This window comes from Vidua chalybeata, chromosome 1 (genome assembly GCF_026979565.1).
Source record: "Vidua chalybeata isolate OUT-0048 chromosome 1, bVidCha1 merged haplotype, whole genome shotgun sequence".
In the NCBI taxonomy this organism is placed as follows: domain Eukaryota; kingdom Metazoa; phylum Chordata; class Aves; order Passeriformes; family Viduidae; genus Vidua; species Vidua chalybeata.
This window is the reverse complement of record NC_071530.1, coordinates 99,002,001-99,146,179: the sequence shown is the minus strand read 5'-3', so window position 1 is coordinate 99,146,179 and position 144,179 is coordinate 99,002,001. Positions and strand designations below refer to the sequence as shown.

At 36.2% G+C, this 144,179-nt stretch overlaps 1 protein-coding gene across 3 annotated transcripts; it reads left to right on the top strand.

Moving 5' to 3' along the window:
* Positions 1 to 50,566: 50,566 nt before the first annotated feature.
* LOC128795565 (cadherin-7) lies at positions 50,567 to 122,570 on the top strand. 3 transcript variants are annotated; one of them, XM_053956443.1, is made up of 12 exons: positions 50,567 to 50,776; positions 80,903 to 81,197; positions 88,671 to 88,790; positions 91,098 to 91,265; positions 92,623 to 92,810; positions 104,843 to 105,096; positions 108,868 to 109,004; positions 110,926 to 111,047; positions 112,441 to 112,558; positions 114,543 to 114,794; positions 115,946 to 115,957; positions 122,058 to 122,570. In XM_053956443.1, the coding sequence occupies exons 1-12, from the start codon at positions 50,567 to 50,569 to the stop codon at positions 122,549 to 122,551; spliced, it is 2,370 nt and encodes a 789-aa protein (XP_053812418.1). In that variant the 3' UTR covers positions 122,552 to 122,570. The 3 variants fall into 3 exon arrangements, with proteins under 3 accessions (XP_053812418.1, XP_053812408.1, XP_053812427.1); XM_053956433.1 differs by lacking the exon at positions 115,946 to 115,957; XM_053956452.1 differs by lacking the exons at positions 88,671 to 88,790; positions 115,946 to 115,957 and having other exon boundaries at positions 50,638 to 50,776.
* Positions 122,571 to 144,179: the final 21,609 nt, after the last annotated feature.

The following is a 144,179-nucleotide window of genomic DNA, read 5'->3' as shown; positions in this document are numbered from 1 at the left end:
GCAGGTGTCAATTTAGCTTCTTAACAGATATTAAAAAAAACAAACAAATAAATTGATTTTATATTACCAGAGTGGTTTCAAACAGAAAATAAATCCAGTTCCTTTACTGGAATGACTTCAGGGCAAGAAATGCATTTTTAAGTTCCTTGGAGAGGTAAGGTCTTTGTAATTTACCTTATGAGATTGGAATGGTAAAAGTGAACACCTTCTACCATCATGGTAATGTCAAAAGTTGTTTTCTTAGGAACAAGCCCATCTCCCGGGTCACTTCATTTTCCAGAACATTCTGATTTGGTAATGTGTCACTAGAGGGTGCTGCAAAGTTGTTTTCTCATATATTATACCGATAACTAGTATTTATTTTAATGTTTGTAGAAAATACAGGTCCAAATGTTCTATATAGAAAATCTTTATGAGATACTGATGAACTATCACTGCCTGATAGGTTTGCATGTCATAATCTGTAAGAAAAATTTTCAAGTTTAAATGAGAGACCCAAACCATAAGTCAATGAATAATGTTTTAGGTTTTCATTATACGCATTAGAAAGGGTCTTGATTAGAACACCTTTGCATAATTCTATAATAGTTCAAATTTATTTCAAGCATGTCTTCTCACCATTAGCATGCTATTATGTTGAAGCAAGAAGATTAATTAAGAAGGTAAGAACTGTACTCTTCTGGGAAGATTGAAGTAAAATCTTGTTCTTTCATATAAGATGAGGACCAGGCCTTTTTTTTTTTTTTTTAATTGTTGCCACAAAGACTTCTAAATGGAAACAACAAACCAATAGAAGAAATAGTGCATGATATGGTGTTGGCTGAATTGTGTAAAAATAATACAAATCACATCCTACACTTCTGAAGTATCATGTGTATTTCTCACCTCTTACTTTACCAAATCACTAAATTACAGTGAGGGGCACCTACAATATCTAGACTTCTGGCAGATTTAAGACACTGTTAGAAATAATAGAGAAAACAGATGCCAGTTAAAAGCCTCCTATAAGATAATGAGCATTGAAGAGTGATGCAGGAGTATGTGTGATTAATGCATTAGTATGGTTGTCATAATTTCAGCTGAATACAGTTCAGATGTGGTAGCAGTACATGGAGGTGAAGACTTAGAAAAGAAGCCCATCTTATTCATGTACATCCTCTTTACTTTTATTTGATAACTTTGTTCTGCCAGCTTCCCTTACTTGTGGTAGCTTTATTAAAATTTAGTTCCAATGCATTTACAAACTACTAATTACTATCCAGCAGCAAACTATGTTTAGAGATAATGTTTTTGAACTTAAAGGGACTCATACAAGACACCCTAACGTATTTAGAGACCTATAAATCCCCAGGACCTGCTGCTGGCACAGCAATGCAAGTCACTGTCTCTGCTTGCAACCCTGGAGCTCTGACATGCCCTGCTGGAACCATGACACAAAGGTTTGGTAGCAATGTATCCCAGCAAGGAAAGAGCTGCCCTGCCCACAAGAGGGCTAATATGGTTGTGAAATGCATAGCTTTAACACGTTGCTTGGAAAACATTTTCAGGAACTGTGTTTTTCCTTGCACAGTCGTTTGCAGGGAGGTGTGAGTTCTCTCTGCTACATGGACATGTTTGTGTAGAAATGTGCCCCAGATGAAGAGCAGCTCTATATCAACCTCTGGCCCAGAGAGCTGGCTGCTTTCCACTGAGAAGCTTCCCCTGCTGCTGTGGCTTGCAAGCTACCCTTCCTCTGGCACCTCAGGTTGCCCACAGTATTCTGACCTTTCTCAGAGGTAATTATACTTTCCCTGTCAAGCTCAGATGCTCTTTTCTATCAGGCAACAAAAGAACGCAATGAGAAGGTTACACACTATTTCAGGTAACTGTTGGACTCTAGGAGCTCCTCACAATGCTTTTCAGTCCTCTAGGGCTTTGAAAACAGCATGAAAGGGCTAGAAATAGGGTGGAGGGGAATATTTTCAGCAAGGTCACAAAAATGATCTAGTTGTTATTGACATTTTTGCCTCTTACAGCCACCCATCTAAGAATAGAATGAAATCCTTGTCATTTATCTCCCTCAGTGGATCCTAACCCTGTCACAAACTGAAAATAATCTCCTTTCCACAACAGATAGTGCGATGTCTGAGCAGTAGTTAGTAGTTACTGTGTCAGTGCAAAGCAATAAGCAACTATGATAAGTAGCTTATTGACACAGTACAGGGTAATTTCTCAGCTGAAACAATTGTGTCAATACACACTTGGGAAATTTGTAATTCATGGAAATGCTATTAGTTAATGATATGTCATTATGGAGAGACCTCTATTCCATAGGTTCACCATGGTCTGCTTTAGCAGTGATCTGATGCACTCAGAAATAAATATTTTAAACAATTAATGTATTATACTTAATGTTAATGATAAATATGCATCCCTGAAACAACATAAAACTTTGGACTTTTAAAACTTAGATCTTCCTACTAAATTAATAGAAAACATAAAATTAGTCACTGATCCTAGTTACACATAAACAACTGTAATGTTTGTGGATTTCCCTTTCAAAGCCTTTGAGCTACAGCAGTGATGAAAAAACATCCACAGTGTGTTTTCACTTTTAACTGTAGTCTTCTATAACTTCATAATATCTAAACCAATTTGAACCTGTATTAATAAAAATGCTTTGAACTGAGACCTTGCATGTCAACTTGCAACACAGATAGAATTTTTACTGTCAAGTTATGATCCTCTAAATTAGAAGTTGCTTTATAATTGAAATGCTGACACAGACTTCTAATTGTAGAGGTGTTGGCAGGTGCTGCTATGCTAGCATTATATTAACAACTTTTTCCTGTGAATCTTGTTCATTAAAGGTTATGCTTATATCATATGCATACAGATTATAGGCTGTAGAATGACAGCTGTGTAAAAGCAGTCAAATTAAAACACATACTGTAGATGAAAACAGTCACATATTAAACAGATTAAATTAGTATCCTTCAAAGTTTCTTTCACTTTAAAAATGTAGATGGAAAATATTTTTATAGCTACCTGCTTAAAATTAAAACAGTTTATGTGATGGTTTCCGATACAGCATTAATCATTAAGGGAAAATAAAAATACGTCTTCTCCTTTAACTAAACATTAAATTAGCTCAACTATAGCAGTAGTCTGAATTTCAAGTGAACAGAGCATGGACCTAATTGCTGTAGTGTTCCAACCGTCCAAGCAGTGCGGATGTTATGCAAATAGTTTTGTGTTCATTTTCAGATTGTAAAATGTGGTCCTTTTTGCAAAATCAGAATGGATACTGACATGCATGCATACAGAGTTACCAAAAAAAAAAAATTAAAAAAATCACTGAATTCCCCTATGTCTGGCTACTAGAAAAACCTTTCAAAGCACAGGCTTGTTTTAAGCAGTCTTAGTGACTGATCCACACCAAAACTCTTGATCAAAAAGTAGTAGACTTAGATGAAATTCAGATTTAAATCTCACTGAGCTGCTGGTTTTGCTGAGGGTTTGTGTGTGTGCATATTGGGAATGTTTGCGCTGTGAAGTACCAGTGTGCTATGTAGGTACAAATGTCTTCTTAAGCCTTTTCTATCCTGCAGAAAGTCATGGTCCCAGTGTGGAAATTGCTGATACGTTCTGCTGGTGTATGTTAGCTTATTTCCATCTCTGTCTTATGATAATTTATCATGTAAGTGCCTTAGGGATGAGGCCTGGGGTAGATGCTGAAATAATAAAAATCATCCCAGTAATGGTGAGGCTTTTTTCAGGCTTTTTAATGTTTCCATGTGCCTTCAGTAGGAAATTCCTGTTATTCAGGGTTACAATGCAGATGCTAGTAGACTTAAATTATTTAAAATGCAAACAAAACCATACTCAAATTACAAAGGAAGATTTAGATATTTTTTCCTTTTTCTTTTAAATTTCCTTTGGTTTTCCTTTCTTTTTCTTTTTTTTTTTTTTTTTTTTTTTTTAGGAAGGTAATCGGTTTGATGTTAAAAACATATATTTGTTAAGCTGGTTCTGTGGTATTAATTTATCCTTTTTACAGGGAAAACATGCATTCATCAAGTCATCTCCCAACAGTATATTTAAAAGCATTGTTATTTTTAGTGGCTATTCTTTTAGGTATATATTATATTTCCATATATATTTTATTTGACAAGGAGTGGAAAAAATAAATGCAAGGATAAAAATATTATTTCATGGTAACCTTTCAGTGTTATTTATTGCAAGAAGTTGCATTCTTTATTCATCCCATCTATTTCTATCCTATTTATGCCTTATCTATACCTATCTTTACCGCTCGCTCAGTTACATAGATTTGTTTTTGTCAGTTTGACCCCATGTGCATATATGTGCAGCAGTTAATTCCTACATTCATACATCCACATATAATTATGAATTAGCATGTCTTGAGCTTATTTGCTTAGTTTCTAACCTAACATGACTGCTGCTGTCATGCTCCATAATTTTTAATGTCAAGTCACTTTTTTCTCTTGTCTGATTCATCAAGGTATTGGACTGCAGTGAAATGATTGCCTTAAGTTTTTTATTGGAAATTTTTAGAGAAATCACTGATGTCTGTATAAATTCTCAAAATAAAATGTATTGAATTTCAACTAATACTTTTATCAATATTATTGGCTTTTAAAAGGCCCAAAATTTTAATAATGGAATTTTTTTATCTGGCAACAGCATAAGAATTCTTTGTCACTGAGATTGTATTTTATACAGAACTACTTGTTTGAGAATTTTTTATGTACAGTCAAAGCTTAGACATTTTTTCTTTGGATAGTAAGCACAAATTAGGAAAAAAAAGAACAGAGAGAAGACAGCTGGATACATTTTCTATTCTTGTTCTATTTCTCTCACAATGTATTTAAGAGAAGTGATTAAGATCCTGCAGCATTCTTTCTTCTCTTGCTGTGGTAAAGAGGATCCTCAGACATCAGACTGCAGATATACTTTCAAAACTTGTTTCCAAATGAACCAGTGGAGAGAACTGAAAAAAAAAAAAAAAAAAAAAAAAGATTTATTACTGGTTATTCTTATAGTTTAAGAATAAATTGTGCTATGAGTAATTTTCTTATTAAGAGTCTTGGAGCCTGATGTAGTTACTGGAGGGATGTTTGTATTGTCAGGAAACATAGAAGACGGGCACATTTTTGAGGTTGAATTAGTATTTTATTCTTTATCAAAAGAAATACAGGACAGAAGAGGTGAGCCAGTTATAATGCCTTTATCAATTGCTCAAGTATCTGCTGCCAGACTGCTATAAGTAACTGCAAATTGGATAAATAAATGAACACACAAAGCACTTGCTTTCAAAAGCCAGCATTAACTGTAAATAAGTTTTTTCAACCAAACAGTAATTACATATTTGCTCTACTCAGTGTCTCAGACTTTTTCCACTGCACTCATTCTTGCAGAGCTGGGACTTTACCTGCAGAAGTGCATGGTTTTCCTCACTTGTAAGTGCAAATGTCTTTAAAATTGATTTTTTTTTTATATAAAAAAAAGAGGATAAGATATGAAAACAGAAAGATCAGGACACTCATAAAAATCTTACTGTTCTGAGCATACGAAATGTCAATTTGATTTCACCTCTGCCACCTGGAGGAAGCAGAATTTGCAAGATTTTACATTTACTATCATTATGGTTATTATTACTTCTCCTTCCTTTACTACTACTATTAAACAGATTTGTTAAAGTAAGATATGCTGTATATAAATTTCTACAAAGCTAAAGCAAACAGAACTAAAAGGAAAATTACTTATTTTGCAGACAGCACAAACCTTAGCCATGTGCCACTGAAACAGATCACATAATTTAAAGTCAAAAAAGGAAATTAACTGAAGTTAAAATGTCATTGTTAATCCGTTAAAATACCACCATCATCTCCTGCTGTTTTTTGCCTCAAAAATATGTTAGAAAACCTTTAAATAGTGAGTAAAATCTCTATAGAGTGCACCTAGGTAATATTGCATTCATGGGTGATTAAAACTGTTGCCACCTAAAGTGTAACAGTAGTTTGGCATAAGCCAAATGACCTTACATGTGTATATTAAAGTAAATATGTGTGTAAACATATGAGTATACATTTAAATATATGAAAATATAGATATGATTTTATTCATACAGATGTTTCCCTATTTTATAAACCCAATAGCATTTTTCTGTTATATATTTAGATCTGTCAAAGCTATTCTTCCACAACATTAAAGAAATAACATTTTGCTACATGATATAATGATGGTTTAGTTAGCAAGAAAAAAATCTGTTGAAGGAAAAACTGTTTTCTGTAAGTAAAGCTCTTCAGTTCAAAGCAGGGATGGCTTTAGTTAAAACAATCTGTTTGTGGTCTTACACTGATTTAGAAGGCGTAGCTTAATCTTTTTTGCAGAATTGTGGAATCTTAGAATGGTTTGGGTGGGAAGGGACCTTAAAAATCATCAAGTTCAAATTTCAATCCCCACCATGGATAGGGATACCTTCCACTACACTAAGTTGTTCAAAACCCCATCCAGCCTGAGCTTGAACACTTCCAAGGATGGGGCCTCCATAGCTTCTCTGGGCAACCTGTTCCAGTGCCACACTACACACACAGTACTGAATTTCTTCCTAATATCTAGGCTAAATCTGCCCTCTTTCAGTTTAAAGCCATACGCCCATGTCCTAACACTACATACTCTTATAAAACTCCTCTCAACTTTCTTGCAGGCTCCTTTTAGGTATTGGAAGGATAAAGGATAAAAAGAAGTCCCTGTAGCAGTCTCTTCTCCAGTCAGTAAGGCCAGCTGTCTCAGCCTGTCTTCATGGAAGATGTGCTCCAGCCCTCTGATCAGCTTCATGGTCCTCATCTGGACTCATTCCAACAGGTTAATGTCCTTCCTGCACTGGGGACCCCAGAGCTGGATGCAGCATTCCAGGTGCAGTCTCATGAGGCCAGAGCAGAGGGGCAGAATCCCCTCCCTTCCCCTGCTGTCCCCTCTGCTTTGGATGCGGCCCAGGACATGACTGGCTTTCTGGGCTGCAAGTGTGCATTGCTGGGTTATGCTGAGCTTCTCATCAACCAGCATCCTCAAGTCCTCCTCAGGGCTGCTATCAAGTCATTCTCCTCCCAGTCTCTATCTGTGCTTGAGATTGCCCTAACCTGTGTGTAGGACCTTGCACTCAGCCTTGTTGAACCTCATGAGTTTCTCATACACCACTTCAAGCCTGTCAAAATCCCTTTCGATGACATCCCTTACCTCCAGCATGTCAACTGCACCACACAGTTTGGTGTCATTGGCAAACTTGCTGAGGGTGCACTGTATGGCACTGTTCATGTCACTAAGAAAGGTGTTAAGCAGTGCTGGTCCCAATACTTAGAAACAATTGAATTACCTTTACTGGTGATCAGATATTTTTTTAATATACCTCCTTTAGTTTTGGCAGAAAATTAAGTTCTCTGAGGACTGGTGGTGTGCTACACTCTGAATTAACTGACAAAATGCAGTAATTTTCCTCTTCTGCTTAATTGTATTGTGGAAGCAATCAGTCATGCAGCAAAAGCAATTACATTTTTGTTTTTATTCTATTTTCTTACTATTTTTGTTAATATCAAAGTGCATACTGAGTTTGAAAAGATGCTCTCTCTCAAACACGCTGTCTCTCTGCGAGCAAGGAAGCAAAACAAATCCAACAGTAATGAAATAATTCTTGGTTTTGCGGTAGGATACAGGGTAGAAGAAAGAGATGTATATACACAAATATCTCATGAAAATATTTTCTCAAGGCATATTTAATAGACTTTGTCTAAAATAAAAATTAGAAAGATGCGTCTGCCCTCTGCAGAAAATTGCATCTGTCCAACAAAACCCAAAACACCTGAATGTCAGAAATACTCAGCTGAAACATTTTATTCACATCTGCTGATAATAGTGCCCCATGGGCATTCAGAAGCCTCATGCCACTACTCTCAGTAGGTTTGGTTCATTAGCAAAGATTTTTCCCCTTGATGCACTTTTGGCCAACATGTAACATGACTAATTTTTTTAATGTACTGAGTTTTCTTCTCCCAGGGGGAAAATGTATTTATTTGCTAAAAGTAAAACTATTACTGAAAAAAATACAGTGATTTTGTAACTCAAATATTTTACACAGGAAACAATCTACTTGTCAGGCAGCTTTATCAGTAACCTTGGCATTACAAAGTTCCAGTGTTAAAGAGTACAATATCAGCCAAATAACTAACCAGCAGACTGGGATTCCTGTCTCAACTAATCCATGATATGGGTAAGTAGTGTGGAAAACTACGGTTTTGGAAAACATTTTGCTTTCCCTTTCAAGAATAATGAGGAAGATTGTTTTTCCATTGATTTGTAACACAGAAAAAGGCCCTAGTCCGCTGAATTAAGTCCATCACAACTGGACTTGATCTTAGAGGTCTTTTCTAACCTAAATGAGTCTATGATTCCATAAATGCTCCATTTGAGTATACTGAAACAAATCTGTCTTCCCCAGTCTATACAATTTGACTATGTACATGATTTAAAGAGTCAGAATTATTCCCCAGTTTTAAGTGATATTCTGAAATCTTTAAGGGTCTGGGAAATGTGTTGGTGAGAACAACACCACCACAAATTTCTTTGGATAACATTCAGCAGTTTCTGCCCATGACCACACTGAATCCAAGAATATTTACACTACACTTGATAAGTCTAATTTTCCCTTGTATAACATGATGGAAAGTAGTGAGGATGCTTTAGTGGATAATTTGGCTATTGAGTTTCTCATACATTTGTATGGTGAAAACAATTGCTAGGTGTCAAGTTTACCAAAAAACCCAGTGTATCCAACAAGAAGACCAGTTTTGACACATTAATATCAAGTTCAAAAGATCCAACCAATCCTGATCATACTTTAATCATATATCTTATAATTACATGAACTTTCATATGAGCAAGTTTTAATTTTTAAAAAATGGAGCAGGAAGAATAAAATCTAATCATTTTGATGGCTGTGGAGTTGTGTTTTTAGGTTCCACTGTATGTGTGTTCAAAATGGTTTATCCCTCTGTACCCCCTTGTGCCTTTTTGGTTCATCCCGGGTTTTCCCATCAGCACCTGTGTGTCCATCAATCCCAAAAACCTTGAGTCATGCCCCTGACCCTTCCCAGGTGACTTGTCCATCCTTCCCCTCTGTCTGGAGGCTTCTGCCGGGGTCGCTGGGTGACTGGACAATGGCCTGGGGTCCCTCCCCTCCTCCCTGCTCAGTGGATACCCCGGGTGTCCTTCCCTCGGAGGGCCACTCCCATGTCTTCTCCCATTGCCTGATTGGGTTTCCCCGCCCACCCTATATCAGGGCCTGCTCGAGGCCCAGAGCTCACTCTCTTCTGGGACCTCTTTGAGGGCTGTTGGGCTCTGGGGCTCTCCTCGGAGTCACAATAAATCTTGGACCTACCCCCAGAAGAGTGTCGCCTCCTTCCTTGCTGGTGGGATCAGCAGTGTCCACGGACCCACAAAGGCACTCTCTAAAGCCCTTCTGGGTTCAGCAGGGAGTGCCTCTCGCTGCCTTATCACCCCGAAAAGAGCTAGCCGGGCTAGCAAGAGATCTGCTCTTGCGAACTGGGGACGAGATGCGGCAATGGGCCAAAGTTATCATCTCTAAATAGAGTTTACTAAAAGATATTTTATTATTTTGATGTCAGATTACATCAAGTTCAAAGAAAATTAAATCACTATTCTGCTTTTTAAATACCTTGAAGAACAGGCAGTTGTGAAATTGCACTTAGTAGTATGCAAAGGAGATAAAATTTAACAATGGAAATCTAATTAGTAATAACCCATTCACACACCATAACTCAATGTGCAAAAAGAACATTACTTCTGTTGATGTCTCACTATACTGTTCATCAAATTATAAATTTAATATATTTTCTCATATTTTGTATATATTATTTTAAAATAACTGTAATACATTAGTTTGTGGGCTTGGTTGGAAGAGCTGTGACTATATTTACCAAACAATTAATTTAACAGATTTTTACAGGTTTTCAGGATAAGATATTGAACTTTTTTTTTTTTTCATTATTCCTCCAGCCTTATTATGTAAAATATTGTACATCTTAACAACATTGATTTTTTCCCCTTTACTGGAATACTTTAGAATTCAAATTAATATTAAGTAACTTTCTCTTTAAAGTCCTTTTCTTGACTCTTGAGCTTAATAGGCTGAAATTGAATTTAATGGAGCAGAGAGGAGGGTGAGTGGGCAAGGAGAGCACAATCACAGTGGGTTTGGGGTGTGGAGTGCTGCAGTTTGCAGCAGGACTCTCCTTCTGGGACCTGGGTTTCTCCTTCCATGCTCAGTGCAGACAATTGCAATATGCTTTATTTTCATAGTACAGCACCTCTTCTTCTTTGGTGGCCTCCATGTCTTTCTCTCACATATTCTCACTCCTCTGTCTGAATGGAACTGTTGAAGTGGTTTTTTCTCCCCCCTTAACTATGTTATCTCACAGGTGCTACCATCATTGCTGATGGGCTTGGCCTTGTCCAGTGCTGGATCCAGCTGGCATTGGCTCTGTCTATCATGAGGGAAGCTTCTAGCAGAATTCCCATGGACACCACCGCTGTAGTAGCACCCCACTGCCATTACCAAAACCTTGCCGTCCAAACTCAGTACACCCACTTTTAACAAAAGTCATTTTAACTGTTTCCTTAGAAAGTTAGGAAAAAGACCTGCTTGCAAGGCCACATTTTCTCCTTCCCCATGCTGCTGCACTTTGTTTTTTGATCAGAAGTTTTGATCAGAAGTTTTGATCAGAAGCCCAAACAAGCCCACAGCCCCACTGTGCCAGAGAACCTGGGGCTTCTGTGGGTTCTGTAAGTCCAGCCTATTCCAGAATTCCCACTCCAGGGGTCTTGCCTGGGCTGGAGTGTGGTCATCATCAGCAGCTGACAGACCTCTGAATCCCTGGGCAGGATGTATGCAAGGCAGATTTCAAAGCAGAAACTAGTGCCTGAAACAGATTAGGGAAGACTTTTAGTTTTGTTACTAACAATTTGACAGGAATACTCTGGTATATCTAAAAGTGAGGAAGTAAACTACCACAGCAATTAAGTCCTCTCTCTGCTCTAATGGCAGGAGTGTGAACCTGGAAACAAATCTGTTCTGTATCCATCCAAGGATTACAGAAATCATGTGAAAATCTCAGGTACTTGAGGCAGTTCTAAGGAGTGATAACTGTATCCTTCATTGAAATGGCTTCCATTTAGCCCCATCATTTGGAGATAATGAAAAAGGGGAAATGAAAGGTAAAAGATGAATGTATCTACACAGAATGGTGAGAGTACACATGAAAGATGATCCTACACAGCATACCAAATATAGCTCTAAAGATCCAGGAGTTAATGAGAGTGTCAGTGGTGGTTAATGCAGTGCTCTGCATGGGATATGAATGAGGCCATACCTTCCCATGGTAAGGAAAGTGTAATTTCAAATTGTCTCTGATATCAACAGGCAACAATTGTGAGCAAATATTGAACTCATAATGGCAATTACTGCATTTTAATTACTGAATAAATTATGTTGCATATAATAGTAAATTGCAAACATTTTGCAACTTTTTAAATGCTAAAAAAACTGCTATCTACTAAGAAAAAAAGAATCCTGTTTTCTCAAAACCATGAAAAAAATAATGAACACCAGTACTTTCCTGAAGCTGATAATTTTATTTGAAACATGAAACAAGATAATTGGAAAAAAACATCACAATAGACACACTTCCCTCCTGCTTATCTTCTTCCTTTTCTTCAACTCCTAGCTCAGATAGTTGCAACAGTAGGGAAATTGGGATTACATCATCTGTTCTGTGGAGAACACTAGAAGTATGAGTTGCATTGCTAAATAATCAGATTTTTTCTACTAGAATGCCCATTCTGTAGTTTGAGCTAATACACTATTCTGAAAATTTAATATCTTTGCAATCATTTTAATATAGAACAGAACAAAGCTGTGCTGAAAGACGCTTATATTTAAATAAATTAGAGCAAACTAACAAAATGCAGAGGTTGAGATACAGGGTGAATTGTGCACATGAGGCAACTTTACTGAAAAAGGGTTCAAAACATGTTTTATCTCCAAGTTCTTGAGAAATGAAAAGAAAATCAGCAATAAAGGGAGCAATAGAGGAAGCTAGCTTTTTCACACAGTAAGCAAACCTTTGTAAGGGCAGATCCACCGCATAATCCTTATTTACTGGAGTCTAAACTCTTGTAGGCAAATGTAAATATTCAGCATAAGAATGTGTGCACAATGCAGATATTCTTTATTCCTTCAGAGTAAGGCCTCTCCAGTATAGCTTATTGTCAATACAAGATAGCAGTCTGTGTAGAGAAAAGAAAAAAACATTGTCCACTGTAAACTTAATCTCTTGCTCCTAAATGAAGCTTATTCTAATTTGAAATAAGTCTTTCTCCAGTCTTGGCATCGAAATGTTTTCATTCTATAAATATGTATAAACAAGCTCCTTATTACAGATTCCACAATGAGCTTTAATCAAGTCTCTAAATTACGGTTTTAAGAAAATCCTATTTCTTGTGTGTGTTGGGCAGTTTTCTTATTTCCTACATTAGGTAAAATCTGCAAACAAAACACTCAGGATTTCATTAAATTACTGTGACATATAAAGATACAGTAAGTAAGTATCCCTACTGAATATCCTCAGTTCTGGAATATACAGTGTGTGATAGTATTTTTAAAATAAGGATTCTCTAATGTTCACTCTGTTTGTTCTGCATGTTGTAAGTATGCTCTAGTGAGAGACTTTTGGTATTGTAAAGCTTTAGTTAAGTTAGTGGTCATTTTGCAGCATTCATTTTAAACTTGCATGTAGGCAAGGCTTGCATGTAGATAAAAAAAATGAGGGTGAGGAGGTGGGGTGGTGTTCTTTAGAGTTTTATTACTCAATCATCTAAAAAGGTTGGTATGTCATATTTTGTCATTTGATAATTATTTTGCAGTGCTCTTAGCAGACATATTGCTTCCCTAGGTAGTGATTGTCTGAAGATTTCATTACAAACAGAAGCCTTCAGGGAAGAATGTTGCTTAATGAAATTAATCATTATACGGGTTTACTCTTTAATAAGGTACTTTGCAAGAGATTATTTCTTGATGGAATATATTAGTGCAGATATTCTGTTTTGACAATCAACAACACACTATATGAGAAAGAGAGTAAGTAGGAGAAAAGAAGGCAGGAAGGAGGGAGGGAGGGAGTGGAAGAGGAAAACAGGGAGAAAATTAAAAATAGCTCTTCACCATACCTTTCTCTGGCTCCCTTGACATGTACTGGGAAACATTTCACTTCAGCAGACCACCTGCTTGTTGATCGTGTGATAGATAGAAGATGACTACATGACTGCGAAGAGGGAAGATGTATGCTTGGTACATTTTTGAGCTTACTGTGCCCCTTAGGTGCCAATGCAACTCAGATAATCAGTAGAGAGGCTGGACTTGATACATAGAAATTGGATTTTAGCTTCTGTTCACATTTTATCCTTGGGAATTTTTTTTCAGAGTCAGAGTGTCATTGGTTCATTGCAGCGTGGGTTTTCGCACTCCCTGGCTGCACGCGGCTCTTGGGAGCCTGGCTGTGGTGTAGCTTCCACGTGCTGCCGGGGTTTGCTGCCGCGGGTTCCCGGACAAGGCTCCGTGTCTCGGGCGCGTGGGCTGGCCAGCCTCTGTTACCGTGCGCTAGGGATCCGGTAAAGAGGTAAGGAATTTGTCCATTTACTCCGTGCTTGGCAGGAACAGTTTATTGAACACGTGGCACGGTTTGATGGAAAGACACAACCGCTCCCGGCACTCGCATGGGAGAAAATGGCGCCTGGGTGCCGGCAGGATAGGGTTTTATGGAGGGGCGGGGCAAGAGGATCCACGGCCTGCCGTCCAATAGGGGCGGCTGCCGTGGCGGTGACGCCAGCAACAGCGACCAACCAGAGAACCCCGGAGGGGCTGGCACTGAGCCTCGGGCTGAGCGGGATCGTGTGGCTTGGGGTGGCCGGCACGGGGTTTCCTGGGGCCGGACGGCAGGGTGGTTACAGGAGCGGCACAGGGGTAAGGTCCGGCAGCAGGCAGCGTGGGGCCAGAAACCACGGGGGGCAACAACACGGGGGAAACGCGGGATTACAGAACTTGACTTATTTTAACATAAATCAAAAACCCTAATCTAAACCCAAACTCCAGGATGCAACAGTTCACTTGTCTTTTCAGAGTGCAGGATGTTAACATGTTAACTTCTTTAATTTCTTTTTTTTTTTTTTTTTTTAACAGTGCACTATCTATAGAGCTTGAGGCTACATGCAGTTATACAGCTTGGAAAACCTTTGTTTCATAAACAACAAAAAATTAGTTAATGAATCCAAAATTTTGGATAGTTATAAGAGCTTACAGCATCTTAAGAACTACTTCTAGTCAAGCTTCAGATCTTACATTTCTGATAGATTTTCCTGAAATCTATTTTGCATACTTGAAAATATAGTTTGCTTCTTACCCAGTGTTTTCCTGTGTTTGAGCATAAGGTAATGCTTGAAGATTAAAAGAAGCACTGTCTTCCAGTGACCACCAGTAGTGTTATTAAATGGCTGGTGTGTCATGGATTAGTATTTGAGACTTTTATAATTTGAGAATTTCATCCGTATCTTTCTTTGGCTTAACTTTCATTAAGACTTTGTATTGTCTCCAGAGTTAGCTGTACAGGAAAGAAAATCAACACATTACCATGAAATCAGAATTGTCCTACAAGGCAAGACTGAACAACACTGGAAAATTATCCAAGGATGATGGGGGAGGATGCAGAAGCCCAAGCTTCAATTTTGTGTGTGTCCAGTGCCAGGTCAGTTTTCTTCAGGCCACTTGGGTAAAGGAAGACATGGCTGCTGCCCCAGTGCTGGAGCAGGAGCTGTCTTTCATGACAGACAGTCCTAATAGAAAAGGTAAGGACTTTTCCTCCTTCTCTTTCCATCCATGCATAGCACCTCTTAGGTATGGATTTTTTTTATTTCAATTGCTTTTCAGAATTCACAATAAATGATCTTCTGAGGTGAAAAAAATGCTATACTCTGGCAAAGGGTGTATTATGGATTTAAAATAAAAAATTGGAAATGTTAAAAACAGATAAGGCTTATGAAAGGGCATGGCATTGTACTTGGTTTTTTATTTTGAACACAGGTTTAATTCACAAAAATTAGCTAGAGATCAATAAGCTTTTTTTTTTTTTCCTCAGACAAAAAACACAATATGCAAAAGAAAGGAGGAAAAAGCAATTATTTTTGTGAGCATAAACTATAAACTATCAGATTTGCTAATTTGGACACTAGCTTCACTCTGAAGCTTAGCCAGCCTTTTATAATTTAACAAGTAGCCCTGATAATCTGCTGCATTGTGCACAATCACTTACCATTTCTAATTAAAATTGACAACCCCCCTGAAACTTCCCCTAGACAAATGTAGCAAGTTTAGAATAGCTTCAATTGGTTTAACTCTTTGGGACTGTATTTTTACTTAGGGTCTTTTTAGAAAAGAAGCAAAAATATATGGAATACTATAACAAGCCTGTAAAAATGCCCAGGAAATAGATTTCTTGTGATGATGTATAGAGTACCTACAGAACCTTTACCATATGAAAAAACATAGTGAAAGCACAATTTTCCCTCTAGACATGTTAAAGATACTTTGTTCTTATTTGGAAGCAGAGTCTCTGAGAAAAATATTGTCTCATATACAATGTGATCACTGCTGTTGCCTGGATGGCTGCATGTCTGTTAAACTCCAAACTCCTACTGCAAAATACGGTGTGTGCTTGGGCTCTTATAAATGACCTACTTAATCTTGATAGAGGCAGCACTGGACCACCTCATATAAAGGTAACATTTCGTACCTTCCCTCCTGCAACGAGACGGTGTCCTTGTGGCTCAATAAAAGAGTGACTGGAGGGTGACGTACAACAATTTGTGCATTAGGACGCCAGAATCCTTCAGGGTTTTTTTCTGTTCAACACTGAATAATTACAGTCCTCTCTTCTGTACCTAACTGTCATTAAAGCTAGTTAATTCAACACATTAATAGAAAAATATTTTCTCTACTTCTGTGAACATAGTGCAGGCCTTAATGACTTTTTTTTTTTTTTTTTTTTAAATGGAATAGATGAAATAGTGGGGAAAACATTGCTGATTTATATATGTGCTATGTATGGTCATGTAAGAGTGTGTGCATTTTGCATATTTCAGGAGATGGATTTTTGCCTGCAGCAATGTAGTCCATTTCTGGAATGTCCAGAGTAAATTCCTGAGACCACATGTGGAGGAAGGTGGATAGAGAGGCGGGAACAAAATGATACCAAAATGCACATCTGATGCTCCCCATGTATTAGGGGACTTCTGGAAATCAATGTTAACATTTTTATAAAGTACTGAAGTAGCTGTTGTAGAGGCATTACATTCTGGAAGGAAAGTACATTTTTTTTATTGATAGTGGGCCTCTTTTGCTGTATGAATATAAGATAGATGATGCTGAAGGTCAAGTCTTGGCCAAGACACTCAGCAAGTGTTGTAATAGACATACAATGGACATATCCAGTAATCACCTAGTTTATAACTAGATGGAGAGAACTGTGTTCTTTGAATGTGTGTCTTGCAGGTAGACAAATCAGGAGATTGGTTCAAATACAGGATTTTGCATTCTAAACTTTCAAGACAGTATAAAAGAGGATTGGCCAGAATGTTTGTAGCTTCTGAAAATATTTATTTTTCTGTTTTGCACTTGTGCCTTTGCATGTGGCTACAAGGTCCAGGGAGAAAGTTGTTTCCTTGAGAAATTGATGACAGAGACATTGCTTCAGAGAGGAGAAGAAGGAGTTCTACATAAAAGTTCTGAGATTTAGAGAGAAGAAAATCACAAATATACAAGAAAAGAAAAACAAACTACTTTCCATGTCTTTATTTTCTGTCTCAATGTGTGTGTGGTTTTTTTTTCTGTTACAAATGAGTGCAGGAATTTTGAGGAAAAAAACCCAAATTTCTATTTCTTAAATTTGAAACCAATATTTTGTAAGTTCTTTGTGAACAGAGGGAAGACATAAAAGTCCATAAGAAGTTATAGACTCTCAGATTTCCTAGTGCAATAAAATGCATGTCTTTTTTTATACCTGCTATTTATTTAGACTGAGTAATGTACCTGACCTAGCCTATGCTTCCTTGTTTCTGTCTTTGTTGATGAGACACATGAACAACATTTATTTCCTTGTTTCTCTCTCCTTCCCTCTCTCTTCTCAAGTGCTTGAATTCATGTGCAGCATATTTTGGCTTCATGTATCTTCTTGCATGATGAAGCATCTGCCTGTGGTGCTGAAGCTACTGGCAGTGCCTGTATTTGCCCCAGAGCACATTACAGATGGTAGTGTCATTGCAGATAATGATAGCCTAATATACTCAGGGTAGCAACAGGGGACAGATGCTGCGTTAGTTCAGTTTTCAGTGGCAGATCCACCCCGTAGACTGGGGTGGAGGGGAGAAAACACCTTCAAAAAACAAGCAGAGCTGGCAATTTAGGTAAAGGCCACTGGGTGGGGCAAAAGTGCACATCATTAAACAAAAAGCCAACCAGAACACCCTTGGATGATTTGTCGGAAATAGCAGTGCAATCAAAACGCGAATTTTTTGCCAGTAGATTCTCAGATATGTGAAATATCAGTTTCTACATATGAAACAGTACACATTCTTTATTACCTTTATTACTTTCATGATAATTTACATCAGATAACAAGGAGGACCATATCAAGGCATTTTGTCTCTCAGGATATGCATGTGAGTAAATCATACCCTATAATCTTCCATCATCCCCAGTGGTTTTTCCAGGGGGAATTTACACTCACACATAAAATAAACATTTAAACCTCTACTGTAGAATGGCAAAGGCCTTTTCTTCAGGAGACTACAAGCATCTAAAGTACATGCTGTTTATCTTTTGCCTTTGTGCAGCATAGTCAGATGAAGAAAGCCTTATCAGATAATAATGTTAAGTAGGAATTTAACTTTAACTCTATTTTTCACTCAGTGTAGTATTTTAACAGATTGCATTTTTCCTACTTTTCAGTTTATTATCTTGAAATAATTTTAAACATTACAATTTTTTAATGATTAACATGATTTTAGCACAAACCAGCATTTTTTCCTCTTGCAGTTAGCAACAGTAATGAGGGAATGAAACTCAAGTTATCCATGTCATCAGTCATCCATGTTCAGCCAGTCTACCAGAAACACAGGAGAGAAGCCAGTAGCTGAGTGAAAAAAAAGAAAAAATCACAGTGTGTATGAGATTAACTTCTTGTACATCCTTTTAGCAGTACTCAGATCTGCCATCTGTTTTCTGCCATAATGTAATTGCTCTGCTGAAGGTCCTTGAAGAGGTTTCTTCCCTACTAGAACTACTATCCTTTTCATATTTTTCTGTGGGAAGGAAGACTGTTGGCTTGACTTCAGCAAGCCCCTAAAATGGAAGACATAAGGAAGAACGGAGGAAGTATTACAGGCTTTTCTAAGAATCTTTTTCCCAGATGTGTTCCTGAAGAGTGATCAGAAAACGATTAACAAAAGAATACCCCTCGTCTTTGTAACACTACTGCCATTTTCTGAATTAGCCAAAAGAACTGTTCTGCATGTAGATGTTGAAGCACCAACTCCAAGATAAAATATTGCCCTTTCTGTTTAGAGAAGGCCATAAATTGTTTTTTTTTTTTTTTTTTTTTTTTTTGTTCATCTTCCTACATTTTCATGGCTGTATCCATCTATAACTCCAGAAGACCTCTCACATTTATGAACTCGGTAACTGTTATCACTTGTGTCATAGGGTCAGTGGACAAGACAGTACCAATTTCTGCAGGGAGAAAAGAACACTATCTCTTTTTTAGCAAAAAGACTGAAGCAAGGTGATAAAAGCCATTATACTTCCTCAGTCATTTAACACAGTGGCTGGCACCATTTTTCATTTACCTCACATCTTTCTACAAACATCCCGATCAGAGCTACTTCCTGTGAGTAAAGCAGCCATCTGCTGGGGCTGCAAGTCCTTCTGCCCCTGGAGAGGACTGTTTCACCTGGTTCTTTTTAGAGTAGCTGACTGCCTGGACTTATTTCTACTTGCAGTGCTTGGCCTACACACAAACTGCTGATTTCAGCCCATTTCCTGTTCATCAGGCATACCAGTCAGCAAAAACCATTAGAACAGATGTTACTATCTTTAAGTGGCTTTAAGAGAGAAGACACTGAAAAGATGAACTACCTTGCAGAAATTTCCAGATGTGAAAGAAAGAAACCTCACTTTCTTGAGGTTCCTAGCCTGTGCATAAATGAATTTTATTGTCCACTGTTACCAACTTTGCATTTTAAAAAATAACTTGAGGGAAAGCAAGCATAGTAACAGATAACAGTTCTTAAACTGCTGAGACTGTTTCAGAGGATATCAACAGGGCAAACAAAAATATCTGCCAATGTCTCAGAATACCTTTTAATTGTCCTGTTGTGGTTGTGCTAAACATAGAAACAGAAAAATTAATCTTAACAATTTATGTAGTTTTGAAGAAAGAGCATTTACTGAAATGTGAAGGCACTACCCCTGGCTTGCTAAGTAAGTGTATAATAAACCTGGATATTGGATATCAAACTCATAACTTCTGTCCTGTAACAAGATCATCTTTCCACTCTGCCTTGCTCTGCAAAGCTAAGATAGTAATGCTTTTTAATAATGTCATTACTGATAGTACTTATTACTTAAAAGATTCCCCAGTGTTGTAGCACAACTGCCAATCAAACTGTATCTGCTTGTACCAGAACTGAATCTGTTTCGTAAGGCATTAGAGAATTTGAAGCACTTCAAACATGCAGGCAGCTCTGACCAAATACAAATGAGGAGATTGAAAAACAAGTTTTGGGTTTTCCTCCAGGTAACTCTCCCTATCCTCCCCTACAGTAAAAAGTTGAGTCTTTCAAATTATTTTGTTTTGAGGGCCTACTATTGGCTTGAGCATCCTCTAACAAGGTCTTCCAAGGTATCGTCTTCCAAGCATTGAAAGGTTATGGCTTGCTACTGTTCCAAAAATCAGTCATCATTCCAGTCTAAAGAAGTTGTAGTTTTCCAGACTACACAGAGAGTACACTGCAGATTTCTGTTTATATTTATACCCCCTGAATTTCTATCCTTGTCTTTGACCACAGAGAAACTTCTTCATAATTGTGTCAAGAATTAAATCTGGCAATACATTCAATGTAGGTTCTATAGTCAATAAACAATTATCAATAGCAACTTGAAATATTCATTTAGGGCCTAAAGTAAATTTAATAAAAATTGCATAAGAGTTAATTAACATAAAACACCCGAATGCAAAACGAATTAAATAAACTAAAATAAAGTTCATGTTTTAATCAGCAAAGCCTTGTTGCTTAACAGCTCCTCCAGGCTTAATGTTCAGCTTAGTTTCTGGATCACACTCTTTCAAATTGCTCCACAGAGACATAAATCTGACTGCAGCTACTGTATACTCTTGTGAGAGTGAGTACATGTGTATATTTCTGAGTGGGAATGTGAAATATAGCGTGCTGGTGCATTGCATGTGAATTAGTCCTTTCTGTATTAGGGAAAATACATTGTAGTGCATTTCTCTTAAAGAACACTGCCAAATATTTTAAGCTTTCTTTTGTTTGGTGTGATACCAGAGAAATTCAAGAATAATATTGGACTCAATTAGATAGTATGAAAGCAGAATAGTGTTATTGACTTCACTGGAATTTTCCGGAATAGACACCAACATGTTTGAAATCTTACGTTAGCACCAAGTTCCCTCCTTTGGCATGCCTTCACTGCAGTATTTTTCTTTCTTGAGGCAAAATTAAAAAAAGCATTTCACAATCTGTTAATCCATAGATCTAGGACACATGTGTTTCAAAATAATGTCCAAACTTACACTTAAAGCCGCACAACTAGATAAGTTGTCTGGATTATGTCACATGTGTTAGCCTGCTCTGATCCACTCTGGCTCATCATTGCAATCCTCTGAATATGAGTGAAAATGCAGCTTGAGATATCTTTTCCTCCTGTTTTTTTTATTAAGGTTCAGCACAACTCGATCACATCATGCTCTAAACAATAAGCCAACTGTTGTTTGACAACATACAGCAACCAAGGAACCAACGCACTAGCCAGAGATTTCTTGGACCTAAAGTAAGAGGGAACTCCCAGCAGATGCCCACTGGCCCTCCTGGGACCCTGCCCTGGCTGCTGGGAAGATGATGAGAGAAAGTTGTGTAGTATTAGCTGTAACACTGGGTCCAGGATGTATCAGACAAGTATTTTTTTGTATGCTCAAAGACATGTAAAAATTTTCCTGACAAACATAAAAAACCTGTAAGTTTTGTGAATAACTACATGGAAATCTACTTGCATGGTCCTAGCTTATATGTATGTTAATAATCTACTTCATTGTCCAGTGTATATTTCTCCTAAGGACTTCTAGCTTATAAATTATCAAAGATGTTTTTCCTAAATTTCTCCATCTGTAAGATCATAACAATGTTATTCTGTATTGCAAAGACTGTGAAATAAAAGCATCAGAAAGCACTTTCTGAGCCTCAGGTAGAAAGTTTCACACAAGTGGAAGCATGTTATTTTTTTTTATTTTCTGAAGTCTATAAACGATTCTGCACCTCAGAGCAGGCTTGTGAAAAGCAATTCTTTGTGGCAAAATAGTTCACATGGTCCTAAATAAGACAAGCAAGTTCTGTTGAGAAAGTTGTGTTCTTCAAGTGCAGATAATTGAATTCTAGAAATTTTTATGTGGGTGGAATTACTGAAAGAAATCATGTTAATATTCATCATTAATATTAAGCATGACTTGATGGGGTTTTTAAAGCAGAACTGATTTTCAAGTGTCTTGTTAAATGACTAAAGATCATTATGAAAGAGAGTCTCCTTTGACAAGCTTGTGGCCACTCTATCTCAAAAAGAACACTTGTGGAAGAAAGGATAGTCATCCTTTTACTATTTAGATGACTTAGAGAGTCACTGCATGAAAGTTCTAGGGTTAATTACATATTCAATAGAAAATGTTTTTAAGGGTGAAATGTAACAACATGTTTGACAGCCCAGAAATGACAAACTCTCAGGTACACTCTTGATTTAAAACAAACTTGCTAAAATACAAACCTTTGATTGAGGACATTTTCTACTTTGAAATTCTCTCTCTGGAACAAGGTATTGCATCCATATCTCACTCCTAGACCCACACAGTTAAACTGATTTGATTTTGATGATGTGGAGAAAGTTGCTCAGTCTTCAGATATTATTTCCTAAAATTTTTCTTTGGTAAAACTTTCAAAAAATGAGACCTAAATGGTAGCCAAACTGGTCTAAAGGCATCATAAACCAGAGGAAGATCATGAACTTCTGAAAAATATTGAAACAGAGCTGGGCTTTCCCTGCTGCAGAGGGCTCACCCTGCCAGAATGCTGGGCACTCACCAAAGTTTGTCTATCATTCCACTTTCTAAGTGGATCAGGGGAAAGAAATTTAACCGAGGGTTCCTAGATTGAGACTACAACTAGGCGAAATCCCTCACTAAACACCATCATGTGCAAAACAGACCTGAATTAGAGATGTTAATTGAATTTATTACTAACAAAATCAGAGCAGGATAATGAGAAGTAAAATAAGACCTTAAAAACACCCTTTCCCCACCCCACCTTCCTTCCCAGCTCTCCCTCCTCCCCCAAGCAGTGCAGGGAGACAGGGAATGGGGATTATAGTCAGTTCATGACACGTTGTTTCTGCCTCTGCTCAGGGAGAGAAATCTTTCTGCTGCTCAAGCATGGGGCCCCTCCCATGAGATTTCGTTCTCCATGATTTCCGACATGAGTTTATCCCATGGCAACCGTTCTCCATTAACTGCTGCAACGTAAGTCACTCTTCCACTAGGTGCAGTCCTTCAGGCACAGGCTACTCTGCCCTGGGTCCCCCAGAGCATCACTATTATTACCAGGAAACCTGCTCCAGTATGGGTTCTTCTCTCCACAGGTCTGCAGGTCCGTGCCAGTAGTCTGCTCCAACATGGGTTCACAGCCTGCCCTCAGGCTTCCACTGCTCCAGTGTGGCTGTCCTTCAGGGGCTGCAGGCAAGTCTCTGTATCCCCATGCTCCTCCATGGCCAGCAGGGGCTCAGCTGTTTTACCATGGTCTGTCCCACAGGCTGCAGGGCAATCTCAACTCCTGCCCTTCCTTTTCCACTGACCTTGGTGTCTACATGGTTGTTCCTTTCCTATATTCTTACTCCACTCTTCTCTGGCCACAGTTAGATGCGTGAAATATTTTTTTTATTTTCTTTTTCTTAAATATGTTATCATGGAGGCATTACCACTATTTCTAATTGTCCCAGTCTTGGCCAGTGGCACTTCCATCTTGGAACCAGCTGGCATTGTCCCTGCTGGAGATGGAGGAAGCTTCTGACAGCTTCTCACAGATGCCTGTAGCCCCCTCCCCTGCTACCAAAACCTGGACATGCAAACCTAATACACCTGCTTTGTGCCCGGTGATGCAACGTCTCTTTTGATGGTGTAGTGAAAACTAAGGTGAGTAATATTCTACACAAGCTAATATTTCTTGAAGAGATTTTAGGGGGTTTTTGAGGGGTTGTGTTCCCCTTTTTTACTACTGCTTTTTTTGTTGCCATTTATATTTCACATAAGCAAGGGTGGTCCTGGTTAATGTGCCCAAGAATCTGTGGCATGGGCTTTAATTCTATTTCAAAGTTGTTTAGATGCACTTTAAAAGAGCAAGAATATCCACCCTATACCTTGTGCTTTCTCTCCAATGAGTTCAGCTACAGGGCAAGCTACTGCAAAGAAAATGTTGCTGCAAATTTATCAGCAGAATGCCCACAAATCAACACGAAATAGAGGTCAAAACAAAAGTGAAGGGCAAATCAGTTATTGAGCAATCCCTAAAGAAAACCAAGGCCAGGTTAAATGCAGCTTATGTAATTATTTTCAAAGAGGAGATTCAATAAATTTATGGAGCTGAAATCCTGATTCTCAGGCTCAAGCAAATGAGAGCTGAGTGCAGAATACATTTTATTGGTATCAATCTTCAGTGCTGTGCCACAGACAACTGACCCCATGGATGACTTGAAACACAGATCTATTAGTCATTGGATTCTTCAGTTCCTGTGATTCCTTACCTGGGATCTCTGCCCAGAAGAACATTTTATGTTTTGAGAAATTGTTCATCAGTTATACGAACAACTACCCAGAGCAAAGTAGAGGGTCTCTCTAGATAAGAAAGAGAGGCTAATATTCAAAACTATAAAAAGAAATTTGAAATATTAAGTGTCTAAATTTAAATGCTCTACAATTAAAAATAGAATGATTTCAGAAGACCTGCATTATTTGCAGAATTATTTCAACAAATTGCATGCCAATCATTCATTTGATATGTTATATGTGCAGACTAGTGAATGCATTTAGATATCTATAATGTATTACAATTTAACCCTTTTACACTTATTTTAATAGGCCTTGTGTTGATTCAGCATCTACATTAATTCTAAAGTGTAGGGTTATTAACTTGTAACATCCAAGCAGATCAGTTTGATGCATTTTTCTTCTAAACTACGTAAATTGACTGGAAAAGTGACTCTGCATTTTGGTTTCTGATTACCTCTCAGAACTACTGGTGATGAACCAGGCAACTAACTGAATTTTTCATATTCTTACTCTCCTAATTTTCAATGTGTATTTACATTTCAGAATTTGATAGCAAAGTGTACAATATATTCCCTAGATGTATAGAATGAGTGAGGCATTTTTATTTTAAGAAATGAAGTATCATCTGCATCTTCATGAACCTGTAAATCTCACAGTATTGGCATTCTTACTGTCAATGAGCTCATCTAAGTATGAACAGCTTTGCTAGGGACAGAGCTAGATTCAGGTTTAACAAATCAGTCCAGTGTTTCATATAGTTAAAATTAGTTTTAGAAATCATGGTTGTAGAACATATTTGCAGCTGTAACACTGTAATGGTCAGCCAGACATAAGGCTGAGAGGTCTATGTATTAAAAGATTCTTTTATTTCTTCAAGATAGTACTATGTATTTTTACTCAAGGTTTCTTCATGCCACATTACAGTAAAATAGATGAGTGCTTTAATTTTTTTTTATACATTTCAGTGTCTGATGACTGTGATTTTTGACAGTATAGAGGACATTTGATATCCAGTTCTATTCCTTCATGCCTCTTAGAAAGTAGTAACCTCACCAGACATCAGGTTTTTTTGCATAGTTCTTCTTTTCATTTGAGAATAAATGTTCTTTTAAAATGTATTTCCTTTTGAAAAGCATTGTAAAAAGCAGTGGTGGAATGCCCTTTGCCATGATCTCTTTAATTACAGATCATGCTTGGGACAAAGTGGCTCTGTGTAGCCATGATATTTCTTAAGAATAAATTTAGTTTGGGTCTTTGGGTCCTTTTGGGTCCTTTTCTATGTTAAGACTGCTGTATTTACTGAACATAAAACAACTAGAAAAATACTGTTTAGGTTTTTCAAGGGGAATATTTTTATCAATTGAAAATAACAACTGAAGTTAAAAAACCCTAAAAATATTTTCTCTTCCTCCACTTCATACAAATAAGTTTTCTTAATCTCTCTCTATATAAAGATTTCAAGATTTCATAAGTATTACTTGGGGGACCAAAGCTAAGTTCAGAATTTAGTTTCAGGAAAAGAAACCCAAAATTCACTCTAAATGTATTTAATTAGACATGCAAGTTTTCATGGCTTATGCTTTGTATGTTAAGACTTTTAACAGACTGCAGCATAATTGAACTATGACTTATTCCTATTCTTCTTTTATAGATTTATTCTGTTAAATTATAGTGCTCTTTTCACTTAATTTCTTATGTATTTTTTTTTCAAAATATAAGGACTGCTGTTGGATCAAATAATTGAACCACTAAGGGCTAAATATATTTGGATGTGAATCTATAGCAAATTTCTTCTGCAGTTATTCTGTGAGTGCACTGTGTCTGATGGGAAGGTCAGCTAACCTGTGTAACCCTCAGCTATTCTACAGTGGCCAAATTCTAAAGTGACAAATTTTATCAGTTTTATTTTGTTACATCAGAGTACTGATATATTAATTAGCTAATATTTCATATACTTTGTACCATCGGGATTTATGTGGGAGTTGCCTTTTAAAGTGGAATTTCTCTATAAATTTGTCATTTGAAACAGTATTCAAACATTTTTGTATACTCTAGGTAAGAGCACAAAATGGTTTGGAGGTCTCTAAGCTAGTAAGTAGATACATTCTCTTTCTAATTGCCTCCTCATAGATAAGTATCCAAATTATACTTTCAGTCTAATCAAACTGAGAATAATGTTTTATTCTGAACTGAAAATAGCAAAAAGAGGTCCAAAGCCACAGTTGAAGTATTTTAAGAAGTGTGTTTTCTCAGGATGACTTAGTCTCAAGTCATCCTACAGATTGTTGTGGGTTTTTTTTTTATTTATGCCTCTTTTTTTTTTTTTTTTTTTTTTTTTTTCTTGAACAACACCAAATAAAGTATCATAAGGTGCTTCATAAGGTATGGAGAGAAGTCAAAATATACTGAATGTAAATTAGTATAATAATGAAAACTTCTAGAATAGAAGGGAGCTTGTTCTTGATTATTTGTGATATTGGGTTTATTTTGATATTCAACTCAGTGACATTTTCAAGCCTATGTAGCCTGGGGAATTTGAGGAATATTACTTCAAGAAACACTTCATCTTTGGGAGAAATCTGCATATTAAGTCTTCATTCTATGGCTAATAAAATTCTTTTTTACTTCAGTGAGAGCTTTGACTAAGTAGTGAAGGAACTATCCATATTTTTATATATATATCTATACATGTGCTCATACACACATAGATACAAAACCATACATATGGAACCATAAGTATGAATTAGGCAAATCTTAAATTATGATAAATAAGAAAGAAGAAAGATAATGAAAAAAATTTAAAATAACATGACTGTCAGATTTTAGAACTGGTGAGGGTACCATTTTGGCTGCCAAGTAAGAACTATATTTAAATTCAACAACAGTGAAATGCTTTTATTTTAAGATGTTGGTGATTTAATCCCATCAAAAAGGAAGGTGAAGACTTTAAAAGGGTTTTATAAGAAATTGTTAGCATTTTTTTTCTTGTCTGTTCAAGTAAAATACTTAACGGTAATTCACAAATAAAAAATAATATTAATGTATACTCTATGGAGTATGAACTAGTTCATGCTTACAAAGTGCTTTGAGAAAGCATGGCATTACATAATACCAGACTTATTTTTACCATAATATCATGCAGCTCCTTTAGCTGTTTTATCACTTTCACAATACATCATTTAAAACTGTTCAGTAATAGATACAGCCTTCCATCTTGGGTAAAACTTGTGTGAATGAGCACATCATTGAAGTGGTCTAGAAAGGTAAAGATGGGAACTGTATGTTCACACTATATACACTTAGAAGTGTTCCTGCAAAATTGTGTCTAGTTCTGTGACTACCTTATTCTGTTATTACACTGGAACTGTGATATTGATTCACATCCAAAGCCTATCCTGAGAAGGATTACTATCTGAGAAAGTGGCCAGTGTCAGATGCTTTGAAGTCCTGGAGCCCTCTCCACAGGCACTTCATATCACATAGTCTGCCTCCACTTTTGGTATTTTTTTGGTTGCAACCAGAGATTCAACCCTGAATCATGAAGCACTTCAATATGTCTCTATGTACAAAAATATAGTACTTTATGTATTGTGTGCAAAAAAAGCTAAATTCTCCAAGTAGATGTGGGTGAAGAAGAGTTTTTGGCAGTTGTACAAGGAAGCAATTGAGTGAACCAGTGGGCTGCCCTAACTCTTGACAATTGTGCAAGGATTTCTCAAATAAAAATACTGTGTGCATACAAACTCCAACCTTTAGCTCTTTTTCATCTCCTAAAACTTTCATTACCTCTGTTATCCATGATCTTATTTTCAGTCAAGTATTTTACATCCATGTTCTGATTCTGTTTCTCTGATGTTTTATTTCTCTATCAAAGGATTACAATGCAGTGTAACTTTGTGTTTACGCTAATCCTCTCATCCATAAATAATTTCTTTATTCTGGGTTTAAAACTAAATCAAGATCAAAACTCTTCATAATCTTTTGTTTTGACTTTCATTTGGATAATTTTTGATAGACCTTAAAGATACTGGCAAGAGACTAAAATGATACTGCACAAGCCAGAATGAGTGAAAACATGCCTGAAGTTGATACTAAATCCTTGATTACATTCCTAATTTGTTAGGTTATCAGGTTCTGTTCAGTTTTAAAAAGAAGGAGGATAGCAGATTCCTGTGCAGTAAAAGGCTTCTTACTTTGTTGAGAAGTTCCTTACCTTGGGCTCCTAACTTCATTAGGTGACTACCTGCAGTTTGTGGCCTCAAGGACTAAACAGAGTGAGGCTTGTGAACTAAACTGAGGTAGTGAGTTCTCACTGGGGTATCCTCCACAGCCAGCGTGGCATTACAAGGATCACCCATCCCTTCAGCATGGCCATATGCTAATGGGTACCTGAGGTCCTGGTTAGCAAATAATAATTTCTGAAGGGAGCACCATAAAGGACTAGAAAGGGATAAAATGGGCTTAATTTGCCCTGAAGTGTTCCCATGGATCTATAGTGGGTGAAATCTCTGAGCTGCTGTCTACTCTTGATAGCCCTGGATTTGACAACGTGCCAAAGATAGGTACCACATGTAAACAAGAAATTAGTCAGGTCATCATCTTGCATGCCAACTACCACCAGTGTGGTTCTCTGCAGAATGAACTTCAGCTCTGAACACTTCCCTTCAGTTTTCATCAGCTTGCTTCAGGTAGAAAAAGAAATGCTATGCCAGTCTTGAGATTTCTGTTTTACTTCTTTCTTCCATGTAACTATTTAAGAACAAAACTAAAATTCATGGTATCCTTTGAATATTGAAGATACTCTATGTCAGTTATAATGAAAAAGGAAAGAAGTTTTGAAATAGTGTTTTGATTTATTTTTTCTTTAATTTATAAGGATACTGGAGAACAGTGAGTGCAGTTTTGTGCAAATAAGGTTTGCTCTGGCGCTGCTGTGTAAAAACAATCACTCACTTCTGGGTTGTGAGGTGGAATACATTCCTACTCTGTGTACTGTCTCCTAATTAGTTTTTTAATCCATGACATGACTGTGCATCATCCCCTCTCATTGCTTAATATCCTCAAATGAAGAAATCTTTCAAAAGGCTCTTGAAATTCTAAATCAGTTATATTACCTGCTTCTATTATGTATTTTGTTAACTATCCCAAGTAGTACCAACCCTTTAAAAATGTAATAATCTCTGTAACAATAAGCTTTGTAGTTTTTTTTTTCCTTTTCATGTTGTACTCATTAGAGACTCTTATAGACCTTTGGTCAGTGCTATACCAATTAGGAGGCATCCACATACAGGAACTCAGACTTAGATCTGTACGGTTCTTGACTGTTCCATTCAGTACTGAAAGTGCCTGCAGTACAACTAATATGATATGGATGGTAACTTTATTAAAACATGGCATAGCAATACCCATCCATGAATTCTCTCTAATGAGGAGGTCTTTAACATTTCTTTTCTCTAGTAGCTTATCTGCTTAAATTCTGAGGGCTTGAGTATTTTGGGTTTAGGTTACATTCTGCTGAAGCATATATACACACACACACGTATATATATAACTATTTTGTATGTCACCAAAACAATGGACACACCTGAATACTGAGGCCTGGGCCCACAAAATGAATGAACTGATACTATTTTTTAAAATAGGATATGCTGTCCAGAAAGGGCAGGCACAAGCTCTTGCACACTCACTATTATTTTATTTTCTTTTATACACAAGAAGAAACTGTGTAGAAGCCCAAATGAGAATTTGCTTCTATCAAGCATGAATCTAGTCCATTTCTATACCCTGGTGCCTATCTTATTAAAGCCTGTATCACATGAGACTGACAACTGGCAAATGCCCATACCCTTTCTACTGTTCTCCTCAGCAGTGTTTGACACTGTCAGTCATACATTCCTGCTTACATGCTGTATAAATCTGGCAAGTGTAGGCAGAAGCATGCTGAAGTGACTCTGATCTTTCTTGTCAGATTAATCCCAGAAGGCTCCATTTTCATCTCCAGAACTTGGCACTGAAGACCTTGGTAAGGTTCAATTCCTTCTCCATTCTCATTCAATATCTGTACATCAGGAAACTATGTCTTGGCAGAGGCTTGGAAAAAGACCAGAAGAGAAGACCAGAAGAGCATATACCCAACTAGAAGAATGAGATCAAATCCAGACAATAAAACAACAGATATGCCCAAATAAATTTTAAATTAAGCTTCTCAAAGAAGAAATCTTTGGAAAGTTTCTGAAGGAAATGGAAAGTATAAGTTTAATTTGCTTGCTCCTGCCCTCTCATCCCTATTCTTTGTTCTGCACAGTCACATATGGATTCATGATGTGAAGTTGATCAGGGAAGCAATACATGTTAAACAAAATTAATTGAAAAATTATATTTTTTATAGCTTGATTTAACTTGAATAATTGAGCTGTTCTATTTTGTAGACTTACTCTCTTTACAGCTGGAGTGACATCACATGTGTTAATGCCAGCACCGTGTGTAGGAAGGAAGGAGAAGAGGAATGTCTCAGCTGTCTTTGCTGTCAGTGACACTGAAACACACAATTCCACCCCTTGCCTAGCTGAAAACTGCATATTACAATTGGGAATGAGTTTTCAGATGCAGCTATTCAAAGCTCATACACTCATTATATGCAATGCCTTAAAGAAAAGAAAATTTTAAGAAGTGGTATGATGATTTCATGATATGTATATTTACTTACTTAATGTTTTTAAGCAGAAAAAAGAAGTGAATTTTCTGTTGAAGATACAACTCCTCCTGATGTTCTTTCAAAACTTTTCTTTGAACACACAGGTCTCTTTTTTTTTTTTTTTTCTATTTTTTTCTGTGTGACAACAATGGCAAGTAACAGGATGAAATGCTATTAAAGGAAGATTGAAATGTACCTCAGTTTTTGTCCATAAATCAAGTAGTTAAAAGATATTTTAAATTTTATTTTTGTTTTTGTGCAGTCCTGTGTCACAGATTCTAGTATACTATCTGGACACTTTTCTACATCTCAATTTTTCTGAGTTAGAAAGCAAGGTTTTTGCATATATTTTCCCTTAAATTCTGTTTCTATATCAGCTAATTAACTAAATAGTAAGATCTTTCTTCTTCAGCTTACTAAGCTACCTCTTGGATAACTCTACTTCAAAGGCCATGTGCTATACCCATCTACATGCAGAGCCAGACTAAATGCTGTAATTCCTAATTTCCCCTGATCTTAAATCCACAGTTTTATGAATTAACATTAGCATTAATTTTTTTTTTGACCGTCTGGTAAAATTACCTATGTGTAGAGATTTTTCTTTCCTTTCAGAGGCATCAAAGCATGCTTCCTTTTGAAGTGGGAAGTGCTTGGTGTCATGCTTTAATGCAGTAGTATATTGTTTTGCTTGACCTCAGACTCAAAACCTGATGGCCTGATCCTTCACACAGCAGAATATATTGTGATCTGATAGCTGGGACTGAAGGAAGTAATGCAGGAGCTTGCCTGCACCAGGGAAAGGGAGAGGGTTTTGCCTTCACCTTTCCCTGCTAGTGCCTGCTCTGTGCTATTATCTCTTTTCATAGATGGGAAAGAATTTTAAAAGAGGTAAATACCAAGTATTTTTTTTTCTCTGTTTTTTTGGTTCTTTTTTTTTTTTTCCTTTTTGAACAGTTATGTAGCCACTTCCAGTCACTGAAACAGGTTTATAAATATGGTATTAAATAGTGCTGTCAATTATTCTTCCCTTTAAACTGATTACAGAAATAGTTTAGAGAAGTTGCATTCAGTGTTTCAATCAATATTGTGAGGGGGATGATGATGCAACTGATCTTGAATCCCACTTACATCAAGAATATTCTGCCAGGGGTTAAACAGCAAGTCATTCCCAAGCCTGAACTCTCAGTATTACAATTTTAAATGTTCCCCAATTAAATAATTAGGTGTAACTTAATAAATGTTTGAACACCACTTTGTTCCCTCTTCTTTCAGTCCAACTGTCTTGTAGTTTATGTCACTATGGCCCACTTTTCAGCAAGTGCATGTCTTAATATTGACTGTATCAAATTAATCCTACGGTTTATTGTGGGCAGCCCCAGTTGGTCCTGTTCTAAGGCTTTCCCTCCCTTTCTGGTGAAAAGCACTTGCACCGTGGCCCTGCTGGTGGCCTGAATCACCTCAATTTGTTCTAGCAATCAGAGGCAGCTGCTCCTAGTGAAAAGAGTGTGGACCACTGAACAGAGCATTAGGACTGACCTCAGGCTGAATGCAAAAGGCTCAGCCTTTTCGGTGAGGCCAGTCGAGCATGTGCAAGCAGATTTGCTGAAGTACAAAATGGTCCAGTGATTTAATGCAAGTTTTCTTCTCTCTTTCTCTCTTTTTCCCTTTCAGAAATGAAACAGGATCGAGGATAGCCTGGGTACAATCTTAGCAACATCTGTTGCCTTTCACTAGGGTCTTGGCCAAGGCCAATAGCTATTCAAAGAGCTACTGACACTTTACTGAAAGAGAAGAAAGGCTTAAATAGAGAAGTGTTTGGACATGTTTCCCAACACATACAGTTGGGTCTTTTTTGTGGGTCAGAATGCTTTTGGAGAAATACTTCTCCACTCCCTCCCCCACTCCCCCTTTTCCTGGTGAAAGTGTCAGAAAACGAATCTTCTGCAAATTACAGAGCTCAGTGGGCCTACAACACAGAAGAACAGTTAAATTTTCCTTTCTTTGTGTTTATTGTCTGAACTAAAGGGTGTTTGATGACTAAAATCTTAACCACAGTTAATAAGAAGTGTGAAGGAATTTATACTTAAGATGGCTTCACATCTGTTACTTTCTAATTTCCACATCAATTTATCTTTTAAAGTGACTAGTAATAGCAGTGGAGCAACTGCAGCATTTTAGCTCTATTGAGATGAGTGATATTGTATAAGGACATATTTTACAAAGTTATTTCTTATGTTTGTTTTCCTGTGTGCTCTCCCCCCTTCCCCCATAAACATTAATTTCATCCAGCACTTAAGAAGAGGCAGTTACCTGTTTCTCTCTCCCTTTTTTCCTCACATAGCTTTTCACAGGCAATTTTGCTCTGTCCATCCATGACATGCCTTCATAAAAATGACAGATGAAGCAGCTGAGTAACTGGTGGCTATGTTATCCTCCTGCAGGCATCTGCTGCTCAAAAGGCACCTATTCTTTTGTTTGCCTTGAGACAGAGGATGTATATTGCATCCCATACATGAAGTCATTCTTATCAGCCTTCCCCTATTTTGAGGATAATCACAATAAATTAAATAAAAGCTACTCAGAGGAAGTCTAAAAGAGTTATTAAATTACATATATTTGCAATGAAGCTTGCTTTAAGTACATGTCTGTAGACACAAAAAATATTGCTAGAATGCTCAAGGAGATGTGGAGCTTCAAGTTTTACTGAATTTTGTTTTGATCAGGCCATGCTCATAAAATTCAAAGCAAGATGAATATCTATAGATGAGCACAAGCTTCATGGCATGGGATGTCTTGGAGTAGGTGACTTGTGTGTATTATATTCATGTGTGTAGTAAATTATTAGTATATATGTGTATGGTAGTACTTCACACTGAGATAAAGGTGCTTGTGCTCTGTGTCCCTTGACTGACCTAAAAAACCTCTTGTCCCAGAAAGTTCCCAACAGAAATATATATGACAAACTTCAGTGACTCAGAGGAAAACAAAAGCAGTACTTTTGAAAAGCAAGGCTTGCAGGGCTCTGAACACCAAGGTCAGTGTTGCTGAATGACTAGGCACAGCATCCCAGTGACCAGCACTGATGTCTCCAGAGGATTCCTCCAGATTGGAGGAAATATGATAAAAGAGTGAAGGGGATTGAATGAATTACTTGTGATGTGAGGGCATTACTAACCTGCTAAGTGTGGGAGAAAGCAAGTTCCACAGAACTGCTATTTTCTTTCATCTGCCCTTGGCCCTTTTTTTCCCTTATACATATAGCTGTAGGTAGAAGTAGAAGGAAATAGGATTGATCAGGCTCTGGTTTTGTTCTTGCAGCACAAACATTGCTGTAATGCTTTGGGACTTGCATCTTCATCTCCACCATTTGGGACCTGATTTCCACCACTTTCTGCAGGAATGGTACAAAATACTGTGCTTCATATTCTGAACTATTTTTCAACAAAGCCCGTTATTTCAGCAATAACTTAGGTTTTTCATAAAACTTATTTTTGTCTCATTGACTAAACAATGTTTTCCCACTGATTTTAATGAATGCAGAATCTATCCCAAGGAAAGGTAGAAGTTGGATAGGATTAAGAGATTTATAAGGCTTTTAACATTTTAAGTATAAAAGTAATGTCTAAGTTGTCATTCCTAGAGGAATAAAAAATTTGATGGATACATTAGCTGGGTGGAAAATTGACATATGAAATTATGTCTCCTTCAGCACTCACACCAAGTAATTTTGAGAGTGGGCAGTTCAGGATGATGAAGATAGTGACATTTTTTTCTTTAACTCACTTAGAAGACATTTCCATATGCTTCCTGTACAACTGCTTACATGCTGGTGTAGAATTCTTTCTACATAAATATTCAGGTATAGGAGATTAGCATTTTGTTTAACATCCAGACATGAAAAGTTGGATTGCTTGAAGGGGAAAAGGAAGGGTCATCAGCATGCTCCTTGCTTTTAGTGTTTCTTGTGCTTATAATACTCTACATTTTGAAAATGTGTTTTGGGGCTGTTAGGGACTTTTTGCCTTTTTTTTTTTTTTTTTGTTTTGGGAGGGTTTTTCTGAAAGAAAGTGTCCAATTTTTGCTGTGGTCAGGGGAAAAACCTACAAATAATAATAAAAAAGTTGCTTACTTAGCTTAAGTTTTCACACAGGGAAGGTTATGAGCATCTTGAATACCAGTTATGATGCAGAAGTATACATAATTCAGGCCGTTTATTCAGAAAAGACTTCTAAAATTGCAGCTGTAATCGCTGATTTTGTTTGGGCAAGTGTTCAAGCTTGTCTTGACAAATCACACTGGAACACTAAAATCAGGTTTGGGTTTAGAGGTCAGTGGAGGAATTATTCATATTAATTTTGTATAGTTGATAAAGTTTATAGAGTATAGGGTCTGACCTGAAGATAGACATCCTGCTATGTATGGGAAGTTACTGGTTTAATTGTGTATATACTGGCATTTTTCACAAGTAACTTAGCTGCAGATTTTCTGATGGATGCTGCACAGTAGCAATCTCCCTGAAGCATGCAAAACTGCCTGAAGTCAATTGGACTTCCTATGTATAGCTTTTCATGGAATCAGACAAATTGTGATTCTCTATCACAATTCCTCTGAAAAAAATTACATCAGTTATACCACAGTATGAATGCCTGGCAGAATTTATCTTAATATACAGCAGAAATGCATCTAACCTATTTTTTTTTCAGCATACATAAAAAAAAAAAAAAGAGAGGAGTGCTGATTCTAGGGAGACTGATGCTTCTTCTCCAGCAGCAGGATCTTTCCATCATGGCACATCAATCGGACCCTCATGTACTTTTTTTGAACACAATTTGAATTATTTTTTTCATCAAGAGGTGCTCATAAAACAGTTACATGATGTCTGATAAGAGAGTTACTATTTAACTTAGCACCATTTTAATGTTAGTGCAGGTCCAAGGATATAAAAGTAGTTCGCATTTTGCATGCTCTTCTCCATCCAGAGAATCCAGAAACTGGATTCTCTTCTGCTCCTGCCCTGACTGCATTTTTGATCATTTTTTGTTTGGACAATATTCTTGAATGAAACAAGAAAAGTTTTTTTAATAATTCTGCCTCCCTTTTAATCCTCTCATTTCATTTCCTAGCTCTTATTCTTAGCAACCCCCCTTTTTTTTTAAATTTAATTCTAATATTTTAAAATAATATTAATCCTTTTATTATCAGCACTTTTTTTTGTATGCTGCTGATTTCTGTTTTATTCCTCTATTGGTAATCCATACTTCTTGCAGAGCACTCACTGCACCACACTGCCAGCTTTGTCACTCTGTATTGTATCTCAGCGCTGGCTAGCTTGGTACATCTACTTATAATATGATGAATAGCATCTGGAGCTTGGCCACACAGCCTCCATTCTGGTCTTAGTGCTTTTTAAAGCCATCTATCCTTGCTTATACAAATCGCCCATTCCTGTGTGGCCATAATGATATTCTCCATTTCTCTTTTCAGTCTTCTGGCAGCCTACCCGCCATTTGCCATAGTCCTGTGACATTTTCAAAATTCTTTCCATGTTTTTGTTTTTCAATTTGTTTATTGTTGTGCTGTTCTTACTGGTGTGTGACTAATAAACTACCCTCAGCAGTGGAATCTTTTAATTTTGCAGTTTCCTTATGATTAAACAAATTTATTTTCAGTTTAGAGTTTCTTAACTTTACAAGTTCGCTTCCTACAACTCCCTTTATTGTTATTCTCTATTCTTCCTGACAACATCAACTCCATTTTTAATTGCATTCACTTTTATTACCTCAGGCAACTTTGACTTCTTATTACTTTTACAGTTACATTGCCTTAGATTAACTAGATTTAATCTTGAAGAATATCACTCTTGCAAATACATCAGTAATTCGGATTTGCCAGTATACGTGGAACAAATATGTCATCCAAAGATTGTGGCAACTCAAGGGAGGATAGAGAGGAGCCAAAGAGGGACAGATGGAGCCATGACAGTAATGTTTAATTGATAAGGTAACACTTCCTAAGCAGAATGGTTGGTTGTGGATACACAAAGTAACCTCATAAATTCCCCAATTGAATCACAATACTATTTACTATAATTTCGTTCTTATTATTATATCATTTTGACTGGCATATCTTTAGAGGATATTCTGCAAAATATATTCTAAAGAACAGGTTATTGAACTTGTTATTGTTAGGCAGGTCCCCTGTGGTTCTACATTGGGTGGAAAACACTCTTGGAATATAGACAACATTGTAATTGTCTCAAAAATATCAAAGTTTATATCGGAAAATAAGCCATAACTGTGAGGACACAGAAAGACAGAGACACCCCCTCTGTTAAACATCTTGTCAAAGGCTATGAGTGTCTTCAGTTTCAGTAGGCTTTATTTTTTTTTGCCTTCTTCTATTTATAGAAATGAGGAAAAAAGAAGACTGAAGAAAAAACATTGCTCACTTCTAGACTGGAATCAGAGCTAGCATAACCACAGCAATAGACAATGACTTCCCCTGTGATGCAGAAGGTAAGATTCTCACATCAGAATTATAGCCATTTGTAAGTATTATTTCTGGACAGCTGAAGTGGTTAGCTAAGAGTAGCATACAAAGACATTGGTACCTGTACAGGGAAACCATGTGTTAATGGTGTTAAGAAATGTTTTCCTTTAAAAAAGATACTAAACTGCAAGCTCACCTGTTTGCTTTATGAAAGACCAATATCCACATAAATTTTTAAGGAAAGTTAGCATTTTGCCTCTAAGCGTAATACATTTTCATATTGAAGGAACTCTACAAGCTATTGCTGAGCACATAATGGAACTTGCTTCTTCCCACACAGTGAGTTACCAGGACCCAGGTAGCAGTTACCTGACACTTCTCTTTTTCAGAATGTGTATAATGAGTGTACAGATAGAAATGTTAATATAGAGGGACAGTCAAAGGCTCAGAGGACTGAATACAACCATTAAACAAGTTTGTTTTGTGTTTCTGGTCAAAATCCTTCATAAGCAGTGGCCACCAAAGCTCTCACTGTCTAAGAAGCATTTAAGAGTGTGTTTCAGGACATGCAGTTTCAGGTTTTGTGGTCCTAAATCTGCCTATGGAACCACTCTACAAAACAGCAATGTGACTTGTAATGTGAAGAGGCATCCTTGATTGTTCCAGAAGTGAAAAGATGGGAAAGGTGCCAGTACCACCGATGTGTTTTGATGCCTGCAGTTACTCTTTACAGCACCTACCTAACAGACAGTCTAGCATGGTCCAAGGTTTGTTCGTACAAACTGTACTTTCCTCTGGAAGTGCTACACCTGTACCTCTCAGGATGGTTAAATGCACTACAGAATATATTAGAAAGAAATACAACAGCGCTGTAGGTGTGGATTCCTGCCAAGATGATCCAGTCAATGCTTTGGAATGGACTGACTCATTGGCAAAAACCCACAATGAAGACAGTCAAGAACAAATTGTATTAAAAAATATACATTTGCTTATGTTACTAAAAATGGTAGATTGCCAAAAGTGACTAAGAATAATTGCTTCTTTATATTTTATTCTGCCTGTGCAATGAAATTAAATTGGTCTGCTTAGTCACATATTTTGCTTGGAGTCAATGTTTTACTCCCATGAAAGTCAAAGGGTTTCATACATTTTATTTTGATATGACAACATAAGCATTTAGAAAAATAATAAGACAAAAATATCTATCCTATTTTCAACAGAGTAAAAATAAGTTAAAATATTTTCACTGACATACAGCTTAATGAAAGGTTTTGCTTGAGGGACTAGATTTTTGGAACATAAAGCACATCCTTGAGAGAGGTCTGTTAGGAAGAAGTCATGAAATACTCCGTGAAGCTACACATGAAAGCTTTTTAATTGGGTGATAATTGTCTATTCAATTTTTCCATTAGTAATATCTGGATCAGAATCAAAATTAATAAGAAAGAGTCCTTCCTTTATAATGATTTTAAGTGACTGTAAAACTATTTAGTCCCTATTTTGAACCTGAAGAGCAAATATAAAGTTTGAGGATATTTGCTGAAGTTTAGGAAGCTCATGACCTCTTGTAGATTCTTTTTTTTATATCATCCTATTTGCAAGCAAAGAATTTTTTCTCTGTTTTTAACTGTCCTGTTTTCATCATTGAAGTCATAGCTACTGAATTAAGTGATAAAAAGATAAATTTTCATGCTTACATCTCTGAATGAATTTGAAAGAAGATAAAGCAGATGTATTTACGATATTTCATGGTAAAAAAAAGATAATCTGTCCTTGAACCTTGTCCTCTAAGGATCAGTGCAGAGAGTCTTATTTTGATTAACTTGTAAAAGATGAATTAGGGATTGGGGGAAGGTGAACAAAGGAAAAGCGAATGCTTAATTACAATCTTAAGGAACTGTGTGCAATCATGTTTCAGGATTTTCTTGCCTGAATGCATCTTATTAAGTTGGAACCATGGACTCAGACACTCCACAACTTGGAGAATGTAGATTGCTTCTAGTTGCTCTCTTTAAACCACTACTTCAGTTCACAAATGCCATGATATTGAATTGCCTCCCTCTGATTAGAAGGGTGACATTGGAAATCACATCTGAAAGTGAAGCGTAAAAACAAGAAACACATAGCAGTTACATATTACATTTATTAAAATAGTCATGCATGCTGCATTTGTGTATTCAAAGACTATAAACTAATTCAGAAGTTAAAATTATTTTTAAAAAAACCTTTGTGATCCAAACCAATTGTTTTGTTGCTGTTTTTTTCTTATTGAAGTGACTTTATCCACACATTAATTTATTAGTGTTGACAACACACTTTATAGTATAATGTATAGGAGGAATGAAAAGTAATTATATATTCACACTATTAGTTTGCTTATATCATGTTGAAAATGCTTTTCTGGTAAATATAAACCAAAAGACATTGGCCAAGGTGCATCTCTTAGAGTTGCCCTTGGTACAGTCCCTTGTTCTAAAAACAGTACATGTTAAAATTATTTTTGTCCATGAAGAATGTCAGTTCAGCAACTCTGCCAACATTTGGAACCTCTGCTGCTTTTTTTTTTTTTTTTGCTTTTTTTTTTTTTTCTTTTGCCTTTTTTTTTTTTTTTTTTTTCAGGCGGCGTGCTGACTCCTGGCTGATCACGTTTCAGTTGTAAATCTCTTTCATTCTGCAGACCCAAACGGCTTCAGCAGTGCTGAAATGAGGCAGAAAGTTTGTGCTGCCGCTTTCCCAGCCGGACCACGTCCAAACAAAGCAGGTACTCATTTCACAGAGCGGCTGCCCCGACAAGCTCCGGGGTTGCTGGGCTCTGCGTGGGTGCTGCCGGGCACCAGCCCCAGCGTGACACTGAGCCTTCTGCTGCCGGTGTGCACACTCCACTCTCTCTACCCTTTATTCTGGGAAAGCACCTGGTTAGTTATTCAACGTATTTTTCACTTTTTACGCTCCCCACCGCGATATACACAGTATACTGTGTATACTGTGTATACTGTACACAGTAGCCGGGGAGGCGTGACAGCAGCTCTAGGGAGACAGAGGGCAGTAGGGCTGCGAGGTTTTAGGTCCCCGAGCAGGTCGGTGGTGGTTCCGTGCTTTGCCCGGGGACCTGGAGAGGGGACCCCGGCCTGGCCCCGCGGCTGCCCCACGCCAGGCAGGAGGACGGGCCAGGACAGGGTGAGTGGGTTTCACAAGTGGCAGGCTAGGCAGGCTGAAAGGGCAAAGCTTTAAAGCAGGGACTCCGCAAGTTCGGTTTAGTTTTGCGACTTTGCCTTCACGCCTTGAAAGCTCAAGCCGCATCTTGTAGGACAAATTGTGTGGTGGGTTGTGGGGGGGGGAAAGCTAAAAAAAAAAAAAAATTAAAAAAAAATCTTGAAGTCTCTCCTTCAACTCCCAGTTTCAAATGCAAATAGGGAGAGAGATTGGTTCCCGCCCCACCCCCTAGCCCGGCTTCTGATTTTTATCCAAAGGACTCCATCTGTATATCCTGTCAAGGAGGAGGAGGAGAAGAGGCGGGGGGGGGGGGGGAGTAGTGGGGCCGAGCAGGATGCTTGCTCCCTGGATCCCACTTCAATAGCCGCCGCTGGGTCTTCGGGAGGTACAAAGAGTCCCTGTGCCGCCTCCGCGCGCCCTCGGACGGAGCTGGCAGCCGGCTCCAGCCACCGAGCCGTGATATCCCCTGCCCAGAGCAGCATCCCCACCTCCTCTGCTTTCTCCCTCCCTCCCCGCTCCTTCCCTCCCTCCTCTTCCTCCTCCTCCCGCAGCCACGATCCGCACCCAGTCGGAGCTGGGCTTGGCACCGGCACCCACTTCTCCCATCGTGTGCCCAGCGGCTGCCTGTGCAGTGCCGCGCCGTGCCGTGGAGGAAGAGGAGCGGAGCAGCGGCAGCTCTCCCATCTCCGCGGGTGCGGGCGAGTGCGCGGGCGGGCGCGCAGCCCTCATGCCCGGTGGGCGCCCCGCAGCCCGCAGCCCGCCCCCCCCTGCTCGGGAGCATCCCGCCAGCACTTCGCCGCGGAGGCACCGCCGGCCCTTGGAATTAAAATACTCACCACGCTGGGCAGCCGAAGGAAAGGGGGAGCAGGTAAGTGCTGGCTGCACCTGTACCTTTCCTCGCCTTCCTTCCCCTTTCCGTTCCCTCCCGTGTAGGCAGAGGGCGGTCGGAGCAGTTGCAGGAAAGGGCTGTGCGCTGTTCCTCCGCACCCGCTCGCCCCGGAGCGGCTCCTGCCCGGAGCGGAGCCGCGGCTCTGCGGAGCCGCCGGGGGCGGCGCGGCCGCGGCCGTAAGTTTGGCGTTCCCCGGGCTGGGGGCGGCCCGGCCAGCGCGGCTGGGACGGGCCGCGGGAACACCCAACACCTGGTATGGTGGGGAAACCGTGGAAAGTGAGAGCACTGGGACTATAGGCGCGTGGACACCTTCTGAGAAATAAGAGAACAATAGCATCACTCTTGACTCTTTGGAGAAGTCTCACAGACAAATGGGGAAGTGTGGTGGGGGAAGGGAGGACCACAGACTTCTGCAAAATATAGGCAGCCCAAAGTCCTGACAGTCTCAGTCTGTTCTGCCAAGCCACAGCGGCTGTCTTGCTTGGGCTCAAAGTCTGGCAGTGATGCTACAATGCAAAATATTAGAGACAATGAAATTTCCTGAGTTATTTCCCAGAGCTTTTGTCCTTCTGTGTCAAGGATGTTCTAGAGTTCGCAAATGTTGAAATTATGGGAGCTGTTTCTTTGATTAGTATTCAGCTAGTAAGGCTAGCTCTGCAGTGCTTGGCTGATGCTGACCCTTCCCCCTCCGCCCTGTCCCCCAATCCATCCACATATCCACACACGGGCATGTCCTGCTTTCCTACAATAGGCTGGGTACACCAGTAGCAAGAGGGTTGTCATCTGGATTCTCAGACTTCTAGTTGCTAATGGAGGCAAAAAAAATCCCTTTTTGAGATACAGTTTAGCCTTTATACTGCTTTCAAAAGGTGAAGTAGTTCAGGTGAGCCAAGATTCTATAAATGATGCCTTCCCCAGGATGTGGGAAAGGATGGGAGATGGATAATTGTGATGTGCTCTGATTCTGGGAACTGAAATGCTGATACTTTCATCTTTTCCCCTTGCAAGGATAAAATCTTATATTCTGATAGATAACTTGCTCAAGCCAAACCAGAGACTTGAAAGGGCAGAGTATACTTCATAGTCTCTCTAACAAGACATCCTGCCTTGCAATTTTTCAGCTAAAACATAGGTGATTGTGCAGCTTTGCAGAAAATAAATTGCTTTTCCAGGACAAATAAATAAATACATAAAAGAGCCAAACTCCTGAGCATGCCAGTTTCTGAAACAGCCTCTCCTTGGCAATGATGCATGACTTTACTTTTCTATCTTTATTATATCTTCTAATTGTTTCTGTGTTACATTATTTGAGTTTGTAGGGAATTGTTACTGGTGAAAGCTAGGTACTTTGTTTCTGAGAAAGGTGGGTCTACATAACCCCAGGTGCAGAGCTGTTCAGAAGGACAGTAGCATGAAAGTTGCATAACTAAATTAAGTTTGCTTACTATGTAGCTTCTGAAGGTACAACAGGTCAACAGATACAGATCAGCTGTAAAGTGATGCTGATTTTTTCTCAGCAATATTGTAACAGTTTTAACGATGGGAAAGTGAGGTGAGGATATTTGGAAATGGTGCGATTGTGCCTCACTAGAGCTAGTTCAGTGCAACGGGTGTGTTACTATCTTTGGAGGAAAAAAAGAACACAAAACCCACTTAACAAACCCAAAAGAACTATCCAGGGACCAAATGTGCTATTATTTTTAAGTCCTTTTACAAAATTTTATAGCTTTTCTGTCTGCAACTACCAGGGGATCTAATCTAGACATCTAGACACACGCTTTTTTCAGGGTCATGAATAAAGGCTAAGTAAAATTCAAAAAACAGTTGCAGTAAAATCCACAGTAAGGGAGGGCCTAGCTTTGGCAGTTTTAATATTAAGTTAAGTAATATTAAGGGTTTGAGTACTCAATAAAGATTTAAAACTACCAGGAATATTAGGAATATATCAAAGGTAATAATCTGAGCTACCACTGCATGTTAGAAATGTGTGTCAGTTCATGTGAGTGAAAATACAAACATCAGTAATACAGCTTATTTTCTCGCAAAAAGCCATTAAAGATTGCAGTTTTAATCAAGGAACATTTCACCCTTATAATGGGAGACTTTACTGTAATTAAAGGCTGATGTGGGTCATTAGAATAGTGTTAAAAGTCAGATGACAGCCTCACAACTCTCCTAAGTCTACATTCATTGATTTAATAGCAAGGCACTATTGATTATTTGCTATTGATTTAGTAGCAAAATATTCTTATTTTTTCATGTAAAAAGGTAATTGTAAAGCATTTGTACAGCTGCAGATTAACTGTGAATTTTCTGATGAGAATGGATACAATATCCACATAGCTTTTCGCCTATCCTTTTCACGTATGACGGTGTGTACATACACGTGCCCACATTTTTCTATGTTTCTTCAGCAGTCAGAGACTTGACTGAAGAAAATCATTACTAATGCAAGACCTAGTTGTTCTAGTCCAACTTAAATTCCTACTTTGCTATAAACCTGGCTAAGCCTTTTCTCAAAGGGATTCAACTCACAAATTGACTCTGATGTGTGATGAAAATAGAAAATATTTTAAACTTCAAGTGGTTTACAGATGAATATACTGCTTGGGAGTTAGTCCTAGTGATGTCTAGTAAGTTTTTGCGTGTGTTTTCAGTCTATTGACTTCAGTATCTGATCTGTTCAGCGGTTCTTCAATGAAGGCCTTTCTTGAGCCATTCCTTTTCCTTTAGTTTATCACACACATTTTTTCTTGTATGCTTTCATGCTACTACTGGGTATTGTTATCTTGTGGCAATAAAAATCATTAAATTCTATCTGAGGAAGGGTGCATAAAATAGATGGTTACTTCAGTTCTTCCTGTCAAACTAGGCTTAACTCTAAGCAGTAATGCAGGAGTGCCTCCTCTGGGAATTCAGCAGTTCTGCAAGAAAGTCATCCCTAGGCATTATGTGACGTTCTTCAGCTGAAATGAGGCTGCAAAAATTGAGCTTGTGGAAATTTAAATATTTGCCTTGATTGGTCCCAGATCCAAAAATACTGCTGGTGTTTCTTTTCAATAACTGATCAAATTAGCATAATCCTTCCCAGCAGCTTAGATCTTTCAAATGCACCATAGCAAGGTGAAAAACCAATAAAACCCGTTCACATGGAGAAAATGATATTAGAAAAAAAAAGATCTTTCTTCTGCTAATTTTGCATGGCGAAGAAAACAAACTTACCAAGAACCCAAACAATTTAGCACTCTAGACACGTGCAATCTTATGATCAACTGCAGAGCAGTATAAAAGACCAAAAGCTGTTGCCTGGTTTTCTTTATGATTTTTTTTAAGCCATATAATTTGTTGCAGTGTGCCTAGTGTTTTTTTGTCATCTCATCAGGTCCTTTTACCTGAGTCAGAGGGTATTGGAGCCAGTTTAGTGTAACAGTGCCATATGTTTGGAGCAGTGATAGTTTTTTGCTTGATAACCAGATGCAGACTGCAGGATGTGCACTACATTTACAGATCTCCCATGTGAATATTTAGGCCAGTTAGCGGCAGGAGGTTGTGGTCTGTAGTTGTAATGTCATCTGGCACAGGGAGTTAATAGGTTTCATTGTACTGCCTTGACTTGCAGAGCTTCATTTCATCACAGGGTCCCCACCTCACTTGCTCCAAGGCACCCTCCTTTTCTTTTTTTCTTTCTCTGAAAAAAGTGATAACCAGACATTGCAATTGATACCATAATTAGACCTGATATCTTCTCAAAACCTTTTTGTCTCAAGTACCACATCCTGTTCATATGCCTGTGAAGGAGTCTCCTGTAATATTTAGGGTGTGTGACATGGAGGAGCTGCAAGCTTGTAACAAAGGGGAAGTTTCTCTGCCACTAAATGTAGCACCCTGTCCAATGGGCATTGTAAAATTGAATGTCAAAGCATAAATATTTCAGTGCGAGCAGTCCAGCTGTCAGGGGGCTCACCTGCTGGTTCTACTTTGTTTAAGAGATCATGGTTCAAGATCCAGTGGCAACAGTCACCCTTGGAATTATTTCAACACCCTGGCTCTGACTTTACTGAATCACTAAAGTAGAGAAAAAACAAAAAAAACCCATGGGATAGCTGCATTGTTGACCAAGCTAATGCAAGATTTACTAGCAGGTGGGGGCTGCTAAGTCAGTGAGGTCCATATTTGTGCAGTAAATTTTGCAATGGTATCAAAAATTGAAGGAATTTGATGAAAGGAGAATAAAGGGGCAGGAGAGAGGGTGAGGGAAGAGAAGGCAATAAAATAGGAGTGGTAAACTCTTCAGTTACAACTTCAATGAGTGGCTGACAGTGAGATTTCAAACTAGAGTATTGCAATCCAGACTGATGGAGTTTAGTAATGGAAAAGGGTTTGGATTTCCACTTCTTCCTGAAGCATTTTACTCATTAGAAACACTTCAGGACAAGATATGCTGAAGGACAAAATCCTCTGTTGGGTTGAAGAGGTTGACAGGAAAATGATATGGTTCATAGATTAAGCTGGCACTGTGACACTGGTAGCAATGTGTGAGCAGAAGTCTGCAGGAATTTGCATTTTGGCTGCAAAGGTTAGGTGGTGCAAAGATGATCTCAAGAGCATTCAGCAAACTGCCCTACAGGGCTGGGGAAATCTCAGATGTGGGGAAGAAGGGCTTCCAAGATGATATCTCTGAGACTGAAAACTTGTCCTTATCTACTGGTGCTTATTGTGTCACGCAAACAACGAACACTAGACGTGATGAGTTGTTTCAGAAATTATGGAGTGAAGCAAAATATTCAGAGAGATTTTCAGTGGGTGTAAATTACCCTTAATTGCTTGCAGTGAGGGGGACTATTCCTTTAAGTTGAGGATCTTATTCATGATCTGAATGTTTTCAACAAATCAAGATTGCCCCTTGGAGACAGTGCATAATAGTGTCTTTTTGACATTAGCAGATTGTTTTGGTAAAGTAGAGTAGTAACATTTTTCAGATTAGCAGTGTATACCAGTACACTGTGGCTTAAATATAGATTAATTTTTGCACAGTAGATGGGAGAAAATGTAAGGTTCATGATGTATAGTGAATGAAAAGGTTAATATTTTTTTCAAATGTGTATTCTTCAGTCTGAGGTTTTATGTATCAGACAGCTATTTAACAACATAAACATGGATATTTAGTGGATTTTTTATGTTTATTTTTTGGGGGTTTTGTGGGTTTTTTGATTCTTACAGCTGCTCACTTGGACAGCATGTTACTGCTCAGTTAAGACATGCTACCTTGCACTGTACAGATCACATAACGTACTCTCCAAATTACATACCAGTTCTTTTACTTTGTATTTTTCATATTTTTGATTGCCAGGACTACATGTAAAGTAAATAGGGAAAACGAGCTGAGATGTGAAAGCTAGAGTTTAATGCTTTAAATACACTAGCAGACTTTTATTTTTAAAGGCCTAAGTTACTTTTTAGGTTGGCAAAGTGTGAATGAGGAGATATGATTGGTTTACCCCTATCTGGGGAGGGGAGTAGCATTTGGGAGATGAGAAACAAATTGTAAAGGTACCCTTTTATTCTAGAGTAGTTAATTATATCAATTAAAGGCGTAAATATTTCTCAGTTTTGTATATTCTGAATCTTGTTTGTGCAGAAAGAGATGGCATTTGGTAAAAGAGCATCTTTAAACAAAAGGTACAAAGTGGTTGCAGGTCAGTTTTGCCATCACACTCAAGTCAGCAAACACAGATGACAGTGAAGACACTGGAATCAGAGCACTGAATACCCTCTGTCGCTGTCAGTGTTAGTTTTATCCACTGCTGCAAGTGCAACCCTGAACACTCAAGCTGTGACTTAATGAAGAAAAAAACCCCAACAATACCTCTTAGTTTTCAATTTTATGAATCCTGTGACATTGCTTATGTGATCTTGTGGACTTGATACTTATCGACATCACAAACAAGTGATGTTGAAGTGCTAGTTATGCTTGGCAAAAATTAATCAAAAAAATCTGTATAAAATGTATGTCTATCTATCTATATATCTATCATCTATCTATCTATCTATCTATGCATCCATCTATCCATCCATCCATCCATCCATCCATCCATCCATCCATCCATCTCAGTAAGAAAGGTGATGAAATGCTATTTAATAAAGAATTATTCCCAAAACAGAAATTATTTTTAAATACAAGAGACTTCTGCTTTTGGAGGTTATCACATATAAAAGGCAGTGTGCTGGAAGAACTATAAATAAAAAACCTAAAAAAAAAGGGCTTTAAGAGGAATAGGAATACGTATCATGAAGAAGAAAAAAAAAGGGAGGGAAGAGTGTTTCAGAGCAGAAAGTGCTGCCACACAGCTGAATAAAAATAATTGAAATTTTGGAGTCTGTGTGGTGAAAGTATTTGAGAATGAGTAAACCACAACAACATTTTTTTTTTTTTCCAGGAGGTGTGAGTATTCTGCTTTTCATCAGATTGTGCTGTCTAGCATATGGACTGTTTTTCAGTTGGTATTTTGGGTGCATTTTTCAGTTCTATGCTGTGGCGTGTGGCTGGGGACCATGGCACTCCATATGGTGGCTTTCATACTTTCCTGCAGGTGTAAAAGAAAGGATATAAGAGAACACTGTTCGAGATAAAGGTTAGAGCAATTCTAGGTTTGAAATGTCTGTTCTGAGCAAGAACAAGACATTTCAAACTGCTTAGTGAAAAGACTCTAACATATTGTAAATGTTTTACTGACATTTCTTGAGAAAATCCATTTTGTATTTTTATCTCTGTTAAATAACAATCTGCTGCCTCTTTGAAATAAACTGACAGTTTATCAATATCAGATGTCTTTAACATGATGTAACTTAGACACAGAGAGGGGAAATCAAGGATGCATAAACAGCCTCTACTACGAACAACACTTACCATAGCTGAACAGAGCAGTAGGAAGTGAACATATCACAGGGAAAATACAGCTACTTCCTTAACACTCATTGGCAGCCAGTAATTACTCTCAGTAATTCCTGTCATATGGTCATGATTTACCCAAAGGGCCAGATCAAAACTGAGTTATGACTATTTGGGATTAATAATTTCAAACTAGGCTCTTCTAAATAGGATGACACCTCCTTGTTAATCCTGATGTTACAAGAATTCTGGTCCATGTTGGAGTGATGTCTTTTACAACTGTAGCATCATGTTTTCAAAATTAGGGTCTTTAGGTAAGGCTTGCCTATTCTTTTCATTTTGCCTGTAGGGAGACACTGGATTTTCCTATTTGAAAGCTTTCAAATTGCTGCTGCTTAGCAAACACGCTCAGTGGGTTTGTGGTTTATCCCACCAGCCTCTAAGCAAAGCCTTTCTGGTGCAGGGCAGTACCACAGGAGGGATTACAATAAAAGGCTTTAAATACAGTCTGTAATCAGAAGAGCTTTTTATTTGTTTCATGTTTCTGCCCTCTAGGTACCTTTGGCAGCACTATGCATAGGCGTTTTGCAGCTGAAAGAGCCTGACATACTGAAAAGAGATAGTGGATATCTCATTTCACTCAGTTTTAGTAGTAATGGGTAGGACTATGATAATCAGTCCAGAGTGTTTAATGTGTATGTGATTTAACGTCTAGCCTTTTTAGATTAATTAAAAGTATAAAGGATGAAATCTTCTTTCTTCTGTGGCTTCCTAAGTAGCAGCAGTTCACTCCAAATTAATGCCGTTATCTATTTTAATTTCATCCTTATTTCCACTTCATGTTTGGCACTTTTTAAATGCTTCTTGTCTCCCTTATTGCTCACTTGGACAAGGAGGATGTCTATATAAGAGACAGCTTTGCTTATCCGGTGATTCTTCCAAAAGACAAAGCTATGTTTGGTTCTGACTGACAGAATTTACACTTTTAAAAACATTATACTAAATATACATTTTTACATGGGCAGAGAAGATTCAAAGTCATAAAAGGCAGAAAAGAGTCTTGTTTAAGTATTGAAGTTTGTCTTTCTAAAAAAAAAAAAAAAAGTAATTTTTTCATTAATAAGTCTGAGTTATTAAATGATAAAAATTTTAAATAAAAACTGATTTACATTTTTTAGTTCTGGAAAATAATTTTTAATTAAATCAAGGTTTCACTGAAAATACAAAATGACATTATCTTCTGATCATTCTGGGCATATTTCGGTATAAATATATAAAGTAGTTTAACGTGTTTCTTACAGTGCCTGACATTTGCTTTAAGAATGTAGTGAAATTGAGTGGGGAGACTCAGGGCTTTTTATCGGGTCAGGTTCAGATCAGAAGAAATCATAGCATCTGATGTACTGTGACTAAGAATCAATCAAATTGTTCTGATTCATCTTATGCTCCTTCATTTTACTTTTTTGTTATATGGGAGAGAGTTAAGCTAGGATATATCCCTGCCATTATTACAACTTGCTGCCTTTAGCTGGTTTGTAATTATATCATAGTAATGGCAAGTAAAGCAGACCATAGCAGACAGAAGAGAAAATATCAAACCAAATGACTGTAAATAACTACAGTTACTCTGATTATTTTAAAGAGGAACAATTTTAGCATTTATACTGGAAAAAAACAGTGTATTAAGAGAACATTTAGGAGAAAACTTTATGGCTATAAATACAGTTGTATCAGCAGTAGTAATGCCATCCAAGAAGTTTTCTATAAACTCTGAGAGATTTATGTAAACTCATTGGTGTTGATGAGGAGAAAAGTAATGAATAAACAGTTTCAATGCATTATGTCAAAGCTGCAAAGAATTTTCATTCTCTAAAAAAAATTAAAATTCTGACAACAGTTTTTGTCTTTTTCCTGGATAGGTACCCATTACACCATTTCTTTGGTGAAGGCTATTCAGCAGTGGTGACATCTTCCAATCGACCACTCTGCAGATTATTATCTCTGGACTCCCTGCTGACACCCTGCCGGAAGCTAGAGCTACTGAGACAACTGGAATTGTGCCTGCTTTGGTCAAGGTTTTTTCTTTCACCGAGGAAAAAAAAAAAAAAAAGATGAAGTTGGGCAAAGTGGAGTTTTGCCATTTTCTTCAGATACTAGCTCTTTTCCTCTGTCTTTCTGGGATGAATCAAGCAGAGATCACAAGGTCCAGGTCAAAGCCCTATTTTCAATCAGGGAGGACGAGAACCAAACGCAGCTGGGTGTGGAATCAGTTCTTTGTGCTGGAAGAATACATGGGTACAGACCCACTCTATGTAGGAAAGGTAGGGGATTTAAATAAACTTTGGAGGGTGCAGATGCTTGCTTTTTGATGTGTTTATTTGATGCACTCAAAAAAATTGTAGCGCTGTTAGCTGAGAACAGCAACACATTGCATTCTCATAAGAATGCAAGGTTCCTGTTGCAATTTTCTTTAAGAGCTCTACATATTAGTACTGCTTGTTTAACAGAGTACAGTAATGAAAGTGTTTTGCCACCACCAATAGAAAGAAAATATTTATTACTTATACTAGGTTTTAAACAGAGAAACATAATGATGAGTATTCTTTTTTAAGGGTTAACAGCTAGTCCCAGAAAAGAAATTCTGTATTATGTTGTTTGCTCCCTAAAACTCAGCACTACTGAAAGCAAGAGAGAAAGAATCAGGCATCTGTGGGTGTGATGAGTGAAAAAGAGGCCATGTCTGCATTACTGCTTTTCTTTGACATTGCCTGGCTGGCAGATTGGCACCTTGGGGACCTTGCTGTCTTCTGTGCACGGCACAGCCTTGTGGCTTTACCTTGACTGTGATGGGCACGGGTCCAGTAGAGAGCCAGCCCTTTTACATCAGGGCATCCCAAATGGTTCTTTCTGAGTGCCCGTCGCTGCACATGGAGCACACTGAGCACAGCTGTGAATCCGGGACTTAGCTCATTTACTGCCTTGTGCTAGTGGGTAATACGCTGCCTTCAGCAATTATGCAGGGGAAAAAAAAGCCCACAAAACAAAACCCCCTCTTGTGTTTCTCTGTAACATTTATGTGTAATCATCTTTTTGAAAGGAAAACCCATTTTCTCGGTAATATCAGAATCAATAAATAGAGTTTCTCATTAAAATACAGCAAATGCATAGAAAACAGGGGAGTGACAGCTTTTGGCACAACAGCACGCTTACAGAAAAAGAGATGAAGTAATCTGAAATCCACTGCTTCAAATATACCGGTGCAATGAATTTCAGCTTACTTAATTCATCCTACTGAGACAAAACCTTGATGTTTGTGTTAATGCAGTTAAGCACTTAGAATTTACATGCCAACTGAATAATCAAGTTAAATAGGGAACTGCTTTCATGATTACAGCTATCTTTGTGTTTAGGTGCTTTTCTGAATTGGGATTGGTACTTTGCATAATTGAACCCTTAAGAAAGCTGTGCTAGAATCAGAAATGTCATCTTGTGGTGACATTACAGTGGTCTTGAAAGTTTTGGTAAAGTTTTACATTATGCAGCAGTATCCATTCTGATGCCACACAGCTGCTGGTTGCCTGTGTGGGTTTGTCTTTTAGGCAAATTTGTCCTCAGGATGGAGTTTCTCTTGTGGCTCTGGAAATGGCCTATTTGGCATTCTTTCCCACTGATAAAAAAAGAAGTGTAGCTTGCAAATTTGACTTTCTCTCCTGGAAAAGAAGCGTCTTGAAATACTCAAGTGAAGACTAGTTTTGATCTGTAGTAGTTCTCATATTCAGTCGATTTCTATATTATGGCCAGAAATGCTGTGGTAGTGCTGTAGTACATGATATTTGCATGCATGTGGTTATTTTTAGCTTCACAGTCTGCTCTTTCCCGTCCTTTGCAAGAGTCCTAGCATTCACAAGCAGATATCTTCCAAAATGCAACCTTTTTTTTTTTTCTTTTCCTGAAACATTCTGTGCCCAGCCTGCTTTTGTATCAGCAGTATGAATTGTTGGCTCAGGAATTTGTACCAGCAATCCATTTTGTAGGAAAAGCAGATAAAAATTTTCACTTACAAAAAGAAGCCCATCTTCCTGGAAACACAGTCCTTGCTGAGCCTCTTGTAAGATAAGATGTGCCCAGTTCCTAACCTTCTCACTGTAGAGGCTTTTCACTGTGTGGCTTCTGAGGTGCAATCATGACCGAAGCCACATTCCCACACAGGGGAGCAAAAAGGTGAAGAAGTGAATTTCTTTCTGTGTCTTAGTGTATTATGTGTAGCACCACTCTGAAGTGAGCAGCAGTCACCTTCCTCCCCCTCTTCTCCTCTTAAAAACATCGTTGCTCTAGTTTCAAATCCTTTGCAGGCAGGTAGGTACAAAGACTGAGATTTGGATAGGAAGGACAGATATTTTTTCCTTTTTTATTTTTTTTCCCTTGGTGAGGAGGCTGCAACAAGGAAAAAGCTCTCATAACTCATTTTTCTCATCAAATGAAGTGGAAGCAGCGACCAGACTCTGCAGAGTGCTCTGCTTCTGGGGAGGCCAGTCCTGCACTGCCTTATGTTCAGGATGCTTTGCAGGGTGCCAATCTAACTGCACATCCAGGAAGGAGGGACCTTCCTCCAGCTTTTAAAGGCTGTGAGATAAAAAGGCTTCAGAAACACTCAAGCAAATGGAGCTGTAATGGGGAATACTGTCTCCCCACCACTATTCAATTTTACAAAACCCTAGGCAATTCTGGTTGGAAGGCAGCATTTGGGGGATGTGAGGGTTACATGGCAAATCGTTCAAGAGTTGTGAAATACCAATGTTAATTCCATGTTCAGCACTAGCTCTGTCCTCCTGGGTGTCTGCATGCTGACACTATAATTACATGATCATGCAGGGTAAAATCCTATTCCTCGTAAATAATGTAGTAGGATTCCTATTCAACTCAGTAGAACAAGTCCTTCCCTTAATTTTTCAGTGTTTTCATGTGCTTTTTTACCAAGGCTTCACATCTATACCTGAGGTGTGCTGCAGCCTTCCTTCTGGACATCCTTTCTTCATTTTCCCAAATGCATATGTATTTTTTTTATTTAGGCAGCACAGACTGTTTTCATGTGATTCTGGAGAAACCCCTGGAGGAGTTCCATTAATTTCACTCTAATAGCAGTCAGAGGTGACAGAAGTTTGGTGCCTTTTTGTTCTCTTCTTTTAGAATTTAGGTCCTTCCTCTCTGTGATATGAAATTTAATCATCTTGGATATAATTTTGAGCACTTCTTGGGAGATGATTAACATGTAATCAGATTGTGGACTGAACCATATACAATTCTCTTCTGTCGGTCAGCACAGCATATGTTATGTTCACTTGAAGGGCTGAAGCATTTAACTGTTTAGCGCATTAAACTGTTTGGATAGACACTGTTCTCTTCCAGACATGCCATGTAGGAGGTGAGGCAGTTAACTGTGATGCTTATTGAGCTAGAAGCATAGCTGGCTTCTGTTTTCTGGAAAATGTTTACTATTGCTTGGTAATATGTTTTTGTCAAATGCCTTACTCCATATTTTCCTTGTAAATGATGGTAATGGAATCTATTTAGGCAAAAAAAAATAGCATAGAGCAGTTTTAAATGATTTGAAACATAAACACCTAAAATTAGGAAAAATTTTGTTGAATATGCTATTATGTTGAATATTTGAAAAATTGTATGTGGTCTTGTAATTGAAGTTTCCATGGGTACACATTGGCAAAAAGGGCTGCAGTAAAAGTAGAACTTGAACATTTTGTTGGTACTTTTTTGGTTTTATTACATAAATACCAGACATCCAGGGTTTGGGTTTTTTTGGTCTGGTGGCTTGGGGTTTTTTTATTATTATTTGTCTTCTGCTGCAATACTGTCAGTCTCATCAAAAGCATTATAATGACACAAAATCTCTGCCAGTAAGAATTTAATTTTTCTTATTAAAAAGTAAAAAAAAAAAAATCCAAACAAACAAAAGAAGCCACAAACAAACCTGAAGAAGCAAAACAGGTCTTTGAACTCCATGTGAGATGCTGATTGATAGCTGGCTTCACTGTTTTCTTTAGGGTCCAAACCAGCTCTCCTTTTCCAATGGCTCTAAATTTAGGTATAGTTACAGGGCTGTTTCAAGCTTTTTGCTGAGTTGAACTCTTCCCTTGAGATCTCACAACATATGAAGGACTGAAAATAAAAACCAGAGACTTGACTGAGCACAAACACAAGAAATTAGTCTGTAACTTTGAGAGGCTCACTGGTAATTCTCAAAAATAACACTTTGAATTCGTAAGATGCCCCAAATGTTGTTTTTTAATTATAATGTAAGAGAAAGTAAAGAGCAAGTCCTAACATGCATTTTCTAGATTGTAAAATCAAGAAAAAAGGTTAAATAAGTGAACTAAGAACCTATCGTTTCCTAGATCTCAAATCATTGCCTTCCAACACAATTTTACCTGTCTCTTCTGACTGTTTTAAGGTAAATAAACCTGTTGGATTAATTTTTCAAACATGGACAAAAGTGCATAAAAGCTAATATTTGCATTATTATTTCTGGAGTAGTACAGAATGAGGTGCATGTGGAAAAAAAATGAAGTGAACTTAAGCTTTTCCTATAAAATTATGTTATTTAAGATCATTTGCAGGTTCTACAAGTTTTAAGAGAACTTACAGGAAGGATGGGTTTTTAAAGGAGCCATATAACAAGTTTATATTATTATTAGCATAGAGTGGGTACGTTTTTTCCAGTCTCCCCATTTTGGAGGGAAGGAGACTTGATAGGGGAGGATACTGGGGTTTTGGATTAATTCATTGTTTTTCAAAGGTGTTGTTGAATATATCAATAAGGTGACAGAGTTACTTGCATACTATATTTATCTGTGGTATGACCTTGTCTCAGGCCATACAGCTACAGTCAGCAGTAGGGCTCTTTTCATAGAATTGTAACCTGACATTTTCAGATGTGACCGACGAATTTTGACTGAGTTGCTAAAATACTTTAAGGCAGTGAGTACTGTGGAAGTGCTGGCCACTCAGTCAAACTCAGACTGAACTGTGGGAATATTACTGGCATTTTGGGAAATGGAGGGGACATGGGGTGATATTACAAGGGCTAAATATAGGTAAAAAGAGCTGGGCTGCCTCACTTGACATAGTGAAGAAGGAGGTTAGTCAAGCGCAATTTCCTGGAGGGGTCTGACCCTCATGCTGCTTCTAGAGGCACCCACAGGGACTAGGGCTCTCTGCTCAGCTTCAGTCTGTGTTTTTTTCCCTCCAAGCATCCTGTGCAAGGTAAATGTTCATGTCTGCTCTGCAAGTAAGCTCTTGGCTGAGAGTACCCACAGCTCTGCAGATTTTTATTCATTTTCCACCCCAAGTAGTTCTGGAAAAAAAACCATTCAAACACATAACACTCAGACCAACTATTTTTCATCTGTCTTTGTGGCCTCTGTGTGGAAAACAGACAGCATAATAACTGAGAAGGAAACTTCCCCACTGTTATATTTTTTCCTCCCTTTCTATTTGTGTTATCTTTACTTTTATCATAATCTTTGAAGCACTGTTGTTTTATATACTCCCAGAAGGCCATTTATGAAAGGGAGAAAGAAAATCTGCTATTTATCTGTCTCAGAAACTCTTTGCTTTTCTGTGCTATGAAAATTGATAATAGTTGACCTTTTAAGTAAAATGGGACATGCCATTCTTGTCAAGTATTTTCCTACCACAAGTGCTGCAAATGGAATGGATGAACAGCTAAAATATTTAAGTCCTGCTTACTTGCTTTATGTATTGAATAAGTCTTGGGGTGGTGATGCTTCAGTGGTACTGCACAGGTATGACTTTACCATCTCAACTTGTTCTGTCCAGTCCCAGTATCACACACTTTTTTCACTGGATAGTCACTGTGAGCTTTGTGTTATTCCATGCTATAATTTATGTGGATTACCCTGAATAACTGAGAGATGACTGAAAATCCAAATGTTCCCTCCTTAGCATGCAGGGCTAAAGTGTCTCTGGGGAGAATGGTGAAATTAAAGCACAGAGAAAGAATTATCCAAAAGGATAACCTAAAATCTGCTGCCTTTTTCTGGTTGATTTCATCAGCCTGAACAGCTACAGTGTAATTTCCTCTTTCCCTCTTTACTGGAAGTCCTCTTCTCTCAGTTGACTGGATACTGGAGAAGGTTTTATGCCAGGGACTTAAGGTGATGACAATTTCACAAGCCCAAGCACTAAAAGACAATTTGTATGTAATTTCATTATTAAAAGTGATAATAGAGTTGAGAGACTTACAGTTGGATACTGAACCAGAGCATGTAGCTTTTTGATCTCTTTCTATAATATAGAACATTGATCCTTAACATGTGCCATTACAGAAGAGAAAGGTTAGTGAAGGTGATGACAACATCAGTAAATTAGGCAGCCCTCGTGGCAATTTTTCGTTCAATGGCACAGCCATGCTATTTATGTAATCCTATAATGCCATTTCTGTATTTCAGCAGAATGAGAGGCTCTACCTGCAGTGCTCTGCTCTGGATGTCTTTTGGGCATTATTTAAAATTAAATTTTATGAGTCTCTGACAAAATAGAAAAGCAAGAGTAAAAGCTAATTTTGCAATTATATGTAGATGAGAGGCTCCTGTATGCTTGGCTGGTTATCAGAAAATGCCTTATTTTCAGGAAAGAATGAGATTTAAAGCTCTGATGTCAGTCAGGCTGATGCTGCTTTAGCTGACATTCCTTCTCCTTTTCATCTTCAGAGATTGTACTTGGTCCCTTAGCTCTTGTTCTTGGCTGTCATCCAGCATCCAGTTTTATGTCCATCCTCTTGTCTCACAGTTCTGTGTTAATGGCATTAGAAATACAGCACTGTAAAACTCTGGCTATCAGGAACGGTGAGTATTTGCATTGTTCTAAGACTAAGGAAGTCCATTCATTAATTATTTTCCTATCTAAAATGCAAGCAAACACAACCCTTGTTCTGAGGCAGTGGTTTTATAAGGCAAGAACTAATAGCAGACTAAGAAGCAAAGACAGAATTCAGAGAACTATGGTGTTAATCAACATCTGAAAATAGTTTGAGAACAGTGGGTCACTAGTGCTGTTTTCATTGAAGATAGAATATTTCTTTTTCTGAAAATGAGACTCATGCAACATTTTAAAACATTATGAACATATAATAGAGAGCTCTTTCCTGCCTTGACTTCCCAGTGTTTATAAATGTCAAGTTGTTTGAAACTTCTAAGTGCAGACCTATTTAATATCTATGCTAGTACAAGGCTACATCTACTTTCAGACCAGTAAAGATAAAGGATGTTTTCCAATTGCTTTCAAAATATCAGACTGCATGTGCTTTATAGTTTTACATCTTGTAGCCTGCTGTCACACTACCTTTTTGATGTTGCCTTTTTTTCACTTATACCTCTTCTGTTAGCCATAAGTGTCTGTCTACAGACTCATTGGGCATTCATTTTATGTATTAAGTATTTTCCATGTGTCACCGTCTAAAAGTGCTGCCAGGTCTGTTGCTGCCTTGTCATAATTCTACTGCTGAATTTCTTCTTTGCTTCACATTTGTCTTTAAATATTATACTGCATTTCTTAATTTCCTGGCCCCTCTTTTTTTTCCTCCCCAGTAATCACTTAATAAAATAGCACCTGTGTACATATGTCAATGTTTCAGTGCTAACTTTAACCACTTAAAGGGAGAACCTGGGACAATATATTTAAAAATTCTGAAAAAAAAACAGGGCATGGTTCCTTTGCGTGCAATAAGCTGGCTTTTACATAAATACACTGATGATAAGTACTGGAACTCTCTTCAGTATTATCTTATTCTCTCAGCACTATGCATTTCCTTGGAAGAGATAGCTGAGCAAAGTGCTAACAGTGGAGCTGCTGAGAGAAAAAAAGATGTTAATACACTAAGTTGCTCAGTTCTTTTAGAATAACTATTAGCTACCTTATGCTACCAGCATCTTTTCTGTCACTTTTGCACTGGAAGAGATACTAACTGTCATGTAAATTAGAGACAAGTAGCTCTTAGAAAAGGCAGTGGAGTGTGTGCTCTAGGAGAACTCCAATTCTCTCCCAATTGTTCAAACCATGGTCATGGTATGAGTACCAGCCTATACCAAGAGTAGAAGTTTGAGGATGTCATAATTCTTAATCTTTCATAACTTCAAGGTTATAAGAAGGAGGATTAGGCAGCTAAAATAGGCATGCGGGTTGTTTACCCGCATAAATAAATGTTGTGAACACCTAACTATAATTCATTTGAGCTCAATGTATAAATGGGAACTCTCTTAACCTTTCCAGGCAAATGTAAATTTAGCCAATGAAGAAGCTCATTGGCATCAGATACTGATCACCAAAATCAGTAAATAGGTTCATAAAATTGAAGAATATATTTAATATTATTTCTTGCAGATGTTCTTGAAAAAAAAGCCACTGCCATTTACAGTTCTATCCATGTAAACATATTTGGTGATGTTACAGCCCTGTGCTGTTGCAAAAGTAATATTTATGTAGGCGTAAGGCACATAGCATGGTAGTAGCACACTACAAGTCATAAACATAGCAAAGAATAAGCCTTATTTTTTTCTTACAGATAAATAGGAATGCCAAGACAGATATAGTTCTTTTGCATACAGAAGTTCATGCGCCATTACTCATGTACCAGGAAACACAAAATATGCCTTACTGACTTGGTCTCAAGCCGTCTTTTTCAGAGTCCTCCCCTGGGAGAAGAAGATAATTCTAAACATTCAAGAAGAAGGCAAAAAGTTTTTTAATATGTTTGGATTATTAATTTATGCTGTTCATAGAGTAACTGAAGATTTAGTCCAAAATCTTCAGCTCAGTTTTATTGACCCTAGGAAATCATTTGAGAGTATTAATGTTGCAATACAAATATCTGGTCATTTCAAAATTGAATTTTTAACTGATATTTTATTATGTAGGTTAGTGAAAGAGGAATACTGAGGATAGATTTGCAACATATATCAACACATTCCACATTTTGAGAATGAAGAAATAGTGGCTTCCTTTCATATAGTGCTTTAATGTTACTAAAACACTAAAGGGTTTGGTGTTTGTGGCATTGCATGTGGGTGAAAAGGTGTATATGAAAAACAACTAAGGACACTCTTACATAATATTCTACCTACAACACAGAAAATTCTTAGGCCCTCTTTGAGTAGAAAACAAGAAATTTAATGTCATTTTCTAGGTGATGTAAGATTTTTCTGCATGAATTCCACAAAACAATGCCAGAAACATACTGTTTCATTTAGTTTTTCTGTTTCTGTAAATCATGAGAAATTACCTTAAGGATTAACAAAACATGCAGTTCTGTTGCTCTGGAGTATGTGTGAGAAGAATTGAACCCAAAAAGTTATTTTTTCATTTGAAATGCTTCCAAAATATGGAAAATCTGGTAGTTGGTAGTTACATGTGTAAGGATGATAAGCTGCTTAAACACTTCATACTGTGGTACCAAATTGTAACCCTGCTGACTAGGCAATCAGGCAATTCATTTTCCTTACAAGGTAGGCAAGTGCTGTATTAGGTGAATTTTAGCTTGTTACCCTGTAACAATGAAAAGTTTCCAGACACAGCTAGGAAAAGCAGATAGTAATTTCTTAAGTTTCCATAATCATGGTATAAACATAATGCCATAAATTAGCAAAATACTTAATTTGTCTTTCTTACACAATCTATACACATTATATGGGCAGAGCAGGCATTTGGAAAAGTGCTTGACATGATTTTATGTTTCTTTTTTAACTGGCAGGGCTGTCATTCTACATAGTCTACATGCTAAAAACTGTTATCCTTATAGACTATTATCCTTCCCACCATCTTTCACCCTTTACCACTTAGCTGTTGCTTAGCCAAGCAATACTTTTAAAAGGTTTTCCTTTTGAGTCAACACTGTAGTCCTGTGTTCATCCATACTGCTCTTTCATTCATATCCTCCTTTTTTGAGTATCTTCTTGACAGTGAAAAGCTGTGAACAAAAGCACACTATTGTTGCTTCATCTAAACAGGAAATAAGCCAAGTGAAACTGTTACTTCCTTTCTCATTGTAAGATTCAAATTGCACTATTCATGTTTGTTTCTTTCTTTGCAAATTCATGTCCGCTACCATGCTGAGAATCTTAAAGTCTTATTGCTTTTCTGTTTTTTTTATCTTTATGCTGAATCAAGCATACTTCTGAGTATCAGTCCCAAAGCGATGGAAATAATAGTTGTTTGAAACGTTTCCATTTGTTTGACTGACAAACCAAGTGAAGCCATGTCAAACAAAGTTTTATGGAGCAAACATGCAGGAATTAGAATGATAGCACTGATGAAGCATATACACAAATGGGTATATATGTCTAGGAAGCAATGGAGGGACCTCACATTGAAGAATACTTCCTGCTTATACTGACATATTTATTTAATTCAGATTTATTTTAAGATTCAAAGAAAATGTAAAAATTCTAGCCTGTATTGGTTTTAGTTTGGGAAAATAGGGATTGAGAAAGTTAAAGAGAAGAAAAAGTATGCCAAAGACTAAGTGTGAGATAGGAAGGAACATGATGAAGCATTTTGCTTTGTTTTTGTCACTCTGGAGCCTGATGTAAAACTGAAATCAATAAGAAAATAAATTTATATTAATCACAGAATGGCTCAGGTTAGGAGAGGACATAGAGGTTGTCTGGTCCAACCTCCCTGCTCAAGCAGGGTCATCCCAGAGCACATGGCATAGGATTGTGTCCAGACAGCTCTTGAATATTTTCAATGAGGGAAACTCCACAACTTTTGTGGGTAGCCCATTTCAGTATGTGGTCCCCTGCACAATAAAAACATTCTTCCTTGTGTTCAGGTGGACCTTTCTGTGCATCAGTCTCTGCCTGTTGCATCTTGTTCTATTGCTTGGTGAAAAGTCTGTCTCCATCTTCTTGGCACCTCTCCTCAGAATCTTATAGACATTGGTGAGGACCCCTTTCGATTCTCTCTTCTTGAGGCTGAACAGGTCCAGCTCCCTCAGCCTGTTTTTGTAAAGAAAGAAGCTCCAGTCTCCTAGGCATCTTTGTTGCTTACTCAACCTGTTCCAGGAGCTCCATGGAGCTCCAGGAGCTCTCTCTTGTACAGAGGAGTCCAAAACTAAAAACAGCACTCAGATGTGACCTCACCTGGGCTAAGTAGAGGGGCAGGATCACCTTCCTTGACCTGCTGGCAATGCTGTTCCTAATGCACCCTAGGATCTCACTGGCTATCTTGGCCACAAGAACACACTGGCCCATAGACATTTTGTTGTTTACTAGGACCCTCGGGTCCTTCTCCAAAGAGCTGCCTTCCAGCAGATCACCCTTGGTCTATCCTGGTCCATGGGGTTATTCTTCCCCAGGGGCAGGACCCTGCACTTCCCTTTGTTGAATTTCAGACAGTTCCTCTCTGGTCATCTCTCCAACCTGTCGATATACCTCGGAAGGGCTGCCCAGCCTTCTGGGATATCGGTCACTCCTCCCAGCTTTTTTTCATCAGGGAACTTACTGAGTAGACATCTGCACCTTCGTTCAAGCCATTGATGAATATGCATTTTTGAACCTTGGGAGACACCACTAATGACAGGCCTCCAACTACACCCTGTGCCACTGACTGCAACCCTCTAGTTCAGCCAGTTCTCAATGATCCTCACTGTGCACTAATTCAACCCACACTTCCTGATTTTGCCTATGAAGATGTTGAGAGAGACAGTGCTGAAAGCTTTGCTGAAGTCAAAGTAGACAATGTCTACTGCCCCCATCCCTCCAGGTAGCTGTTTCATTGCAGAAGGCAATCAAGTTGGTCCAGTGTGACTTACCATTAGTGAACCCATGGTGACTACTCCTGATCAACTTGTCATCCACATGGATAGAGATAGTCTTTTGAATGAGGCTAGGGATTGAGGTGAGAATCACCTTAAGTGTAGGTCTTGATTCCCTATGCTCTTTGTTAAAGAAGCTATATGCATCTGTATGGATCACACATTGGTTTAGGTCACCTCAATCTACCCCATGGATTCTAGAAAGCAGGCCTGACTTGGTTATGTTAGCACAGATGGAAAAAGAAGGCAGGTAGCCAGAGATCCAGTAACATCCCGGTTTTAGAAATATACAGGGGAGTCGGTCTGTTAACCAGCAGATGTATTTGAAAGAGACAAAAAAGGTAAGTAAAGTTCATTTTTAATCAAAAGAGGAAAATGCCATTTGCAGCAAGGTAATCTATGATACAAGACATCAAAAGCAAATATCATCAAGACAAAACCTAGTAGAACAAGTTTTTATGCTTCTTTAATGAGACGAAGGAAACAATGAATAGAAAATGAAAAATGTAAATATTTCTTATAAAACATTACTGGAGAGGGCTGGAGAATTTGGAATTTGTTCAAAAAAAGCCTAAAACATGAGCAGCACAGTGCCAAACAGCACAGGACAAGACAAAATAGCATTCTATACCTATGTATAGAGTTCCTATAGGTTCCAAGAATTACTGGGTCAAGATAAAGCATGGATAAGTGAAAAACAACATGAAGATCTGGAGGAGTCCAAGCAAGTCTGAGCTCTCAGCAGACGGATGTAAGGATGCAAATATGTGCAGCTGTCAGGGAAGTAACTGGACCATGTCCAGACTGTTTCCAAATTAAGAGCAAAAAATCAAAATTATGAGTTCTCTGGTCTACCATTTAAGAAGGCAGCTCGCACCTTACAAAGCAATTTTTTTTGGGTGCTAAAAGGATGAAATAGTGACATCCATGATTTTCAGAACTTTAGTAGACACCTTTCCTTCTAGACTGGTATTTTGACATTGATCATTTAATGTAACTATATTTCCTCCCATCTGCAGGCTGCATGAGAATTTTTCATGCAGACTAATTTCAATGTCCTGTCAAAATTAGATGCTGTTCTCTGCTATCTAAGTCACAGTATCACATTCAACAATTTCCATTGTTGAATGGAAATTCTGTAACCAGAGATGGGTAGACAATGATGGTCCATTCTGCTAGTCTGATGACAAAGTCATCTTCCTGGATTTTTGTTTTTTTGTCAATTTTACTTCTAGCAGCACAAAGTGAAGTCAATGACTGTTTTTTGTGTGGGATGATACAGACTGAGGGCCCAGGTGCTTTGTCAGGCTTCCAAAATACCTGCCAAGCAGAAAATGAGACTGTGAGGAGGATGGAAAGATTAAGACGTCCACTCTGATGACAGATCCTTCTGATTTAAAGATATAAGGGTCTGTATCTATATACCATATTAAAAAGGAAGATATTTACCTTTGCTTCTGAAATTATGTTATCATATGTGTTTTAGACAGTGGCCAACCTTCCAGTTCTGATTGTTTGATGCATGCTTTGTATTATACTTAAAATGCAAATATCATTTTGGAATGCAGTTTGAGGCTTTAGCAGGATGTGCTAACGATTTTTGTCTCAGATTATACTTTTTTGAACATTACTTTGTAAAATAATTAGCAGGATAAAGGGGAGACATGCTGCAGATTCACCTTCAAGGTTAGAAGAGTTAAATTTATTAGAGTGAACAAAATGATCGGCAATATCACAAATTTTCCTGGAATTGAATATTCCTGTACCTGTAAATAACCTTTATTGGTAAGAGAACTTTAGCAGAAATTGTATGTGTGATATTGTAGAGAGTAGTGGAGTGAAACCAGATGCTTTTTCTTCCATAGTAACTTGAATGTAATGAAAATATGGATACTACTGAGGATGAACAGTACATTCAGTGTATGCTCAAAATCAAAGTGCATCTTTGGTTTGCAACAGTACTAGTGCAATAAAATAAGGTAGATTTTCTTAAACATTAAGAAATATTAAGGTACTATTTAATAATGTTTGGCAGAGGATAACATCACTTTATAAATTATGTCTTGCAAGGCAAGGTAAGAGTTTTTCTTTATATATTCCCGAAGTTGTATGTCTTAGTAATCAATAGACCCTCTCTGATGTTTTCCTGTAAGTTTGGGCTCAACAAAAACATTTAATACTGTTAAATCTTTTATCTCAGTATTTAAATACCTTCAGGGTGGAGTGTCAGAAGAATCAGTAGGTTTTCACATGGCAAAGGCTGCTCAGGGCCCTGTGTCTTCACATTGGCTTGGAAACTGATACAAAAAATATGATGGTTTAATATGTGTCTCATGGTTTACAGACTAGAAGAAAATTTGCTCTTAAAAGAGACTGCATAAAATTATCCTGTGTTACTCCAGTAGATGAATTCTATGTGTGAGTCACACCTGCCTGTTCCAGTGATAATTTTTTTCCCACTTATTATTGCCATTAGTCCTGCTGAGCTAACACAGCTGAGAGACAGCAAACTGAGTGTCATCCACAGACTTGTTTGTTATGTTCCACTGACTTACACCTGCAAAATCCTATTATAAGCTATGGGGCCTTACATTTTTAAAATTAGAACAGAATCTGAAGATAGCAGTGGCTTTACTTGCTTTTTATAACCAGGGGAAAGATTCAACCAAGATTACAATATTAACAGCTTGCATATGACTTGTCCACTGAGTCTGAAGTGCAAGACAAAGAAAGGAATTGCTGTTTTTATACTATTACTTTTTATCATGCTGCATACTAATAGAAGGTCTGTATACTGTCCTAATGCAATTTTTAATTATTAAATTGGCTTGGTTGGTTAATTAGTTTTGTTTTTTACCAGTTAACATTGAATTCACTAGATTTGCTTTTGAACTACTATCCTGCCTTGTACCACTATTTTTGTGTATATATAGACACAAAAGCCTGGTTTTATAAGTGAACTGGCATGCTTTTCTTTTGACAAAAATTATTACAGAATTTAATAGTTCATTGTGGTTCCTTTGCTCTCTTATATAGGCACTGGTTTTACCTTCCAGTCTTCCACAAGTTTTAAAAGTAGCTGCAAAGCAAGCTGAAGTGTATTCCTTATCTTGGGCTGTCATGAACACTGACCACCAGTGATTGATGACTTCTGTGAATAACATGCTTTAGAGTTTCTCATGTATTCTTCACTGAAAAGAAATTTTAAAAATATCTGAACAATCACTTTGCCTTCTCATGATTTTTATTTGGCAAATATGAATAGAGATTAATGGAGAGAAGAAAAGTAGAAGAAGTGATGAAAAGGATGTATGTAGGAAAAAAATAAGCCAGCCACAAACTTCCAGAAGAGCAGGGCTCCTACTGGACAATGGATTCAACAAGTTGGAATATGTGGAAAGAGTGTGGCTGAAGAAGTACAACGACCTTTGAGCATGTATATAAACTAGAGACAGGTGGAGAACATAAATTCTATTAGCAAATCACTTGTGAGATTAGGAAGGAGAACTTTTTGTCTACTTCAGAAAGTTTGATTTTAGTGATTTGGAGTCTGTAGATTCTTCATTAATTTGATTAATCTGCTTGTGACTTTTCTTTGCAGAAGCTCTTATTTGTGCTATTTTCAAAAGGTAACTTTCAGCTACTTGTGAATAACATAACTATTTACTAAAATGCCATTGTGTTTATATGAGAACTTGTGCAGTTTTGAAGGGAAAATGTACAGCAAAATAACATAAATAAGAGATTTTCATGTGCAGAAGCAATTATTGTTTGAAAAATATTTACTGAAAATAACATTTTCCTTTTAAGAAATATAAAAGTTTGGCACTATCTATTAGTGTACAAGTCTGAGAGGCCAATGAATAGGGATATAATTAATTATTTTTTCCCTTAAAACTATGGGATCCTCAATTAATAGAAATTGTACCTTTCTTTCAGTGCACGGAGCTGTGCTGATTTACACCAAGCTTTATAGAACTTCCCTAAGGGGACTTCCATAAATGAAATGATCATTTTAATGGACCACACAGAAGGTACGAGACAAAAGTGGAAATGCTTGAGCATAAAGTTCTGAACATTACAATTAGTGACAGAAGGCCTATCAATGAGACAGTAAGCCTATAAAAATACAGAAAGATCAGATTGTTTGTCAAATTAGACTTGCTTTAATATGGATGCATGCAAGGGAGCTGGAAACTTTGCATCTGTTTTGTATACAAAGTGATTAGATTGTGATCACTTAGTCCAAGAGGATAGAAATGATGCACAATTCTGCCAGGATGAGACATGCAAATTGGATCAATTAAGCTTTGAGAGTGCTCAGACAATCTGATAGAGAAGTTTACATGCTGTGTCAAGTGAAACAGCAAAGATCAGTCCTGGATGCTGGGGGCAAGTATTATAGTGATTCAAACTCTAATCTCTAAGAGTAATTAATTGTTTTAGATTTAGTTATAAAATGGATCAGATACTATAATGAAACAATCAGATATTATAATAAAAGATCCCTTACAGAGATGTTTGATGGTACACCACAAGTATGACAGAGAAAATAGCAACAGTCATTTAAGTTACAACATTTGAGGTAGAGGTGAGTAAATTCAGATGACTGATCTTGTTTGCAGCTAACAGAATGCACAATTCTAGTAACTCCTGTGCCTTCATGTTCACCACAGTGTTTCAGAAGCAGGGAGTGTTCTAATTCTCACTGTGTGCACTATTTTCATTGAACCAAAGCTCACTCAGAAGGGGATCAACAAGAAAATTATTATTAGGTAAGAGTGCTGTAATTTCATCAGAGACCACATAAGAATTTGAGTTATGTACCCTTATCAATGTCCTTTATAGTGTCAAAAGGACATGTCATTTTATGTAATCAGAGGGGCCTCTATGGAAATTGAAAATTCTCAATATATGTGAAATACTGGAAGCCTCAGAAATGTTTTGAAAGAAGACACTAAAATTTTCAGTAGAATCCAGATAGCTTACAGAATTGGAAAAAGGTCTGCGCAATTTGAGTTTTAAGGTAGATTCAGCAAGTATACACGAGCAGTGTAAAATAACACCTTCCATTTCACTATTTTCTCAAAATTTGTTTATCAGTGGCACATACATTGACATTTAATGGCAATGAGTAAAAAACACAGTAAGATTATGTTATGGTGAAAACAGATGAAAAAATCTTGGCATCATCATTGTGTATGGCAAATCTCATATCCTTGTTTTTTTTTTTTTTTTTAATACAAGTGAAGTTCAATCTTAAATCATAAATATCTTCTCACATCATTTGAAATGACAAAATATGATTTAAGGGAACAAGGTATAATTACTTCAGAGGAATTTGATGAGATTTTCTTTGTTAAATGCTTGTTGTAAACAACAGCATAGAAAAAGGCACTAGGAGAACGCTGCCTTTTACGTAGAACTGTTAAAATCCTTCTAAGCTGGGAGGATTTACAATTAACCTAGTATTGTTCATGTTAAGGCAGTTTTTTATGGTTTGAATGAGGTATTATCCTCCCCCTCAAATATTTTCTGAAAAACAAGCAGAAAACCTGGGCACTAAAAGCATTTATTTCCCAGCCTTTAATCCTGTGGAGTTTAAATGCTTATCAAGATATGAATTACTATCTTGAGATCAGCCTGGTTATATCTGAAAATCCTTGCAGGCCCGCAAATTTGAATGGTTAAAAAAAAAGCTAGGGAGAAATCAAACTTCTTAAAGTATCTATTCACAAAGGATCATTTTAAATGATCTGAACAGTTTCAAGCAGACTTTCAAGTGTCTATATTTACTGTGCATACTCTGCTTTAGCTTGTTCTGAATACTGAATAGCTACCGTGTGAATTTATGTAAGGAAATCTCTTAATCTTTCAATGCTGCTTCTTATAATTAGGCATATGTGACACACATGTTCATTAAAGCAACCTTCCTCTTAGAACAGGGGTTAAGGGGCTGTTTCAGAAAGATACTCAGACATATGCATAGTACCAGCTTTCATGACTGTTAAGCAAGTCCTGACACGATCTATATGGATAAGGATGATTTCCTAATTTAGAAAATTCTAAACCAGGTTTAATTTGATGTAGCACCAGATTAAATTTCCCTAAGTTTTGAAGTGAATTTTGAACAATGGGCTGTGAATTAACAAGCCAATATATATATGGATGGATGGATGGACTTGAGAAATATTCTTTGGGTAAAAATCAATATGATAAGCTACCCTCAGTGAAATACATAATAGTAGGGGAAAGAAAATAAAAATTGTCCTACTGAAAAAAAGAGCGTGTTATTTGTCATTCAGTGTTTTAACTTTACCTTTACTGCAGAGTTAGAAATGGGTTGCAGTAGTTAATGGAAAGCATTCACAGAAATATTAGGGTGTCTATCAAGCCAGACTCTAAAAGAGATTCTAAATGAAATGTAAACACACTAACAACAGTAACCTCTGTTTTATGAGAAAAAATTAACCAAGGAATTATTTTGCTCTTTTTTTACCTGAGCTCATTTTAAGACACAAGATAAGTGTCTACATGAAGGTATCTAATACTCTCCACTTTATTTGGCTATGCACTGGTTTTTCATCATACGTTGTCATACTAACAATGAAATTATAATGCTTTACTATAGATATTCATTCCTGCCCTTTTCATATGAAATAATTCACTCATTTAAAAATGCTATAGTGAAATTTTGTGTTCAAATTCTCTGTTTCTGACTAATTTCCTTGACCCACTGTCAGCTCTGGGCAGTTGTGACTTTCTCCACAACATGCTTTCCAAAGTACTAATTATGTCCAATGTGGGCATTGTGTCAAAATCTTAATTTTGCACTTTAGGTCTAGGAGTAGTCCCCTTGATCTTAGTGAGAAGACCTATGGGATTAGATTTCCGAAAAATGCTTTGGGAAATACCTGGATGGTGTGAAATATTTTATAACATATAACCAATTTGTTCATGTGGAAAATTGTCAATTTAAAGTTGACTATATATTTCATGGAAGTCAGCATCAAGTATTGCATTTTTTCAAACATATAGAATTGAATAAAGAAAGACAATAGGAATTTAGTTTTTATGAAGAAAAACACAATAACAAGCACTGTTATCTTGACATTTGTACTATCATTTTTGTTAAAAATTAAAATTAGTATTTAGACCAACATGTAAATTCTGCTTTGTTATGACAGTTTTGTAAATATTGATTAACAAGTCTGTAGTTGTTTTCAGGAAATTAAAGATTAGTGAGTACGTGGACCCAGTTAAGTTCATTTTTTCTGCATCGCAAGTCTTTAACCATTAAAATTATCAGATCATACTCTCTTCTGTAGTCCAGTACTTTATAAACTTCTCCAGACACTTAACCCTAGTTATTTACACTGCTTTGCAGTTAGGTATTTTACCATTGTCTTCCAGTCTGTCAGGGTGTCAGCATTTCCCACTAACACATAAGGTAAGATTATGAGTCTATCTTTAGTAGCATTAAACTTTCAAAAGCAAATTAAATGTGAGGAATTGATACAACATAAAACCAAAACGAAAACAAATGAAAAAAAGCTCTACACCCTCTGGGTGTCTAGTCCTTGGTACTAATGTTCTTTGGAAGCAGGTTCCTATGAGAAAAATCATTATCAACCAAGCAATGCTGCAAGCTATTTTGGATAGTTGAAGCAGAAAGAGGATAATCACTCTAAACTATACATCAGTAGTTTGACAAAGAAGAGACAATATGGGAGGTATAATTTCCAATCTAAAATAAATACATTCAGTATCTTATCTCAGAAAATACTTTAATACCAAATGAATTTTTGTTTATAAATTTAGTATTATTGATATGGTAGTCAAACAAGAAGTGTGTATGATTATTTTTCCTGTGTAGTGCTGTTACAGGTAATTCTATAGATTACAGAGTTAAAGATGAAAAAATAGATCCTCTAATGTGCTCTCATTTTCCATGGTTGAAATCCTAGGCCCAAATATTATGGCTGCATGGAAAAAGCATTATGGGAGAAACTTTCTAATTACCATATTTGTATTCTAATGTCTTATTTCTGTTTTCAAGGACAGATAAAAAAGTAAAAGCATTAATTTTTCATTATTGAAGGTACATAAATTCTGTTGCTGCCTTTCTTGTTTCACTTACCCTCTTTCCTTTCTTTCTGTGATATAAGGGATAGTCCATGCATTCATTGTCTGGTCATAATAACTAACTAACTAACTAACAAAAAAAAAAACAAACCAGTCCTGAAATAATTAATAGAAGTATGTAGGATGGTATAAGAAGGGAAAATATTCATATTACTATAAATATATATATTTCTACATCTATGTATGCGTTTCATTCAAGAAAATTACATGCTCAAGAAACAGTACTTCACTGTATGTGTGTTAATACTGTGCAAACAGAAATTATTTCATGTATAGTGAGGAAGTAATTTGAGAAGAAAAATGAGTGAAGGTTCTTGAAGGTTCTGTTTCTGCAAGCTGCTACACATACATAAACTTTTCAAGCCCATGGACATCTGCTAGCTCAGAGCTATTCTTCTATGAAGTATGCTGGAAACTTTGGTATTTGTTTGCCATGCTACATTTTTAAAGCCTGAACACATCCGTAGAAGCCATATGTGGGGAATGCAGCAAGGAAGCATCCTTGAAACAAATTTATTATACTGCTGAAATAGAGTATAGTGACTTTAAGGGAATTTTGTCTTACAGCTTCAGTGATTCTTGGCAACAAAATAAATTAAACCACTGGACCAGCAAATCCGTCGCCTTAGTATATAACAGCAAGTTGTTTTGTGCACTATGAATAGATATGGATCATGTGGAAATGCTGTTGGCACGTATGGAAGTGAACTTAGACCCTTTCCTGGAGAAGAAGTAAGACCCAAAATAGAGCTAGTAAGAGTAAACATTCAGGAATTTGTAAATAAATAGAGTTTCACTGCAGTGGTATTTACACATGATTTAATTGTATTAGGCACTTGTATAAATGAGATTTGAGTCATTGGTTTCTTTAACCAAAAATTAAATTTATTTGAGTAAAAACCAGCTGTTTTTGTATAAAAAGTAAGTCAGATGGCAAATCCATTCTATGTTGGTTTGTCAATGATGCTGGTTTTTTACTGAGATGTTTAGAATGAGTACTCCTAGGAATAAATACTGATAGACTGTGAGTAGTGTGGGGAAGAAAAAAAACACCACCACTACCACCAACACCAAAAAAAAAAAGAAAAAACAACTGAACTAGAAAACCCACACAATGCTGAATATTGAAAATCTCTGTGAGGATTTCAGTGTGCATGTTGTCTGCAAACAGTGTGGTCTGTTTCCATTCTAGGAAGCCGATTTCTGAAAAGTTTGAAGCCAGTGCATGAGGGGAAAGCAGGTCTCCTATTTTCCAGTTCTTGTTACAAACATGTTATGTTATCTATAGGCTCTTGGTGGTGCTACAATACAGTATTGCTGTCCCCCCCATCCCCAATAAATATTATGCAATTAGTACATGATGATGCACAGTATGCAGATGGTTTTTACCTCCCAAAGCTGCCAAACTGTCTTTTTAAGAGAGTGAATGACAAATAGTCATTCTGGGGAGTGACATGTCATGAACATGGCCCATTAAAACTCCTCAAGAATACTCAGCCAGCTACATATGCCCACTCAGCTCCATCCACAGCAGCAGCTGCTTCTGAGTTCCTCCTGTAGCTGCAGTAAACTTAATGGTCTGGCTGCACAATTCGCTGTCGCCACAGGGCATTTTGTGTTCTTATTAAAACTGGGGAGTGGAAAAGGCACAGTTTTGTGACTACAGCAGCTGCAGAGACTGGAAAAGGACCAGAAAAGGGAAGGGTACGTGTGTGTGTGTGTATGCACATGTGTACAGGTACATACAGGCACTTAAATGTATGTATAGATATACAATCTCTGGCTATGTAAAGAGCTACATTATATGAGTATACACGAGGAGAGAGAACACTACAGACACAGCTGAGTATTATTAAGAGAAAAAATATAGAAATGTGACATGGATGATCTTATCACATCAAGTTTTCAGTATTTCCTATTAATTATTCAACTCACTAGCCTTTAGATGACAGTATCAGTTATTTCTATGGGAACTATTCTTCTGAACTTTGTCTTCAGCCTAGAAGCCTTAAGGGCTTACTTAGATGCTAACTGGAATATTGTGAAGTGAAAATTTTAGAATTTTAGTACTTCTAATTTGAATTTTGTTTGAATAATAGCCATCAAGGATATGAAGTTTCACTGCTCCCTTTCCTCTTTAACCCCTATTTTAGAAAGGCTGGCAAAATTAAATATTCACTTCACTTCATGTGGCTGAGGTGATAAGATTATTATCCTCCTGAAGCACTGATCCACCACTTAAAAGTATAAGGGCTGTATAAGGGCTTTAACTAAACTCTTCCAGCAGTATCTCTGAACATTTTATTTTGGAAACAATACAGAGGAAGGAGGGAATAGTAAAACCTTACTGCTTATTCCAAGTTTGATGATGGAAGAGCATTAATAGAAATTCTTACTATTTTAGTTTCTTAGGCACAGAAACATGCATTCTGTAACAGAAAAGAAGGAGTTCAAAAACTGCATTAACAGCAGAAATAAGGATTGTTTAAGGTTTTTTAAAGAAAAATACCTAGTTCATTCAAAGTCAGCTGACAGTTATGCTATGCTCCCTGTCAATTAATCATGTTTATTTTGTTTTCTCCTCTGGTTTCAGGACTTGAAAACCAATGGCAATTTAAATTTCAATTTTTATTTTTGTTTTTTTTACCTCCTTTATTTATTTTTTTTTCGTGCACTTGGAGGAGTGGTATTGCACATCCTCAGTAAAATGACACTTGATCAGATTCAGGTAATCATCTTTTTAAATTGTTGTTGCAGTAAGCAGTTTATGGAAAGAAGATGCTGGTAAAGTTATACAACATTACTCTGAAATACTATTCTTGCACTTCAGATGTATCCATGTTGTCATTCACTTTGGCTTTTGGTTTCTGAATATTTTTACCTTTTATTTGTTTATTTATTTTAATTTTTTTCCTCCATTTCCTGTTAAACATTTGTATTTATTTTACCTCATCCTCTCCTTTCTTATTGATGACTGAATACCTTGATTGTAGATGAAGATTTACTCTCACTGGTTTTATGTACTGGTAAATATGAAGGTCTTGGAGGTTCAAATTACACCAAATGTCATACATTTTGGTTGTTGGAGGACTGTTATGGACTATAATCTGTGGGATGAAAACTGATACTTCCAAAGGGATGTGCCTCGGTTTTACCTTGAATCTGAAATGTGTTCATTTGATAGGTAATTTCTGATGACTTCATTGCACTTGTGGTGATCCTGGGCAGTTATATATCTGCCTTGTGGTCATTCATAAGACCCTAGTATTACCTGTGTCAAAACAAAATATGATTCAGAGGCAGTCTGAGTTCAGGCAGCCTGTAGGGTCAGTGCTGAAGGTGAAGAGATCTCTGAAATGTCCTGGACCTTAATTATGTCAGAAGTTCTTAGGTCTTTGATCACCTCTGAGCACTCCAGACACTGTTTTGGATATTTTAAATCAAATCAGAAGAGAAGTCTTGTCTTGGCTGACCAGATTTTTAGTAACCCAGTCACCAACTTCTTGTGTTAGATAAATATAACATGGTTATAATGCGGTCTGCAGCATGAGACCTTGTTATATTCCCTCATGACTGTTTCTGCACTTGCCTGACAAAGAGCAAGTCTAAAAGCAACAAAACAGTGCATGAAATTGCCTGTACATCAACGTGGCAAATTGTGCCACAGTGACACCATTGTCTGTGCTGGTTCCCTACTATGCTGACAACATTGCTGAGACAAGGAAACTCTGGCAGCATTACAGGCATATTCCTTCTGTTCAAACTCTAATTAAACATGCTGGAGTTTTGGGTATAGCCATTTATATTGACTTGAACTCTTGTCTTCAGTATTATCTGTTATGCTGAAAGTACAGAATGTAGACGAGCTTATTTCTTTCTGAGCCTAGGCCTGTGCTATAGTTTTACATAAATTAATAAAACCAAAAGCAAACAAAAGCCCTCCAGGAGCTCCTTTATCACTTTCTCAACATTTCTTGGAGAATAGGCTTTTATAAGAAAATCATTACCTACTGAATAATACTTTCACTGGTGCCTGGGTATGAAGTCAATTATATGAATCACAGGCCTTTGCTGACATCAATAAAATGTTGAGGAATCTTTTTCTTTCCCTCATGACTTCTGTAATCAGACTGAAAGATAAATTTAAAAAGATGTTTTAGGCTGTTGATACTGAAATATGGTTTCAGTTTAAAAGAATAATAGTTTCATGGCTCCCTCTGAGAGCAATGATCCTATTAGTAACTAATGTGTTTGTGAAGTCCTTAGACATTGCAGAAACGTGGTATGTGTGCACATTAGATTTTACTGAAATGTTAACTACACTGTCTAGGTTGAATTCTAAATATTAGTTACTATTTGCATTGAAATTGTTCCAAAGCACCAGCACTGAACCCTTAGTTATCCTGATAGTTGAAAGATATAGTGTTACATAAAAAAAAAAAAAAAAAAGAAAAAGAAAAGGAGATAAAACCCCTATAAATATCTAGTACTTTATGAGTCATCACAAAACACATATTAACAATGGTAATCTAAGGGGAAAGAGGATTTGAAAACTTTGTATGTATAACCATAGTAAATATTGACTCCAAGAACAGCAATTTTAAGAATCTGACTGTTGTGATGACCAAAATTAATAGAAATGGAAAAATTATGTTTTTGTTTCAAATAACCAGCTTTTTTTAGCCTTCTAGAAATTACACGTTTAATCTTTATATATCCTTTTTAAATCTTCCCAGAAAGGATGACGGGGAGAAGGTGGCATGAAGAAAAGATTATTCTTCCCACAATCTGTTCTCAGTTGTTTTGTGATGGTAAATTATGTTTATAAAATGGACAAGAAGATTGTTTCTGGCTTGGAGTTCTTTTTTTCCTTTTTGTGGTTGTTTTTGATTCTTAGTGCCTCGTTGCATTTTGTGAGGAGGCAGGAAAAAGCTTCAGTTGTGCCAGTTCCATATCACCAATAACAATGGATGCTGCACAGAGCATGAGGAGAAGGCAGTTTTCATTCCTCTCCTCTCTTTCTAGCTACTTTCATAGAGAGAAAGGAAGGGATACAGACAAGGCAAATCCTCCTTAAGAAAACTTTTCAGTTCTGCAAAGGAGGGTACATTTCCTATGGTCTCAGAGAGCAATGAAGCTAGATTGTATTGAAGCATCTAATGTTTCCCCTGTCCATCTCTTTCTCTCCATTGCTTCTGTTAGTCTGCTAATGTCAAAAAACCATCAGCTCCTCATGTTCTCCCTTCGATTTTCTTCTTCACCAATAATCTATAAACTTTGTAATGAATCATTAACCATGCTGGCACAGAGAGAAGCAAAAGCAGATAGAGCTTTAGGGAAGAGAAATCGGACAAGAGAGGCATATGAACATTGCACCTGCTTCAAAGGAGCTTGAACTGAAAATCGGAAAAAGAGCAAACCTCCCATTCAGATATACAAGAGACGAGTAATGGACAGATAAGCTGCTTTTAGTACTTTAAATGCTTTTAATAATGCAGTGCAGTATCTCTCCTTACTGAGAAAAATAAGTCTCCTTCTCTATTGGAAATACTGCTTTAGTACTTTAATGGCAAGTGATGCAAAAGGATATCATCTTTGGTTTTACAGATTTTAACATAGGCAGTATCTAGAAACTGTTGAGCATTGGGATTTTTGAAAAAAGTGTTTTATTTAGGTTTCCCTAGACTAATCACCAGCCTGAAAGTCCACATAGACATAAGTGTGTTAGGGGACACCCTAGACTAAGCTATATTGCTGTAGGGCCAAAAAAGCATGAGGAAAAAATTGAGCTTTTTAAAAGAGTTATGGTAATAACACCTTTGCTCTTTAGTGAAGCTGACTGCTTCCTTCTTGCACACATATCCAAGCAAGTATTTTCTAAAACTGAGAGCCTAAAGAGATTAAGTGCTTTTTTTACCTTGAGTTCAGAGTCAACAGATGACACTCAATAAATTATCTTCTAAAGAACAAGAAAAAGTGCACTTTTTATGTGCATTGTCCTCCTGCCTCAACAAGGCTTATGTGACTTTTATTATTAGATCTATTTGCTCTCTGCTAACTTTCCTAGCACATCAAAAGTTATCCTCCTGGCAAAAAATACATCATCTCTCTCTAGAGGATTGCTGCTTCCCTTTCCTGTTCTCATGTGCTCTTGTACATGCAGGGATCACACAAACCCAGAACTCTTAGAATCTTCATATCAAATGTATGCAGTATGTAACAAAATATATCATATATATTATATGTAGGATCATATATATAGGACTGTAGGACTATAGGATCAGCTTAGGATCAGATTGAATTGTGAATCTTATACTGCAAATAAGCCTAGTTGAAAGGGAAGGCAAACTGGAGAGTCACCATCATAGGTATTGTGTGGAGGTGGCAATGGATGAAATTAATTGCAATGATAAAACTGTCTCTATCATTCCTCTTTCTGAAAACATGGTGTTTTGTTTACAATATCTATGGCAAACTGATTCTGAAAGAAGAATTGTCAGGAATTACCCAGAATAGAACCAGATGATATTTAGCCAGTGAATCCTTGAATCCTCCATGTCTCTTGAAGCAAGGATTGGAAAGTAACTTTGTCTTGAGCCTCTCTACTTCTAAAGTCATAGTCCCCATGTGCAGCTACGGATTGAGCTGCAGTTCTGTCTCCTACAAGAATGGCCCTGTAGAAAGTGGAAGGAGTGAAAGACAAGCTAGCAGATGGCATGGCCATAGATGCTTTCTGGAACCTTCCTGCAAAGTACTACTGTCCTGAGGACTAATATCATTCTATATAATTGTTGCCAAATTAATAACAAGAATAAATAAAAATCCTAGGTCTTATTATTTAATATCTTTCTTGTATTAAAAAGGGGGCAAAGAATGCCCCAAAACAACAACAAAAGCAAATGAGAAAACCTGACAACAACAAAAAATGTACAAAGTGTTTTCTAAAGCCAACATTATGTGGAAAATTGTACTTCTCACTTCCTACAATGTTAAATTAAATAGCTGGAACCCCAGGTAGTTTGCAGTCATGTTTGTTAGTAGCAGAGCTGTGAATATGATACAGAACATTCTAATTCAAAAATTTTGTTCATAGTTACAAAGCATTGATGCTCTGCATTTAACGACTTTGAAGATCACTGTATGGAAGAATTATATCGTGTGAAACTGGAATATAGGTGACATGAAAACTGCATCAAAATTCTCAATATTTTCAGCAAAGTACTTTTTTATTTTTTGCATTGTTCTCTTGTACTGTACTTTTAAATTTTCTCAGATCTCCTCTAAAAAGCATATAAAAGTGGTGAAAAAAAATCTCTTTAGAGTGCTTTATACTGAATTGATTGTTCCATAGTGCCAAAGATAAACTTAATCTTGAGCTATATCACCTTCCTGGGGTTAAGTAGGTAGAGAATGGTACATTACTAATTTGAGCATGGGCCAGCACAGTTTTTAAATGCTTATTAGAACAAAGTTTTAATAGAAGATGCAAAGAAGTTTGCAGTTCCAGAGCCTTAACCTTGGAATAACAAAGGTCCTCACTAATCACTTTACTAATCCATGTGGTAGCAGTTTTCTTACCAAGGCATCGCTCCAAACAGTGGCTTCTGCTCAGCATTTCACTCCAGGTCACCAGCCACTGTAGCAAAATCCATGAGATTTATGCACCTCAAAGTGGAACTCCTTAAAGAACAATGTGTTGTTAATCAGTAAGCCACTGAGTGAGCAAATGGGAAATGCTGAAGCTACAGAATTTCTCCTTTCCCTGGGATATGAAAGCCTTGCTCAGTGCATCTTCAAGGATTTACTGGACTCTCCCCTGAAGGTCTCTTTTTTATTTTTTTCAAAGTTATTTACTCAGGATAGGGCTGGGTGTAGATACAAGGTAAAAGGCTGTGCAGCCCTGCAGTTTGAGACCACTGTAGTGTGCTAATGGTCTCAGCTCCATCCCCATGGGACAGAGCTGTGCTGCTCTCAGTAACTGAGATATGGAAACTTTTCTTTCTCTGCTTGAAGAGATTTACTTGTACATCTCTAACATTCAGAAAACTGCTCTGCACGATGAAATGCTGGTGTCCTCTGCTTTTCTCTCATCCTAAAGTATGCCAGAAAAGGTGGAACAGCCTTTACAGGGAGAATGTGAGAGTCTCAGCCACCACAGAAAGACCAGCTACAATATGGGGTATGGAGAAAACAGAATCACTTAAGAAAGACAAAGGCATTGAATCTTTTTATCCCATAACCTCAGTTCTTGTGTAACGTGATGTTCAGCATTTCAGTCTAGACTATAGGCTATGTAGGGAAACACACACAGTTCCTCTGTAGCACACAGGAGACTTATGCACCCTGAAGTAGGTATTAGAGAAGGAAAAGTGGAAGGAAAAAAAAGGTCAAACAAAATCAAAGACCAGTGAGACAGATTCCTACTTGCACAGGCCACTGCTCCTCTGTGGGGAAGATGGATTCTTCTTCCAGTTAAGTTTGAAAAAGCATTGAAAGCCCCAGCTGTCAGATGTGTGAGTTGAACAGAGGTATGGTTTGTTCAATAGACCCCAGCCATTGGGACTGAGAAATACTCAGTGCTGTGGATCTCAAAAGAGCCTGAATGTGAGATACATTTTACCTTGGCCTGCTCACGGTGTCTGCATTGTTTATCCCTGAGTGTGCAGAGAAGCAGGGCTTTAAATATTTGGGGAACTCCACCAAAGAAATCTTAGGCTTGTTTAGGTGTCTCTGGATTTAGGCAGCAGCAGAATAAGGATAGACCATATTTCAAAATAATGTAGCTAATCTGATTTAGATACCCTAATCCAGTCCAAAGCTCCGGATTCCATTTCTGTCTTAAAAGAGAGGAATGCACTGTAATTGCATAAGTATGAGATATCCAAACAGTGTAAGTGAAATAATGTGTAAGAAATAGGCAGCTTTTTATCCAGATGAAAAATTCAAAACTGAGCATGAATACTACCCTGCTGAAATAGGAAAAGATTTTGCAGCTGTGCTAAGTCATGCCCAAGATAACAATTTTCTGCATGTATTTGGGAAGTGAATACTGTCACAGTGATACTCCTAACAGAAAGAAAAAAAAATTAGTGATGGAAATTGTGATGATCATGATGATGACAGTGGACGTACCTCCAAACTCAAGATAACATGGAATTAGGACAGGAACAAAGAAGATATGAGATAGAAAATCCAAGCATATTTAACACTGTCTTCAGCTCTTTACAAATTAATCCAATTTTAACAAGCAATAAAGTACTTTAAATTTTACTGATATTCTTTTCCCCTGTACAGTATTAAATATATCATATGTTACGATAACATGATATCCAGATCAATTACACTCTTGATGCAAGTTTGAGAAGTATGTAAGAGGTGTTTAAGTCCGTGCTCTATAACAGGAAGATGAAATTCAGTGAACATAAAAGAGCTAGAAAACCTGTGGAATCCTGCTCTGTAAATTAAAATACCTTGAGTGATGAGGAAAAAAAATATTTTTGTAAACTTGTCTTGCCTTTCTAATGGAAGATACATTTTGAGGTATTCAAGTATATTTCTTGTATGCCTACTACAAGTAGTCCCAGGAAACTGCACCTGGCTTTTCAAGCACACTGCTGTGTGCTTCAAAAGTACCAAGACACCTCGATCTTTATCAGAGTCTGCATTTTTCTGTAATTAGATAAAGAAAAGAAAGACATGGAAGTGAAGAATTGAAGTTACAGGCTCATCAGTTAGTAGTGAGCAATTTATCAACCAGTTCATTTTACCTCATTTTATAGAATCATAGAATATCCTGAGCTGGAAGGGACCCATCAAGATAATCTCGTCCAACCCATGGCCCTGCACAGGAAACCACAAGAATCACACCAACTGCCTGACAGCATTGTCCAAATGCTTCTTGAACTCTGTCAGGCTTGGTGCTGTGACCACTTCCCTGGGGAACCTGCTCCAGTGCCCAACCACCCTCTTGTTGAAAAACTTTCCTGCTATCCCCGGACTTAGCTTCACGCCATTTTCTTGAATTCTGTCACTGCTCATGAGAGAATACATAAATACACACAAGAGCAAACACACACTGACATGAAGTTTATACTGCCATTTGTTTGAAGTCTCACCCTTCAGAAGGATTATAAGCTGAAGTGAACAATGTGGTTACGCTCACATAGGAATAAAGTCACGGTTATGATCATATGTGTGCATGTGTTTGTCCATGTAAAAATCTGGCGTGAGAAAAGTGAGATTGTTTGCAGGAAAGAATGATGTTTTTGTGCTTAAGGGAGCAAATTTACAGATTCTAATGGTCCCTCACATGCTGTGTGTGATAAACATTCAGCTTATATTTCCAGGAACAATAAAATTTCATGTACTACTGCTCAACATAGGAATTATTTTTACATATCTCCATGCCACTGCCTCTCTTGTAAGTTAATCTCATCTCTCATCAATTTTTCACCAGCTTCACTCTGATGTTGATAAAGGAGATGGTTCCATCAAATACATCTTGTCAGGCGAAGGGGCAAGTTCCATTTTCATTATTGATGAGAACACGGGGGATATTCATGCTACAAAGAGGCTGGATCGAGAAGAGCAGGCCTACTACACGCTCCGAGCACAAGCACTAGATAGGCTGACTAATAAACCCGTGGAGCCAGAGTCTGAGTTCGTCATTAAGATTCAGGACATCAATGACAATGAACCAAAATTTCTGGATGGTCCCTACACTGCTGGAGTTCCTGAGATGTCTCCTGTGGGTAAGTGCAAAATACACTGTTGGTGTTGTGGGAAATTTGTTCCTATTGCCTTTTTAAAAGTTTCATTATTTTTTACTGTTTCACACTAAGCTACTTAATTATCTATGAGGCACCTGCAACAGTTAGATATTTCAAGACTAAACTGGAAATAACAAGCTAGATTAAGTATTTACACTTTCAAAAATGTTGTGAAACTCAAATAGCTATGCAAGGATTCAGATAACCATTTTATGGTGCACTTCTCATTCCAGGCCCAGAGGCTTTGTTTTATAATTCCCATTAACAGTAATAAGTTTCACACCTATGCTATGATATTCAGAGGTTATAATTTATAATTTCATATAGATAAGGTCTGTTCATAACAAAGTCTTCAAATTCCTGCTAGTGAATAGCATAATCTTTTTTGTAAGTTTTGTACATTTTAGCAATAGTTTATTGGATATTTATTTCTTACACTGAAATTCCATTTTCTGGGGAATATAGTCAAGCAGCAGGAACCAGGATACAACTTGAGATAGTTCAAAGTTCTATTGAAATCAGAGAAGAATGTGTTTTAGAGGCTTCAGACCCTGTGTTGGAAACTAAGAATGCTGATTTTTCCTGATTTTGAATTAGGGAAGAATTTCAAAATCAAATCCACTATCTCTTCATTATAAAGTGACCAAATGCTCATCCATTGTCAGGTGCCACTGTTCCTTTGAAAGCTGACTCTTTCAGACCAGATTAAGTCTTGGCCTGGAGATGTTTTGGTAAATGTTACTTTAAGATGAAATTATAAATGCAAGCACAAAAAACCCCAAACAAACAAACAAACAAACAAAAAACAAACAAAGAAAACAAAAAAGAAAAAACCAAACCAAAACAAAATATCTTACTTTACTGCAAATATGTATATGGGAAGTCTCACTTCAGCTTGCGAGAGTTCTGTGGTGGTTGAAATAAAGATTTTCTTTGCTTAACTGATTTTAAACCATATTAGAATGTGGTAGCCTTACAGTAAGACTGCATATAAAATTTGCTGTAGTTTCCTCAGTATGATCTCCTGTGTTTTTGAATGTTAAACAATGCATCTAAATTGGAGCTAGAGAGAAAAAGAATCTTCCCTAGCTAAGTGTCCTGCAGCAATCAGTAGCAAACATTGCTTATATATGTGAAACTCAGTTTAGGAGTCAATAGAAGATAAGTAAAGCATTGCTAATGAGTTTTCTATACATTTATTTTACTAAGCAGTGAACATAGATGCTATTTCTCATTGATACTTGGCATTTGCTCATTGTCACTCAAGCACTATGTGGATGGCTGAAGAGACAATATTAGCCTTGGAAGAAAGACAGACACCATAGCTTTTGCAGAGTAACAGGGAGGAGATGAAGTTTCTGGGATCTTTTTACTTCTGAACTTTGAAAAAATCTAGACAACAGATAATCGAAGACTGTAAAACCTAAATATTCCACTTCAAAAATATGTTGTGTTAAAATACATCTTTTTTTCCTTAAATATGTTGCCCTTTTACTTTAGAATAAGATTATTTAAGTAAAATGCAGCATTCAGCAACTATTAGGTTTTTTTTCCACTTTTGTCTTATGGCCTGAAAAGAAATTATCTCCATATTTCACTTTTGCATTTATCACCTCTGTCTTTTCTTGCACTGGCATATTGATGTACAGACAACTACTACAGATATATGAGGTTTACCAACACTTACAAAACCATGCCTCTACTCCTTCCTATGCTCCATTTGTTCCAAAAATATATTGGAAATCAATCTATGGGGAGTGCACTGTGTGCAGTGGAGAATGTAAAGACTATTTTTCAAAATGAGCTGCTTTGCATATTTTGTTGAATCTTTAAATCATAAAGGAGTAAAATAATTTTTCTCCCATATGGACTATACAACACCAAATGTATTTTCAATTCAGGTAAGTATTATGCAAAATTATTCACTGAGACTTGTGCACTCTACGAAATTTGTGTCAACTAAGGGTGGTTTCAGATCCATGAACTTCCTGAAACTGCATTTTTAAACATCTTCATGGTTAATATTACACACCTACCAAATACTGCATTGTTACAGAGTTAAGGATTAACTTGAAATTCCTTTGTCAGACTTTGTTGCACTTTGTCACATTTTGTCTTACATAGTTAGAGCAATTCATACTTTATTCATATAACATAATTTTTAATTAATCACCTAGAGCATCCATGAAATATTAAGGAGATACAAAGTATCTCTCTCTTATTTTGTTTAAAATTGTATCCATGACAAGGATTTTTAATTGGATATTAAAGGAAATTAAAGAGATCAAAGGATTATAAACCCAAATTAACTATAAAGCTAAGAATACTATAACCTTTAACCTACAGGCTGGTTGTGCAAGTATAATGGTTCTGTATTTTTGACAAATATTTTTGGACATTATCTAAGGCTAATTGAAGTCAATCTCTTCTTTTATTTGAAATGACTTCAGGTCAGGTTTAAATTATATTTGGGTCAGGCCCAATTATATTGATTATCCTGAACAGAGTAAATATCTTGATGGCTTATAAATCTATTCATGGCAAAACCCCCAAAGACTTGGCTTATCTGAAAATCATAAGGATTTGGTTTTGTCATTTTTTTTAAGTGTGTCTGGTACTTAAAAAACTGAGCAGCATTATATTTCAAACAAAAGGATACTGGTCTGTTTGAGTTAGAACCGAGGGAAGTAGGGATGAGAATTCCAATGCCCAACATAGTTTTGGTTTGTTTAATCCTCTCTTCTCTCCAGCCATATCAACAGTTTTGCTTGTTACCCAGCACAACAAATATATCTCTTGCCATTTATTACCCTTGACTGAGATGGATTGAAATATCTGAATTATATAACAAAGTAAAGAAAACAAAAGCACTGTATCAGGCTTACATCTTTGATACAGTGTGTTGTGGGCTTTGAGAGCCTGCATGAAGTTTCTTTCTCCAAGCACAAGCCACCTCTGCTTCCCTTTGTGTGATCTTGCTGCTTAGCTGGAGCCATTCTTGAGTTTTTTCACCAAGTGAAGGCAACATAACGAGGCTGTGGGAGGGGAGGGAGGAGCTCAACAGGGTTCTGACTCTCCCTTTTCACACTCCTGGAGGGGAAAGGCTGTGGAAGCAATGCTGCATCAGCTGTGGGTGAGACCTGGTGGTGGAAGCATAGAAATACCACAAGGTACCAAGCAGAACCAGTCTGGATTGTTGTATGGAAAGATTATGCACAAGATCTGGATAACTTGATAGTAAAGGTGTTTAATGTTTTTAGTAGCAGCTGATATCATGTAGAGATGTGATGCCATCATGGAATTGTATGTTAGACATAGTACACATCGTTAACTGATATAAATTAATACTTTTAATAATTGACTGCCTTAAAGCTCTATTTTCAATTTGTTAATGTGGCTAAAATTCAATTGATAAGAGTTTGTGCAGTTTAAAAATTATGTATTTGTTAAATTATTCTAGTTTTAGAAACCAGTTTTATTTTGAATGATCTCACCAATATTAAAATAGAAGTCACAGAATCATTTCTCATAAAACATTATTTCAAAATTTGCATAAAATATCCTGTAAGTTACTAGCAAAAAGCTAGTAACTTTTTTTCTAAAAAGCTCTGTAGAGGTTTCTAAAATAATACACTTAGAGATTCAAAATGGATACCTTTGAAGGATCTCCAACTCAATTTTCAGCAATCAGTTTAGCTTTTTCTCTTCCTATCATGGAAAATGTTAATCTCTCCAGTGTCAGGAACATTGTTGAGCCTTGGCTAAATTTAAGTACAAATAGCATTCTAAATACAAGGTCATCTCTGCAAATATCCTCCCATCCTTTTACCTTAATATCAGAGTTAATAGGTCAAGTTCTAAGATTACTGTAATTTAGTAATCTCTATCAATGTCTAATAAATATTATGTTACAAATTATCTTAAAAATTCTGGAAAATAAAATAAAAAATCTGTACCAGTCACACAGAATTAAGTCTGTAACTAACTATTATCAAGAAAAGAATTACATTAAACACTTTGATAAGCAGCACAGATTTTTTTCACAGTACTTGCTACAATTGCTGAAAAAGTTTATGATGTTGCTTCATGTAGAATTCCTTTTAATGAACAGATTCCAAGTTTTGTTAAAAAGACATAACTGTAGAGAAAGATAATTTTAGAGCAATCCATACTTAAAAGAGAAAGCTATTTTTAAAATAAAATATGCACGTTTATTTTTTTCAATCCATACAAAATACACAAACTGTAAGTAATATTTTAAGTTATAGTTGCAAAGCCACAGTTTATATTAAGACATTAATGAAAGTTTGGGGTAGGGTCAGTGTCCTGTCTACACTTGCACTCCAGGGCTCTGAACAATGATGACTAAACAAGATTTATTGGTTGGAGTAAAGGTGTGGTACCATTTGTTGACTCTCCCTGTTACCTGTAAGTCCTAACCTTGGATGCAGGTATGACAGCTGACTGTCTCTGCTAGAGGGTAAGGCAAAGCGTTCATGGACACAAGGAAGACAATTTCAGTGCAGGAACACAAACTCTTTTAAGATGTTGTACTTGGAAGTACGATGCAACTACCCATTTTTCCTCACACTTTTAGATTTATTTACTATCTGTAAGTATCCCAACAACTTTATGATTTAGGTTTTTTTAAAAGGGAAGTAAGTATTTTAGTTTGACATCAATCCGTTGCAGAAAGATTAGGACAGCAGTACATGGCAATTATCATACTCTGAAGGAATTCCTGTTCTTCAAGAGCAATCTGCTTCTTCTGGAAAAAAATCTCTGTAAATCCTCAAATACAGATATTTCTGTGCATTTTGTTTCCTTGGAACAGATTTCCTACACATACGACTTTTCACATAATTAGAATACCTTCTGTTATCTTGCATATTCTTGAAAAAAATGTTGTGCAGAAATCTCCCTCTCAGCATGGGGCTCCAAAAGCTCTTTTTTTTCTCTGTGTGTGCAATTAATAAAGAAATAATGACAATATCATGGGTTTTAGATCTTTCCCCCAGTGATGTTTAGAAGAAATTGATTATCACAGAAGGACTGGAAAAGTATCATTATTTTTTAGTTACTGATTACATTTAAATGTAATTATCGCAGAAAGATTTGATGTTAGAATTTCTACTTAAAAACCACCCTTTTCTGTAGTATTCATGTGTTTTAGGAGGGAGACAATCAAATTGAGATAATGACTTTATTTGTCTCCTGGAATGTAGAGGTTTTGTTTACTACATCAATAGATTTTTACAGCAAACAAGCACTTCTAAACTTGCAGCATTTAGAAAATGTCTGTGCTGAGATTGCAGAGCTTGTAATTTCTTTGATCTTGTATTGGTCTGGGGCCCTTGAAGGCAGCAAGAGCAGGGGGAAAGACATAACTGTGTGAGAAGTTTATAAGCACTTTTGCCAATATTTGCAGACATTGTAAGCTTCATTGGCAGGACTTAGTGACTTTGTAAATGTGGTAAGCCTGGCTTTCACAAAGAACACGGGATGTCAAACAGTCATTATGATACCCTTGTTCTCAAAAGCTGGATAGACTTTGGCAAGTTTAAAATAGGTCCCTGTATGAAATTACATTATAGAGTAATCTGTAAAATCAGTTTGACATACTGAATCAAAGCTCTTAGTTACTGGTGAACAGAAAATGGATGTATTTTAAGTCTCATAACCGATAAATGACTTGATGGATTAACTAGCAATTTTCTTTTTACTTAACAGTTGCATGCAAAATTTCAGGTTGGGAAGAACCTTTTCCCTGTCCAAAAATATTAGACAGGTCACAAGACAGAAAAATTGCATTTAAATAGAATTGCAACCATACTACTTTGTCATGGATACTTCAGGAATCGAGATCAAGAATGTGGGCTAACTAGGCCATAACCTCAGTAAATTTGTTTTACAAATTATCATTTCTGGTCAGAATTCTTAAAATCAGGAGCTATCCTTTGCAGTCTGCTCCATTTTATGGAGGGCTGCACTTAATAATTTCTCCAAACTTTCAACCTAGTCCCAAGCTCCATTTATGATGTTCTACTTAACAGAGAATGGAAAAGATAAGGAAAATGGATGGGTGATGTACTATGTAAAACAAAAAGAAATTCAGAGCTTTCTCCCATTTCCTGAAAGAAAAACTTTACATTTCCACATAAAACTGACCAGAATACTATTTATGTTAAGTTCACCCTGGACACTTGCTGTTGCAGTTTGTTCTTAAAAAGTGATTTCAAGGCTTGCTGGTCTCATTTTCACATGTCAAAAACATGTCCTTTCAGAAAGTGAACATTGTGTTTAACAAATGCTTTTCTCTAATCATGTGTCTAAATAAAGTCTATGAAGCAATTTGATCTTCTCTTGAAGACCTTTACTGGACACCTGCCAAATTGATACAATATTAATTTGCAATCTCACCTCCAAATGAGTCCCTGGGCTGTTCAATGGAAGGTCTGAATGTTACAGACAATCTGCCAGTGAGAAAAAATAATCTTTTCTGTCTATCAAAGGATGGTGACCACGGCCAAGGCCCTGGCTCCCAAGTGTTATTTTATTCTGCTCTCAGCACACATGATGAAAGCTGTTGTCTAGAACAAAACAAATGGGAACTGACATGCAGAACATAATGAATAAGAGCTGGATGTAGAATGAGGTCCTCACAAAGCATAACCTTCTCATTAGCCAGTTAGAAATTTCTTTCTTATTCCTGTTAAAATAGACTTTTTTTTTTCATTTTAAAAAATGAAATCTATTTAAAATACATTTTTTTCATACATTTTTTTTTCTCAAGGAATCTTTACACAATAGATTACCACAATTGATATTGCAGGTATATTGAAGGAAATTAGTATTGCAGATTATTGAGGGAAATTACTGCTTCTAAAAGGAATTTAGAGACAACTTTAACCAGGTTTTTTCTGAGCTGAGAAAGAAACTCTTCAGCCATCTCCTTATGAAGCAGTAAATAATTTTATAGACTAACAATAATTTTGTGTATATTTATCAAAATTTGTAAAAAATATATATGTATGTATGTTTGAATTTCTAATGAGTCATTACAATTTCAGCAAGCAGACTTCTCTTAAAAGGAAAACTGCTACTACTGTATTTCATATGCAAACAGACTTCAGGCTTCATCATCATTACAGAAGTTTTGCTGACATATCCTCCACCAAGCAAAGGCAGAGATAGAGAGGAGGAGCTAATGAGTGAGATGGTTTTTGCTTCTGTGAGTCAATGCTTGTGACTGAGAAAATGGAATTCTGTAATAGCTGATACTATTCATTTACAAATAGAACCTGATACACTAAACAGAGTCAGCATGGAAATGATGAACAGTTGTTAAAAACCCACATCGCACTGTTCCAGGCATGTACTGGCACAGCATATAGAGTAAGTGTAGTTCAGATTTTTCTATCTTTCATGTGCAACAGTCCCTCAAACATTTTACAGGTACCTCTGTGGTTCAAGTGACAGCCACTGATGCAGATGATCCTACTTACGGCAACAGTGCTCGAGTGGTTTACAGCATATTGCAAGGACAGCCTTACTTCTCTGTGGAGCCCAAAACAGGTAAATTTACATAAACCCTTTGCAGTAATGCTGAGAAAAAGAGGAAAAAGTGCATTAAAACTTGCTAGGAACTTATTAATATGACCTCTTGTTTAATTGAATAAGTTTGGGTTTTGTTGATCTTTTAATCTCGTATTCTTTAGAATAGATTATGAAAGCCACATGTCTGAGCTATATAATAAACAAACTTTGATGGAATAGAATTTATTGTCTTTTCAATCTACCAGCTACTTGGTCTACTGCCCATTGTCATCTCTCTTTTCAGTGAAAATTTCAAAATTCATTGAACATTTTTTCAGATTTCAGAAATATGTAAATGTCACATATCTGGGTTCCATAAGAATAGATTTAAGACTCAGTTACTCTCCATTCTACTTTTCAAACTGAAGTTTTGTTGTGGGAAATGAATCCCTTCTTTATTAATTTGAAAAAGAAAGCACTGTGCTTCTTTTGCATATGAGATAAAATATTTTGCTGCCACTCTTGAAAGCATATTGCTGGTGAAACTTTATGTATACAATTTTCTTGAAATTTTGTGAACATTTTTAAGCCACAACCAAATGCAACCTTTAATCCTCTGTTAGTTTAAGAAATATTACCCTTTCTGCTGGATCATTTTATAATGCAGGAAAGTAGGTTCTTGCTCTGCTCATTTCAGTTTAGTGCTTGAGCCTTCATTTACACCTGCAAGGAGAAGAGTTATAATCTTCATTTTGTATATAACCAATCTGAGACAAAAGAGAAAAAAAAAATCCACCTTTTAATCATAAACAATCTGTGATGTGAATCAGACCTGAGTCCCAATATTGTGACCAAAGAGTCACACTCTATTTAGCAACATCTAAATTTGCAGAAATAACTAGTATAATTATGTCCATATTGCAAGAGATCCATGCTCAGCAGGGATATATAGCACTGTCCTTTTCCCTCCAATAAGTATGTTTCATAGTGGTTTTCTCTCTGTTTCTCTTTCTCCCTCTCCATGTGTGCATATGTACCATATATGTTGTGATGGTGGCTGCAGGCAGCCCTTGAACAATAATATGGTAGTTTCTGCTAAATAAAAATCTTGATGAATTCAGACTGAAATGTTTGCGTACATTTTCATCACTTTGATGTGATACTCAAATTTCCTGTGTGCATGACAGTTTGCTTCCAAATGATTGGGTAACTTTGCCTGGTAATTTAACTATGACAGAAAAACAAGCATGCCAGGAAAAGCAAGGTAGAAACAATAACACTATTAAATTATATATTAATTGTATTTTTACACATCTTGTAAAATGGGTGAAATAGTGCCAGGCAGTCTGTTGGTGAAATAAATGTTTCAACCCAAAAGTGATAAATGGCAAGTCCAACATCCATAAGGGAAAAAAGAAATAAAACTCTAAGCAAACATTCAACAAATAGCAGATGAAGAGATATGTGTCCCAGTGTGCATCTTCTTTATTTAGTTTATATTTCTTTTACTACTGACACTAAGTGCTGGAGGAGCAAACGGCTGCCTCTCTGAAAATCAGGGTTAGCAACTGTATTATGTACTGTCCATGAAATATTCATAAAACCATCATATTTTGAGAAGGCATATTTATTTTTTGATGTATATCAGCAGAGCTGAAAGAATGAAACATGGAATTTTCTTTTAGTTTTCATTTCATGTCAATTAGTTACAAATTATTTAATTATGCAGATCATCAAATGGACATAACAAAAACTACTTCAGATATTTAAGTGTTTCATTACTAAATAAAAAAAATCTCTTAATTATGCTAATGATTTAGAAGTGGATATTGGTAAACCCAGTATATGGCAAAATAAGATAATTACATATATCTGCAAAGTGTGGCATGTTATCAGTATTGGTAGGAGTGAATGTCTTGAATGAGTATCCAAAAGATAGTGAAATTAATCTTGACCTTAGAATTTTAAAAATGAATGCAGAATATTCTGCTCTTCCTAGCTCTATTTGATTTCAGTGGGAAATCAAATAAAGAAGATTACATCTTCCAGGGAAGGAAGTGTTACCCAAGACACTTTGAAGACTAGTTCAGGGAGAAGATACTTGAAAAACACAATCATGCACTGCATTACTCAGTAAATAAAAATTAGTGGGTTTGGTGACCATTTAAAATAAGGTTACGGTATGTCAGCACAACTCCTAGTCAAACCCTGTTATATTAGTGTTGAAATTAATTCACTCCACTCTTGATGCAATCACTGATCCACTGTTATGTTTTAAAGGCAAACTCAGCTTTTACAGCAGCATATTTTTGCTTGTGCGATTCTTGACACCTTGTCTTTCTGCAGGTGTTATCAAGACTGCCCTTCCGAATATGGACAGAGAAGCCAAGGACCAGTACCTGTTAGTTATCCAAGCAAAGGACATGGTTGGGCAGAATGGGGGATTGTCAGGGACTACATCTGTAACTGTCACCCTGACTGATGTTAATGACAACCCGCCCCGCTTTCCACGCAGTAAGTTACTTTGTAAATATGTGACTTGTAATATTATTCCTAAACATTGGCATTTTCTTTACACACTGTGCTATTTCTAAACAGAAAGTGCTTATTTTCCTTGTCAAGTTCTTTGTTAAACTCTGACTGCAAGACTTTATTATTATTATTATTATTATTAAAATAATAATAATAATTGTTGTTCTTTGTCTAATAATTATTGTTTTTCTTTGTCTCATGCATACCAGATTAGTTGAAATGGTGTACAGCAAAAGGGACATTTATGAATGCATTTTACTTCCTCTCTATGAATAAATAAGCAACAAAATATATCCTAACAGATATTTAAGTCTTGCCAGTTAGGCTTCAGGATTCTTTAATTTTACCCTTAATCCTTTGTATTCCTTTGACATTGTCATGTGCTTACAGTATTTCCTAAAGAGTTAAATACCAAAGAGCTGGGAAGTGACCTTTCCTCCATTTGATTTCTTTGACCAAGGTGGCTCTCATTTTAACCTAAAGAAAGGAGCACACAGTAGTATGCTCAAACCAGAAGAGCTCAGTTTATTCATAGAGTTCTGTCTAGGGTGCTTTTTTACTAATAAAACAAAAAATTGCATGGTAACATAGAGAGTAATGTGAAGGATATATTCATGTTGGCTCCAGCCTCACCTCCAACGATAGAAAAAATATATCTGTACATAATAGATTTCTTGTTATTTCAAGCCACCAACTGCTTGAAATAATAATAGAATAACTGAAGTTGTTTTTGAAGGTGAAGGTGTTATTGGATACCAGAATATCCAATTGGATACCAGATACCAGAATATTCTGGATATCAGAATGCACTCTGATACCCTTTTGACAGCATATATATCATTTTGTGCTTGAATAAAAAAAGCTAGAATTCTCAAGATGGTGCACTTACTGTTAAAGAAATTAATATATATTAGTTTCTAATGATATTCCAATTGTGAGCTGCCTAATCGAAATATAAAGCTATAGAATAATAAGTCTTTATATTGATATTATTTTACTTACATTTATTTCCTCTTTTCTGGTAAACAAAGTAAAAATGCATTATCAGGGACTCACGTCATGATTTGCATTTAAGTTTTGAGTTTTATTTTTGCATCATTACCTTGTACTTTTGTTGTCATATGAAGAAGTTATGCCTGTTGTACCTAGATTCTATCACAAACGAAACCTAACAAAAAGGGCAATTCTATTTCAAAACTGAAGAATATATTCTTGTAGCTTGAGTAGATGTTCAGGCACATGACTTAAAGGAAGGTAGATTTAAGAAAGCTAGATTTCTTTTTTTTTTGGCTTTCAGTCCCAGAAGACTCTGAATTCATTAAAATTTTGAATTTTGTAGGATCATATCAGTATAATGTCCCAGAGTCTTTGCCAGTGGCTTCTGTGGTGGCCAGAATAAAAGCTGCAGATGCAGATGTTGGACCTAACGCTGAAATGGAGTACAAGATTGTGGATGGTGATGGTTTGGGAGTATTCAAGGTTTCTGTTGACAAAGACACCCAGGAGGGAATCATAACTATTCAGAAGGTGAGTCTGATTTTACCCCATGATTCTGTTTAGAACTCTTCAAGATGGGGACAGGTAATGAGAGTATGAGCTTTTGTTCCTAAGTGCCTTGTCTGCTGTAAATGTTTCCATTGGTATATTGACAATATACCATCTTGACTTGACTGTGTGATTATTATCATCTTGACTTGACTGTGTGATTATGAGGTTTTTAATGACTTATACTGAAAAATATTCTGCATTTTCTTTGACAAGACCTTGTATTTTCGTGAGGTGGATGTTTTAAAGCACAGCATTTGAATGGGAATCTAAACTTTAGTCTCATTTGTCTTTGTATTAAATAGTAGAAAGTGTGAAAATATATCTTGCAGCAAAAATGGAAACTCCAAATAAAAAATAGATCCTGAAATTAACTTTAAAAATAATTATCTGGATGTCTATAGCTGAGGTGATACTATTCAGAAAGGACACATTATTAATTTAAAATTATGCAACAGCAAAAGTAGTAGATTTACAAGATAATGTATTATTAAAAATATTATTTAAAAAAACTGAAAAAATTAAATAAGTATTTTTTCTTCATAGCTTTCTACATGTGCAGCTAGAAAACATTATGAAATTGAAAAATCATGTTGATATAAAATTATTAAAAGTAAGCTTTCTTACATTGCTGCAACACATTTTAGACTACCCTTTTAAAAAGTAAAAATGTGATGAAATATTTTTCAAGAAAATTTAAAATTTTTGAACAATAAAAGAAATACAACACCTTAGGAGAACCTCTCATATAATTTCTTAATCTTAATTTGTGAATGCTTGGCAAGGTCCCTGTGACCTTTGTTATACAAGGGATGGTATTTCACAGCCTGGGCTTCCCACCCAGAGCTCAACCTGCAGCTCCCACTGCAGCTGCTTACCCAGCTACCTACACTGCATGGATTCCTCAACAATTTAATATCCTTAATGTGTGGAAATGATTTGGCATTTTGGAATACATGTACCTATGTTTCCAAGAAAGGACCTATGTTTGTACTTAATATTATTCCACAACATATTTTTCTTCTTATATATTCTTTAATCTTTGTAAACTATATATTCTTTAATCTTTGTAAACTTCACCTATCAGCTGGGGGGAGCTTTTTTGTCTTGTGTTGTTGGAGTTTTTTTTCCCTTCTCTGATGTATCAGTTTCTTCTTCAAGCAATATAAAGCTTAAGTTATAGTTCTCCTTTGAAAGAAGTTAAGAGTGCAAGATGTTGCAAATCAAAGGGCTAACTCTCTGATGTCCTTAACACCTGTTGAGAGCTGGTAATCATCAAGAGATGTCACAACAAATGAAGTATGTTCACCCTTGAAGTATGTGTAATGTGAATCTTTTTTCAAGGAAAAAAACATCCATCTTAGGCTTCTTACAAAATGTACTTCTGCTTAGTACATTTGAAATACAAGTGATGAAAAGTTAGTAGTCTTTTTGTTCAACAGCCAAATTCAGTGTGGCTCCTTCAGTTTGCTCATTTAAAGTTTTTGGGCAATGATTTGGGAGAAATGTGCCTGTCCTAGATACAGAACATTTACCAGTGCCACAATGAGCAACACTGAATCAGTCAGGATCTTCAGTGATCTAATATAAGAACTAGTGAGTTCATTTCCATTTTTTCTTTTTTTTTTTTTTTTTTTTGTATGATTTTGTAATCATGGTATTTATTCCTCGAATATCCTGATTTCGGTGCTATACAGTGGACCAAATAATTGACATTTATTATTTCTATAATAATTTTAGCTAGGGAGCTGAACTGGACTTTTCAATACTGAATATTTGTCCAGAGAAGTGCTCTATGAAATAGCTGTTAGACTGACCTGATCAAATGGTCTAATCTGTTAATAATTTTTATACCTACATACTTCCATATTTTGACACAAGACTTAAGACTTCTTAAATTGTTAAATTTGACTTGTTAAATTTTCTCTAATTTTCCTACAATTTTTTACTTCTTTTCCTCTGTATGGTAGGTAGTCCTTGGCTAGTGCAAGGTGCCCACCAAACTAGTCTATCATCCCCTTTTCAGCAGGACAGTGTGAGAAAATAAGATGGAGAAAACCTTGTGGTTCAAGATAAGAGCAATTTATGAAAGCAAAACTGAAGGTCACATGCATGCCAAGCAAAACGAAAAAACAGAAGATTTTATTCCTTATGGAGATGCCTGGCCACTTCCTGGGAAGCAGGGCTTCAGTTCAAGTTGCATTTGCTTCAGAAGGCAAAGGTTGTAAATAATGAATGCTCACTCCCCCATTCCAACCCTCGCCTTTCTCTTAGGTTTTATATCTGAGCAGACACCCTGTGGCATGGAATATCTCTTTGGTCCATTTGGGTCTACTGTTCTGGCTGTGCCTCCTCCCAAGATCTTGCCCATCTGTGTGGGAAATGTTGGAGAGACAGAACTGATGCTGTGCCAGCACTGCTTGGCAGTAGCCAGAAACTGGCATATTGTCAATACCTTTCCAGCTACCAATGCAAAGCACAGCACTGTTCTGCTGTGGGGAAAATTGACTGCCCTTCACCCAAACCTGACACATTCTGACATACCCAAAGGTGATTCCTCACAGTGAGGGCCACCCTCAAACCTCAGGATGTCCTTAGCTTTTCATTTTGACTCCAGGGACCCTTGTGCTTTGCCCAGTGCTGAAAGGCCCTCCCTGCCAGCCTTGTTGAGAGCATTGTCTAGGATAGAAGTGAGGAGCTGAGGCACAGTGCCTAACAGGCAACTGCACTGTCTTCTGGACAATAAATTGAATTAAAGACCATTATTAATAACTGCGTATGCAGGTTAAGTAGGTTTCAATCATTGAGCCTTACCTGCCAGATCACTATGGAGTGATCTTTCTCCTTTTCATGCCCTAAAATCAGCTGAGGTATTGAGAAACAGCTCAGCCTCAAAATGCAAGCCTATCCTTTTCAAATTCTGATTATTGATATGCTTAGATGTCACGTCTGTGTACACATCAGGCAGTAAAATGCCAAGGCAAAGACTAATGAAAAGGCACGCTTTGGTTCTAAATGCAAATGGGTGCTTTAGTTTTGTGTACTTCTGCTGCAATTGTACATAAAGCTCAGCAGGCTGGGCATGAAAATCACCGGCAGTAACTGAGCAGCTGAAGGCACTTCTCCATTCATTTTTGTGCTGGGTGTTGGAGAAAGTTTGGCACCTGGTTATCCGAGTTCCACACACAAGCTGAGGATTTTGCATTCTGTTTTTAGAAGTATAACCACTTCAAGACAACTTCGAAAGTTGACTTCCTCACTCAAAACTAACACTTCTTTTAACACATAAGTAGCATTAAATTTTAAAAAAGAGAGTTTTTGTAAGAAAGAAAAGAAAACTGCAGGAAGACAAGTGAGATTTAAGAATTCACCATGTAAAGATAGATCATTATGTTCTTTTTTATTTTTATTCCACAACATTCATTTTATGGAATATTAAAGAAAAATGCCCAGGGATGAGCAAAAATTGCAGGAAACTGATCTGGTTTGAAACAGAGAAACACCAAGTACCATGCTATTAGAATGACAAAAGTGTTACATGGTAAGGTGTATCTCAAGATTACTGATGAACAGATTTGGGTGTGCTTAATTTTTTGTTTTGGATTGTTTTCCATGCCTGTTTGAACAAGTTTCTTCTCTGTACTTCATAACATCACGAGTCAGCAAAAAAAAAAAAAATTGTGTTTTTACTACTAATACTGATTTTCTTTGAAATATATGGAGTGTATTCCTTCCTTTATAACTCTTCTGCCCTTCTATAAACCCAGATATCTCTCTGGCTTGCATAGTTTATTCAGGCTGGATTTTTCTCTAACATTTTTAGAACAGTGCTGTTTTCTGAATAGTAGTGGTAGTTCTACTCATAGTTCTTAGAGCCATGGCAGGACTAGGGATTACTTGTCCCTGAACATGCTAGTACTGTTACTACCTAGTGTCTAATGTCAGTGTAGATTAACTACTAGACTAAACCTCAGCTCAAAATAACATTTTGGCAATAGTCTGGCACTCCTGTAATTACTCTTGTGACCATATGGAAGCAGACAAGGGAAGAATGCTTTCTCTGTGTCTCTATCTACTTGGTCTTTGTCCTTTCCAAGAATAAAGAGTAGGGCTGTACTATACCTTATGCAGCACAACTAAGAAGCACGTGCGCTTCTATCACTGTACAGCTTTTACAGCCGTATGGGCTCTCATATACTCATCGCATCTTATTTTATTTTATCCCAGTTAGGATACTTGAATCATAATTAAATGAATGAAGTAAGTAGTTCATGTATTTCAGGAAGTTGCTTAAGCTCCTTCGAAACAAAAAACCACCACCCCCCACCAAAAAAACCCAAACCCAAATAAACCAATCAAACAAAAACAAATAAACAAAAACCCTCACACACAGCATTTTTAAAATATTTGGGACAAGGACTAATTTTGTCCTGTCATTAATTTATGGCTTACATAATGACAGCAGGTTATGTTTGGGTAGAATTGGTTTTTGTAAGATTAGAGAAGTGAGGCGTTGCGTTGTTTTCCCCAGTCCCGGGCAGCTCTGGAGAGCCCGGCTAAAGGCGCTGTTTCTCAGTGGGACTGGGATGCCGCGTGGCCCGGGCACTGTGGCATTCAGCACACCAGCGGGGGCTGGCCATGCTCCTTGGCCGGCGCTGGGGTGAGGCAGAGAGGTGGAGGCGCACCTTGTCCTCGCAGCTGGCTGGAGAGCTTTTATTGTCACGTGGAGCTGTGATGGAGAACAGCGGCCACTCTCTAGTGCTGCATGGACAAAATGGTGACGGGACCGAGGGCACGTAGGGTTTTAGAGGGGGTGGGCCAATGGGGGCGGAAGCCCCCCTTGCTCAATGGGGACAGACAACGGGGGAGTGACGTGGACTACGGTAACTGATGGGGACACAACAGGGGTGTGTACAGGGTTCCGGGACGAATGGGAATGCAGGGACGGGGTAACAGACACAGAGCTCTCAGGAGTGGACAGGGGGGTGACCACAAGACTGGCATGGTGATGCTCCAATGGTAAGTGACCCGGAGCGAAACACCGCGGGGGGAACATGAGGGTACACAGGGGTACACTGAACCGGCTAACTAACATATATCAGAACCCCTAATCTGAACCCAAACCCGGGATGCAACAGAGAAGCTAAAAGTTCATCTAATGACAGAAGCTAGTATAACAGTTTTGAACCATTTACTTGGTTATTTGCACTAAAAAAAAATAATCTACTGTCTTCGGCAATACATTAACCAATTTCATGTGCAAAACATGTATCCAGCATGTATCTACATGGTATATAAAAGTGTGTAAATCAATTTTAAGCTATTTTCAGCTATTTCATTACCTGAAATAGGATATGAAAAATTCTAGTAGACAAATTTTGACTTTCTTTGTCTTTCTTCTTTCTTCAGAAGTCGTTATAAATAACAAGTGAATGAGACCCATAAGTAGTATTCTCATCTTAAACAAAGGGTGGAAAAGTAGTAGGAAAGCTAATTTTCCTGTAACCTACTATATTCATACAATTTGTTGCCTAGCAGTTTCAAATCCCTGTGGAAATCTTCCTACTTCTTCATTTAATCGCTTTCTCTTTTGTTAAATAATACTAACAAATAAATGAAAAGTTCTCACTTGTCAAATGAAACAGAAGAAATCTTTTTTATTTTTATCCTGTTTGGAGAAGTTCATGCTACAATTCTGATGTTGCAAATAATGTGAGTTTGGCTAATCTCTGCACTCTAGCACAGTCTCTGTGGTAATTCATAAAATAGAACAGAATAGAAGAGAACAGAATCATAAGATAGCATCATTAAGGTTGGAATAGACCTCCAAATTCATCAAGTCCAGTCTTTGATCAAACACCACCATGTCAGTTAAACTACAGTGGCACATCCAGTCATTTCTTAAACACTTCCAGGGATGATGATCCCCATGGCAGTCAGTTTCTATGCTTAAGTACCCTTTCAGTGAAAAACAGTCTTTCTGATGTCCAGCCTGAACCTTCACCTGTCACATCTTGTGGCTGTGTTGTCTTGTACTATCCCTAGTTACCTGGGAGAAGAGGCTGACCCTCACCTCACTACAATCTCTTTTTAGGTAGTTGTAGAAAATAATGTTCCTTCTGAGCCTCCTTTTCTCCAGGCTAAACAACCCCAGTTCCTTCAGACACTCCTTACACAACTTATCATCTAGACCCTTCACCAACTCCATTGCCCTTCTCCCTACACTCCAACACCTCCTGAATACGGGCCCAAAACTTGACCCAGGACTCAAGGTGTGGTCTCACCCATGCCAAGTACAGTGGGGCAGTCACTGCCCTCCAGACACACTGGTTTGATACAAGCCATTGGCCTTCTGAGGCATGTGGGCACACGCTGGCTCATGATCAACATTCCCATGTTCTTTTCTGATGGGCAGTTTTGCAGCCACTCTGCCCCCAGCCTGTAGCACTGCAGGGGTTGTTGTCACTCAGGTGCAGAAGCCTGCACTTTTATTGTTGAAACTCACACAACTGACCTCAGCCCATTGATCCAGCTTGTCCAGATGCCTCTGCAAAGCCTTCCTGCCCTTCAGCAGATCAACATTCCCACCCAGCTTAGTGTTGTCTGCAAACTTACTGAGGTGCACTCGTTCCCCCTGTCCAAATTACTTACAGGTATTAAACAGGACTGGACTGAACACTGAGCCCTGGGGAACACCACTGGTGATTGGATGGCAACTGAATGTAACTACACTCACTACCAGCTCTCTGAGCCTGTCCAGTTTCTAACTCAGTGAAAAGTGCACAGGTCGAAGGCATGGGCTGCCAATTCTAAAGTCAAACTAAACTAGATGTGTAAGTTGCCTTTAAGCTGGATTTAGCAAAACGTCTATCTTATGTGAACTTTTCAGAAAAAAAAGAGTTGTAGAGTTTATGAACAGGAATCAGGCATTTATATTTCTTAGAAGTATCTCAAAATTTTTTCTTCGTTCACACTGTGACTCAGTTCTCCATCTGTAGAGTAGGATCAATTCCTTCCTGTGGTTTCATTTGTAATTTACATACTGCTATCAATGCTCTGTTAGTAAGGACTCAGATAATTTGCATAACTCAATTTCACAGTGCTGAGGGTGTTTGGAGAAAAAGCGTAATTTTTCTGCATATATTGGAGTTTTAAAAAATGTGTCAGATTTTCCTCTGCAGTAGAAACCTTAGAATTGAAGAAATATTTATGGAAGCAAATGATGATTCAGTCACTTAATACAACAGATTTTGAAGGGTCCATGCAAAGCTACGTACAATTTTGAAGCGAATTCTCGTTGATTTTTGACAGAATCAAATTTTAATACACATGAATGGAGTCTTGGCTTTGCTTTCGAAGCAAAGTACATACACAAAACATCATTTCTTGTGGTTTCCAAAGCACTATTCCTAGAAACAGTGTACTAAAAAAAGCATCATTTAGGTACAGATCTCACTTTATCCACAAAGCTGCAGGCTAAAGTTAGACTTCAGTAATATTAATAGCTTAGTAGCAAAATATCTAAAGATAAAAACATGATTCTCTATATCCACCTACACTTTTACCAAATATTTGATACTTAAAGTAGTTATGGTAATTTAATAATAAAAAAAGGCTGCAAGGTATATTTTTTTAATGTATCATATGTGACCTTTTGAAATGTTATGAGACCTGATTCAAACTATTTGGAAGTCTATGGAGAGATTTTCGTGGATTAAAGTGGGGGGAAAAAAAGACCGAAGACCCCTAAATACTCTGTGAAGTAAGGGTTGCAATGTCTTACTGCAGAAAGTGACAAGCATTAAGATTTCCCATGGCAGAGTTCTTACTCACTTTGCCTTCATTTCTACCCTCAATACAAAGCCCCAACACAATACCATTAACAGGTATGCATGTTAAAGAGAAAAAATAATGTTATAAAGTACTTTCTCATGGAAATTGACTGCTAAGAGATTATTTTAAAACCCGAGTTCATTCTAAAAGCAATACTGGCAATTATAAAATGGAGTTGGGAGAAGGAGAGGGTTTATGCATAAGCTTTTGAGTGAAAAGCTATCTTTCCATTACTGTTAACAATTCTTTTTTTTTAGCTATAAATTTTTCTTTCAATTCTATATCAGAGTTTACAATGTAAGAACTTGAAGCTTCCCTGGTTCCTTTGAGAGATTGTGTGCATTTGTTTGATGTACTGCAGTTTTCAATGTAAAACCTCAACTGGGCTTAAAAATGGGATTTTCACCTCTGAAAAGTACATTATTACAAAGTTACCATACAATAAAAATGAACATTATAAAAATGGGCTTTCTGTGAGTTATAACTTTATATCCAGCCTCTCTAAAATAGAAGACTTGTTTTGCAATTTCCTTCAGAGAGGATAAAATTCTTACCCCATAAAAGGAAAAGAAATAAAGACAGGCCTCACAAAAGGAAAGATTATGGATCCTGCATAGGATCTAATCAGATAATAGTAATGCACAGATATTAATGAAGCTGTTAAGCTCTATTCACTGTACTGAAGGACGGGAAGTATATGTTGTCCGTTTAACCTTCACCATTGATATAGTGATTTGCAGTCTGTTAACTTGGAGTTCCATCACTGGAGTCTTGTGCTTTTGTTATAGCAAGAAACAATGAAGGCATGATCCAAAAGCCATTTAAATAATGCTGTCTGTAAAACAGACACCAATGATAATTAGATAAGAAGAAACAGAAAAAGAAAATATTTCAGACCACTTTCTCTGTCTTTCATTAGTGTGTGTAGCATGCAATTTCTTCATTATATTATCTGAGAAATGTTGAAATATTTATGCCAGGTCAAGAGCTCTTGTACATTAATCATATCTTAGATATTTTGCTTGTTTTTCCCAGATTATATTTTGCCTCAAACTCTGATTGATACCTCTGTATTCCCCATAGGATCTGAGGTTGTATACCTCAGAGCAACAGATTGAAGGTGATGACTGTAGCTGTTGTAGACATTGCCACACGTCACAGAAGACAGGCTCTGCTAGAAAGAATTGAATATAACATTATTGCCACTGCAATAAAATCACTTGATACTGTAAAATCCATTTATCCATCCATAATTACCCTCTCCTAAACACTGTCTCCACTGTATATGTACATAGAGTAGATTAAAAAATATATATTTATTTATTTTTCATTAACAAGAATCCTTATCCATTTTGAATGCTGCCAGCAGCATTGGGTACCAGAAGATATCTGAGGGAATCCTGTGGAAGGATTGATGTTGCTGAGAGCAGATGTTTACTTCTTTCAGTTACTGAGATTTCCTTACTAGTGACTGGTGAAAAACAGACATTCACCAGCTGATATCTTTCCTGGAAGAATTTTGCTACAATCACACTAAGGACCATATGGTGGTTTTCTCAGATGTAAGTTAGAGAAGGTTGAACATGCACACTAAGTAAGACTGTTTAGAATATCTATCTACACCATGTTAGTTTTTCATCATTTTCTATGAGGAAATACTTTACTCATGAGTGTATATTTTTGGTGATTTCCCTACTAGTCTAACATTCCTTCATGATAAACATTCATATGAAAAAACACTTTATGATTTCAGGTAATAAAGATCTAAAAGTAGTATCCTTTAATCAAAGGATTAAAGGGAGTGTCTTAAAAATAATTTAAATAGTATTTATTTTTTGTTGTGCAAATTTTATTGTATGTGCAAAATAATTTTGTATTAAAACAAAATTAAAATTTATATATTTTTTTCAATTACATGTATGGTATAAATTTTGTCTATTAAATCAGAAATTTCATAACTCTTTTTACTTTGAAGGACTGTGCTGTTGACATTAGTGTATCAGAAGCTGCTATATTTTCTGCAGTCTCATGATAAATTTCTATGTGTTTGATTAGGTATCACTGTAATCTCAATCATCCAATTTCAACAGATACCATGAGGATAAATTAGCTTTCCATTCTCCACTACACACTTTTGTACATTCTGACTGAAAATATACTGTTTGCAAAAGGGTCAGTGGTTTTGTTTATTGAGGAGGAGTTTTGGTTTTAGTGGTTTTTTTTGGTTTTATTTTTGGTTTTTTTTAGTTCAACAAATGTTAGCCTTTTGCCTTTCACATTTTTTTGGGTTACCATTTCTTTATTTATTAAGCTGGTTTTTTAGGTCATAATTTTTAATTAATAGTTTGCTTTTATTAGATAATACAATGTCTTAAGATGTCTTAAGAGCTTATCCACTCTTTAACCTTACTACTCATATGGTCATATGACTTGCCTAATTGTTATCATCACAGAATGAAGTTGCTGAAGCATTTTTCATCATTCCAACATCACATTGCATTTGCATTATGGCTATGAGGTTGTTTCACAACAGATGCATTGTCCTTTAAATATAAAACCAAGGTGAAAATAAAAAAAAAAAAAACTAATAAACATGCTTTACTAATGAATGCTGACCAGTTGTATCCAGTACAGTGAATAATATCCAGACAAACTTTCTATTTCAGCATATCTGTTTTCCAAGAGCTGTGAATATTGCAGCTTTGATTCAATGCAAGAAGTGCGTGCTTGCATAATATGAGGATCACAAGTATTCCCATTTGGAGAAGCCTTTTGCTGCCACATAGAGTTTGTAGAAGTTCAGTGCCTTTCTGAGTGTGTTGTGCTGCAGTTCCTTTTTCATGTTTAAATCTAGACTGTTTGCAGCTGTATTATCGCATCAACATAATCGCTGACTTTAAGATGCTCATTTGGGATTTATCTGACTGTAACTAGATGGAGAACTTAGGCCCTTGTAGGTCAACAGATGTGTGTTTCACCTCTGCTGCTCCTCTGAGTGAATACTGGAATGTTCTGCAGATACTGGAGGATTAATTTGCAAGCACATCTCAGATCCCTGTGATGTATTCAGTAGCAGAACTGCAGAAAAACATTTTTAATCTGTTTTATACACTTGGAATTATAGTTTGAAGACATAGTTGAGTAACCAGACTGCAGCTTTGGAAGTGCTTCAGTATTTTGCTGCTGCTTTTAAATGATTAAACTTGGAATTACAAAGGAATAGTTAGTTGGATGTTTGGTGCAAGCTGACAAACTAAGATTATAGATACAGGGTAAAAGGTTCTAATATTAACTTGATTTTTTTTTCAGTAATGGCCTTTGTGCTACAATTATTCTTTCTTCAAACAAAATTTTCTTATTTCTGAAGAATCTGAATGTCCTCAGATCCCAGATGTCTTATTTGTTGAGGGGGTAGTTTTTGATTCTAATGCCGTATTTATTCAAAAAGAAACTGTACTTCCATTGAAGAAAATTAAAGCAGAAGGAAGGCAAAAAAAAATTACATGTATTTTGCTTAATAAGCAAAACAAACCAAAACAATCTCCAGACTGCATCTCAGTACAAAATATTGTGATATAAACAGTGTAATTTAAGTCACTGCCACATTTTCTACACAAATTTATAAGAGCTTGGAGAAAAGATTGTTTATTCAATCCAAGTACTATGCAAAAATCAATAAATTCAAAAGAAATTTAAAACAGAAAAGAATCCCACCCACAATTTTCTGAATGAGGTGTTTTCACCTATAAGTAACCTGTAAAGATTATATTGAGTTCTTATATCTCGGTAGTATGTCACACTGTATTTGCCATGAGCTTAGATGAAATATTAATAAGACAAAAATAAGTATTAATTCATTAATGGTGAAAAAATCAGTGAGAATCTGGTCCTCATAGAAGTTACAGAAAGTTTTGCAATTATCTTATAAATTTGTTTCTCTCACAACGTAGAACTATCTTTATCACTTAAGTAATTGCAGAATATTCACTAGTGAGACACTGCAAATAGTGTTTTGACAAAGCTAAAAATTAACCATCAACTGTGGTCAGTCAGTCAAAAGTGATGGTTGTATACAAATGGAAAAGTTATTTTCATTTTATACTTACTGAAAGTTTTAAGCAAAACAGTTTTGCGTCAACATCACTGAATAATAAAATTTCCAAATAATTTTGCCTGTATAGGAGCTGGATTTTGAAGCTAAGACAAGCTATACCTTGAGGATAGAAGCAGCCAATATGCATGTTGACCCTCGTTTCCTGAGTCTGGGACCCTTCAGTGATATGACAACAGTGAAGATAATTGTAGAGGATGTCGATGAGCCACCTGTGTTTACTTCACATCTGTACTCCATGGTGGTGTCTGAAGCAGCAAAGGTTGGCACTATCATTGGAACTGTAGCAGCCCATGATCCAGATGCCTCAAATAGTCCTGTCAGGTAATTGCAAGAGTTCTTAATTATTTATTCAGCCTTTGCATTGAAGTTGTTCATCTTGTGGTGGGAGGGGCTTTGGTTACACTGGAAGTCATTAAAAGTTTTATTCCCTTGCAGAGGGACATTCAGATGTTCTCTGAGTTTGCATGGTTTAACTTTTATAATCTGAACTACAGAACCTCAAAAAAAAAAAAAAAAAAAAAAAAAAAAAAAAAAAAAAAAAAAAAAGTTGAAATCTCTGTGAAACAAAGAAGAGAAGATATAGTTTCAGAATCCCAAAAAAAAGAAATCACCTAAAAATAATGCTCATATTTATTACTCTCTATGCTTGGGAAGAGTCTATTATTATCTATAGCAAGTTATGTTCTCTTAAATCAACCAGGATCAAAAATGATATCTATAATATACATGTATGCGTGAATAATGATTCATAGTCTGTGCGTACTAGGAATCAGAATATAATAGGACATAAATTCCCACAAGGAAACTGAAGTGGAGGTCCCACAGCAGGAAACATTCATAAAAACTCTTCACATGAGAAAAGTTGACAGGATGAGATGCATCCACTTCTAGTCAGAATTATTAAAGGCTTTGGTTTTGTAAATTTTACAGCAGCCAAACATCTTCCATTTGAATGGGAAGAGGTGTGATCACTGGAGATTCATAAACTGTCAAGGCCCTCTTCCTTTGTCTTCAGCGTCTGAAAAACCTTCAAAACTTCCACAATATAATGTCCAAGATCATTAAGAAACCATAACAGAACACAAATTCTCAATCTTATGTTTGCCTGTATCTAAGGTCAGAGCTCAAGGGCAAAGACTCACCACCTTAGCTACACCAGAAATGAGCTACTTGTAATTTTTCCTATGCAGAGTATTAATTCTCAAAGGAACAAGCAAAGAATCTAGAGAGTAATGGTTATAACTTAGGAACTCTATGAATTTAAACACCTGCAGGGGGAGGAACTCATACACAATTAAAAGTTAGTGCTTAGTTTCATTTGTTTTTATTGCTCATTTAGTGCATGCATAGGAAAGATCTTTGTGGGTACTTGTTTTGGTAATGTTAAGTCTTTCATGCATTGAAAATGAACTTGGGAATCAAGTGTAATTTCTAAAGCAGAGATCTTTTGCAAAAGTAAAGCATATGTTTCACTCCTAAAGGTGATGCAAATGTTCTATCTCTTTTGTTATATATTTACAACATATTCAAAATAGTTGATTCCTATAATGTATAAACAAGTCCTAGATGAATGTTTGCCATGGATTTACTTGTGAAATTTATCTTTGCTGTGGCAGTATTTTCTGGCACTGATGTTAGCATCTGGTGTATAATATCTGGTTATCAGAATCATTAAGAATAGGCTTAAACACAATTCCATTAATGCAGGTCATGCTCAGAATGCTTTTGACTTCTTTGTAAAAATAAATATGAGTTTATTGGCCTTGATCTGGTTAATTTTTACAATTCCAGCATAAAAAAAAAATATATCACCTGCTAGCATCTTGAAATTCCTTCTGCATCAAAGTTTCTTGGAATTTGAGGGAGGGGAAAAAAGAAAAGTAGTGAGGATTTATCTATGTGCTTGTGAACCTGCTATGTACATGGTCAAAAGTACTGAAAGATAATATAATTTAAAGCTGTTCTACATATGCTCTGATGCATCAGAGACAGATTCACCTAAAATTGGAATGTGCTAAGGAGGATTATTGCATAAAACTTTTCATGATCTGTTTAAGGATTTTAAATTATTAATCTATAAATAAGTATTCCAACTTCCAAACATTGGATTATATTGATACTGATTAAAAACTAGATTTGTTACAACTCAGAAAATGTTGAAATGACAAGATCAGATGCAGAACCTTGACAATACCAAGGACTAGGGACAATAATAAATGTTTTGAAAACAAGAGGTTATCTCATAAGGACCAAAGAACTATTGATGTTTGAACTAACTTAAATAAAGGATTTAAAACTCCTGCAGCTCAAAGATTTTCAAGTACTATGGCAGCGAGGAATTAAAGGATTAAATATATTTAAATTTTTCTTTTTAGAATTTGGGTATGGATACAATGCTTATAAAGAAGGGAAACTACTTGTTTCCTATTCATAGAATTATTTTTCTCCTTGTTTCGTAAGGAGCTCATCCAATTTATGTAACTTGTTTGCTTTTCCACCCTCTTTTCCTCTCTCCCTCCTTGTCTCCCTCCTTTACTGCTTTCTTCCTCTTTGTATTTCTCACCTCTCCATCTCCTCCTTCTTTTCTCCTTCTTCTCTTTCTCCTCCTTTGACTCTTCAAGTTGCATAATGATAGTCTTAATAATTGGGAAATCTAAGGATTTCTAAGAGAAATCTGGCAGGAGATTGAATCTCAGCTGAGAGGCCTGCCAAGATTGACTACACAGCAGAGGTGACAGGTATAGTCTCATGGGGAAACTTGCCAGCCTCAAAGCAGCTGTAGAACACCGCTGACCAAATAAACAACAGTGCTGGCAAGAAATAAAGTGAAAAATGGCCTACAGTTAAGACAAAATGAAAGAAGAAAAGAAAAAGTGAAAGAGGGAAAGCAGTAATTCACAAAAACTGCTGTTACTGTTGTTGTTATGACTTGTTATTCTCTCTCTCACTGTGACATAATACAGGTAAACAATTCTAATTATGTGACAAGTCTCTGCACTTAGATTATACAGTTAAGAGGAAAAGATAAAAACACAGTAATACAGTAAAGAAGATGTGTATTACAACATAGAACAAACAAATATTTTCATAAGATCATTATGTCTAGGAAGCCACATTTTTAACCGTCTTGCATAATTCTTTCTTTCCACGTTGTTCAAAGAATTTGGTTTATGTTATATCAATAATCTAATATATCATAAGTGTGTCAGTAATTGCAACAATCACACTTGATCCAATTCAGACATTTTAATTCATCCTGAGTGTAGGGAAGTGCTCTGTAGTACATACTCGACCTAAATGAGAGTGCAAGAATCTGACCCAGTTATAAATCTAATGTCAAAAATACTCCAGCTGTAAATCTAAATCTGCCTAATGAGCTGTCCCTTACTCTCAAAAGGGATATAAAAAAATCATCCACAGGTGTTTTGACCTTTTCTCTTATGCTATTTTCAGCTTGCTAAGGAGCTCCTAAGGAGCTCCCCTTCCGAAAACAAATTGGGAGGTAAAGATGTGTTAAGCCAAAGAGTTCAGGGCATGAACCTGTGTTTGTTTAATGACAGTAAAGCACTGTGAGCTGACAGTGATGACATGCAATCCCTTGACCCTAGGCTGTATCATCTTTCCTTTTTCCCCCTTCCCCTGAAGCTCTGGGTGACTCAGGGGCTCTTGTGCTGGCAGTAGAAAACCCTGCACTCAGGCTGCCAGCCCCATGGGATCAGTGCCTGGCTGGTACAGCCTTGTAGCAAATTCCAACTCACCTTTTCCTTAGCTGCCTCTCAGGAGGATGCTATTTGATTAATCCCTGAGTTTGTTTTACAGCATAGAGGAAGAAAGAAAAGACAGAGGAATACTATAACCTCGCTTAAGTGGACACTGTGGGAGTGTAGCCCGCCACTGTCAGCACAAGTCACTGTGTAATTCTCTCACCTTTGCAAATGCCTTTGCTTCACTCAATGCCCCAGGGAAACCGGACTGAGCAATGCTCAAACTAAGGAAACAGCGGAAGCACTTTCCCTCTCATAAGAAATCGTGAAAGATTTTTACATGCTGTAAATGAGCATAAAGTAAAATTTTCTTTCATCCTTTACCTAGGTATTCAATAGATCGAAACACAGATCTGGAGAGATATTTCAATATTGATGCCAACAGTGGAGTCATTACAACTGCCAAATCTTTGGACAGGGAAACTAATGCTGTTCATAATATCACAGTTTTGGCTATGGAAAGTCGTAAGTACACATAGAAAGATTTTTATTGACAGTTTGTGTTTAAAGCTTCAGGCTTGGTTTTGATGAGCTTCATTCAGAGAAATTCTGGCAGTTGCAAACTGTGGCAGATAAAAGTAACATATTGCTTAATGCAAAAGAAATCTATGTGATAATTTAAAAATACAACAGTTTAGGTGTTTGCTCTTTCATTTGCTTTACACCTTGTGTATTCTTTTGTCTTCTGAAAGACAAGTACAAAGGAAGATGAAATATGTTAAGTCAGCAGTCTCACACTCAGTGTCATTACAGGAAAGGTGATATGGAAGATAGGGGAGGGTGGTTACCCCATCTCAGTGAGGGCACTCAGAGTTGATTGCTGTTGGTCAACCACAGCATTCTTAGAAGGTATAAAGAAAAGGGGATGTGAATGCTAATGTGGTTTCATTTTACTGACTCTAAGGTAGAGTTAGGAAATACTACTACTATTGTAGAAGTTAATTTGTATTTGGTGTCTTTTTCTGGTGTAAGATAAAAAGTGTTACAAAATGTAATGCTTCAAGTTGATACAAGAATTCTAATGAAGGTTCAAAAACAAACTTTTTCTGCTTTGAATACATTTTGTGAAGTGCTTTTATATTTGAAGAATTTATATCTTCAAATTTCATCTTCATTACTACTGTGTTGGGCTGTGACAATAAAAAGTTATCAGTTCTCTGGCTTGCTATAGTAAAAATCATCACTTCTTGAGTTGCGTGAGCTTCATTTAATATTTAACCTGAAAGTTAAGATTTATCATTTAGTGTCTCTATGATAATCTATCTTGTATTATAACAAGTAGAATTTTGGTCTGAAAACACAAAATGGAAACCAAAAATTTTCCTATAGCAAAACTGATGAGGAAGACAAGGGGCATACCTGACAGAAAGAAGAGTCTAGGAGCACAAGTGAAAACTTGTCTTGCTTTAATCTATATGCATGCCTATGTGGTTTTCAATAAGCTTAGTTCAGCAGAGGAAAAATTTGGTGTCAAAAAGGCTTACTTCTCTGGTATTTCACATGTGATCTTAAAAGCAACAAAAAAAAAAAACAAACAAACAAAAACAAACAAACAAAAAAAAAACCCGCCTTGTGATTTACATTTGGATGCTTAAAATGTTTATTAAAATGTGGTTGCAATACACTATTAAAAGATAGTTACATATTTGAAGTTTTGTAAAGTTTTTATTTTGTCCTGCTGTAACATTAATATCAACATTTTTGGTAAAAAAGGATTGTAACAGCCCTTTTCCCTGCTCCAAAAGAGAAGCAAAATAAGTATTGCACTCACTGGTGTTGAAGGTTAAAGTATGACATTGGAGACTGAACATACTCATAGTTTAGCTAGTGTATCAGTTTAGGACGTGATTCATATTTAAGGTGTTCAACATGTTAATGACAGTATTGAAATACTTAATTCTGTGTGCACTTTAAATACTTTGGGATTTGCTTCAGAATGCAGCCTTCTCTTCTTTTCTCTTACACATAGCTGATAAAATTCTGGTTTTGACTTCTCAACAGACTGATCCATTTGAAGTTCAGCAAAAAAAAAAGTTTAACCCATAACAATCATGCTATTCCCCATATGAATAGTAATGTTCTGGATAGTTTGGTGATGATTTTACATCATCTTACTTTTATCCTTCCATGTGATTTGATTCAATGCTGTGATTAGTAAGATTTCCAGTTTATCCTGAGAGTAAAATCTTAGGTTAATTGAAGCAGCTGGAGCACATAAATATTGGTCCAGAAGATCAAGACAAGAGCTTCCTTTGTATTTGAGGGAGGGATTATAATTGATTTGACATGCATATCCAAAAGAAGAATGCAAATAAAAAACATAATGACCTTCAGAATAACTTCCAAGGATCTCCTCTTAATTGTTTTATTGGACTTTTTCCTATAGAGAATCCAGCACAGATTGGGAGAGGCTATGTAGCCATCACAATCCTTGACATCAATGACAATGCCCCTGAGTTTGCCATGGAGTATGAGACAACTGTCTGTGAAAATGCTCAGCCTGGTCAGGTGTGTCTTGATAGGTTTTATGTTTATTTTTGCCAGCTAATCAGCCATTCTTTAGGAAAGCCTTCCAGCTTTAAGATAAAGAAAAATCCTCTTATAACAATAAGAATGAGGCCTTGATGAACAATACAAGCAAACAGTAGGAAAGATGCAGGTATAAAAATTATTGGTTGAAAGTAGAGTTAAAATCTCTGGCTTTCTTACTTGTATAACTGATACATTTTACTTAACTCACCTAATTTTGAATTATACTGAGAACACATACTTTCTCCTAAGTTTTGTGGGAAGTGGGAAACAGTAAAACAAAGGTCATTCTGAGACTAAATGTCCACCATTCCAAAAATGACTACATACTTTTAATTCCCTTAGGAAGTGTGGACCTTAAGGACACAGTTTCACAATGTGAATATATTCCTATTTTTTATTTCCATATTTTCAACTACACAAATATCTTCGAAGTAGTCCTAAATCTATCACTTGTTGTTTGTCCTTGGTGTCCCGCATATTTTGCCTTTTCCTCTCTACTTTGGAAGACCTCACAAAATACATGTACTTTCTCAGTCTCTCTTCCCACTTCCAGAAAATGTGTAGATGTTGCACCTGCATAGTTCCCGCATACGTCTAGGAAGACTTTGTGCTTTTGTGCCTTCTCTCAGTGTATTGTTCTTCCTATGGTAGATGTTCATTGCACATTTCAAAATCACCCCATAATTTAAATTCTGATAAAAACCCACTATGATTATTAGCTTGTATTCATGAGAAACACAGACTATGCATGCTCTTATTGTTGTACCTCTCTGTTTTCCCTGTGCTCTGATTAGAATTGGACCAGAGAATTGGAGTTTCCAATTTTTGTGGATTTTAAGCACTGGTGATACTTTCTTTAGAGGTAGATTTTGACAGCATTTTAGAAAATGAAATTTTAAAAAATGTTAGGAATGAAACTCCAGAAAACAATAATAATAGACTTATGATGTGCCTTTCTGTTTTCCATTATATTAAAAAAAAAAAAAAAGTACATGAATTCAAATGCTCAAAAACATCATGGTTTCCTTGTGAAGGTTTACAACATTGATTGCAGCCACTGATAACTACACTAAGAACCATCCAGAAGACACACTTCTTCCATTGCTATGTAGTTTATTATTCCAAGCTCTGGTGAATGGCAGGACCTAACTTTCTCCCAGAGCCGGCACAGCATTGCTTTGGCCAATAAATTTGGTACCGGTAGAGTTGAGTCAAACATTAATAGACTCTACATCCTTAGGAGATTAGAAAACCAAAATTCAAGATGATTAGAATTTGAGGGAGGGTTGATATTTTGGTAGGTAACAAAGGGGTTATGTAATGTACATGTACATACGCTTCAATGAAACCCTGATGTATCTCAAAACAGGTGATCCAAAAAATTAGTGCAATTGATAAGGATGACCCACCAAACGGCCATCAGTTCTACTTCAGTTTAACAGCAGAGGCAGCAAATAACCACAATTTTACATTGCAGGACAACAAAGGTAAGAAAATTTTGATTTGGTAAATATTCACCAATAGTACCTTCCATTTTCAATGCAGCATGCTTATTATGACCTACATAAACTTCTGTTCTGGTAAGGATATAAACTACAATCAGCCTGCCAAATAATTTTATCTGTAGACTATTTGTCAAAAGAATTAAGCTGTTGTTTGAATCATATAAAGCCTTGAGCCAAACAGAGCAGCATCAAATCTTTAAATCTTTCCTTTTTTTCTTATTTCCCATCAGTCACTCTTCACATTTTTTGCATGTATTTATAAGTTTTTATCTAAATTAGATTTTACCTTGGAGCAGTGACTGAAATATGTCCAGGAATTCATGTCTTATTACTATAACTCAGGGCATAAAAATGAGCACATGATAGATGGAGATGTTTTGTGATTTGTGGGGCTTTTGTTTGGTTTTTAGAAAAACGTATATTTTCAGTAACTAAGTATATCCCCTTTTGAAAAATGCTTTTGATAATGAAAATATTTGCACAGATGTCTTATGACTGTTTCCTCAAAGACTCCCACTGACATCCCATTTCTGTTAGTTAAAATATCTGAGAACACACTCTAATTACTGCCCTCATTAGTTGCACTGCACAGTACAGCAGCTGGGCACGTGTCAGGCAGTTTAGCTATTAGCTGTAGCAAACAGAACTAAATAGACAGGGTATTGCTCTTGCATTGCTCTTTTATGGATCAGTACTTGGCCAGAGCTACAAAGTCATCCTATTAGTAAAACAGGAAAAACAAACATGGACACTGAAGGACACTCTTTGTACAGACTTTGAATAATATTCAGTAAGTGTGACCTAATAAAATTCTTTCACCTAAGTCTTCCTTGCCTTACCTTACATATAGTTAATGAAATGCAGTTTAAAACTGAAGTCTCAAATAGTAGCAATGATCAAAATAATAAAAGTGCATTAGAATAGGACTGTTCAGAAATCTGACTTAATGAAAACTTTAAAGTAGTTAATGAAAAGAGACACTCTTCCAGAGAACTTGTAATTTGATAAAAGTCATACTAGACTTTTGTAATGCCTGTAAAATCAGTGGAAGTACAAGACACAGCAGCAGCTGCATTATTCAACATTAGTTAATTTTATGCATCTCTCGTGTGATATCAAGAGATGTTCACATATTTTGACAGATAGATCATAATAGATGACATAATAAGATAACTTTACTGGCTACCAATATGTCCGCCTATGGATAGCTTGGTAAGTAGATAGATGAGACAGACCAGCAGAATGAACAACCTGGGGAATGTAACTCCCTGCCTCTCAGGAGCTCTCAATCTGTGTTGTACACAGTGAGTTTTTCACGTATCTTATTGAACATACAGGCTTCTTAATCACACAACTCAGATCAGTGTCAAACTATACATTTTAGACTAATTATAATAGCCATCTTGAATCTCAGAAGAGTCTGAAAACAACAGCATTTCTTTGTTGCATGCACAATTCCCTTGTTTGTGCACGGACTGGAATTTTTTTGCATTAAAAAAGTATTTCATTGATCTTCAGAACCTATTCTCCTATTAATATGATCATTGCTTCCATTAATATGATATCTATATCTGTAAATAGTAGAAATAGTTGCTTGTAAATTAGCTGGAAACATGTATTTAGATACCTAATCTGATCACTGAAGGATATTTTTTTTTTTTATCATGATCTCATCTTCAACTGTATATCCAGATTGTTAAAATGTAAGCTTAGCTGAAAACAAATGGACCTCTGCATTTTTGAAATATTCTTTTGTTGAAAATAGAAATTTTCTTGTTTAGTTGCATGTGATTTTTTGGTTGATCTTACCTCTGTAGCTTCAAAGTATATGACTGGGTAAGGTAAACTTGTTGAAATTATATAAATGTTTTTATAAAGTCTTTAAGTAGAAGGCTATACTATTTATAGGCTTGTGTTTTAGAAAAGTCACATATTTTATAATTTATCTTTTTATTCCTTTGTCTAGATAATACTGCGACAGTGTTAACCAAAAGAAATGGGTTTCGAAGACAGGAACAGTCTGTTTTCTACTTGCCAATATTCATAGTGGACAGTGGATCACCTTCACTTAGTAGCACTAATACTCTCACCATCAGGGTCTGTGATTGTGATGCAGATGGTATTGCTCAGACATGCAATGCAGAAGCATATATCTTGCCTGCAGGACTCAGCACTGGAGCCTTGATAGCAATATTGGCTTGTGTCTTGACACTGCTAGGTATGTCTTCTTTCTCTTACCCTTATTTTCCATTCAATGTATCATGGCAAAAGATACATTCATATAAGCTTCAACATTCCCCTCTGCCTTGATTTCTGTGGACAGGCACAGATAATATTCAAGAAAGAACAGCATTTTGTATCATTAGCACAAAAAACCCTTTAGATTGGGATTATCAATTTAGATACTTTGTTTCTATATCAAGCTGCCTCCAGACAGATATAAGAAATAAGAGTAAAAGAAAAAAATATTACTTGCATCAAATGCAATATTTAAGAAATAGACAATGCAGTTTATGGAAGCATTTGGTTTAACATACTCACCATATAACCAGTAGCAGTGTGTCCCTTTTCCACAGTCATAACTGTTTTTAAACATTTACTGATTTGCATAGAACAAAAGATATTCAGAAAATACAACAGATGCAATTTACTCATGAGAATCATAATTAATTGACATCATTTGTAGAGTGATCTTTTGTTACTTCTGCAAATGGTAGCACAGCCGGATTTTATGTTGAGCAGTGAAACTGCAACTAGATAAAAGGCAGTGGAAAAGAGTGGAATAGTGTCAACATCCTAGTTTGCCTAGCATTTCTCCTGTAATACCTAGTCATTAAACAGTAAATGGGAGAGTAAAGGGTCAAATCAAGAAATAAAGATGAAGGATAAGGTGAGCAAAATGAAGTTTTGGTTTTTGTCTGAAAATTCTTATGTTAACAGGGTACCCGCTTCAGCACACAAGAATTTTCATCAGTGTTGCAATCAATTAAAAAAATTTTCTATTCCCTATCTGTACATACCAGCCTAAGGAAAGGGAGAAGATCACAATCTTCTTATGTTGCTATAATCCCAGTGGTGTGTTATCTGCCACTGTTATCAAAGCAATTTGCATAGGTCAAATCAAGAGACTTGTGTCCAAACTTCTATCCATGACAGTATTTCCACCATGAACAGATATGTCTTCTTTTGCACTTTGATTCATGTCGCTGGAAACCATTAGAAAGAAATGTTGCTTCTGCTAAAATATTTCTAAAGGACTCCAAAATGAAAAACCTGTTGCATACTTTTTTTACAGCGTAATAAAGATCACTATCTCTGCAACCAACTTACTCAGTAGCTATATATATATAGGAAATGGCATTTCTAAAGTTTTCCATCTCCGTGACATAAAAAATCTAACACCATAAGACTTTATTCTCACTCAACACATGGTAGTTAGGCCTAGGTTTAAGAAATGGAAGGGAATTATTGCCAAAAGTTTTAATGAACATTTTTTAAATACCATTTTTCTAGTAGCATTCCTAGCCAATTTATGTACACAAATGAACTTTATTTGGACATGAAGCTAAATGTTAGAGTTCAAAAAGATATAAAAATATTCTCTTATATCAACTGGCATTAGTATCAATGAAAAAACACCCACTTTAAACTTTAGTCCAATATACTTAGGAATAAAAGTCCTGTAACCATAGCGATTCATTTGATCCCAAAAGAAAATCTCACAATTTTTGTTATACGTGAAAAGCTAGTTTCTGAAGATTACATAGGAAACTGCTGTAGGTACCATGCAGCTTGGTCTGGTCATAAACTTTTCTTAAATAGAAGCAGTTGGATTTCAAGAAGATCACTGAATGGCACCAAATAACTTGCTTATTCTACTCAGTACATCAGGAGTCAAAATACAACCAATAAACCAACAAACTTGAGCTTTTATTCCAGTTATTTTTAAAGAGTTCTGAACAAAGGTTTGGTAAAAAAATCTTGTATATTACCACCTCACCACCGATTTTATTTGTCAAAAATATTGGTTTTCCAAAGTCATCAGGCTGAAGGCATCAACATTGTTTATCCATAAAGACATTTGTATATGCCACCATCATTTCTAGTCTAAATTATTCCTTTTGAGTACAGTTCAAAGCTGCAGGAACAGGTTAGGCTGTGTTTGTATGATAACCCTGGCTTTGAGTGCTGCATTTTGGTATCGTATCCCATTTTAGTCTCGGCCACATGCCAGTGTCCACAAGGAAGAGGTACCTAAGCATCCCAGATGCCCAATGCAACCCAGTTCCTTGCCTGGTCCCAGAGCCTTTCTTCTTCTCTCATTTGCTCCTAGAATATGTTTTCTGGGACCAGCTGCATGGTGGTATTTTTAGGAATTTACTTTTGCCCTTTTGTTCTTTGCATTTGTTCCTCAAAAAAATGCTGAAGATCTACTAGTACAGCATAAAAAACAGGCTTCAGCTTTTGGCAAATGGTTCCATGACTGGAACAAGGGATGCACATTTTTGGGTAAGACTTTATCAGTGAAAAGGGGATACGGTCTACTGAATCAATATCTTTTCCTAACCCAAGATTAACACGCAGTGCAAATTCAGTCGCATTAATCAATGTAATCTCAATGTTGGTGCCAGTTGTAAAGCAGAGAAAGCATGAAATTTGCATAGATGGAATGAATACATGCATTCTGGCACCAGGGTCCTGAATTCTCAACCAGGTCTTACTTTCTTAAAGTTAGTATGATATGCTTTTTGATCTTGCCCCATACATCCCTATGGCTGATTTATAACCATTTGTCTTTACCAAGACCCGGATTGTCTCAGTGGGATTTCTTAGTGTTACTACTTTTACTTAAGCGACCAATAAGTTTTAGATAAGCACAATGTTTTCACTGACTTTAAAAAGAAGAACATTATTAAATTACACTCTTTTATGCTAATTGTATATAACAGAGTATAGACTATTTTTCAAAACAAAAATAATTTTTAAAAGCTAAAAATATTTAAAAACAAAATCTCTTTCTATCTTCAGACTGACTGATGGAGATTAAATTGTAAATTTTATTTCACAAGAAAATTCCAGTACTTTTTTAATTACTCAAAACAGCTTTCCAATTATGCAGTAAGGCTAAGTTTCACAGAAAGAAAAAAATCTAAAAAATCATAAAAAGCATATGAAAAGGCAGTTTGATTAATTTTGAACTACACATAATTTTGAGGAAAGCAAGTGAAATTTTTTTAACTTTTCTGAAAATTATATGGTAATTTAATTCAAGGTAATTTGTTTTTCAGTTAGCATCTTCCAGAAGCAGTAATTGCTTTTGTAACAACTGTTCAGCATAAAATGTCTACATAAAATCACACAAACAGAATATTCACCTGCAGATAATGTCATCACATTTGAGAGGTTAAGTACTTTATTTGTACTGATGCAATGGAAAGCTATATTGGCATAATACTTTTTCATAATTTTTGTCTTCTATACCTCAGAATGTAATATATTTGTGTCCCCTATTTTCTTAGGAAGGCTGAAGAAAGCTTCCTATGGTGTGGCACTAGAGTTTACAAGGATAATATGTTAATAGAACTTGAAAATACAGCTTTAAATAATTTTTTTTTCAGGTGAAAGACATCAAATTTGTTATCTTTATCAAAATACCTGCAAAACCCAAATTAAATCAGAACACATAACTGATTTGTAAACAAGAAGAAGCAGTTCTAGTCATAAGAATTCTATTCTCTAAATAGGTATAATGTGTACAGGATGTGACTATGTAATATGTGTAGGGTTTGGCCTTGCAGTTTTAAAAGTGATAAATGTGTAACTGGGGGAAAACATTTAAACCCAAAGCAGCACTTCTAGAAGATGGTTGAATATGAAATGCAGCAGCTGTTTTCTGAAAGTTAGGGAGCTGATTAGGGTCACTCTGTGTGGGCATTTAAAGGTCACAGTCACTTTGCAAATATCAGGCCAAACTGATTAAACAACAGGTATAGGTGAAGCTTGTTAAGTGGGAATTAAATTCAAGTTTCCTGAGTCTTGGCCTCTGTAATCCCCAAACCTGATTTGACTGTACTGGCAACTGCAAGGTAAAGTTAATAGGTTATTAGTGTGCTGCTTAGATGGCTGGGGATCTCTAATCATCAGCTTTATGAATCATGACACACCTAAGGCATAAACCAGTGTGCAGATCTGCTCGCAGCTGATGTGGTTTATTGCTATAGTAAATTCCTGGCTTAGGGGTGTAGTGTATACAATTCATGGTAATGCTTGTGATTTAGCTCTGCGCCTTTCTGTATAGCTCTGCATGTAGTCTTCTCCCTCAGGGCCTCTCATGACTTTATGACTTCCTTACAATTTTGTTGCATTTGCCTTGAGTACAAAAGGAAAAATTAATACTAAACCAGAGAAATATGTTCAGGTGAACTAAACCTGACTAATTACCAGATCATACCAAATTGGAAAATTCATGGTAATTCCAGAAAGCATACTGAAAAGTGGCAAAGCAAAAATCCTCTCTTGCATTTTAAGGTGTTTGTTTAAAGACTGATTTAGGTGTACTGAAACTACAAACATTAAATGTATATTAGACACAATGATAAAACTGTGTATTACTACAGCTAATATAAAGACAATTTTTTTTGCTTGGCTACTGTACCTATTAAAGGAAATCAATATTTCTAAAAATGTAGGTAAATTGGAAGAATTAAAAGGTTAGTTTAAATCAGTCTTTGTTAATTCTGGTTACTAAGACTTTATAATTAGCAGCTTAAAATATTGATTAATTTGTCTATTTGTTGCATCACATATGAAATCTGTATTTCATATGAAAACTGTCATTTCATCTCCTTAATATGAGTTGGGTGTATCTGTTTGGAGCCAATCTAGTGCCCTCAATGTGCAATACATTTGTGCCTAAAGGTTTTCCACTGTATTATTTCTTTTCTAAGAATCATGAAATTAGGTTTTTAGAAGTTCAGACAGTCCCTAATTACTGACTTAATGTCTGCTTTTGTCATAAATGTAGGAAATAAAAGCCCACCATGACTTAATGAGAAATGAAAAAAATTTGAAACTATTTGCATTTGATTTAAATAGCAGTGAAAATTGTTTAAGGTTTGTATTCATTTCTGCAGCTCCTGCAATGCAGCTAAAGCTTTGTTCATTTAGAGGTTAAACTTTATTGTTCATGGCTGCTGGAAAGGCTAGAAATTAATAATCTTATAAAGTTATCTAAATGCTAAAATATTTAACCTTTAGAAAGACTCTATATTTTTCTTGGCTTCAAGCAAGTGTGAGAGGTGGAAGGAACACTATATAAAACATTCATTGTATTGTACCTTTAGGCAGACCTTTCTACTAAGTTTCGTATTTTACACTTATTAGCATGTCTTTAACTTTCAACATGAAGTATGTTAAGAGGGACAGTAGAGTAAAAATGCATTTATTGAGTAAAGTAAATTATTAGCTGCTTACTTATAAGGCAATAAAATGTGGCAGTAAATGTTAAAAACAAGAATTAAAAAGTTATGCCAATATAAATCTTGTTTGAAATATCTATTTGTACTGTCAGCAAGGTAATTTCACTTCAAAATATCTTTTATAATAAAGAAAAACATTAGGAGTGGAGTGCAATTGTATCTGATGACAATTTTATGTTCTCTGCCGTATAATTTACAGCTTATTATACAAATATCAGAATGTTTTGAAATTTCACAAATGTCACTTTAAAGGTCAATATTTCATGTTATTAAACTGCATATGTAAATATTGTTCAAAGCAAAATGCCCCAAACTAGTGTCTTCTGAATTCAATACATAAAGGATGAATTAGGTAGATGCCAGGGGCAAAAAATGTGAAAGGGTGATGTTGCTTACGTAGTAATATAGTCATGAGACATCTATTAGTAGATGGATTATTGGATATGTGTTTGGTAGTTACTGAGAAAAGAGGAAAGAATTGTTGACTAATATATTTGTGAAAAAATTTAGGGGGGAAAAAAATGTATTTGCAGCTTTATTTTTAGACATGTGTGGCTGCAAAGGGAAATAAAAATAGTGCAGAAAGGCATTTCTGGTTTTAGCCAATTCCAAATAGTACCATAACATCTATAGACATCTACAGCTTTCTTTCTTGTACGATGTACTGCTTTATTCTAGCCAAGTGATCCTAATATTAAGTCATTCCTTGCAATGACTAGATTGATACTGACTTTAAGATCACTCCATGAAAAGGCTTTCAAGAATGGTAGTCCTGCATCATGCAACTTGTGGAGGCCACTTTTGAGACTACCTAGGGAACCTCAAGCTTAATTTTATCTCTATCACCTTTTAGATTTTGCTTATACATATGTTTCTACAGCATTTAATTGGCATTGTAAGTAAACATTGAAAATGTTATCAATGCATATAATCACATATTCTTAACATTAAAAATAATCATAAAATCAGAAGAGATTAATTAAATGTGGAATGACACTTTTCAACATACTGTTATTTTTTCAATCATAGTGATGCCTGTGATTTCCTAGGGGTGTCATTAACTCAGCAAATGTTATCCAGATGCTACAATATAGTATTAATTATTTTCCAGGAGGATGATTCACACTCCATCATGTCCCACAGATGGATGCAATATTCATAGTACTGGTTCCATATTTTGTATGTCACCAGTGATGTTTCTCTACCAAAACTGCATTAGAACAAGAGGAGCCCTGAGCTAGTTTCTTTCAGTGTTTTTTGCTTCTACTGCAGCTTAATATTAGCTTTCAAGCTGAAAGAAACTTTAAGAGTTAAAATTAAATAACCAATTACATTTCTAGTACTGGTTAATCCAGTAAACTCTAGCCCGAGCAGTTCTCATAAGATGTAAGGGATAAATCTCAAGTGCAGTACTTTGCACTTTTCAGGAAAGTGAGATCTCATATAGAGGTGGCTTTATTCCATGAACTAAGATGGTCTTATTTTACACATTGCTTAAAAAAATCAATGTTCTCCAATATAAAATTTTTAAACTTTGTTTTTATTCAGCAGATATTGGTCATACACTTTAAATCAGTCACTTTCCAAACCATGGTTTTTAAATTCTATTCTGTCAATTTATGAATGTGCTTTTATCACTTGGGCATTTAAGAGTTCAGGAAAAGGTCTTTTTATTTTTTAAAAATTATTATAATTTCTTGGCTGTGAGATTGTCATAGTCAGGCTGAACCAGTATTGAAATTTATGTTTAGCAGACAATATAGGGTATTAGAATTAGAGATGAAGATGCTAATCCTGAATGATTTGGGAAATAGATTCTTTAGGGTCTAAAAAGCTTATAGTTTAAATGTTATTTCATAATCAGCTAGATTTCACATCAAACTGCATAAATTTCTTGCTATTTACGTGGGTTTTTGCCATATTAATTAATGACTACTTCCAACATTTGGAAAAATACGAGAAAACTTCAGCACTGCTAAAACGGTAGCTTTTCTTTGTTCCAGTTCTTGTCTTGCTGATTGTCACCATGAGGCGACGGAAAAAAGAGCCCCTCATTTTTGATGAAGAGAGAGATATCAGAGAAAACATTGTCAGGTACGATGATGAGGGTGGTGGAGAAGAAGACACAGAGGCTTTTGACATGGCTGCCTTGAGGAACCTCAACATCATGCGAGACACTAAGACCAGAAGGGACGTGACACCTGAGATTCAGTTCTTGAGCAGACCGACTTTTAAAAGTATCCCAGATAATGTCATTTTTAGGGAATTTATCTGGGAAAGACTAAAAGAAGCTGACGTGGACCCCTGCGCGCCGCCCTATGACTCCCTGCAGACATACGCATTTGAGGGGAACGGCTCGGTGGCGGAGTCGCTCAGTTCTTTAGATTCCATCAGCTCAAACTCTGACCAGAACTACGATTACCTCAGTGACTGGGGCCCTCGTTTTAAAAGGCTTGCAGATATGTATGGGACCGGACCAGAATGCTTATACTCCTAGCCTTGGAACCTTTCTCTGAAAATGCACTGAAGAATATTAAAACAGAAAACTCAACCTAACAGACTGAGGAAAGTTGTAAATATTTTCCCATTTTTAAAATTTTAGGTTGTTGGGTTTGTTTCTTTTTTGTTTTTGCCTTGGTGGAACATACCTTCATTAGACTGTCCTAGGGACTGCACTGACCACACAGAATATGAGCATTTGGAGGCATTTTTGATAAAATGAAATGCTCAGCCACGTTCAAATAGATAGCAACCCTCAAATACCTGCAGAGGCAACTCACTTTCAAGAGTATGTTATACAGTCACCTCAGTGAGCTGGTGATACTCTGTAGATGCCTTCACAGTATTGCTGTATTGAGAATACAAAGTCTCTGTCTTAAGAAGAAATAAATTTTCAAATATGTAACTCAATACAATATTACAGTACATTGTATTTACACAGGCAAGGTTTTTTTTAGCAAATTTTATTTACTGTGTGCATACAGCTTACTAGAACAAAAGCAGAAGGACTAATGAAAACAAACAAAAGCCCAGGAAACTTTTTTTTGTATTTCTCCCTGTTTGTTCTCAGAGTTATTTAATTAGAAATCTCTGTAATTTTCTAAGTAGCTTTTGAGAAATTATTGTTTGTACTAAGAAATGCCACAGAGTGTCACCAACTTACAAAGTAGCCTAAAATCCACATAAAATGATAAATATGGAGGTGTAGTCTTATGGATGGGAAGTTTTGTGATGCCCATGTAGGTATAGAAAAGGTGTTGCTATCTATTTGCTATTTTTTATTCTCTCTTCTGATTTGTACAGGAGAATTTATCCTTTTTTATTATTGTTTGACATGAAGTGTTATATTTATTTTGGAACTCAAATCTCCACTAAATTCAGGTCCATTTTACTGCCTCATGGTTTTAGACTTGTTAGAACATGCTGATTTTTCTCCAGTCTCCGATAAATGTAGGAAATGAAGCATGGAAGTGGAGAAATTACAGTAAACAAGGCCACTCACCATTCATCCCACAGAAAGGAGAGCAGCACCAAGGATGTGTAGTTGTTCTTCTGAGCCATTACAAAGTCTGAGACATTTGAAGAAGATATTTGTACATTGAATTTTTTGAAAGAAGACTGCAGAGGTAGCTGGGAGTGTCTTTAATGCAAGATTTAATTTTCAAGGTTAAACATGCTATATGCTTCAAAGACTGTAAACACCTCGCTCTTCTCCTTCCCTTCTCTTTTGCTGCAGATGAATCACAGTAAAAGATGTTTTCTATTTCTTTCTTATGTTAAGCAATGTAATACTATTAACTTCAGAGGTTATCTTTATATCCTGCTGCACATAAGTATTATTTCCCCAAGGTGTTAACTCACTACAAGTGATTTCTATGCTAGTTCAGGAGTGCCAAAACAGAAGGACAACTATTGCTGGTTAACATACTGTATGATTTTGAAGTAGGATTTCTTAGAATAAGACAACTTTTTTATGATTCTGACAATATTTATACTTCATCTTTCATGATTTATTACTAGATAATAAGACATATTCATATATAAGTAAAATAGTGATTTTAGGTATTATTTCAGATTTTTTTTTTGTTTTAGATAAAATGTAGATGAATTCCTAAATTAGAGTCTGTTCCTGCAAATTTTTTGCTTGTATCTAACTTGAAATGACTTGACCTGCCTGCAATTACTGAGAGGTACACAGAATTGTTTACAGAACTGTGTTTGTGAACAGAAGGTGCTCCACAGAGAATGATGCTCACTCTAAAAGTACTTCTTTCTGAGAGAAGGATCCTTGTACTGAAATCCTAATGTATGAGTGATGTGAGGCTGGGGGATGGAAAATTGTCATTAAGGCTCTGTAATTTTTGCAGCCCAGCATTATCAATTAATTATGTGAAAGTGGCCTTCAGCTCCAACAGAAAAGAAAAATAATTTTAGTCATCTACAACATACTTAATTTGAGTTACATGTTAATAGACAATCATGGTTTCATAATTCAGTAGATTTGCTTCTAGTTGTATGAAATATATATATATAAGCATATATATATATATATATATATGAGACAGATTTTGTAACGGAACTGAAAGATATCGTCCATGACTTTTAGTCTTACATGTAAGATTTTCAATAAAAATATTAAAAAATAGGAAAAAAATCCCATGTGTATGCAGTTTAATGAGAGCAAGATATGCTGCAAAATATAAGCAGGTATTAAATCAGAAAGGTTCTGAAAGAACAGTTTTTCATTAATCTCCTTGTTCTTTGTGGGAAAATAATTCATGCATCTGGATTAAGATGTCAAAAATGCTGATTTTAGCACATAACATTCACAAGAGATTTAAATGTGGTTTAGAGTATACAGCCCAATTATCTTGGTTTTCTACCTTCTGTATGTGTAAAAAACCCAAAAACCTCCACTATTAGGATACCATGTTAGTGTGGGGTTTCTTTGATGTGCTTTCTGCTGAAAAAAAAAATGCTTTATTCTGATACCATAAAAACTCTTGCACATCTATATGTTTTCTCTTGCACAGTTCTAATTTAATTTTGTTGTTACATTCTACATGCTTACCTGCTGATTGTATTGTGGCAGTAAGAAAGGAAGGTGGAAATCCCATTTGGTGACAGATATTACTATAGCATACACATAAGGGTGTGTGTAATATGCACACTGTATAATGCTCACCAAAAATTACCACGACTATAGGTTTTTACACTTTGTAATCTGATTCGAATTCTTTTGTTGAGTCTTATTTATGTTACATAGCTGGATGGCATAAAGTATATTCTACTGACTATATACTATAAAATGTAAAAAGCATTTTCTCTGTCCTGGAAAGGTAATGAAATTATTTGGGCAATTAATTAATTAGAATAGCCCTTTAAAAAGACTTCCAATCAAACTTATTTATTGAAGTTTCTGAAGAGCTTCAGTATCTAACTAAAGGCCACAAATCCTAGATAAAAAATAGGTCAAACATTGCAATCACTCCCATCTTACAGTGGAATAACATGTCTTTCCTTCTGCCATATGCCAGTGGAATAGGCTTATTTTAAATTGAGATTTCCAAGAATTTTGAAAAGTGCACACTTTTAAGAGTGTTACTAAAATAACCCTACATAAAATTAAGCTGTTTGAAAAAGACTTAAGGTAAAGACTTCCTCTGTTTTGACCAGTTTGAAATATACTGAATTCAACAGTCAAACAATGGACATTCTGACTTATATTCCTTATTCAAAAGAATAAACAGTGTACTTTAGGTTATATTCCCACTGAGACATAGCACAGGCCTTTCTAAGCTCCTAGTTCTGATGGCTGCTTAGTATAATCACTGTAGGACTCATGAACTTTGATGTTACCAACTGAAATTTCTCCTACACTCGAAGAATTAAGGGAGAAAAAAAAAAAAAAGTTCCTTTTTCTCTTTTATTTGTTGTTGCAAAAGGCAGAGGGAGGAGTCATCACAATGTCCTCTTTCAGTTAAGGTATTTTCTAAGTTTTTTTTCCTGTTTACAATTCAGGTGTTAGCAATAATTAATTAAAAAAAACAACCTTTCCTATAATTTTTTTTATTTTAGAGGTTTTGGATGAAAGCATGTGATAAAATATAAAATTGTAGCATCTTATTTTTATGGAAAAATACTCTTGTATGATATAAAGAAAAGTCATAGTTTGACATTCTGAAAAAGAAATAAATATAAATGTAAGTGTATGTAAGCATACACTTACATTGGCTTTTAAGATCCTTAAAGAGTTGAAAAGTGAACACAATTACATATATTAAATCTAGTATTAAATTCTTGGTTGCAGTCCATCATGTGACAGATTTTAATTTTTTAAATATAGATTTTTTTGTCTACTTTAGAATCTGTGTAGAGTAATACTGCTTTGAGGCATCATTGTCTTCACTTCATTAGCAATAGAAAGGGTCAAGTATATTTTTACTGGTCTGTGACTCTAAAACTGAATCGCTAAAAATAGAAATGTCACTTTATTTATTTGACAGAAATGGGAAAGTCTACAAGATACCAAGAGCTCTAAAAGTTGCTTTCTTAACTATGCCATCCTTAAGTTTGACAGATCTACTTCTAAGTTTTTCTGATACATCCTAAGATATATTTTCACCCCAGAATGACTCCTTCCACACCAAGAATTATTCTTCAGTTCATTTTTAATGCAGCTAAAAATGTATTTTATTGTTCATAGATTTTTTTTATATGTTTCTTCCTTAACTCTTGCTCTTTGAACTAGAGAAATCTCAGTACACAATATAATCTATTTTCTACATGAAGGAATGAAAAAACCATCTACATAACATAGGCTCTACTTTGTTACTATAATTTACCTTTTCTCACAAAAGAGAAAAGTCTTTCCCTATGGTACATAAAATCTGCAAAACCTTAGACCATACAATTGCTTACAGAAATATATTGGTTGAAAAAAATGGATTTACCTCATCATCATATGACAAGCGATTGTAATGGAATCTTTATGTGAAGCCTTATATATCTGATCAAACACAACAAAAGAAGAAATCAGCATAAGAATTTTCTGGAAATCAGAAGAAAATCTCATTTGAAGCCACAGTGGAGTGTTACAAAAACTCTGCATACGTGAGCACATATTTTCTAAAATTGTGTGTATGTTTAAACATTCCACTCCCAAACCATTCCTTTTAAAATACCTTTTTTTAATCAGAGAGTATCTGGAAAAAGGTAATCCTACTCTCATAAACTTTGCTTATCCCCATCAATGACTGAGGAAGAAAAGTATAATTTGGACTCAGGCAAAACTTTTAATATTGCTCCCACAATGAAAGCAAATTGGTGCCATATTTTGACCCAAAGTAGTTTAAAATCTGTAAGAAGTGTCACAAAGACTGTGATTTCTGAGAATATTTTTAAGAGATGGTATCTGATTGAAATTCCCATTCCTAGAAATGATGTAAAGTTAAATGAAGTTTAATATTTGGATGATTAACTAAGGTCATAAACCTGTTGTGATGGATGCTGAACCAATTCTCGGGAAAAAAAATCAAGAATTTTACTTTCTTCTTCTGTTCACCAGTATCTCAGTCAAAGTCAGAATTGCAGTGTCCACCAAAGCAAAATCATGTCAAATCTAAGTTGAACACAGTAGGTAATTAGATCTTGTCTCTTCCTCACAAAGGCTAAAAGACATTTACCTTGTCATTCTATTCACATTCTATTCTTTTCTGATTATGTCTTGACTGCCTGAGACCTGTGAAGTTTTTGTGGTTTGGGGGTCTTGGGGGGTGAGGTTTGTCTGTTTATGTTTTTTTTTAACATTAAAATTGGTATTCTTGCTGAAATGCTTATGTTTGAATGAGCTGACATTTTTCATTGAATTTTTTGGGTTTGTTTTTCTTTGGTGAAAACCGTACCAGCTATGTATATCTTGACTTTTCTTCTATTTTGACTCCACACCCACATTTTTCTGTACTGTTAATAACAAAAAGAAAGTCCTGAGGTGTTCCCTCTCTTTGATGTCTATTGTGATAATATGCAGGTGAACTCAGTGGGAAGAAATGATGATGTCTGACCCTAATTCAAAAGGTTTAATGATTTCTTTATTATAACTATTCTAAAATACATTAATACACTATATAAAGGAAGATACTAAAACTACAAACCTACTTTCTCTAACTACCATATCTAACTCACAACTCGTGACCCTGTTCTCAAGAGTCCAGACACAGGTGGATCTGATTGGCCGTCAGGCTCAAACAATCCTCACCAGAATCCAATCAAGCAATCACCCCAGGTAAACAATTCTCCAAGCACATTCCACATAGGACAAACAAGGAGGGGAAATAGAAATTGTTTTCTCTTTCTTTCTCTCTGTGCCCCTCTATGAAAAATCCTGAGAGAGAGAGAAATGTGCTTACTACAGATGTCTAGAAGCTATGAAGAAAAAGATAAACAGAGGATCAAGAGACTGCAGTGAATCTAATCTGTCATTTTCTTGAAACACAAACTCACAAATTCCACAGTTAAGCTGCCATTAACACCATTCAAATAGTGACATGGATGTAATCTTAACACCTTAAAATATTCTGGCACTACTATCAGCAATTTTTACACATTTAATTAAGTAATATTTTAGAATTGTAAAGGTTTGTTACCTGTAACTCAGTTTCATCATAATTATTTATATCATGGTCTCGATGCACAGAAAAAGGAAAAAATGCAAAGTAAAACAGCCCGAGTACAAAATGCCCCTATGTGCACTAACATTTAATGCAGTGTTTTAATAATTGTTGTGCCTGAGTATTCCTCATACATTGACAGCTTTTCCTCTCTTTGAGACTAACTACTAATAAATTAAGATAGTGTGATATCGACCCAGATATTCAAGCCACATTAGACCATTTGAGTTTGACAAGAATATTCAGTGTGAATTTTAATGTTCTTCTATTTCCTTAATGATCAGAACATCTTTATTATTGTCATCAGACTGTTGAAATTTTGTGGAGAAAGAGGTGTTTTACTGATTCACCTATGAAATGCTAGGCAAAATCTTGATCATATTGAAGTATTTGGCAGATCTCCCTATGGCTTTCAAGAGGAGTCAAGATTTGTCCATTGTTAGGGGACACAGATAAATGATCACTTAGATCATCATGATGGAAGATTGTTGCTTTGAGTTGGATACCTTCTCTTTTTACACAATCTTTTCTACTGACTTTCCCATTTTGGAAGACACAATCTCATAATGGTAATGCAAGTAGCTTAATAGCATGTTTTTAATGGCATAAGCTACTTACTTACTATCAGTATAATGCACATAAGCTTGCTGTACTGAATAGTACCCTTGCTCATAAAAATAATTTCTGTGCACATGCTAAATACAGACAGTGTTAGGAAAGGTTTACATTTGATGCAGTAGCAATAGTAAAATACTGCCTGGAGAAAAAACCAAACCAAAGCAAAACAGTGTTTCTCATTAAAATAAATGACACAGAATTTTCAGGCTATCAAAATTAAGTTGTTATATTTTCCTCAGACTGTGGGACCATCTGTAGCCTTACTGACTTCAGTGACTGCAGGTAAAATCCAAATTAACCATAATCTTGTTTGGAAATATTTTGTTTTGCTGATACTTCAGATTTTGTTAAATAATAGAAAAAGGCTGTAGCAAAAAAGTGACAGAGAGGTTAAAAGTATCAAGGTTTTTCTGATGTTTCTGGTGTTTCATAGATTATCTAATGATGTGAAAAATAATGTTTTACCAGTTTCTACTAGAATACAATTTCCTTTCAGGTAATAATATTTCCATCCTGTGGAACACTGTTTTCCAGCAGTCTGCAGTGCTTGGCCTGCCTGGCCTCATCTTATTCAAATATTAAAAAAAGAGTAATTAACATACAGCCTGTTGATGCAGCTATTGATTCAGTCTGGATATTTGTTCATGTTTTTTCCCATTCAATTTCTAGTAGTTTGTGACTTGATTTATCTTTCAGTGGAAGTTAGTATATGATAACAAAATAAAACATTATTTAAATAATGATATTTAGTAGCAGCTGATCATAAAAAATAGGTTAATATATTATGTATGACTTTTTTTTTTTTCTTTAACTGTAGCTTAGCACAGGTCAATATAATTTATTAGGTCTCAGAGATTAATGTACACCAACTTGCCTCTTGCACAAAGCATCCCCATGAAGGGATTTTAATTGAAATAGCTACTATAAAATGTGGAGTTATTTAAATATTCAGAAGCCGCTGTTCCTTGGAAATAAAGAGAGGTAACCAAAAATCTATAGTCCTTGTCTTTCTGGGAACAGGTAGATATATGCAGAGAAGTCAGAAAGGGTAAGGTCTTCAAATTTAACACCTGTAGTGAATATGGATGAAAATCCAATTGACTACAACTGAAAGCAAGACAGAAACCCAGGAGGCATCTGTCAATGACAATCATTCTAATCAGTCTAATTTAGCCAATTAGCGTCATCTGTATTAAGAGTTGTCTTACTTTAGTTTGGGCTTTGTGTACTACAAAAAACACAACTTCAGAAGGTGAAAAGATTTATGTTGCCTTCTGGTCAATTTTGCATTCATGAAGAGGTAAAGCAAAAACAGACCAAAGCTGCAGCAGACTGGCATCACCTACAACATAAATAAGACTGATGGTATGGGAAGGGCAAGCTGAAAGTCACATGACAGGGAAGATTTCCTCAAACCTCTTGTGCTTGATTTATGTGTCAGGACTGGACCTCAGGAGAACCAAGATCCTTGTGCCCAACCAGTTCATCAGTATCCCATTATGGGGACTCTCCACTGAACAGTCCACTGAAACGGAGGGCAGTTCAACTAACTTGTTCAAGGACACACACTAACAGCATAAGAGAGACCCCCGCCCAGGTCCACACAGTCGAGATTTACCCACTGCCACTGACTGCCAGCATCCTTCAAGGACTCACATTAACAATTTACGGAATAATATTATTAGTATAATAGAAAATTCTGACTGGTTAAGCTCCAAAGGTTGCTGGTAACAGTATTTGACTGAAAAAACTTATTCAAAGCAATATATGGATAAGTTCTAATCCCTGAAAAAACTACCTAGAGATAATTATTCAGTGTGCATGGAGTATGATTCTTACCCAATAGACATCCCCATGGGGGAGAAGACATTTTCAGCTTGTCAGGTGATCCTGGCAGTTATAGAGTCTTCCCTAACTTATCCCAGTTATTAACTTTTACAATATTCTTGGTGTCTAGGTGAAGCTTTAGTGACTCTAGGCATGCATCATGCCCAGAGAGGAGTGCTCATACCCTGGAGACAGGTAGCTTTGGGACAGAGGTGAGGATCAGTATTACATCTGAGGTAACCTTTGGATGGAGATGAGCGTCAGTATTATATATGCTGAGAGAGATTTGACCCTGGTCTCTGGTTCAACAGCAAGACATCTCTTTTTATCTCTCTTAGTCGGCAGCTAATGCATGGCTTATCAGCTAAAGTATCGCCGAGTTCCCTCTTCTGCAAGGATTTCAACTGAGCTTGGTCAATGTTTCTCCACTCTGCTCCACTGGCAGTTTCATCTCTCCTTCTCATATATTGTGTGTGGGAAGTCGGGCACAATGACCGCATTCTATCCAAGAAACTGCAACTGCATTTCCCCCCTGTTCTTTCTGTACTGTTATAACTTCCCGGTTTTCTGTAATTTTTGCCTTAGTCTTTTCCCTACAGTGAATGACAATGTCTTGCTGCCTCATTCTTCATCCTTCCACTGCCCATCTCTTTCTCTAGCTGGTATTTCCTAAAGGAGAGTTGTAACTTTGTGAATTCCCTGTGTATGGTGGTTCATACCACTGATCCCAGATGTTGATTAAGCCATAAAAACAGAACAGCAATATTGATGTTACTCTTACAACTAATAACAATGACACTGTCAAAAAGAGATATTGTTAATCTTGGAATCAGAATATCAGATTATTTTCAGATAATAGTTATCTGCCCAGCTTTGTCAGTGATCTGATCTGTGGCACTGGTTGATCCATCTTTGTCACCTGTTGACAAAAAGTCCTGAAGAGGAACAGACCCCTTTCAATATTTTGCAGAATGAATATAATATGGCAACATTCATGTAACTGTTTGGTTTTTGTTAGTTTATTTCATTCCTGGCATAAATCTGGAATAAATTATTCCCTAGCCAATGTCAGCAGCAATGCAAATTCAATGCTGTATATAGGATGGCAAGAAAGATTCAGAAAACAACAGTCAGTCCTGAAAATTCTTTGGCATACAAATGCAATGTGATAGTCATACCAGTAGGATGGAATGCTGTAGGAAAAAAAAAACATACAAAATGACTTCCAATACTTTAATTTCATGCATTTTATGACTCATAGAGTTTCAAAGAAAGAGACATTAATTTGCTTAGTCATTCTGTCATTGAAGAAAGCATTCTCTCAAATCCACAATGAAACAGTGGTATACAAATATTTTGGAGGAGTAGTATACTTTGTATTGAAGTAAAAGGAAGCTACATAGTCTTCTGTTGAGTATTTAAGGAGGTAAAGACAAATACTTGATTGATGTTTTAATATGAAAGAAGACATATTTACAAGGAACCAGAAAGGTTTTGAGAATGTATTTTCTCCTCAGCTAACTTATTTCAACAGCTGAAGCTTGTTAATACCTAATCTTAATTAAAAAAAAATCTATCTTCAAAATCTTATGGTTTAACTAATATGAGACTAAAAAGTAAAAACTTTATTGAAATGGAAGCTCCATCTGAGGAGGGATAATTAATTCATCTTGCTTGCCATTTAACCGTAAGAAAACCCAATGGCTTTGTAATTTTGAAAATCAGTCCTCTCTTTGGAAATCAGGAATTAAACAAATTAAAGGCTTCCTCACTAGCAAGTTTTTTGGCAAAGAAATATGTGAGAAAAGCTAATGGCCTTAAACAGACTACCTCACCAAACAATATATCTAAGATTAGTCTGCCATGTGCCTAAGGAATCATCAGGTTAGAAAAGCAAAATCACTACTCTGTTAGAAAACAAAAGTAGAGGCAGTTCAGGTAAACTCTTATCAACTTCAGTAGAAAAACAGGTTTTGGTCTATCACTTTATTTCTGTAATTTTTTGGTGAATGGAAATTATATAAACTAATTGATACAGAATAATCTAATTGATTATTAGATTTAAAGATGATCATGCTGTCCAAAAATAACGTGTGAAATAATTAATCAAGATTCAGGCCAATAAATATGGACTGCTGATGTTTTTTCTGAGTCAATTAAAATGGATGTCAATATTCTGACAGCAAAATTATTTTCAGAACTAAATGGGAACTCACAGAACATGTGTTCTACTGTTTGCTTTCAACATGCTTAAGAAGGAAAAATAAAACCAAAAAAAAAAAAAAAACAAACCAAACCAAACCAAACCAAGCAAAACAAAACAAAACAAAACAAAACAAAAAAAAAAAAAAAAAAAAAAAAAGAAAAAAAAAAAAAACAAACCCCAAACCCCACAATACCCAGAGAAACATGACTTCAAAGTTCTCAAAGAGTATTGTTTGTAACTACTGCAGTTGTTTTATTTACCTTCTGGTAGCTCAGATTTTGTCCAATATAGTGACAATTATTTGGTGCTGTATTTGGTTCTAGAGCAGCAGTGAACTGACCCAGAGAACAATATGGTTTTCAGTGTATTCAGCCTCAGAATTTTAGAGGTATTTAGTCACATGACCAATGACAGTGGGGCAGCTAAAGACCTCAAGGGCCATGATCACAACAGAACCCTCATCTTCCAAATTCCCCAGAGACCAGACATCTGAGGACAACATCCTTTAGACAGCAGAATGTGACAGAAGTTTCTACCTTAGGAAATTTGGTTATAGGAGAAAAAAGGGTCATATATAAGCTTCACCTTGTGATGTTTTGTTATTGTATTGAAAGTGATCTTACCAGTCTTTTATCTACAAATCACCAAAGCACTGCATTAACCTTTATCAGCACAATTCACACTAAAATCCTGTAAGCTAAATTCCTTAGAAAGTCTCCTTAATTATTCTTGGGAATCTTCACCATTTAAAAATGAAGTATTTTAAAACTTGTAATTATCTATACCTTCTTTCTCTATGTATTGGGTTTGCTTGGCCAGGTTTTAGTAGCAAGGGACCTACAGGGGTTGCTTCTGTGGGAAGATGACAGAAGCTTCCTCCAAGTTCATCAAAGCCAATGCCAGCTGGCTCCAAGATGGATGTGCCACTGGGTAAGATCAAGCCAATCAGAAATCGTGATGTCTCCTCTGCAATAATGTGTTTGGAGGGAAAAAGTAGTTATTGTGCAGATGTAACTGTGGCCAGAGAGGAGCGGGGTGAAAATATGTGAGAGGAACAACTGTGTAGATACCAAAGATCGTTGGAGAAGGAGGGAGAGAAGCTGCTCCAGGTGCTGAAGCTGAGTTCCCCTGCAGCCTGTGGTAAAGACCATAGTGAAGCATCTGTCTCTCTGCAGTCCATGGAATAGGAGATTTTCTCATAGGACCCGTGAGGAATCCATGCTGGAGAAGGGTGTGCCTGAAGGATTGTACCCTGTGGAAAGGGACCCACTCTTGATCAGTTAAAAAAGAACTGTAGCCTGTGAGAAGCATTTACACTGAAGAAGCTTCTGGAGAAAGATTTCTCTCCCCAAGCAGCATGGGAAACAACGTGTGACAAACTGACCATAGCCTCCATTACCTGTTTCCTTGCACCACTGGGTAGGAGGACATAGAGCTGTGAAGGAGGGAGGGGTGGGGGAAAGGTGTTTTTAAGATTTGTTCTACTTGTCATTATCCTGCTCTAATTTTGCAGGCAATAAATTCCATTAATATCCCCAAGCTGATTCTGCTTTGCCCATGACTGTAACCAGTGAGTGAATCCCAGTCCTTAACTCATGATTTTCTCTGTCCAGTTTTGGAGGTGAGTGGTAGAGCAGCTTTGGTGGGCACCCGGCATCCAGACAGCATTAAACCAATGCACTCCATGTGCTGGATGAAGAACCATACATCAATAAGGCTCTTTTTTTTTTACTATTTAGTCTTCTATAAAATCTAATTTTTTGACAGAAGCAAGAATCAGAGTATCAGACAAGATAGTCTGATTCTTGTTTCTGTCAAAAAATTAGATTTTTTAGATGATTAGCAAACTACCTGGGCTTAGGACAAAAATGTAATAGCTCCTGAAATGACTTGTTATTTTTATTTTTAATATTTTTTTTCTCGAAGTGAAATCCTACTGACTTTTGCATTTCAAGACAGAGAGGAAATGTAATGGGTTTTATACATATTGTCCAAGGACATAGGGAAGTCTAATTTACACATAACAGGCTGAAGACTGAGTGTGTACAAGATGACATGATGTTAGGTTAAAAGGATGCAACTTTAACCAGCTTAGAAACAGCACATCTGGTTTACAACTGAGTGCATTCATCAGAGAGCTGTTAACTATGACTTATTAAACTTAGAGCACTTCAGAAAATGTAATTGATCATGGAGGAATAAATATATAAATTATAGTCTGCAAGAAAATTATTTTAGCCTTCTCCTATTTCTAAAATATACATAAAATATAATATTAGTGTATAATTTAAAGGTCAATTAGCAGCAATAGTACACCAGTTTTATGAAGGTAAAACATGTTGGGATCTTGAAAATAAATGAATTTTTACATTATTTTAATGACTTTTCACATTATTTTTCTGTTAAAACGATACTCCTGCACTTTTTTCTGTTATTTCTCATCTTCTTATTCCCCTTCACTTCTTTTCTCCTTAATAAATCTGATTTGTTATACAACTTCTCAGTCTCTAAAAGCATAAGATGTATGAGGCACTCTCACTATTGAGTTGCAAAATTAGATTTCAGGGATGGGTTTTGTAATCAGTGCTTCTGGTAGTGCTGCATTCTAGATCCACCTTCAACGAATTTTTCTACCATGTTGTCAGAATTTTCTTCATTTTATATAAGGTAGGCAAAAGAAAATCAATACACTGCCTTATGTTTTCTTTCTCTCCATGTGTATTCTATGAATATAAACATATATGAATGTAATACCTTCATATTCTATGAATTCTAAAAGAAAAGATTTTCAAGAAGCTATGACACTGTATAGCATAAGGATGGAGTAAGACAGTGGACTCCATGCCTCAGGAAGTCAAAAGTGAATTAGGAAGGAATTCTATAGGTATTAGTTCATAGCTATATGAACTGACTTTTGACTAGGAAGTAGTTGCTAGTCAATAATATTTGAAAGACTGCACTCAGGTGAAAATCAGGGAACCTATGTCAAATTACTTTTGTTTTGAAACTAGGTCATAGAGTGTAAGTCCTCACATAACTGCTGACAATTAATTTAACAACTTTTTCAGCAATCTCAATAAAGACAAAAAGAACTAAAACAGCACACTGAATAAAATATCCTTTCTCTGTCCATCTGATTACCAAATGTTTCCTTCAGGCCATTTTTTTAAGTCACACCAGCTGTATTAGCCATCACACAGCAAGAACAAGAAAGGTTTAGATGTTAATGAACTGTTAAGTCAGCGTTTTTCTTTTAGCATTGGAAACAAGATTGTTGACTAAGCAAAGATAATTCAAGTTAAGGTCAGTCATAAAAACTTTCTGATATCCTACCATGCTCAACTTTCAAAACATCTGCTATGTTCAAATCATGTCAAAAGTAATCATTAAATGAGATATGTGTTTAGATAGACTTTAAATCCAGGTTTTGATAAAGTTTCAAAGTTTTTCTTTTTCCTTGCTTTTTTTTTTTCCCTTTCACCTATAACAAATTGCAGCTCACTATTCAATAAGCTCAGTAAAATTCTGTAAGTAACAAGTAAAACATGTCTGAAACACTATAATTTTCTAGGCATATATTTAAAAATAGATATCTTAATAACTTTAGTGACAAAATATTCTTGCACATGGAGAGGCAGATATCACTACCATGTGCTGAAATGAAGCAGAGAAATAAATTCTTTTAGGTCAGAAAGCAAATTTATAACAGAGTTAGCCACAGAAAGTAATCTGATATATTGAAATGTAAGACAAAAATTAGTCTCTAACTTTTTTATTACTATTTGATGACGTTGATTGGCTTGAATGATGAACACAAGTATTGGAATGGAATGAGCAAAGAATTATTTTCTGTAAAAAGGGCAAATTTGAGCATGATTTTTCATTCAAAGCAAGGGGGCACTCATATGGAAGAAGTGCAAGCCTTCCTGAAGAAAAAGAAAACCAACACAAAGCAACATAATATATCTCCAAATAATTATTAGGAAAACAATGACAAACTATGGAAAAAGACTCTCCAAGAAATTTTCCTATGACAAAATTGTAAGGAAATACAGAAAAAAAAAAAAAAAACCAGTCAAAATATATTTAAGCAGCGTCTTTTAAAGAAAATTACATCTGTCAATGACAAAGATAAAAATAGAAAAGGGTCAGCAGGAAAAGGAAACAGAAGAAAAGTGATACTAATGCATGATCACAAAGGAGAAAAGATCAATGTTAATCTATTGCAATTGCCAAAGGAATAATTTTGCTTCAGACTTTCTTTTTTTCAATGTAACTGCCATATAGAAAAAAATAGTAACCAATTATAATTAAATAACCCCATGCCAAAGAAATGACAACAAAAAAGAATTATGTGTCAGAAGTAAGGATATCTGAAAGGGAATAAAAACTTTTAGATTGCAAATTCTAAAAAAAAAATAGAACAGTCCCTTAGCATCTGTCTTGAAGAATATAGTCCTTTAAATAAACATAATTTGAAATTGACTATGTGCTATGTATCTATGTATGTACTACATATGTACTATGTAGGTACTATGTATCCAGTACTATGAATGAATGATGGGAATGGTCTCTGATTGAAGAGAAAGAAAACACAGCACTGTAAACACATCAGAAATACGCACATAATAGGCCTCGGCGCTGCATAATGGCCTCGAACTTATTTTCAGGAAAAAATTGCCAAATCCATGTAACTCTGTGGACCCTTGAGTAAGTTATAAAATTATGACCTAGCACAGTAGATACACTCTGTATATATTTTTTTGAAATACACATATACGTATATTTTCTGACAGCTGATCTGTTAGATCATCACAGTCAAGTCATCCCAATCTGTCTGGAGTTACTTCATACAGTTCCCTATAGAGAAGTGGACTTATATTCATTAGAAATTATTAATAGCCAGGCAGCAGGAAACAGCAAAAGCTGAGTTGAACAAATCAGACTGGGAAGAAATTAGACAATGATTTCCCTCAGTCATTCTTCCTGTGGTAGATATGTTTAACATTTTCATTAGAAACTTTCATGCAGGAGCTAAGTGGGCACCCTGAAATGTGGAAGTGTTAGAAAGTAGAAAGTGATCACTAAGTGGAAGAGTTGGATGAACTTGGGAGCTAAAGCAATGGAAATGATATAAATAATATAAATTCTAAAGATAAATGCTTTATGATTAATGAGAATTTGAGCTTATAAATGTAAACTACATTCATTGTATGCAAGAAAGAAAAGGAAAACTTGAATACATTGGTGAGTAACAGGATGACTGTGACATGGTTGTGAATATAATAATAATATCCCGGAGTGCATCAAACAAGGAATTCCCATTACAGATAGGAAAGTGTTACTCCCATTTTGAAACATATTGTCATGATCTTACTCAAAATATTGTAAACAATATGACTCAACTGATAAGCATAAAATTTACCTGAATTTGATATAGAAAAAGACAGTAAGGATGACTGTGAAAATGGAAAAATTAATGTTAGAAGAGATAGTAAAACACATGTGGAGTGAAGATTACCTTCTTTATAAGTGTGAAGATGTAAGAAGGACAAGAATGATCTGCCTTAGAAGACAATGCCTATGCATGACCAGAGGGATATGAGGTGGTCATGAATAATGTCATCACAATCAGAAAGGTGTTTCTAAGTAAGATCCTGGCTTAGCATTTCTAATGATTTTGGCTCTAACACTGAAGTTGAAAAGATTAGAGAAAAAAAGGATTACATAAAAATCCTAATTCTCATGATGAAAGATTATATGTATTCAACTAATTTAAATTTTTAAAGGTTGTTGAAATAAACATAAGGGCTTCATTGATCAAAAATGCCAACCCTGCTTTTTGGTACTATGCCCAATTTATATGTCACCAAGACTGCATCCTAGACAAATAAATTTGCTGTTTTGGTGTTCCGTCTTTCATTCTTCTTCCCAAAAAGCATTTGGAGATTGATCACTGATTACAGTACAGGTCCAAAAATAGGTCTAGCAATACTACAATTTTTCAAGTATCTATATGGTATTTCATACTTAGACACTGAAGCGATCATCATATGTCATTAGAGGAATAGTCAGGAAGTAATCAAAGACTGACTGTCAGAAAACACTGAAAATTTGTCTCAATTTGTTTTCAGTCTCTTTATCTAGATAGTTTCATCTGACAAATGCTCATATTCTTCCTGTAATCTAAGACAGTGTCAATGTCCTTGATATTCTCAGCTTTATTTCTGTGCATTTTTGTAGCTTTCGATCTGATATTGAAATACTGAAATCTTCAGTTGGTTGAAAGAACACACTATTATTATTTCTTTTAAGTTTAGATTTCCCAGTGTCTGTCCAAGAATATGCCATTCAATCTATAACTGGTGAGCACTGACATCTATTGCTATAAAACTTTTTTTTTTCCCCTGCAAGCTCTCTTTTCTTACTTATTTACATTTATTTATGGATTTAAGCTATGTGATTGACTATTTTCTCCCTACATGATTACAGAAGTAATACCCCATTTTGTGTAACCCTTGTTTGTTAGAGTCTTAAACAACATTCTGAAATTTACAATTTTGACATTGCAAGGAACAAAATTCTAGAAGTTAGAGTGCCTTAAACACTGCAAATGTATATATATCTAAAATCACTGGTTTTACTTAAGCTGCTCTGAATTTTCTTTTTTTTTTTTTTTTTTTTTTCTCTTTACTAAAACTTATCACCTTTTCCAGTTTCTCTCATTTTGGGCTGAATATCTGAAACTACCTGTTATCATGCCTCTACTGTAGGTCACTCAAGATCGCTCTCCCAGGAGTTAATTGGAAAAAGACAGCTCAGGCTGGCAGGAATAGCCTCATGATATTTGCACGCAGGACTATTCATCACTAAGTTATCATGACTGATGCTACTCTATATATATCACTGAACAGAAAAGAGCAAGAAATCTGGAAGACGTGCAGTATTTTTCTTTACAGGACTCTAACAGAGAAATGAGGAAAAAAGAAAAAGAGGTTTTGTTAGATGAAAATAAAAAGGTAAATTGAGATTAAGGAAGGAGAAAATCATATGTTTAATACTGAAAGAATAAATATAATTTCAATCAAGAGTTTTGCTACATTTATATGCAAAAATAAATGTAAACCCGTTTGGAAACAGACTTGTATGATTTTTTAATAATATTTTTCTTCTTCACTACTTTTTATTTTCTATCATACCAAGACAGTAGCAGTAAATTGCTGGGCGTATTTTCTCAGTTCTTTTGTTATCTGTTTTAAAGCATTACTTTTTACATACGAGCTTTATGAAATACATATTTTTGAAGTAAATATCATTCATATACAGAAAGTAGAATGACTTAAAATATTAGATTCACTCACAGCAGAATCATGCTTCATTTAAATCAGTAATGCATCTGTTTCCCCTAATTAGGGAAAGGTCAGTGTAGAATAAAAATAATAATGATCGTGAAAATATTTCAGATAAATATTACATGCTGTATGTGAAGAATTCAAAGTATTTTTGAAGCTCAGTAGCATTTAGCCAACTATTAAAACCCTGTTGATACAGGAAGCTAAGAATCAGGGCACAGACAATTTAAATGACTTACCAAGGTTACACAACAATTCAATTCCAGTAACAAAAATAAGATTCCAAAATTATAGTCTCTTTTGTACCTAGCTATACTTCATTCCTGCCAAGCATCTGTCTTACAGACAAGTACCCTTGTTCTCAATTGTGAAGTGAAATGAAAGGAAATGAAGTCACCTTGTGTGATTTTATTAGGTGACCTGTCTTAATGAAATATTGAATCCTCTAAAGATGGTGCATAGAATTTATCTTTCTGGTCCTAAATATGTTAATAACATTCTTTTACTCTTTTTTCTGTAGAAATTTTGGAAATAACAGAAATGTGGCAGCATCAGCAGAGGTACATACTTAAAAGACCATCTTTTACAACTGGGTAGATTTAAGACTAAAAGAAACCAGATGTGATAGCAAAGGACTGACTGAATTAACAGCTTAAATACAAAGTAAATGACATATCAGACAGAAATGTGGAGGAAATACCTTCTATCTAAATATACACATGCAGTCACAGCTGTTTCCGAGGTAACATAATGTGTCTTTCTGAACAGTAATTCCCCAAAGCAGGCGTAACTTTCAAGGCATGAGTAGTGCACAAAGACATTCAGAACCATAACTTTTCTAACACCAGCAGTTGGTTATTTTAGGTGATTTTTTCTTGACATAGGCTTTTTTTAATTTTTACTAGCAAAAGTTTGCCAGGAAAATAACTTCAGTCTTTTGACAAACTCTATATATGCTTTCTGAAGGGTGGTCTGTGGTTCTGTATGTTAGTAAAAACGAGAACAAAAATAAGTTGGTAAAAAAACAACAGGAGCAAGAGAAAGTATGGGCTTAAAGTTTCACTGCCTAACAGAACACCTGTCTATAAATCTTCTGTGCATCTTTTACCTTTGCAAAACTGGATACTAGCCAGCAGTGCACAATCCAACATAGGCAGGGAATCCAATTTTTTTACTGCCTGATGCCTCTGTAATTTCTTACAGCTTTTCAGTTTGCATGTAAAATGCTACTATTCTGATCATACCCACACTTCTTTGCACACAAGATAGTGATTACCTAAGGCAGTGTGGAACCAGACCAAGAAAGACAGGGAAGAGGATTCTTTCTTTATAATTAACATTTAAGTTAGAAAATACAGAATAAGAAGTAACACATGCATTTTCATGAGTACTCACTTTTTTTCCCTACTGTTTGCAATAGCATTAAGCATTTTTTAATTATTAATTCAGACAGGTGTTAAAATATTCAAACTGTATTCAATTTTCCAATGGATTACCAATGCATTCAAATCCACTTAAAATTACATTTTTGTGGTATACCTGTATAAAATGCTACTTACTCATCTCTGCAGAAGTCCTATTTAAAACCTATACGCATATTTAGAAAACTAAACTCTTTCTGTATTATTTTGAGGTGCTGTAATGTACCTCTCAGTACTTTGTTCAGAGTGCTAGGGGACTAAAATATCTAATAATGCATGGAATGATTATACAACACCTAATTAAAAGATCTGATAATATTTTACGCTCTTTGAGTACATCTTGCTGCACCCTAATCAATTGTCATGTACTCAAAGCGAGGTTTACAGTGAAGGACTGCAGGTTTGCAACTTCAACAGGGTTTGGATGCTTGTTATTGCATATGATCCTACAAAATCTTTTACAAGATGTGATCGACTGTGTGTTTCTCATTCGTACTTAGATTTTTTTTATTCACAGATTGAAAGTAGAGGTCTACAGCAAAGAAGGATGCAACTGGCTGCTTTTCAGGAGTATAATGGAGAGTAATCATCCATCATTTGTGTTCTCCTTCCCCCTCACACAGTCTTACTCATATGTGCTAATAACTGCAGTTTGGATGAAACTGCAGCAAATATAAAATATCCATGTTCTGCTGTAATTTTGAGAAATGACAACATATGTATGTGAATGATTTCTAATACTACATCAGCATTTTAGATAAGAAGATGATCAATCTTACAGATGTCATTCAAGGAAACCTTGACAATCTGGAGAGGTATGTTAAGACATAGATAAGATAATATTCCACAAATATGTTAAAAATGGCTATAGTTCAAACAAAAGGCCCTGTAATCAAAAGTGAAAAATTGATTTAGAAGAAACTTAGCAAGTAGAGGATATGCTGAAAGGTTCTCAAAAAACTTCCTGAGGCTTGAGATGGGAATTGTATTTCCAGGACACAAGGCACATGATATGTCCTAGTCTTTACTACCCAGCTGAAAGTCGAGAATGGAAAGTGCTTTCACATCTCTAGCCATATATGTTCTTCCTGCCTTTGATCCCACTCATACTTTGTTTTCCTCAAAACAAACTACCCATTGCTGTATAAACATACTTCACTTCAGAGACTTGATATTCTTTGGTAATGATAAGTTTACTCATCAGAGAACCAAGAACCATTATGAGTTCATGCATATCCCTCAGCTGCCACATCTGACCAGGCAGTAATGCTTACTTGTTGGCACAGCTTGGTTACAAACTGCACAAAAACCAGGCTATTGCATTTTGAGAGATGATTTTAATCTCTTAGTTGACATGATTAGTTGAGAGGAAATTGGTTTTGCAACTTTCATTTCTATGGAACTGCAGTAAAATCATTAAGATTGGTGTGAATGAAGAATTAATAGGATTTTTCTGCTATAGAAGCAATGGAAGAAAAAGCAGAACACTAAGATAGCATGTAGCATTGATTTTCAAAACATCCAATTCAATAAACAAAAAACTAAGTAAATTCTGAAGGACTGTAGAGGTTGAACAAAATGGAAAGATTAATCTCTGAAGCATCCAACAGACACAGGAAAAATGGGCAAGTAAATCACTCACCTAAGAAAAACTGGGGAGTTGATGAGTTGATATTCTTTGGAACCTGCATAATCCTGGGGCCAACTACTATTGTACATGAACCTTGGTCATTGCACACTGAAGAGGATGCTAAGCTACAAAAGTCTTGGTGTCTGTATGTGAGCATGGGTGTCAATGTCAGCTAATGTAGTTGGGTTCCTTTATTTATTTATTTATTTATTTTCACTTTGTTTCATTTTTAATAAAATCATTCATTTCTACAGGGCCTGCACCAAATCTTGCTACAATTTTTCTATTAAGTTATGACATTACATCTTACCTTCTCCATTTTTGTTTCGTTTCTGTTTCATCACATATTTTCTTTCTGCATGAGCTGAAAACAAAACAAGACAAAATAAACAAAATTCCCCC

Bases quoted from the DNA above. Each gene is read 5' to 3' on its own strand.
- LOC128795565 (XM_053956443.1), top strand. From the start codon at position 50,567: ATGAAGTTGGGCAAAGTGGAGTTTTGCCATTTTCTTCAGATACTAGCT. The intron at 92,811-104,842 runs GTGAGTCTGATT...TTGCCTGTATAG, and splicing joins GAATCATAACTATTCAGAAG to GAGCTGGATTTTGAAGCTAA. The intron at 111,048-112,440 runs GTGTGTCTTGAT...ATCTCAAAACAG, and splicing joins AAAATGCTCAGCCTGGTCAG to GTGATCCAAAAAATTAGTGC.